Source organism: Staurois parvus, unplaced genomic scaffold, assembly GCF_062004578.1.
Source record: "Staurois parvus isolate SC_StPar_1 unplaced genomic scaffold, SC_StPar_1.0 ptg001396l, whole genome shotgun sequence".
NCBI lineage: Eukaryota > Metazoa > Chordata > Amphibia > Anura > Ranidae > Staurois > Staurois parvus.
In genome coordinates, this window is record NW_028319192.1 from 430,933 (window position 1) to 552,828 (window position 121,896).

The following is a 121,896-nucleotide window of genomic DNA, read 5'->3' on the forward strand; positions in this document are numbered from 1 at the left end:
CTAGCTGGGGCCTCTATGACACAGGTCCAGCAGAGCATCATTCCTAGCTGGGGCCTCTATGACACAGGTCCAGCAGAGCATCATTCCTAGCTGGGGCCTCTATGACCAGGTCCAGCAGAGCATCATTACTAGTTGGGGCCTCTATGACACAGGTCCAGCAGAGCATTATTCCTAGTTGGGGCCTCTATGACACAGGTCCAGCAGAGCATCATTCCTAGCTGGGGCCTCTATGACACAGGTCCAGCAGAGCATCATTCCTAGCTGGGGCCTCTATGACCAGGTCCAGCAGAGCATCATTACTAGTTGGGGCCTCTATGACACAGGTCCAGCAGAGCATCATTCCTAGTTGGGGCCTCTATGGCTAGGTCCAGCAGAGCATCATTCCTAGTTGGGGCCTCTATGACCAGGTCCAGTCGAGCATCATTCCTAGTTGGGGCCTCTATGACCAGGTCCAGTCGAGCATCATTCCTAGTTGGGGCCTCTATGACCAGGTCCAGCAGAGCATCATTCCTAGTTGGAGCCTCTATGACACAGCAGAGCATCATTCCTAGTTGGGGCCTCTATGACACAGGTCCAGCAGGGCAGCATTCCTAGTTGGGGCCTCTATGACACAGGTCCAGCAGTGCATGATTCCCAGTTGGGGCCTCTATGATACAGGTTCAGCAGAGCATCATTCCTAGTTGGGGCCTCTATGACACAGGTCCAGCAGAGCATCATTCCTAGTTGGGGCCTCTATGACACAGGTCCAGCAGAGCATCATTCCTAGTTGGGGCCTCTATGAAAAAGGTCAAGCTGAGTATCATTCCTAGTTGGGGCCTCTATGACACAGGTCCAGCAGAGCATCATTCCTAGTTGGGGCCTCTATGACCAGGTCCAGCAGAGCATCATTCTTAGCTGGGGCCTCCATGACACAGGTCCAGCAGAGCATCATTCCTAGCTGGGGCCTCTATGACCAGGTCCAGCAGAGCATCATTCCTAGCTGGGGCCTCTATGACCAGGTCCAGCAGAGCATCATTCCTAGCTGGGGCCTCTATGACACAGGTCCAGCAGAGCATGATTCCTAGCTGGGGCCTCTATGGCACAGGTCCAGCAGAGCATCATTCCTAGCTGGGGCCTCTATGACACAGGTCAAGCAGAGCATCATTCCTAGTTGGGGCCCCTATGACACAGGTCCAGCAGAGCATGATTCCTAGTTGGGGCCTCTATGACCAGGTCCAGCAGAGCATCATTCCTAGTTGGGGCCTCTATAACGCAGGTCAGGTCCAGCAGAGCATGATTCCTAGTTGGGGCCTCTATGACACAGGTCCAGCAGAGCATCATTCCTAGTTGGGGCCTCTATGACCAGGTCCAGCAGAGCATGATTCCTAGTTGGGGCCTCTATGACACAGGTCCAGCAGAGCATCATTCCTAGTTGGGGCCTCTATGACCAGGTCCAGCAGAGCATCATTCCTAGTTGGGGCCTCTATAACGCAGGTCAGGTCCAGCAGAGCATCATTCCTAGTTGGGGCCTCTATGACCAGGTCCAGCAGAGCATCATTCTTAGCTGGGGCCTCTATGACACAGGCACAGCAGAGCATCATTCTTAGCTGGGGCCTCCATGACACAGGTCCAGCAGAGCATCATTCCTAGTTGGGGCCTCTATGACACAGGTCCAGCAGAGCATCATTCCTAGCTGGGGCCTCTATGACCAGGTCCAGCAGAGCATCATTCCTAGCTGGGGCCTCTATGACACAGGTCCAGCAGAGCATGATTCCTAGTTGGGGCCTCTATGACACAGGTCCAGCAGAGCATCATTCCTAGTTGGGGCCTCTATGACACAGGTCCAGCAGAGCATCATTCCTAGTTGGGGCCTCTATGAACTGAACCATACAATTGTCCTGTAGTAGGTTTATACATTTTTGCCCTTTAACTGTTCCTGCAGTCCCATTACTCCAGTCAGTTTCCGGGTAGTTAACATCCCCCATTATTATCACTGTCCCCGTCCTTTCCATCTGTGGGAGGAGCTGAGTCTCCCCCTCCTCATTAACACTGGAAGGCCTATAACAAACTCCAATGATGACCTTTGTAGTACCGCCCCCCAAGTGCAGCTCCACCCATAATACTTCAGCCTCATCACACTCTCCATCACCTAGGTCCTCTCACACTCGCTGAGATCACTTCTCACATAGAGACAGACTCCACCCCCTTTCCTATTACAGGCAGACTCCACCCCCTTTCCTAATACAGACTGACTCCACCCTCTTTCCTATTTCCCCCGTCTCTCCGAAAGAGAACCTAGCCAGGAATATGAATGGCCCAGTCATGTGAGGAATGAAGCCAAGATTCAGCAATACCAATCCAATCCTAGTTCTCTTCATTCACCAAACCTTCCAACTCACCTATTGTGCTGGGCAGACTTCTGGCATTGGGGAAGAAACACTTCCATTCACTGACACCTCCTTCATTCACTGACACCTCCTCCATTCACTGACACCTTGTTCATTCACTGACACCTCCTTCATTCACTGACACCTTGTCCAATCACTGATACTTCCTTCATTCACTGATACCTCCTTCATTCATTGACACCTTCATTCACTGACACCTTGTTCACATGGATTTTGTGTATTTTTTTATTCTCATACAAATGGTACCAATTCCACTGGTTGTTTGTAACATGGGAACCTTCTTATCATCTGCCATAGCCCTCCCCCATCTTTCCCCATTCCGCCCCCCAATAAGGACTAACCCCGGTCTGATCTGTCTACCACAATATAATTCCTGATGTACAGGAAGACAGGACTTCAGTGAGGAACATTTCCCTCACTCTGGACAGGAAAGTGGCTTCTCCCCCGTGTGAGATCTCTGATGTGTGGAAAGATAGAACTTATAGGAAAAACATTTCCCGCACTCAGGACAGGAATACGGCTTCTCCCCCGTGTGAGATCTTTTATGCACATTAAGTTGAGATTTATATTGGAAACATTTCCCGCACTCAGGACAAAAATGTGGCTTCTCCTCCGTGTGATACCTCTGATGCATGTGAAGATAGGAATTCTGTGAAAAACATTTCCCGCACTCAGGACAGGAATACGGCTTCTCTCCAGTGTGAGATCTCTGATGTCTGGAAAGATAGAACTTATAGGAAAAACATTTCCCACAGTCAGGACAGGAATATGGCTTCTCCCCCGTGTGAGACCTGTGATGTATGAGAAGTGTTGATTTTGCTACAAAACATTTCCCGCACTCAGAACAGGAATACGGCTTCTCCCCCGTGTGAGATCTTTTATGCACATTAAGTTGAGATTTAGATTGGAAACATTTCCCGCACTCAGGACAGGAATGTGGCTTCTCCCCTGTGTGAGACATCTGATGTATGATAAGTGCTGATTTTCCTGCAAAACATTTCCCGCACTCAGGACAGGAATATGGCTTCTCCCCTGTGTGAGACCTCTGATGTTTGATAAGTATTGATTTTTCTACAAAACATTTCCCGCACTCAGAACAGGAATACGGCTTCTCCCCCGTGTGAGATCTTATATGCACATTTAGTTTAGATTTAGATTGGAAACATTTCCCGCACTCAGAACAGGAATGCGGCTTCTCCCCCGTGTGAGATCTTTTATGCACATTAAGTTTAGATTTTGATTGGAAACATTTCCCGCACTCAGAACAGGAATACGGCTTCTCCCCCGTGTGAGATCTTATATGCACATTAAGTTTAGATTTAGATTGGAAACATTTCCCGCACTCAGAACAGGAATACGGCTTCTCCCCCGTGTGAGATCTTTCATGCATATTAAGATCGGATTTATATTGGAAACATTTCCCGCACTCAGGACAGGAATACGGCTTCTTCCCCGTGTGAGATCTTTGATGTTTGTAAAGAGAGGACTTCGCTGAAAAACATTTCCCGCACTCAGGACAGGAACATGGCTTCTCCCCCGTGTGAGATCTCTGATGTTTGTGAAGATTGGACTTCGTTGAAAAACATTTCTCGCACTCAGGACAGAAATACGGCTTCTCCCCCGTGTGAGATCTTTGATGTGTGTGAAGATAGGACTTCTTTGAAAAACATTTTCCACACTCAGGACAGGAATGTGGCTTCTCCCCTCTGTGAGACCTCTGATGTATGATAAGTGTTGATTTTTCTACAAAACATTTCCCGCACTCAGAACAGGAATACGGCTTCTCCCCCGTGTGAGATCTTATATGCTCAATAAGTTTGGATTTATATTGGAAACATTTTCCGCACTCAAGACAGGAATACGGCTTCTCCCCCGTGTGAGATCTTTGATGTGAGTGAAGATGGGACTTCTGTGAAAAACATTTCCCGCACTCAAGACAGAAATACGGCTTCGCCCCCGTGTGAGATCTTTGATGCGAGTGAAGATAGGACTTCTTTGAAAAACATTTCCCGCACTCAGGACAGGAATACGGCTTCTCCCCCGTGTGAGATCTTTGATGTGAGTGATGATAGGACTTCTTTGAAAAACATTTCCCGCACTCAGAACAGGAATACGGCTTCTCTCCCGTGTGAGATCTTATATGCTCAATAAGATTGGATTTATATTGGAAACATTTCTCGCACTCAGAACAGGAATACGGCTTCTCTCCCGTGTGAGATCTGATATGCACATTAAGACGGGATTTATATTGGAAACATTTCCCGCACTCAGGACAGGAATACGGCTTCTCTCCCGTGTGAGCTCTTTCATGCCTATTAAGACGGGATTTATATTGGAAACATTTCCCGCACTCAGGACAGGAATATGGCTTCTCTCCCATGTGAGCTCTTTCATGCCTATTAAGATGGAATTTATATTGAAAACATTTCCCGCACTCAGGACAGGAATACGGCTTCTCTCCCGTGTGAGATCTGATATGCACATTAAGACGGGATTTATATTGAAAACATTTCCCGCACTCAGGACAGGAAAACGGCTTCTCTCCCGTGTGACATCTTATATGCACATTAAGACGGGATTTATATTGGAAACATTTCCCGCACTCAGGGCAGGAATACGACTTCTCCCCCGTGTGAGATTTTATATGCTGATTAAGATTGGATTTAAATTGGAAACATTTCCCGCACTCAGGACAGGAGAACCTCTTCCCTGTTGGAAGGCCGGCCCGGTCCCGCACAGTCTGAGGTTCCTCAGGATACGAGGAATCCGATGGTCTATCTACACTGGGTGGTGCCGGATGGACATTGGAGGGAGCCGGGTTTTCTCCTGGACTATACTGTGTGATGTCCTCATCTTCTACTTTCCAGTCTGGAGACAAAGTGAGACAATCCTCGGAGGTTTTCCTCATCTCCCGGCCATGGACTAAAATACAAAGACAAAGAGGATTACTAGACAGGAGCTGATTGGTTCCCCCAAACCAGGACTCCGCCCACATCAGGCAGCTTGGTCTCTGAGGAGCTTACAATTCCACCCTCAAGGGAACTAGGAAATGGCTCCTCTGACCTCCTACTGTAGTGACTTTTGGGAGAATGGTTATGAAGAAAATGATATTATCCCAAAATTGTGAATCCCGGCTGACTGTCAGGGGTAACATTCTCGGGGGAATTTCATGGGATATTTCCAGAGATTACCACACACACACAATGAGTGGAAGAATGTGTTCCCGACCCAAGATCACTATGTGACCTTCTACAGGTGATGAAACAAAGTCCCAGAAAAGACAACGGTGGGATGCGATTGTGGTCATTCTAAGACCTTGCAGGTGTATGTCATGTAAACAAGTCCCATTGTCTATGAGAAGCCAGGAGACTTCATTATAGGGGGTCACACCACTACTGGGAGGTCTGCAGGAGAACATATACGAGGTCTGGAAGTGGGGAACCAAACCTGATTGTCTGAAAGCTCACACAATACCTTGGAAAGTGTGATGAACAGACTCCTGGAAATGTCACAATAACTATTGAATCCTGAGGATTAATTCCCGTCTGGTCTATTCCCCCCAATTCCTACACCATAGGGCAGGTCAATAAAGGGTTTCCCAGTCATGTGACCCTTGCGCTGAGAGCCGGGACATTGGAAATATAAAGTTTGATACCAACAGAGACATGATCAAAAGGCAGATTACTAACACTTTATCAAGGGAAAATATCTTTCAGAAGGTTAGGTATTGCATCCCACTCAATGAAGTGTGAAATGATGAAGAAGAAGATTTGTGAATTGGGGTCAATTGTACATTTCCAAAGGAAATCAGCTATTCCAAAACAGATTAAATATCAGGGAAATGAGAAAGCGAATGTATTTCCATCTTTGTATGGTCCTTGTCCAAGAATTAGTAGTGAGATCACCTAGACTGGAATAGGACGTATATATTTGTTACCTAAAGACATTTTGGTTTCCATCAAATTATAACTCATCATTAAGACACCAATATTTGTGATACCTGACTGTCCCCAGTGGACAGGTGAGAAATGTCTCTAGGTACGCACACTTCTCCACCGGCCAATCAACAAGCCTGGTGGGAGGGTCCCTTGAAACAAAGGATTGTATGGTATAAAAGTGCCAAACACCTCAGACTTCAACACTTCAAGGACTTCAAGACTTAGACACTTCAAATCTTCAAATCTTCTATGACTAGACCAGTGGTGGGCAACCTTTTTTTTCAACTGAGCCAAATCTCGCCAAAACCATGATTGAAATTTATTTTGAGAGCCACATTTTTAAAACTGAAAATACATCTCACATATAGTAATTCATCCCCCATAGTAATTCATCCCCCATAGTGTAATTCATCCCCCATAGTAATTCATCCCCCATATAGTAATTCATCCCCCATAGTAATTCATCCCCCGTATAGTAATTCATCCCCCGTATAGTATTTCATCCCCCGTATAGTATTTCATCCCTCGTATAGTATTTCATCCCCCGTATAGTATTTCATCCCCCATATAGTAATTCATCCCCCATAGTAATTCATCCCCCGTATAGTAATTCATCCCCCGTATAGTATTTCATCCCCCGTATAGTATTTCATCCCCCGTATAGTAATTCATCCCCCGTATAGTATTTCATCCCTCGTATAGTAATTCATCCCTCATATAGTAATTCATCCCTCATATAGTAATTCATCCCTCATATAGTATTTCATCCCTCATATAGTATTTCATCCCCCATATAGTATTTCATCCCCCACAGTACTATTCCCCCCCCCCCTTCTAGTAAGCCAAGTCCCCCGTGTCAATTCACTTACCTTTGTTCCGCGCGTTCCTCTCGCTGTCTTCCTGCGCCGTTCGGGTCTTCAGGGCAGACTGTGAGAGGAGCCTAGCTCCCCTCCCCTCACGTTCGGCACGCTGCCCCGCCTACACACATCCTGACAGCCACATCCGCGGGCCGGATTAAAAGGTCCGCGCGGACTTTTGGGGCGGCCAACCGAGAGGAGGCAGGGGAGCGGCCGACCGAGAGGAGGGAGGGGAGCAGGCGCCCGGCACACAGAAGAGCCGCATTAGAGTGGGTAAAGAGCCGCATGTGGCTCGCGAGCCGCGGCTTGCCGACCACAGGACTAGACTGAACTCCTCCTTCTGATCTACTTTACTCATTATAGCTACACTCTACCCTAAACACTACAATCAAGACTCCTCCAACGTCCAATATATATCTCATCTATCCTATTACTAACACCTACTGCACCATCCCTCACTTGTTACCTGCGGCCATCTTGCTGAAGGACTTCCAGCTGCCATTGTATCTTCAGGACCATTTGAAGGCCCAACTGCACCCCACTGGGGAAACATCAAACTCAAGATTCTGGGAGTGCTGAGACTGCTAGAGTATCATTTTCTTTGGTTATTTCCAATTTTCTAAGATTATAACATTTATTGTGTGTTTAGGAATATTAAGGTCATACATACGTAATGATCACTAATAATTGTTTGATTTGGTATTGAGAGTATATATGGCAGATTTACTGATTTGTAGTTTTGTTGTAGTGCGAGTTATCACAGAATACTTTCTATTCCTATGGCCACGGAATATGAGAAATCATTTCTGAGGCACTATAAAGGTGACAACTTATACCTAAATTTGGTTTTTCCTAAATATCCCGTCATCTGTAATCATCTATTGTGTGATAACATAGAAATTACCGATCATATGTCTGATTGTATGTACAAGTATACATTACGCACCAGGATTCTGCGTTTCTATTAACTAGTTGCCGACCGCAGATAGCCAAATGACGGCTGCACTGCGGCCGGCCAGTTCTGGGTGGACGTCATATGACGTCCTCCCAGAACGCACTCTCCTGCGCGCCCCAGGGGGCGCGCACCCGGTGATCTCCGTGATCGCTGTGTCCTACGGACACAGCTGATCACGTGATGTGGTAAAAGGCCAATCACAGCGGCCTTTTACCACGTGATCAGCGGTGTCCAATGACACGCTGATCACAGGGAAATGCAAGTGCCGGTTCTCAGCTGCACTTTCCTAACGCTGTCAGATCGTGAGGAAAGTACTGCCGAGAACCGGCAGTTGTCAGAGCGGGGATCGGCACCGATCATCAGAGCACTGATGATCAGTGCCCTGATGATCGGTGCCCAGCAGTGCCACCCACAAGTTCCGCCCACCTGTGCCCAGCAGTGCGCCCACTAGCTCCGCCCACCTGTGCCCAGCAGATCACCCACCTGTGCCCAGCAGTGCACCCACCTGTGCCACTCTGCAGCGTCACACACCTGTGCCCAGCAGTGCCACCCACCTGTGCCCACACACCAGTGCTGCCCACCAGTGCCACCCACCAGTGCAGCCCAGCAGTGCTGCTAGTCAGTGCCACCAGTCAGTGCCCAGCGGTTGTGCCAGTCAGTGTCCAGCAGTGATGCCAGTCAGTGCCGTCTATCAGTACCCATCATCAGTGTCACCTATCAGTGCTGCATATTAGTGCCGCCTATCCGTGACACCTCATTAGTGCTGCCTATCAGTGCCGCCTATCCATGCCACCTCATTAATACTGCCTATCAGTGCCCTTTAGTGCTGCCTATCAGTGCCCATCAGTGCCGCCTATCAGTGCCCATCAGTGCTGCCTCATCAACGCACATCAGTGAAGGAGAAAAAATACCTGTTTGAAAAATTTTATAATAGAAACAAAGAAACTTTTTTTTTTTTTCAAATTTTTTGCAATTTTTTTATTTATAGCGCAAAAAGTAAAGCGCCCAGTGGCGATTAAATACCACCAAAAGAAAGCTCAATTTTTGAGAAAAAAATGATCAAAATTTCATATGGGTACAATGTTGCATGACCGCGCAATTGTCAATCAAAGTGCGGCAGCACTTAAAGCTGAAAATTGGCCTGGTAAATAAGGGGGTATAAGTGCCCAGTAGGCATAGGGTTAATATACATATACATTTTGTACATAAATTTATTTATCAAAAAGGCAATTTTGTTTCTATGGTACGAAATCATATTGGTGAAAAGGACTCAGGTATATTATTAAGGTGTCCAAATTATTGGTTCATTAAATATTTGCCGTATTTTAATGGCTGGAGGCACTACGATATTTAAGGGAGAGGACACGTCCTACGTACTTAGAATAAATTCTTACATAAACCACCACAGGATCAATTTGGAGGCACTGCTGAGATACAAAGAAATCGCACCATAATACAAAACGCACCGGTGATTGTATACTTGTACACATTGTCAAAAATATATTCTGTATAAAAATGGCATCCAGTAACCGCGGATCCGCCTCTTCCAAGCATAGCGAGGAAAAGGGAGACGTTCAGAATGGTGAGGAGGAAACTCCTAAGAGAGCTAGAAAATCCCACGATACTTGGCGAAGGTATACAGAATGTGCGCTAATAGATTATCTACGCCAAAGATTGGATTTAGGGGACAGCATTGAGGAATTAGTAGTAGAAGAGAAGGGACGGCATTGAGGAATTAGTAGTAGAAGAGAAGGGACGGCATTGAGGAATTAGTAGTAGAAGAGAAGGGACGGCATTGAGGAATTAGTAGCAGAAGAGAAGGGACGGCATTGAGGAATTAGTAGTAGAAGAGAAGGGACGTCATTGAGGAATTAGTAGTAGAAGAGAAGGGACGGCATTGAGGAATTAGTAGCAGAAGAGAAGGGACGGCATTGAGGAATTAGTAGCAGAAGAGAAGGGACGGCATTGAGGAATTAGTAGTGGAAGAGAAGGGACGGCATTGAGGAATTAGTAGCAGAAGAGAAGGGACGGCATTGAGGAATTAGTAGTAGAAGAGAAGGGACGGCATTGAGGAATTAGTAGCGGAAGAGAAGGGACGGCATTGAGGAATTAGTAGCAGAAGAGAAGGGACGGCATTGAGGAATTAGTAGTAGAAGAGAAGGGACGGCATTGAGGAATTAGTAGCAGAAGAGAAGGGACGGCATTGAGGAATTAGTAGCGGAAGAGAAGGGACGGCATTGAGGAATTAGTAGCGGAAGAGAAGGGACGGCATTGAGGAATTAGTAGTAGAAGAGAAGGGACGGCATTGAGGAATTAGTAGCAGAAGAGAAGGGACGGCATTGAGGAATTAGTAGTAGAAGAGAAGGGACGGCATTGAGGAATTAGTAGTGGAAGAGAAGGGACGGCATTGAGGAATTAGTAGTAGAAGAGAAGGGACGGCATTGAGGAATTAGTAGCAGAAGAGAAGGGACGGCATTGAGGAATTAGTAGTAGAAGAGAAGGGACGGCATTGAGGAATTAGTAGTGGAAGAGAAGGGACGGCATTGAGGAATTAGTAGTAGAAGAGAAGGGACGGCATTGAGGATATAGTAGTAGAAGAGAAGGGACGGCATTGAGGAATTAGTAGTAGAAGAGAAGGGACGGCATTGAGGAATTAGTAGTAGAAGAGAAGGGACGGCATTGAGGAATTAGTAGTAGAAGAGAAGGGACGGCATTGAGGAATTAGTAGCAGAAGAGAAGGGACGGCATTGAGGAATTAGTAGTAGAAGAGAAGGGACGGCATTGAGGAATTAGTAGTAGAAGAGAAGGGACGGCATTGAGGAATTAGTAGTAGAAGAGAAGGGACGGCATTGAGGAATTAGTAGTAGAAGAGAAGGGACGGCATTGAGGAATTAGTAGTAGAAGAGAAGGGACGGCATTGAGGAATTAGTAGTAGAAGAGAAGGGACGGCATTGAGGAATTAGTAGCAGAAGAGAAGGGACGGCATTGAGGAATTAGTAGTAGAAGAGAAGGGACGGCATTGAGGAATTAGTAGCAGAAGAGAAGGGACGGCATTGAGGAATTAGTAGTAGAAGAGAAGGGACGACATTGAGGAATTAGTAGTGGAAGAGAAGGGACGACATTGAGGAATTAGTAGGAGAAGAGAAGGGACGGCATTGAGGAATTAGTAGTAGAAGAGAAGGGACGGCATTGAGGAATTAGTAGTGGAAGAGAAGGGACGGCATTGAGGAATTAGTAGAAGAGAAGGGACGGCATTGAGGAATTAGTAGCAGAAGAGAAGGGACGGCATTGAGGAATTAGTAGTAGAAGAGAAGGGACGACATTGAGGAATTAGTAGTGGAAGAGAAGGGACGGCATTGAGGAATTAGTAGCGGAAGAGAAGGGACGGCATTGAGGAATTAGTAGTAGAAGAGAAGGGACGGCATTGAGGAATTAGTAGTAGAAGAGAAGGGACGGCATTGAGGAATTAGTAGCAGAAGAGAAGGGACGTCATTGAGGAATTAGTAGCAGAAGAGAAGGGACGGCATTGAGGAATTAGTAGCAGAAGAGAAGGGACGGCATTGAGGAATTAGTAGTAGAAGAGAAGGGACGGCATTGAGGAATGAGTAGCAGAAGAGAAGGGACGGCATTGAGGAATTAGTAGTAGAAGAGAAGGGACGGCATTGAGGAATTAGTAGTAGAAGAGAAGGGACGGCATTGAGGAATTGGTAGTAGAAGAGAAGGGACGGCATTGAGGAATTAGTAGCAGAAGAGAAGGGACGGCATTGAGGAATTAGTAGTAGAAGAGAAGGGACGGCATTGAGGAATTAGTAGTAGAAGAGAAGGGACGGCATTGAGGAATTAGTAGTAGAAGAGAAGGGACGGCATTGAGGAATTAGTAGTAGAAGAGAAGGGACGGCATTGAGGAATTAGTAGTAGAAGAGAAGGGACGGCATTGAGGAATGAGTAGCAGAAGAGAAGGGACGGCATTGAGGAATTAGTAGTAGAAGAGAAGGGACGGCATTGAGGAATTAGTAGTAGAAGAGAAGGGACGGCATTGAGGAATTGGTAGTAGAAGAGAAGGGACGGCATTGAGGAATTAGTAGTAGAAGAGAAGGGACGGCATTGAGGAATTAGTAGTAGAAGAGAAGGGACGGCATTGAGGAATTAGTAGTAGAAGAGAAGGGACGGCATTGAGGAATTAGTAGTAGAAGAGAAGGGACGGCATTGAGGAATTAGCAGAAGAGAAGGGACGGCATTGAGGAATTAGTAGTAGAAGAGAAGGGACGGCATTGAGGAATTAGCAGAAGAGAAGGGACGGCATTGAGGAATTAGTAGTAGAAGAGAAGGGACGGCATTGAGGAATTGGTAGTAGAAGAGAAGGGACGGCATTGAGGAATTAGTAGTAGAAGAGAAGGGACGGCATTGAGGAATTAGTAGTAGAAGAGAAGGGACGGCATTGAGGAATTAGTGGTAGAAGAGAAGGGACGGCATTGAGGAATTAGTAGCAGAAGAGAAGGGACGGCATTGAGGAATTAGTAGCAGAAGAGAAGGGACGGCATTGAGGAATTAGTAGTAGAAGAGAAGGGACGGCATTGAGGAATTAGTAGGAGAAGAGAAGGGACGGCATTGAGGAATTAGCAGAAGAGAAGGGACGGCATTGAGGAATTAGTAGGAGAAGAGAAGGGACGGCATTGAGGAATTAGTAGGAGAAGAGAAGGGACGGCATTGAGGAATTAGTAGTAGAAGAGAAGGGACGGCATTGAGGAATTAGTAGTAGAAGAGAAGGGACGGCATTGAGGAATTAGTAGTAGAAGAGAAGGGACGGCATTGAGGAATTAGTAGTAGAAGAGAAGGGACGGCATTGAGGAATTAGTAGCAGAAGAGAAGGGACGGCATTGAGGAATTAGTAGTAGAAGAGAAGGGACGGCATTGAGGAATTAGCAGAAGAGAAGGTCCCAGCTCAGAGCACATATGAGGACCTGTTTAATCAGAAGGTCGTGTTGTCAGGTTGTTATTCGCATTTTCTGAAGCAGAAAATAATAAAAGCCGTGACAGACGTCTCCTAGAAGCATGGCCCATGTTATGGTTTCTGAGCAGTGAAGCCGCCCAGCAAACGCCAGCTTTAAGGGAGGACTTGCCAGGACCCTGTCACCTTCTGAAAGACAGAGATCAGGAAATTGAGTCTTTGAGGGAGAAGCTTGACCATACATGTGGTCGTCTAGACGAATCCAAGGAACATCAAGCTGGCTTGGTCAGAGACATTCAATGTGCTCAGGGTTTATATGAGGAAAGTTTTCAGGAACTAAAACAGTTTAAAAAGAAATACCAAGATTTAAAACAAGAAGTGGAATTCTTTATATCAGGAAGGATATCTCCTGTTGAAATTAAAGTTCATCCCGGGGATAAGCATGACCAATCAGAACTTGCTTTTGTAAGATCTGAGCAGAAAGCACTGGAGGAGCAGATTGTCAGGTTAACTGCCCAAATAAATGCTGGGGTCCGGAACCGGACCAACCCAGCTAAGCAGGAGGCTGATGAACGGAATACCTGTATCACAGTGAAGTACCTGATAGTGAGGCAGAGACGGAATATAGGTCCCCCCCTAGGCTCCCAAGATATACCCCAGAGCGTGCAGAGGAAGAATACGAGGCTTCATATAGGCAGGAAGGGAAATCCCGGGGGTCATTCAAAAGATATGACACCCCGAAGGTCATTAAGTTTTTGAAAGACACCGTTCCTATTTTCACCAAGAAAGGGTCCCTAGAGATTACTGAACATATGGAAACATATGAACAAACCTTAGAAATTCTGGGCATTAGGGATGACCGCATCAAAATTGGATTATTGCCATGGGTATTTGAAGAGAAATACCGACAATTCTTTGATACCTTGAAGGCCTTCTCCAATCAGTCCTGGAGAGAAGTAAAACATAGGTGCCACATGGAATTTGGGCCTTATAGAACTGTTACCTCTGCCTAGGCTGCGGCCTACAATTTAAAGTGTGGTCCTAACCAAAGCCCTGCAGAATTTCTGGCCGTCCTCAGAAATGCATATTTCCTCGCTGAGAAGGATCCCAATCCTGACCAACCAGAATTCAAGACTCTATTTTATGAAGCATTACCTGGGACTTGCTCAGGATTACAGAAAGGGACACTCTCTTAATTGGTTGGTGAGAGAAAGTGACTATTTGTTCTCGATCCAACAGTCCAGTGAGGGCGGGATAAAAAGAAAGCCCAAGAATAGTCCCAAGATAGTGGCAGCCACTACAGTTTCCCCTCCAAATCTAAATTTGCAGGTGGAGAAGAAATCTTATGCTGAAGTTGTCCGTGGGGGGTAAATCCAATGGTTCCCCTAGATTTGCACCTCAAACCCAGCAAGTGAAGGAGGCCCATAGCTTTGCACCTCAAACCCAGTGGGTGAGGAAGGATAGACAAGAGCCAAGGAATTACGATAGTGGAAGTGAAAAGAATAAAAGGTATGAAAATGCCCAGTATAGTGATGAGAACCAAAGGGGTCAATGGTATCCTCGGAGGTTCTACGATCCTCGCCAAGACCAACAGAGAAATATTTATAGAAACAACAATTTTAATAGGAACCTCAATTTTAATAGGAACCCTGACTTCCAAAGATTCCCTCAACACCAGGAACACCCTCAAGCTCAAAGGGTGGATACAGTACCCCAGGTTCCCCTCAATTACAGGGAGAACCAGAAACCTCAAGGAGCAAGGCCATGGTGTCGGGACCGGAGCAGCAGTTCTGACTCTCAGTCTCCTAACCAATCCCGTCCGCAGTACAACCGCAAGTACAGGAAAAGGGAGAATCCCCAGAATGCCTCCTCTAAGCACATTGAGCAAATAGAGGCGCAGATCAGGAAAATGGCTGAACAAATGGACAGGCTTGTCACTAATCATTCTTCCAATCCTTTTTTAGGAGCAGCTTCTGTGACCAACCAAGGGTCCCAGAATTGATAAGTAACCAAGCCTTAACCCAACAGGGAAGAACACTGAATGAGACGACAGGATATGTGTGTCCCGTCCTTGACATGCCCACTAATGGAGAATCTAGTTCTCAGGTAAAGGGGGACCAGTTGTTGGTTATGAATTCCTCTTCTGTTTTTCAGTCTCCATCTATTTCCCCTAATATAGACACGGCGTTGGAAGTCATCGGGATTGACAAGCCAGACGGAGCACCAACTTCTAGTTGTGCTTCTGTGTTGAAACCGTCCGAGAATCCCACCAGGGAGGATAAGGGTGATGTGTCTGCAACATGCGGTGAGATAAGAGCCAATCATATGTCATTGAAGGGCCCACAGATCTTCAACCACACCAATTTCATGTGTGAGCTGACTGAATCTGATGGGAGATATTATGCCACAGTGCAGGATGCCAGTGATCTTTCCATTGTCGGCCTAATAGACACTGGATCCCAGGCTACCATCATGTCACAGGAACATTAATAGAGTGGCGAATGTCATGCCCAATAAGCCAAAACGTAACAGCTTTGACAGCTCACTGATTGGTGTAGGTGGAGACCCTTTACAGGTCATGGGTACCGCCTGGCTTAGACTTAAACTGGGTAATAGGGAACTTAGACACCCCATTATCATTGCCAATATCTCCCAGCACCACATGATAATCGGGATGGACGTTGTCAGAGCCTGGGATTGAACCTGGTCCTTCTGCAGTGGGAGGCAATGTCTCTTCTCACTGAGCTATCTGGAATGCTGGACAGCTCCCTTGACAATTCTTGGATAATCCTGCCTTGTGCCTTGATTTCTCTTGAACCTTGAACTCCTTGCTCCTCCCATGAACTTCCTTATAAAAGCCATGTGCATACACTTCCTCCTTGCCAGATTATTGTGCCCTTCCAGCCAATATCCCGCTTGCTGTTCCTGCTGCTGTCTTCATCTACGTTACCGACCTTTGGCTTGTGACTGACTACGATTTTGCCTCATCCTATCTACTACCATTGGTGACCGACCCTTGGCTTGTGACTGACTCCGCTTCTGTTTGATCCCTGAACTGTTTGATCCGCTTTTGGTTTCCAGCCTACTCATTCCCTGGTGGGGTGATCCTGAGATCTGCGACCTGGCATTCACACGCAGCCAAATCCATCTCCACCATTAGGAGCTCTGGGGAAGACCGGTGGATGCTTAGACCCCGCACCTCAGGTGAGCCTGCGTCATTCCCAGGGTGGGCCGCTGGTGTACCAATCCTGCTGGTTTCAGGTAAGCCTTACAACTGCTGTAGCAACTGGTCTCTGAACCTGACCTTATATCGTGACAGACGTCCTAAAAAGGCTGAACACAATAGTTGACTGTGTGAACCACGTACTGTGGTCACAGGTAAATACCCCGATTAAATATGGGAAACTTACAACTCCCCATTCCCGGCAACACTGCCACCTGGTGGAAGAAAGGCCTGGTTCCTTGGTAATCCATTTCAGGAATAGCCAACTTCCTGATGTCACAGTTATCCAACCTGATGACTGAAGGGAAATGTATGTCTTTTTGGTCTGTCATTTTGTTTTTCCCCACTCCATTTTATATTCCATGTTGATTACCATATTTTCCGGCGTATAAGACGACTTTTCAACCCATAAAAATCTGATGAAAAGTCGGGGGTCGTCTTATACGGCGAGCCGGTGTCAGGGCGGCACTTTGAGGGGCGGGGCTGTGCGGTGCCACCCCCCCTCCTCCTCCAACGGACACTAAGTTCAGGGCAGAGGGGCTGCTGTACCTTACCTGGCTCTGGTCCCGGTCCCACGACGATCCGGTCCAGGAAGCGCGGCTGCTCCTTCTTTCAGTTTGGCGGCTCGATGGTCACGCCAGCACTGGAAAGGCACACAGGCGACCAATCACCGGCGAGGAGGCGGAGCTGAGTGGCCCCGCGAAAATTGAGCAGCCGAACGGAAAGAAGGAGCAGCCACTCCTCTCCCCCACTGACACTAACGATGGGGCACTATTCCTCCTCCCCCACTGACACCAACGATGAGGCACTGTTCCTCCCCCACTGACACCAACGATGGGGCACTATTCCTCCTCCCCACTGACACCAACGATGGGGTGCTATTCCCCCCAATGACACCAACGATGGGGTACTATTCCCCCCAATGACACCAACGATGGGGCACTATTCCTCCCACTGACACCAATGATGGGGCACTATTCCTCCCACTGACACAAACGATGGATCGCTATTCCCCCCACTGACACCAACGATGGGGCACTATTCCCCCCCACTGACACCAACGATGGGGCACTATTCCCCCCACTGACACCAACGATGGGGCACTATTCCCCCCACTGACACCAACGATGGGGCACTATTCCTCCCACTGACACCAACGATGGGGCACTATTCCCCCCACTGACACCAATGATGGGGTGCTGTTCCTCCCACTGACACCAATGATGGAGCACTATTCCTCCCACTGACTAATGATGGGGCACTATTCCTCCCACTAACACTAATGATGGGACACTATTCCTCACACACTGACACTAATGATGGGGCACCATCATTGGTGTCAGTGGGAGGAATAGTGCCCCATCATTGGGAGGAATAGTGCCCCATCATTGGTGTCAGTGGGAGGAATAGTGCCCCATCATTGGTGTCAGTGGGAGGAATAGTGTCCCATCATTGGTGTCAGTGGGAGGAATAGTGCCCCATCATTGGTGTCAGTGGGAGGAATAGTGCCCCATCATTGGTATCAGTGGGAGGAATAGTGCCCTATCATTGGTGTCAGCGGGAGGAATCGTGCCCCATCATTGGTGTCAGTGGGAGGAATAGCACCCCATCATTGGTGTCAGTGGGAGGAATAGCACCCCATCATTGGAATACCATACTGAAATAGCATACCATATTGAAATCAAATCTGATGTTTTTCATTTTTATTTGGTGTGCGTTGGAAGAGGGGTAGTCTTATACGGCGAGTATAGCTCAAACCCTATATTTTAACAGGAAAAGTAGGGGGTCGTCTTATACGCCGGAAAATACGGTAATTGTTTTGTATTATACCCAGAGTGAGGTAATGAAAATATGCTGTCAGTTATGTATTACAGAACTGCACTCACAATATTCTTCTATCTTTTATCTTAGCTTCTCCTTGGTAGAGGCGGTGATAATATCCAATTATTTCTTTGTATTAACAGCACCTGTTTCTGTTATGATACAATTAAATGTCAAATATTTCTGTCCCATGAGAAAATAATTGTTTGTTACTTATAACTGATTACAATGCCTGAGAAAGATCATGTTCACAGCCTTGAAAAGTATCTAGCCAGATTCTATTGTATGTAGCAGATAAGTGTTTTGTAATATTATAGACACATTCCTTATTCCTGGGAAAGTTACATTTTGCTTCTCATCATTATTCAGGATTGACGTAAATGCTTGTATTTGTATTCAGCCAATCAATTACTGAGAATTACGTTTTTCCCAGATACTTTGTGCCCCCCACCTATTTTTTTTGTTATATTAATCCTCTTCCCGCTAATAAAAAATGTAGATTGATTTCACCTATCACTCTGTGCACTTGTCTGTTACTTAGGTGAAGTCAGTCTTCTGGACGTCCATACCTTCAACAGACTGATCAAGACAGATAGCCAGGGGCTAGCGACAACCTTTCAATGACCATAACCCTATCAGAAGAGATGAGGATCACATTTTTAAAATTCCCCAAAATAAAATAAAAGATATTTCCCTCCAAGATGATATCCTTACTAGATCTTTTCATCAGGAGGAAAACCAAGGAAAGGGGGAATTACGCCCAATTCTTGACCGGTATTGAAAGGGTTAACAGCGACTTGTTCATCCCTATCCAGATAAACGGCCTTAATAGGTCAAAATATGTCAAACTAGATCTGAGACAGGAACACAGCTTTGTAAGCCATGGGCTGATCAAACACCTGACCGAGACAGAAATGATCCGTTTCTCCACACCTCAGCGTCATTGGATTTCAGACTCCATTGATGATTGTGATGATTATAATTCAATAGCTAGGTGTCTCTTACACGTCACTATAGGGAATAAGACAGCCACCCATGTGTTCCTAGTCTTGGATAATCCCCAGACTAAAATTTATTTTGGCAATGATGTGTTACATCGCTTTGCAACGCAAGTCGACCTAATTAATGACTGCCTATGGAGTCGACTAAAGGGGGACCCCGAAAGACACCAAAATCTGGATTTAGCATTAAAATCCCAGCAACAGATGCCTTATGCTGTTGAAGTCCAGGTAGGCCAGAGGATTACAATTCCTAAGGGCATAAATAATTTCATACTCCCTGTGGTGGAACCGTTCCGCCTGGGCTTCCTCGTGCGGAGCAGTGCGTCTCACCCAATGGTCCTCATTTCCAGCAAGTCTTCCAGCACTCTCCCAAGGCAGGTATTATAGCTAAAAACACAAGTCTGAACTTCGTGTAGGGTGAAAACTGAATGAATCTTTATTAAACACAGCTCAGTATATACAACTTCACCCCCACCAGACAGCCTGGCACCAGGTTTTCCCCACCCACAACAAACCCTACAATACAACAATACCTAGGAACTCTATAGAAGTGAAAGGTCACATTTCCCTAAACAGTGTAGAATGTCTGTGAAACATGTCCAGCTTTACAAAGGGGAGAAAACCAGAACAGAAAAGGGCAAAATGGTATCACACAGGGACAATTCGTCACACTCCCCATCCAAGTTAAAAATGGACATAAACTGAAGGGGTTAGATGCATTAGTATGCCTCTCCCATAAAATGCAGGGGGAGGGACTAAACATCACACACACGCCCCTAGTCAACACATATCAGTCCCCGATGTACATTTACATACATAATCTGTCCAATCAGGACATCGTCTTACCCAAAGAGACCCTTATTGGTCTAGCGCAGTGTTTCTCAACTCCAGTCCTCATGGACCCCCAACAGGTCATGTTTTCAGGATTTCCATTATTTTGCATAGGTGATTTGATCAGTTTCACTGCCTTAGTAATTACCACAGCTGTTTCATCTGAGGGAAATCCTGAAAACATGACCTGTTGGGGGTCCATGAGGACTGGAGTTGAGAAACACTGGTCTAGCGGTAGAGACCGAATATTACACTTTTGGAGTCACTAACCAGGTGATTGGACTCATCCCCGATGAATATTTATCGGAGGAACAATTAATTGAACAATCGTTCCATTCATTACCAGAGGGTATCCTCACAGTAGAGTCCATGTATCCCTTCGATTCTAAAGATGGTACCTGTAGAATTGAAGAGACATCAATTGTCTTTGATCAACCAAAGAACAAGGAGTACCCCAAGGAACCTGGATGGCAGGAGAACACACATCATATGCCCAATGACCTCACCACAAAACTTGAAGAGGCATATGAGATAGGACAGCCGGAAAGCTTTCCTGGATTCAAGGAGTTAGTCGAAGAGATGGTAGCCCTCCCCGATGCGTGGTCCAATGATCTCGACCGACAGTTGCTCCAAGAGCTTCTCCTTGAATTCCAAGAGATCTTTGCCAAGGATTCTTACGATTGTGGGACTACTGACCTACACATTGCTAGGATCCAAACAGATCCAGATGCCCCACCAGTATTCGTAAGACAGTATAGGTTACCATTAGCTTCCTATGAATCTCTAGCTGAGATTATCAGGAAGTTACATGAAAGGGGTATAATTAAGTCCATCCACAGCTCCTATAACCACCCGATCCTGGGGATTTTATAACCCAACGGACAATGGCGGTTGTGCGCTGACCTCCGTCAGCTAAACAAGCGTGTTTACATGTCAGGATGGCCTGTCCCATACATAGACCAGTGTCTAGCCCAGCTCCAAGGATCCCAAGTTTTTACAGCCTTGGACTGTGCACAGGGATATTGGACCATCAAGGTGAGTGAGGAAGTCCAATACAAACTGGCTTTCAGTTATGCCAACTGACAGTACTGTTGGGTGCGGATGCCTTTCGGATTTATAAATTCCGGACATGAATTTGCTGTGTTTATGCACAAGGTCATGCCAGATGCCCTCGAAAGGGGGACGTTGGCATATGTGGACGATATCCTGATCAAAAGTCCTGATATGGCCAAGCATATTACGGAACTTTGACACATTTTGGGCCAACTAAAAGCAGCAGGGGTTAAACTATCCTTACAAAAAGCCAATGGTGTCGCACAAAGGTAAATTTCCTAGGCCACGAAGTGACCGCTGAAGGGTTGAACCCACAAAAGAAGAAGGTTGAGGTGGTTCTAAACTGTAAAGTCCCTACTAACCTTAAAGAATTGAGATCATTCCTAGGTATGGTAAATTACTCGTGTAACTTCATCGATAATTACGCCGAGATAAGCAAGCCGCTGCTTCACCTACTGAAGAAAGATGTGGAATGGTCGCGGGGTAAGAAACAGGAAGACGCCATGAAGGAGTTGAAGGAACGTCTCACACAGACCCCATGTCTCGTGTATCCAGAGGGAGGTAAAAACTTCTATATAGAGACAGGGTTCACGCAGGTAAGTATGAGTTCCGTTCTTTACCAAAAACAAGATGATGTCAGTAAGGTGATTGCCTATGCCAGTAAAACACTGTCCCCGGTAGAAGTGAAATTCAGTGACTGCGAAAAGCTCTATTATCCACCGTGTGGGCCTTACAGAATTTCCGCAGTTACATTCAAGGAGAGAGAATCATTATTGAGACGGCACACCAGCCTTTACAGTATTTAACCACTTCAATACCGGCCAATTTTACACCTTCCTGCCCAGGCCACTTTTCACGTTTCAGCGCTCTCACACTTTGAATGACAATTGCGCGGTCATACAACATTGTACCCAAACTAACATTTTATCATTTTCTTCACACAACTAGAGCTTTCTTTTGGTGGTATTTAATCACCGCTGGGGTTTTTATTTTTTGCTAAATTAACAAAAAAAGACCAAAAATTTTGAAAAAAAAAAACGTTTTTCTTTGTTTCTGTTATAAAAGTTTAGAAATAAATAATTGTTCTTCATAAATTTAGGCCGAGATGTATTCTGCTACATGTCTTTGGTGAAAATAACCCAAATTAGGATGTATTATTTAGTTTGTAGGAAAGTTATAGAGTTCACAAACTATGGTATAGATCTGAATATTGATCAATCCTGAAGTACTGACAGCCAATCTAATTTCTTGAGGTCCAAGAATGTCAGAACAGTACAGATATCCCCCAAATGTCAGGACGGTACAGATATCCCCCAAATGTCAGGACAGTACAGATATCCCCCAAATGTCAGGACAGTACAGATATCCCCCAAATGTCAGGACAGTACAGATATCCCCCAAATGTCGGGACGGGACAGAGATCCCCCAAATGTCAGGACGGTACAGAGATCCCCCAAATGTCGGGACGGGACAGAGATCCCCCAAATGTCAGGACGGTACAGATATCCCCCCAAGTGTCGGGACGGTACAGATATCCCCCAAATGTCAGGACGGTACAGATATCCCCCAAAATGTCAGGACGGTACGGATATCCCCCCAAATGTCAGAACGGTACGGATATCCCCCAAATGTCAGGACGGTACAGATATCCCCCAAATGTCAGGACGGTACAGATATCCCCCAAATGTCAGGACAGTACAGATATCCCCCAAATGACCCCTTTTTGCAGAGTAGACAGTCTGACGTACTTCATAAGAGGAATGGCGAGTTTTTTGAAGTTGTATTTTTGTCATAATTTTTCGAAAAATGAAAAAATTTAAAAAATGTATTTTCATTTTTTTTTTTTTTTACATACTGTCACCAGTGCAGTACATCATCATATAACTGGCATGGCGGTGATCAGGGACACTGACTGGTGACAGTATGAAAAAAAAAATATATATATTTTTTTTATTATTTTAAATTTATTACATTTTTAATATATTTCTTCATATTTTACTATGACCAAAGAAGTACAGTGTTACCATAGTAACATTGTACTACTTTGGGGAAGTGATCAGTATTTTTTTTTTTACACAATTTGCTTATAGCAAAGAATTACTTTGTTATAAGCAAGCATTTACCTGAATGACATCGATTCATTCAGGGTTTTTTTTTTTTCTGTGTGTAGCTGTGATTTGGCCACAGCTAATCACATGACATGTGCATGTGACCTGCTGTGACCATTCATAGCTAGGTACTAGAATACAATGGATGGCATGAATGAAGCCAACCATTGTATACAACTGTCATGTGACCTGCTGTGATTGGCACATGGTATCGGCAACGGGGGCCGGTACTCAGATCTGTCATCGGCCGTGTCCGAGGTACATGGCCGGTGACAGATCGTGCAGCCGCGCGAACTGCGCATGTGCGGGAGCACGCCAAATGGCGTGCACCCGGAAAGCTGCAGCATTTTTGCGGCCGCCAAACGGCTATAGGCCGGGCGACTAATGGTTAAAGAGTGAACGTATCAGGGGAGGAAATGTGTCTAATAGCCGCATCAGTGCTTGGACTTTGTCTTTGCAAGGGTGGCCTCTTGAAATTCGTTATAAACAGAACAAGAAAAGTCCAGTAGCCCAGGGCCTAGCCGAGCTCCATGATTGTTCCACAACTACGCCTGCTATGGAGGCCCCGGACACTGACTTTCTGGAAGAACATCTGTTATCTCCCTACAAGGTTTATGATGAAGGATACTGTAAACAGCTGCCGTGCGTTTATGTAGACGGTTGTGCTTTCCACCACAAGGATGGAAAACAGCTCCAACTAGTGGCAGGTATTGGAATCGTTTGGACCCAAGGTGTCACCCCAATTTCTGTGGGATACAAACTTGGACCAAAAAGCAGTCAGGTTGCTGAACTCCTAAGAGCAGTTGAGATGGCTATAGAGTTCAACATTAAAGAATGTGCCATCATAACTGATTCCAATTATGTCAGGAATAGTTTTGTGGAATATTTTCCCAGGTGGAAACGAAACATGACCAAGAGTAATCATAAACCCGTCAAACATGGTAAGCTCTTTTGTCACATCGGTGAGCTAGTGAGGTCTAATGATATAACCCTTTATTTCAAAAAGACCAAAGGCCACTCCGAGGTCCTAGGGGCCGAAAAAGAAAGGAACGATCTGGCCGATTCTCTAGCCAAGGAAGGGGCCATCACCGGTGAATTACTAGACATAGATCATCTCTTAGGTACCGTACAGATTGAAGCTATCACCAGGCAACAGGCCAGAACAGCTGGTGATCCTAACGTATTACAGTGGAGTCACGATTCTCCTAGAGAGGATTTAATTACTGCCCAGAAAGAAGACCCAATAATTGGCTTATTTTATAGACATATAGAAGATCCCAACCATGATCCCCTCAATCAGGAAATATGTAGCGGGAAGGAGGATTTACGTATTTTAATGAAATCCAAATCCCAATTCTCTTTGTACCAGGGATTGTTGACAGGAACCTCAAAGGGTGGTATCCAACAATGGGTCGTCCCACTTAAATTTAGAGGTCTAATGTTACAGCATGCCCATGATGCTCCTACTTCCGGGCATCGCGGAGAGAAAATCACATGAGATCCTGCCGGATTATGCCTACTGGCCTCATATGTTACGTGATGTGAAGGCGTACTGCCAAGGTTGCCTGATATGTCCCCAATTTCAACCCACCAAACCAACTCACAGAGCACCTCTCCAGAAAAGGGGGATATGTATGCCTTGGTCAGACCTTCAGATGGATTTTATTGGGCCTATAACAAAATCTTCACGAGGAAATCGGTATATGTTAACAGTTACATGTTTATTTACCAAGTATGTCGAATGTATACCAGCACCAAATAATAGCTCCGAGACATGTGCTGCATTGCTAATAAATCATGTCTTTTCACGTTTTGGTCTCCCACAGAACATAGAGTCTGACAGAGGATCGCACTTCACTAGTGAAGTGATGGCCAAACTGTGGAAAATTATGGGGGTTAAAAGGAAACTGCATATCGCCTATCGGCCAGCCTCTAGTGGTGGAGTAGAACGATACAATCAGACCATCGTTAACGTCCTTAAGAAATTTGTTACGGAAACAGGCAAAGATTGGGATGTCAAACTCCCGCTGGTCCTGATGGCTTTGAGGGCAACTCCGAATACAGTCACAAAAATGTCATCCTTTGAACTGATGACAGGTAGACGGATGGTACTGCCCCAGCACTTGTTGTATCGCACTACAGATCAAAATTTCATCAATGCCACCACCACACACCAATACATAGAGGATCTACGTAAACATCTGCAATATGCTTTCACCTTTGCCCAGCGAAATTTATAAAGAGCTGCAACTAGAGCTAAGACATACTATGATCTCCAAACCTCCAAGAAGGAATATGAGATTGGTGACAAGGTCTATCTATACAACTTTGCAAGAGACCAGATCAAGGAGCGGAAATTCCTTCCGTCTTGGAAAGGTCCGTTCTCCATTGTTGACAAGATTTCCCCGGTAGTTGTATAAATGACATATTCCCCGGAATGGTGAGATCAGTGAGAGATGGGTGCACATCAATCAATTACGTGCTTGCCATCCAAAGTCACAATTGCAGTTGTTGGAAGACTAACCCACCAGTTCCTACCTGGAGATATTGAAGTCATTATGGAATTTCCTGTAAACATTTTTCATTCACCATTTGCCTTACGGGGTCAAGTCATATCAGATGTATATCCGGTACTTAAACTGTTCGTTTTCCATCATTTAGTAATGAAGGCCCAGACGGTGACCAAACCAGCGATCGGAGGTGTCAATGACCAGACCCTAGAGGGAAGCTCAGGTAGCCACCTGATGTCCTGTGGGAAGGACCAGACTGCCAGAGATCGACCCGGAGATGTCCGGAGAACCTGATGTCCCAGGCCACTAAGGGCCAGTCCAGATCTCCATGTATAATACATAAGGGGGGATATGATCTCCATGTATAATACATAAGGGGGGATATGATCTCCATGTATAATACATAAGGGGGGGATATGATCTCCATGTATAATACATAAGGGGGGATATGATCTCCATGTATAATACATAAGGGGGGGGATATGATCTCCATGTATAATACATAAGGGGGGATATGATCTCCATGTATAATACATAAGGGGGATATGATCTCCATGTATAATACATAAGGGGGGATATGATCTCCATGTATAATACATAAGGGGGGATATGATCTCCATGTATAATACATAAGGGGGGGATATGATCTCCATGTATAATACATAGGGGGGGATATGATCTCCATGTATAATACATAAGGGGGTATATGATCTCCATGTATAATACATAAGGGGGGATATGATCTCCATGTATAATACATAAGGGGGATATGATCTCCATGTATAATACATAAGGGGGGATATGATCTCCATGTATAATACAAAAGGGGGGATATGATCTCCATGTATAATACATAAGGGGGATATGATCTCCATGTATAATACATAAGAGGGGATATGATCTCCATGTATAATACATAAGGGGGGGATATGATCACCATGTATAATACATAAGGGGGGATATGATCTCCATGTATAATACATAAGAGGGATATGATCACCATGTATAATACATAAGAGGGATATGATCTCCATGTATAATACATAAGGGGGGATATGATCTCCATGTATAATACATAAGGGGGGGATATGATCTCCATGTATAATACATAAGGGGGGATATGATCACCATGTATAATACATAAGGGGGATATGATCTCCATGTATAATACATAAGGGGGGATATGATCTCCATGTATAATACATAAGGGGGGATATGATCTCCATGTATAATACATAAGGGGGATATGATCTCCATGTATAATACATAAGGGGGGATATGATCTCCATGTATAATACATAAGGGGGGATATGATCTCCATGTATAATACATAAGGGGGATATGATCTCCATGTATAATACATAGGGGGGATATGATCTCCATGTATAATACATAGGGGGGGATATGATCTCCATGTATAATACATAAGGGGGATATGATCTCCATGTATAATACATAAGGGGGGATAAGATCTCCATGTATAATACATAAGGGGGATATGATCTCCATGTATAATACATAAGGGGGGATATGATCTCCATGTATAATACATAAGGGGGGATATGATCTCCATGTATAATACATAAGGGGGATACGATCACCATGTATAATACATAAGGGGGGATACGATCTCCATGTATAATACATAAGGGGGGATATGATCTCCATGTATAATACATAAGGGGGGGGATATGATCTCCATGTATAATACATAAGGGGGGGGATATGATCTCCATGTATAATACATAAGGGGGGGGGATATGATCTCCATGTATAATACATAAGGGGGGATATGATCACCATGTATAATACATAAGGGGGGATATGATCACCATGTATAATACATAAGGGGGGGATATGATCTCCATGTATAATACATAAGGGGGGGATATGATCTCCATGTAGAAAACATAAGGGGGGGATGTGATCTCCATGTAGAATATATAAGGGGGGGGATGTGATCTCCATGTAGAATATATAAGGGGGGGGGGGATATGATCTCCATGTATAATACATAAGGGGGGATATGATCTCCATGTATAATACATAAGGGGGGGATATGATCTCCATGTATAATACATAAGGGGGGGATATGATCTCCATGTATAATACATAAGGGGGGGATATGATCTCCATGTATAATACATAAGGGGGGATATGATCTCCATGTATAATACATAAGGGGGGAAATATGATCACCATGTATAATACATAAGAGGGGGGGGGGGTTGCTGTAGGAAAGTCCTGGATCCTTTCTTGGATACACAGAATATAACTGGATATAACATTTATAGGGAAAGTTGATCCCGGGAATATCCGATTGCCTCTCGGAGGGGTCAGGGAGGAATGTTTCCCCTGCAGGAGGAGATCGGATCGTGCTTTGCTGGGTTTTGCCTTCTGGTGGATCAGCTGTGGGTGTCGGATTATAACTTTTATTATTAATGGTACAACTAGATGGATGTCTTTTTTCAGCCAGACTAACTATGTAACTATGTAGGTCCCACACCGCTGCCTCCCATCTCCTGAGACTGCACTCAGTGACTTGGGTCTGAGACACTACAGACATATCCCTCCACCCGGCACAGCCAGCAGATAACAGAGAAGGAAGATTATGGGAGAGAAATCCAGGACGGGGAACACAGCTCAGGGAAGTGACCCGGGATTACAGGCTGAACACAGAACAAATGGCGGCTGACTGGCGCATTACCGCCTACAAAGTGCTTCATTCCATCCCATGCGGAGTCATGTGACCTACAAACCTTCAATGCCATGTTGTATTTATTACCTCCGAGGGATGAAATCATGGAAAAATGATGAATGCAGGGAAACGGGATATGACGTCATCACGCTCGGCGTATTCATAGGGTGCGGTATCCACGAGGAGGGAAGAGGCATGAGATGCAGCTCCATCTTGGATGAGCACGAGGCAATCTAGAATATGACGAGGCAACCGTTCTAAGGAGTCTTTTCGGTGATTTCAGAGACACGGCTCACTTCCTCCGGTGGCCAGTAACAGTCTGATTGGCTGAGTGACTTTAGATGGGAATCCGGAACGTTGGTTGTTCTGCCTGCAGCCCGAGTGTGAGGGAAATGTTTGGGCTCTAGGTGGTATATAGTATATACTATGTTGTATACGGTCAGTGATACGGGACGCAGGTCTCATACACCCCTATAGGAAGCGCACTGAGCCTCTAATAAGCCTCTCATGCTGGGGTGCTGGGCGTCACCCTAGACTCTGACCCCTCCTTCCGGCCCCCACATCCAATCACCGGCTAAATCCTGCCGCCTCAACCCCCGGAACATTGCCAAACTCCACCCCTTCCTGACCAATGACACCACAAACAACTCATCCACGCCTTGTTATATCCCGCCTCCATTACTGCAACTCCCTCCTCACTGGTCTACCGTCACACAGGCCACACCTCCTTCACTCTATTATGAATGCTGCTGCTAGACTCATACACCTTACCAACCAATCAGTGACTGTTGCCCCTCTCTGCCAATCCCTCCACTGACCTCAACCCCCCTCTGTCATTCCCTCCACTGACCTCCACCCCTCTCTACCAATCCCTCCACTGACCTCCACCCCTTTTTGCCAATCCCTCCACTGACCTCCATTCAGTGTCCTCCACCCCCCTCTGTCATTCCCTCCACTCCCCTCTATGATTACAGCACGTCCACCATGTGAATGACAACCTTTCTATGACCCGTGTGATCTAATACATACAACATGGCATTGAACGTTTGTAGGTCACATGACTCCGCATGGGATGGAAGGAACCACTTTGTAGGTGGTAATGCGCCAGTCAGCCGCCATTTTTTCTGAGTTCCAGTATTTCAGGTTTACAATCCACGCTTTTATTGAAGTGAGTTGCAGATATAATCCAGATACGTTTACCGGATCAATCGGGACGGCATTGTTTCTTCTGATGTATTACAGGCTGATATCACCCCACCCCCGCCCTACTCTGGACCAATCAGTGAGCAGTATGGGTGGAGGAATGGATTTGGTGTTCATGACCCACCTGTGCTGATCTCTGTAGGAGTGTCCTCCTCTATAAATGTCCCCGTTATTCCATCCTCCTCCATAGACTGCTGATCATCCCTCACATACGCCTCTTCTTCTTCTGCTTTCACCTCAAATTCTATATCGATTGGATCTCCACTCTACATCAAGAGAAGGAGAGGAAATATCATCTGGAAGATAGAAGGTCACAGAAACTCCACACATTGTCTGTATGAATCCATGTTCTAGATGCTCCATCCCACCAACCTTGCAATGGTGAGGGATGGTGTGACCTTCCTGTGTGGAATCCCGGGAATACAGAGGACGGGGACATCTCTCTGGTGGCTTCCTGGTATTAGGTGGCTCCATCATCTCCTTGTGTCCTTCTGAAAACTCCTCCATCACTCCATCCTCCTCATCCTCCTCTTTATACTCTTCTTTACCATCAATATTATCATCCCCGAGGATTCCACTCTGAGAGATATAATAAAACATTCATTGTAACAAACATGCCGAGTATAAATCCCACCTACCAATAATTGTCATCATCTACCCCATTATCATCTCACGTGTGGACTACTGCAACTGCCTCATCACCGGCCTCCCCCCCTCACCGGCCTCCCCCCCTCCCCGGCCTCCCCTCCTCCCCGGCCTCCCCTCCTCACCGGCCATCCCTCCTCACCGGCCATCCCTCCTCACCGGCCATCCCCGCTTCAGTCTATCCTGAACTCAGCACCAGACTCATCCTCCTCACCAACCGCTCCTCTTCTGCCACCCCCCTCTGTCATTCCCTCCACTCCCCTGTCATTCCCTCCACTGGCCTCCACCCCCCTCTGTCATTCCCTCCACTGGCCTCCACTCAGTGTCCTCCACCCCCCTCTGTCATTCCCTCCACTGGCCTCCACTCAGTGTCCTCCACCCCCCTCTGTCATTCCCTCCACTGGCTCCCGATTGCCCAACTCATTAAATTCAAACTCCTAACTCTGACATACAAAGCCAATCATAACTCCGCCCCAAACTACCTCACCGATCTGATACCCAAATACCATCCAACCCGTAATCTTCACTCCTCACAAGACTTCCTACTTTCTAGCTCCCTGGTCTCCTCCTCCCATGCCCGACTGCAGGACTTCTCCCCTCCTCTGGAACTCACTACCCCAATCCATCAGACTGTCACCTACCCTCCTCACCTTTAGTCGCACCCTGAAAACCCATCTCTTCAGGGAAGCCTACCCCACCCTCACCTAACAGCCGATCTCCTCCACTCCTCCTACCACTCCATCCCCCACAGCCACTTCCTCCTGTACCTCTACCCCCTCCCTCCTAGATTGTAAGCTCCAAGGATCAGGGCCCTCGCACCCCTCGTGTATTGTATTGTTACTGTATTGTCTCATGTTCTGTCCCCACTATAATGTACAGCGCTGAGCACACCTTCTGCTGCTATATAAATACTGTATATTAATATCTACCTGATGATGGTGAGGGATGGTGTGACCTTCCTGTGTGGAATCCCGGGAATACAGAGGACGGGGAGATTTCTCTGGTGGGTTCCCATGACTGGATCCATCTACCTGATGATGGTGAGGGATGGTGTGACCTTCCTGTGTGGAATCCCGGGAATACAGAGGACGGGGACATCTCTCTGGAGGGTTCCCATGACTGGATCCATCTGTAGGAAACACACACACTGACTGAATCCATTGTTTCTATGTGTTTATCAGATGATGGGGGATCTAGGTGGATCCTCCGTACTGCTCTCTCCTTTACAATAAAGTCTCCTCTTACCCGGTGATGTGAGCGGCGGCTGATTGTCCATCATGACGTCCTTGTAGAGGTCCTTGTGTCCTCTCTGGTGGTCCTCCATCATGACGTCCTTGTAGAGGTCCTTGTGTCCTCTCTGGTGGTCCTCCATCATGACGTCCTTGTAGAGGTCCTTGTGTCCTCTCTGGTGGTCCTCCATCATGACGTCCTTGTAGAGGTCCTTGTGTCCTCTCTGGTGGTCCTCCATCATGACGTCCTTGTAGAGGTCCTTGTGTCCTCTCTAGTGGTCCTCCATCATGACGTCCTTGTAGAGATCCTTGTGTCCTCTCTGGTGGTCCTCCATCATGACGTCTTTGTAGATATCCTTGTGTCCTTCTAAATATTGATGTGTATCATCATCTACAGGAGATAAAAGACATCACGTGACTACGGAGGAAGAGGACAGACATGACTGGTGGAAGAGGACAGACATGACTGGAGGAAGAGGACGGACATGACTGGAGGAAGAGGACGGACATGACGGGGGGTTACTGGGTGTAAATAGAACATAACATCTTATTACCTCCTCTGCTGCTATTTCCTGCAATGTCTCCGATCTCATTCACACCAAATGGCACAGCCTATCATTATTCCACATCACTTCCTGTCTGTTCCTGACATCACTTCCTGTCTGTATTCCATAGAGAAGTCCTGTCTGGGTAGCAGAAATGAGATCACCATCTTGTGGAGATCAGAGGAACTTCAGCCCCGAGAAATGTCCCCTAATACCCATTCCTGCATTGTATTACCTTACAGAGATATCAGGGAGGAGCCAAAATAACTACAAAAAAGTAAGAAACAATAAACCTAACTCTTATGCAACCAACTGTTTAAAAAATATATTTTACTACAGATAGAAAAGTCTTAAAGACACAGAACACAAGATAAAAAGAAAAGATACCTAATAAAGCAGAGAACCCAAAATCAGACAAACTACCCAGAATGTCCCGTCCTTCATATCAGAGAGAGACAGAAAACCCAGAATGTCCCATCCTTCATATCAGAGAGAGAGACAGACTATCCAGAATATCCAGTCCTTCATATCAGAGACCGAGACAGACTACCCAGAATGTCCCATCCTTCATATCAGAGACCGAGACAGACTACCCAGAATGTCCCGTCCTTCATATCAGAGAGAGACAGACTACCCAGAATGAGGCCCATCCTTCATATCAGAGAGAGAGACTACCCAGAATGTCCTGTCCTTCATATCAGAGAGAGACAGACTACCCAGAATGTCCCATCTTTCATATCAGAGAGAGACAGACTACCCAGAATGTCCCGTCCTTCATATCATAGAAAGAGACAGACTACCCAGAATGTCCCGTCCTTCATATCAGATAGAGAGACAGACTACCCAGAATGTCCCGTCCTTCATATCAGAGAGAGACAGACTACCCAGAATGTCCCATCCTTCCTATCAGAGAGAGACAGACTACCCAGAATGTCCCATCCTTCCTATCAGAGACCGACACAAACTACCCAGAATGTCCTGTCCTTCATATCAGAGACTGAGACAGAGTACCCAGAATGTCCCGTCCTTCATATCAGAGACTGAGACAGAATACCCAGAATGTCCCATCCTTCATATCAGATAGAGAGACAGACTACCCAGAATGTCCCATCCTTCATATCAGAGAGAGTGACTACCCAGAATGTCCCGTCCTTCATATCAGAGAGACAGACTACCCAGAATGTCCCGTCCTTCATATCAGAGAGAGAGACTGACTACCCAGAATGTCCCGTCCTTCCTATCAGAGAGAGAGAGAGAGAGACAAACTACCCAGAATGTCCCGTCCTTCATATCAGAGACTGAGACAGACTATCCAGAATGTCTTGTCCTTCATATCAGAGAGACAGACTACCCAGAATGTCCCATCCTTCATAACAGAGAGATAGACTACCCAGAATGTCCCGTCCTTCATATCAGAGAGAGACAGACTACCCAGAATGTCCCGTCCTTCATAACAGAGAGACAGACTACCCAGAATGTCCCATCCTTCATATCAGAGATAGAGAGAGACTACCCTGAATGTCCCGTCCTTCATATCAGAGAGTGACAGACTACCCAGAATGTCCCATCCTTCATAACAGAGACTGAGATAGACGATCCAGAATGTCCCGTCCTTCATATCAGAGAGAGAAAGACTACCCAGAATGTCCCGTCCTTCATATCAGAGAGAGACAGACTACCCAGAATGTCCCATCCTTCATATCAGAGACCAAGAAAGACTACCCAGAATGTCCCATCCTTCATATCAGAGAGAGAGACTGTCAGGGAATGGGAAGATCGCGGCAGCGATCGAATCTGGATATGCGTAGAATCCTGACAAAACGTACAGGCAGGCGGGCACTAGGACCCAGGCGTGCCTGTCATCAATGACGGCGCCGGGCAAGCACTAGGACCCAGGAGCGCCTGTCAAGAGTCGGGCGGGCTATTTAAACTCAGCTCTTGCAATGCTCAAGTGCCATATGGTCTTATCTGTGTTCCTGTGAGTAGATTGTTTGTTGCCGACCCTGCCTGACCCTGCTTTGCTGTCCGTCTCCTGCTCTGATCCCTGGCTTTGTCTGACCATTCTCCTGCTTAACCCTGTACGTTCTGACCTGCTGTTAACGAACCCGGCTTGTGACCTGTTTATCGCTCTGCCTGCTGATTTTGTACTATGCCGCCACCACTGTTACCGACCCGGCCTGCCCGACGCTGCTCCTGTTACCTCCTCACATCAGACTCTCACCTGCTATACACCTCCAACGGTGCTTCTACCACAGCTGGGTGAACCCAGGGGCCGCGACCTGGTCTTGGCCTGCTCCAAGTCCATCCTCACCATCAGGGGCCCTGGTGAACAAGCAGGTCGGAGCTTAGATTCCGCGCCTTGGGGGAATCCGGTCTGTGGAGTGCTAGAGGCTACCGCAGTGGGATCCCTGACAGAACCATACGGCCATGTCAGAGTCTGGAGGAGGACCTTCACCCTGGGAAGAGATGTGCCAACATCTGGCGGCACTCACACGGGCAGTGAAGACCCTGGAAGAGGGATACAAGCACCTGGAGGGACAGGTCCAGAGCCTGGCCGCACCAACACCCACAACTCCAGGCCCAGTGGGTACGCCTCCGACCATGGGTGCAGCGGGGTCTGCAGTTGGAGCAGCATTTACCATCCCCCCGCCAGAGCCAAGAGTACCGACCCCTGAGCAGTTCAGTGGGGACCGAGGGAAGTTCAGGGCCTTCCAAAATTCCTGCCAGCTGTACTTTGACCTGCAACACCGGACCTTCTCTATCCTTGCTGCAGGGGGAGCCCCAGGGATGGGCTCATCGCCTGATGGAGGCCCACCACCCACATTTAAATACTGTCGCCACATTCTTTAAGGCGATGGCACAACTGTATGATGACCCACATCGAGCCGACTCGGCCGAAGCAGCTCTCTATTCATTACAACAGGGACGCCGGGCAGCGGAGGACTATGCCGCTGAGTTCAGGCAATGGAGTGGAGACACACAGTGGAATGATGCAGCTTTACGCCACCAGTTCCGGTTGGGACTGTCAGGAAAACTGAAGGACGAGTTAGCGAGAACAGAAATTCCAGACTCCTTGGAAGGTTTAATTGATCGGGCCATACAGATCAATCGCCGACTGCGGGAAAGGAGACAGGAGAGGTCCAGCCAGGGGCAGAGAACTTCATGGATGATGCCTAGAATACCAGTCATGCCAAGGGTCAGTGTCGGCAGTCGGAGCTCCGAACCGTCCGAGGGGTCCGAGCCTATGCAAGTCGGCCTGATGCAGCCTACTCTTTCTACTGAGGAACGACAGAGGCGTCGAGCCAATAACCTGTGTCTTTACTGCGGAGCAGCGGGTCATATGGTGCGTTCCTGTCCAAAGAAAGACTGTAAGTTCTCTCCTATTCCTTTTAATATATCTACTGTGTGCGCAGGCAACCCCACTCACTTGGCTGTACCTGTGTCTCTTCAGCTTCCCAGAGGAAGCACACAGGTGATGGCTATCATTGATTCCGGGGCCTGTAGTTGCTTTGTCGATCTCGGTTTCGCTACCCAGCACCAGATACCGTTGCTCGCCAAAGAACCCAGGGTAAATATTTTTCTGGCGGAAGGGTCTCGGATAAAATCGGGGATCGTAGACCGGGAAACCCCTCCTATACACACCACAGTGGCTCTGAGGAAGAGGCAAGTCCTCGAAACGCATCAGTCTTTTGGATGTCTACACTCCCTATTGCGGACTGTTACTCAGCGCGGTGTTGACCCAGCTGTTCTTTATGATGTGCCTTGACTATATTGTCGTTTGTGAGTACAACACCTACTTTATTTATTATTAAACATTTTTTATGGTAATGCACTAGGCCTGTGCGCCCTCTGTTTTGTCTTTCCTCATTCAGTATATTTGGATTTCCCCGGTCCATTTGAGGGCAGCAAGGTGTGCATGTTCCAGGACATTCTTAATGTGGTTGTAGCCTGCATCGAGTCCATCCCCAAGCGCAGGAGCATTTGTGTTTGGTGGCGAGTTATCACCAGGAGTTTCTCCGCTTGGACGCCATCGCGTCCCCCCTATTTCCAGTTATTCTGGGGCTCCCTTGGCTACGAGCTCACGACCCCCAAATTGACTGGAAGTCCGGGTCGATCCAGTTCCACTCACGATACTGTCAGGAATATTGTCTACCTAGGGCATCACTAGATACCCCGGCCTTGTTAACTGTAAGCTCTGAGGCCGAGTTAACTCAAATGGTACCTGCAGCTTACCACAAATTCCTGGACGTGTTTAGTCCACGGGGGGCAGAGGTTCTTCCCCCACATCGGGCCTATGATTGCCCCATCGATCTGCTCCCAGGCTCCGAGATTCCTTTCGGCCGCATTTTTCCCTTATCTGAGCGGGAACTAGGGGCCTTAAGAGAATATATTGACGAGAGCCTCCGGAAGGGATTTATACGCCCTTCCACATCCCCGGCCGGGGCAGGGATTTTCTTTGTTGAAAAGAAGGACGGATCCCTGAGACCGTGTGTGGATTACAGAGACCTCAATAAGATTACTGTCAAAAACCGCTACCCCCTTCCTTTGGTCCCAGAATTATTTCAGAGATTGAGGACGGCATCCATCTTCTCCAAGTTGGACCTCAGGGGTGCCTATAACTTGGTTCGGATACGTGAGGGGGACGAGTGGAAAACAGCGTTTCGCACTCGGTTCGGACACCTTAAATGTCTTGTCATGCTTTTTGGGCTATGTAATGCACCGGCCACCTTCCAGCACTTTGTCAATGATATTTTCAGGGACTTTCTGGATATCTTTGTCATTGTCTACTTGGACGATATCCTGATATTTTCCTCTTCTCTGGAAGCACATCGGGGACATGTTAAGAGTGTGCTGGAACGCCTCCGTCAGCATGGCCTTTATGCGAAAGCCGAGAAATGCTGCTTTGAACAGGAAAGCATTTCATTTCTTGGTTTAATAATCTCCACTACGGGGATCGCTATGGACCCACAAAAAATCTCGGCTATCCTGGCATGGCCTGCCCCCACGGATAAGAAGGGAGTTCAGAGATTTATTGGGTTCGCCAATTTTTATAGAAAGTTCATAAAGAACTTCTCAGGCTTGGTAGCGCCCATTACCCAGCTCACCAAGGTAGGAGTTTGTTTCCAATGGACTCCAGCTGCACAGGCAGCTTTTGACGCATTGAAAAAACTATTTACAACGGCTTCCATTCTGAGCCACCCTGATGCATCACTGCCCTACATACTAGAGGTAGACGCATCAGAAGTGGCTGTTGGAGCAGTATTGTCACAGAGGGTAGGGGCCAAGGAGCTAATGCATCCAGTGGCTTTTTTCTCCAGGAAGCTATCCCCTTCTGAAAGGAACTACGATATTGGGGATAGGGAGTTACTAGCCATTAAGACAGCTCTGGAGGAATGGCGTTATCTGCTAGAGGGGGCCCTACACCCCATTCTGGTCTATACTGACCACAAAAACCTGGAGTATTTAAAAACAGCCAAACGCCTCCGTCCACGCCAGGCCAGATGGGCACTGTTTTTCGCGAGATTTAGTCTTCACATAACGTATCGTCCTGGGTCAAAGAACACTAAGCCTGATGCCCTTTCTCGGATGTTCGAGGATCCTAGGGAGATGCCCCAGCCAGACACCATCCTGCCAGCAGGTAGCTTTCTATTGCTACAGTCGGAACTACTGTCTAAATTGCAGGCGGCATCCAACCGGGTTCCTGACCTGCCTGGGGTCTCCCTGCTGAACAAGGAGGGTCTCTTTTGGAGAGGGGAACAGGTCGTGGTACCCAAGGAGGTCCAATCCCTGGTGTTGGGGTTTTGTCATGACCATCCCCTAGCAGGACACTTCGGGATACATAAGACGTTAGAGCTGACACGACGCACATTTTGGTGGCCAAACCTGGCCAAGGACTGTGAAGCATATGTGAAATCTTGCCCCGTCTGTAACCAAAACAAACCCACCAGAGACAAAGCCTGGGGCCTATTGAAACCTCTGCCAATACCTGACCGACCCTGGAGTATGATCTCGTTAGATTTTATTGTTGACTTGCCACCCTCACGAGACCACACCGTGATCTTTGTGGTTGTGGACAGCCTGTCTAAAATGGCCCATTTTCTGCCACTAGCCAAGACACCATCGGCTTCCGAAACAGCCCAAGTATTTATTAAAGAGATCGTGAGGCTGCACGGAGTGCCAAAAGATTGTCTCGGACCGGGGAGTACAGTTTACTTCCAGATTCTGGAAAGCATTATGTGAGGGGCTGGCGATTAAGTTATCTTTCTCGTCAGCATATCACCCCCAGACAAACGGGCAGACAGAGCGAACTAATCAAACGCTTGAGCAATACCTGAGATGCTACACATCTTTCCTGCAGGATGACTGGCTGACACTTCTACCAATGGCGGAATTCGCATATAACAATGCGAATCATTCCGCCACCAACCAATCCCCGTTTTTCGCCAATTATGGGTTTCACCCTACCTTCTTGCCAGACCTGGTTCCTGAGAACTCAATCCCGGCGGCCCAGGACACCTTAGAATTCTTCACTACCAATAACAAGCTACTACAAGAGACAATGGCTAAGGCCCAAGAGGACAGTAAAAGGTTCTGTGACAGGAGGAGAAAGGGAGAATTGGCTATACATCCTGGGGATCGGGTTTGGTTATCACCTTTTAAAAATCATTTTATTCCTGAAGATCACTAAACCCCAAATCTGATGTATTCTTTGATAGCAGACACCCTATATAATACAATGTTGGGAGTTGTCATTTTCTATGTTACATGATATTAGCACAACAGTTTATGAAAGGCAACATTTCAGGAACAATATAGTAACGTTTATTTCTGAGCACATAAATGCAATTCATGACCTATTTTCTGGTGAAATATAAAAGATGAGGTTGTGCCGAGGAAATGGGATTCCCAACATGTCAAGACGTAACACTGTGTGCACTTGGAACGCTTTAATAGCCCCTCCAGGTCATCAGTATAGAGTTACACAGGAGCACTGGTGCTCCAATCATTGCTCTCCCTCCGGCGTGTGCGCTGATATGTAACGTGTGTGGGGATCACTGTGTTCCTATGTAGGCACCCCAATGTACATGTCACGTCCTGGTCTGTGTATAGGAGGTCCGCTGAGCTCCCTCTGTCTTTCCCAGTGACACCCACCATGGCAGCACCGGGCTCTGCTGTCCCACATGGTGTCAGGGGGAGGGGCACATCTCAGTGGTGGGAATGATAGGCGACTTCACAGCCACTTGTATCACTTCCACATGACAGCCGACATTCAGATTTACTAAAGTCCTCACACTCCCGGCTGTATAGCGGTGGGCAGTGTGGGGGGAAATAACACGTCTGCAGCATTGTTAAAAATCTGAATCCCCAGCAAGTGACTGGAGATTCAGATTTTACCCCCCCCCCCCATCCTGGCACCCTAAGATGGTTGCCTAAGCCTCCTTAAGGTGGTCATTGGATTTTTGGACCTGTATGTGGCAAGGCTGCCAGAAAGTCTGTCACTTGTGGTGTCCTCATACTGGGGAGAAGTAGCAGAATGTGTTTTGGGGTGTAATTCCACATCTCCCCATGGCGTGTGCCAGAAATAGCTCATTAAATGACAACTTGGTGTAAAGAGATTTTGTTTTTCATTTTCCAATAACTTATGGCAATAACTGTAAATGTTCCATGGACACAACATGCCTCTCAGCACATACCTTGGGATGTATCCTTCCCATAAAGGGGACATTTGGGGATGTTTGTAAGGTCCGGGCATTTTACTGCCTCAAGAAATGTGATCGGCAGTCAGAAAGTAACAGCGACGTAAAAGCTGCATAAATTCCATTCTATATCCCATAGTTTGTAGACGCCATAACTTCACACAGACCAATCAATATCCACGGATTCAGCTATGCTTCTACCAAAGACACGGAGCAGAATACACGTTGTACTACATGTATGAAGAAATCTGATTTTATGATGTCACGGATCCAACCCGGACGCACACACCCACAGCGACTAGCTAACCAAGGCGCGCACGTGCAGCCATGACTTTGGGTAAGAGGGAATAAGGGGGACTTAATCTGAATATATATACATATATAAGACCGGCCGTGATATACTATCACAGCCCGCACTACCTCTGGCCACCACTGGAGGGAGACTCCACTCCAATCCAGGTGGCTGACCACACACACGGGCAGACATGAATTTTATATACAATCTGGTGCACACTGAGGGTTGGGGAGCAGCTTAGCAATTAACACCCTTCTAGGATTCCTCCAGCTATCCTACAGCTGAGTGTCATTAGAAGGAAGTGGGCGTGGTGCTGCACAGACAGTGTGTGCTGTGTGAGGTCCTGCTAGGCCTCAGTCTGAGCCAGGGACTAAATTTCTGGCACTACCCAGGAGAGGATGGCCGAGCCTGGCCATGATCCAGGAGGAGGGACCCCTGGGGCTCCTAGTACCGGTCCTGAAATGCCAGCTATTGAGGACCTGGGAAAAGGCCCTAAAGGAGGGGAATTGTATGCGGATTATCGGGGCCGTGTGGTCGCCCATGTGGCAAGGATCGGGAAGGAGGAAGACAAGCTGGTCAGAATGAAAAATGACCTCCGGAAGTTCAAGTCATCTTATGATCGTGTGTGGAGCACAAAGCGGCAAGCTATGAAGCCTGAGCTGAGTGTATGGAGCAGGCAGTGCACCAGCAATGTGATCTAATGGAGACCCTGAAAGCATCCAGCGGGTTCATGCGGGAGAAATACATGAATGAGGAGTGTTTCAGGCAGCCCCGTGACAGATCCCTAGCGGTCGCGAGGGGCCAGATCGGAGAGGCGGTGTCATCCGGGGACCTTTCAGACCCCCCCAGGTGAGGTTGGAGAAAGCAACAAAGTTACTTCTCAGCGTGCTGGAGAATGTTTGAAAGTGGAGGGTGAGTCGGAACCCATCCCCCCTCAGCAGCAGCAGCTAGATTGGGGATCCCGGGTGGAGCAGGTGGAGGAGGTTGGTGCCATGGAATTTGTGACTGCATTAGAGCCCCCCCTGCATGGACGGCAATTCACATTTTCATCTGATGACACTGGTGATGAGGCAGACAAGTGTCCTAGGCCACTTAAGCCAAAAAAGACTGAGAAATCAGTTTTTGTAAAGCGGGAAAAACTTCCCAGCAAGCTGGAAAACAGTTGCAAATCGCAGGAGGGGAAGGTGGTGCAGCCGCAGTTGAAAGCCTCTCTAGCTGCGGGGACTGTAAGTGATGTGTGGAACACTTGTGTGGTTGTGTGTGACAAATCTGCAGCAAATGCAAATATTGATAATATGGGTGCTTCATGTGAGGCCAATTTGGTTGGTGCAGTGTCTGCTGCGGCCAGTATAGCCCCATCCCCAGCTGCAGGCCCCATCTCAGCCCCAGCTGCAGGCCCCATCCCAGCCCCAACTGCAGGCCCAGCCCCAGTCTCGGCCCCAGCTGCAGGCCCCAGTCTCGGCCCCAGCTGCAGGCCCCAGTCTCGGCCCCAGCTGCAGGCCCCAGTCTCGGCCCCAGCTGCAGGCCCCAGTCTCGGCCCCAGCTGCAGGCCCCGTCTCGGCCCCAGCTGCAGGCCCCGTCTCGGCCCCAGCTGCAGGCCCCGTCTCAGCCCCGGTTGCCAAGGGAGCCCTGAGCTATTCAACGGCTTTAAAAAATAGACAGGGGGTAGCAAGACCACCGGAGGGTCAGGCAGGGGGATCACCACCAACTATAAAAAGAAGAAACGTTGTCCAGCTAAAATGGGACGGAGGAAGCACCACCCCAAATAGAAGAGATGTTGTTGACAGAATTCTGGATATGGGCTTCAAAGCAGTAGACGTATTTGCTTTTATAGCCCCGGTGGGGACCGGCGAGTATGACGTATCATTTGTGAAGCCGGAGTGCCTAGACTTGTGCTGGCAAAAATATGAAAATGAGTGGAAGGGGACCCCCAGGTGGGAGGGCCTGACACCAAAAGTTATTTCTAGACAGCCCCTTGTCAAATCCGTTACAATCCTGGTCAGGAATGAGTCGATCCCCTCGGCAGATATTGTAGTATGGCTAAATCGGTTTGGGGAAGTGTTAGCCCCCCTTAGGAAAATCTTGGACGATCGTGGGATCTGGACTTGGGGATGGTCGGCGACCGTAAGGCTGCAGGTGGAGAATAACATGGTGAAGCATCTCCCATCTTCGACCTTCCTTGGGAAGGATAGACTAATAGTCTTTTATGCTGGGCAGCCGAAAGTCTGCCACCGGTGTGGCAACAAGGGGCACTTCGCCTCAAGTTGTGAGGTCCTGAAATGCTCGTTATGCCAGGGTATTGGTCACGTAGCTCGTGACTGTAATCAAATTCGGTGTAACCTCTGACAGGTATTGGGGCATTCCTACAACCAGTGCCCTGAAGCATTACATAATTTATCTGATATTGCTGAGGAGTTGGCCAGGATGGATGCAGAGGAGGCGGGTGCAGGCCCAGCTCCTGATGGGGCAACTGCTCCAGATGCCCTGGTGCCAGGTGCACCGTGTGTAACCCCTAGTGTGCCTGTAACCTCCCCTGTTGTGGTGTCTTCCCCCGTCTCTGTAGCCTCCCAGGTGTTGTCTGCCCCTCCTCGTGTGCCCCCCCCTGTTAGTTCCAAGTTGGATGAGGCGGCTAAGGGGGCAGGGGTGTGTAAGCTATTTGTGGTTCCCCCCACCAGTTTTGCTCCCGCAGCATCGCAGAGGTCGGACAGGGGGCTCGGCGGCATCTAAGGGTCAGGTGAAGGCTGGGCAGGAGAGCTTAGTCCCTGGGAAGGATGGAACATCTAAGGAGAATAAGGAGGGTGTGTGGTCTTTGGTGGGGAAGGGAGGTAGAAATAGGGCAGTGCTGTCCCCTTCTTCTTCAGTTTCCTCACTAGAGGCTGAGGTTATATCTCTTGAAAATAAGTTTGGGGTTCTTTCAGGGGAAGAGGGAGACACTGGAGAGTCTCTTTCCCCCATGGAGGAGGAAGAGGCTGGAGGGTCCCTTAAAAGGACTAGACCCCCAGCTAAAGCTGAGAAAACCAAAGTTAAGAAACGCTCATCTCAACTACCTTAATGGCAGTTCCCGCTCCGCTAAAGGTGGCAACCATTAATGTTGCAGCATAAAGTCTGTAAGTGCAAGAAGTACGGCCTTATTTTTGCTCAGCAGTATTGGAGCTGACATTTTATTTTTGCAAGAGACCCGGCTTACCAGCCTAGCTGACGTCCATCTAGCAAAAAGGGAGTGGAGGTGTGGTCCTTCCTTTTGGTCTCTTGCGGCTGAGCCTTACAGCGGAGTTGCGGTACTTTTTTCCGGCATGGTAACGTGTCGGCGGGTCATTGAGGTAGAGATTGGAAGGTGTATGGTCTTGGACATCCTTGTGAAGGGGCAAGAGCTAAGGCTCATTAACATCTACGGTCCCCAGTCTACGTGGGCTAGGAAATGCCTCTTTACAAGGATTAAGCCTTTCCTTTTTACATCCAGGCAGGTTGTCTTTGGAGGAGACTTTAATACTGTCACTAGGCTTAAGGACAGGAAGGGCTCCATTGACAGGCTGGAGTATGACAGCGTTTTTTTAAATGCGATAGTTAGGGAAGCAGGTCTGGAGGATGCCTTAATTAAGCGCAGCCCGGACAGCACGGGATTCACTTTTAGGCGAGGTAGAAGTGAGAGTAGAATAGATAGGTTTTTTTTAAAGGGGGACTCAAATTTCTCAGCACCTGAGTGTCAGGTGGTGGAGTTTTCCGACCACCTTTTATAAACTGTGATTTTGAATGCCTCAGATACGCCGCTGAAGGGAAGGGGTGTCTGGAGGATGAATTCGGCTCTGCTGGAGGACGAAGAGGTCAGACGATCCTTTGAGGAGTTTCTTCAGGCTCAGGAGACCACCCTGGATTTCTGCGGCAGTAAGTCGGAATAGTGGGAGCTTACCAAAGTGTGGATTGGCAGGTTTTTCAAGGCCCTAGGTAAGAGGAAACAGCTTGAGAAATACTATTATTAAAAGTATCCTCCTGCGCTCAATACAGGCAAGGTCCCTATCTCAACAGCTGCTGTCACTTTACCTTAAACCATTAAGTAGCCAAATATATACCTTAAATTAGTGAAGCGCTAAATAAATAAATCAATATATATATATATTAAGGTGCCATCAGTGAGTATAAGTGCTATAGTGCCATAATCACTGGAACATTACAACCAATAGTGTATACTAAATAGAAAAAATCAAACTGAATCCATAATATATCAGTGATAAATAATAAATAAATAAACAAACCAGTGATAAATAATCTTATATCTCCAAAAAAGTCCTTCTTCTCATTCACTATTAAAAGTGAAGAGTGCTCATCAATAATTAAAGGTGAACAAGTGTATACAAAAAAAAACTTTTAAGTGCATATACAGAAAAAATATATATATATAAATATTATATCATATATATATAAATAAATAAAGTCCATGCAGGTGTAACTTGTGATAAAACGGTGGTCTTCACTTCTAGTGCTCAAACACAAATCCTCAAATGGCAGCAGTGCCTGCTCACCTCCCCGCACTGACCCTCAAGGGGCCAAAAGGCTACTGATCTCCTCTATGGCCAATCTTTTTTTCCCTCGGTAGCTCAGCAGGGGATCACAGGGTCTCCACTTCTCCTCCACTCATACGTCATATAGGACACAAAACAGAGCTTCCCATAGTGTAATATTGTTTAATATAAGCCACTTCTATTACATATTGGTTGTACTCACATTTTATTTCCTGGTTACAAAAGCCTTCCACCTCATCCCATAGGTGTATCTCATGAACACAGGGGGAAACCAATATGGCCGCTCAGGTTCCCAACCCTGATGAAGTCACGACGCACGTGACGCAACGCGTCGGTACGCCATATCCGGTTTGGAACTACATCACTTCCGGTCACGTGGGACGCATGTCCGAACGGAGCGGCCATATTGGTTTCCCCCTGTGTTCATGAGATACACCTATGGGATGAGGTGGAAGGCTTTTGTAACCAGGAAATAAAATGTGAGTACAACCAATATGTAATAGAAGTGGCTTATATTAAACAATATTACACTATGGGAAGCTCTGTTTTGTGTCCTATATGACGTATGAGTGGAGGAGAAGTGGAGACCCTGTGATCCCCTGCTGAGCTACCGAGGGAAAAAAAGATTGGCCATAGAGGAGATCAGTAGCCTTTTGGCCCCTTGAGGGTTAGTGCGGGGAGGTGAGCAGGCACTGCTGCCATTTGAGGATTTGTGTTTGAGCACTAGAAGTGAAGACCACCGTTTTATCACAAGTTACACCTGCATGGACTTTATTTATTTATATATATATGATATAATATTTATATATATATATATTTTCTGTATATGCACTTAAAAGTTTTTTTTTGTATACACTTGTTCACCTTTAATTATTGATGAGCACTCTTCACTTTTAATAGTGAATGAGAAGAAGGAATTTTTTGGAGATATAAGATTATTTATCACTGGTTTGTTTATTTATTTATTATTTATCACTGATATATTATGGATTCAGTTTGATTTTTTCTATTTAGTATACACTATTGGTTGTAATGTTCCAGTGATTATGGCACTATAGCACTTATACTCACTGATGGCACCTTAATATATATATATATTGATTTATTTATTTAGCGCTTCACTAATTTAAGGTATAAGCTTGAGAAATACATTGCCTATCAGCAGTTACGGAGAAAGCTTGACCACCTTGTCTCAGAGGGTGGAGATTCTGGGGCAATCTCAGAGATTAAGCTTCTCTTGAAGAAATATCAGTATGATCGGCATGCCTCTTTGGTTCTGGAGAGGGACTACGGGAAGTACCATTCACCCGACCCTTACCAGAATTGTAAACGGAGCATAGCAATTAAGACGATCAGTGGCTTGATAGTACAGGATCCCTGACGAAATCCAGGTCAGGGATCTTGGAGGTCTCAAGGGCTTTTTTTGAGGATCTTTTGAAAGAGAAGCACCTTGACCAGGCAGGGATGTCAAGCTTCCTGGACTCTACACCAGGTTTGGAGAATAACACCCCGCCCACAAGTTTGACAAGTGAGATCACAGCTGAAGAGGTTGCCAAAGCGATAGACAGTCTGGCCATTAAAAAGACACCAGGGCCAGATGGGTTGACAGCGGAGTTCTTTAAGACTTTCAAATCTAGTTTGGCACCTCACCTAGCGGAGGTGTTTAACTGCTGTCTGGATGAGGGTTCGCTCCCTCCCTCCATGAGGAAGTCAGCTGTGATCTTGCTGTCAAAAGGTAAGGACCCTACGATGATTGAGAATTGGCGCCCCATTAGCCTGCTCAATGTCGATAGAAAGATCCTGACCAAGATCCTTTTCTGGCGCTTGTCGTCAGTGGCAGACGGTCTACTTTCGCAGCAGCAGCACTGCTCGGTCCAGGGCAGGAGTACTTTTTCAGCAGTGTTAGCTTTCCGGGAGGCTCTGGAGCGGTGCAGGGCTGATGGCTGTGGGAAGTACTTGCTGGCGTTGGATCAAGCTAAGGCTTTTGATCGGGTAGACCACAAGTACCTCTGGCATCTCCTTGACAGGTATGGCCTGGAGGAGAGGTTCATTGGATGGCTTCAGGCTTTGTACAGAGGGGCTGAGAGCTTCATGTTGATCAATGGTTGGATTGGGCGGCCCTTTGAGGTCGGCTCGGGAGTGCGCCAGGGGTGTCCGCTGAGCCCTCTGCTCTATGCCTTTGCCATCGACCCCTTCATTAGAAGGCTAGATGGTGGGGTGTCGGGCGGGGTGCCGGTGGGCACTACTGGTGAGCCACCTTTGAGGGTCGTGGCTTATGCCGATGACGTATCTGTATTCATCTCTGGGACCGGTGAGGCACAGGAGGTGGTCTCGGTGATGGAGCAGTATGCGGAGGCATCAGGCTCCAAGATTAATCATGACAAGTGTGAAGTTTTCTGGATGGGCAGGGAAGGTGAAGGCTTCGAGCTTCCGGATGCCTTCCCTGAGCGCCGACAGAAGGTAAAAGTGCTAGGCATCGAATTTGGCCCTGACGACTACAGCAAAACAAATTGGGAGTCCAGGTTGGCAGATGCTGATGTTAAAGTGAGATGCTGGAAGGGGTGGCGGCTGTCCCTAAGGGAAAGGGTTGACCTAATCAAGACTTACTTGGTCCCTGTTTTCTTATACGTCAGTTTCGTTTGTCTCTTGCCGGAGTCTCTCTACACGAGGGTTTACAGCTGCTTCTTCCAGCTATTATGGGGGAACAGACTGAACCTTGTGAGGCGGGATGTGACGTACCGATCCAGGCGGGAGGGTGGCCTAGGTATGGTCAACCCAGTTGTTTTCTTCTCTCTGATGTTTATTAAACAATCTTGGTAGCATGTTAAAAGAGAGACCGCCTGCATGGGTAGGCCTTTTCCAAGTCTGGTTTAAGCCTTTTCTGAACTGCTGGGAGAGAGGCGGGCCAGTTTGAAGCTTGAGAGTCAGGCATGGTAAGCTCCCGGCTTATGTCGCTCCGTGATTGAAGATACTGAGGTGGTGGTGTGTGACTGCGGAAGAGGTCAGATCACTCCCTGGGAGGCTCCTGAGGGAGAGGGTCGTGGCCTCTGCGTTTCATGCACCATTGGCCTTGAAGGATTGCCCAGGCCATATTTTGCGGGAGGGGCTACGTTTGATAAATATGGAAAGTATTCCCTTGAAGTTTAGGGACCAGTCCTGGCTTGCGTTCCACGGCAGGCTCTATGTGAGGGGAAACTTGAAGTACCGTTCTCTGGATAACCGTGGTTGTCCGAGGACGGAGTGTGGGGGCGAGGTGGAATCTATGGACCACTTCTTGCTTCAGTGTCCCTTCAACATAGAGGTGTATAAAGAGGTGGGGAGGGCTCTAGACATCCCCTTCCTGCACTGCATGTCTTATGCAGAGTGGGTATATGGGGCATTGGAAAGTCATGCTGGTTTTGATTTGAACACTCTTTTTCTAGTTTGTCTAGTGACTAGAGATGAGCGAATCGAAGTATCCGAAGTGGAATTCGAGTCGAATATCGGAAAAATTTCGATTCGTGCCGAATCCGAAAAACAGCCTAATTCGGACGCGCGAATCGAAATTTTTCCGAAAATGGCGGCTGACATGTGCGGCGACGGAGCGGGGATGTCGGGGAAGGCGCGCAGACAAGGCGCGCTGCCCCATAATGCATTCCTCAACGACATGTGATCGCATCAGCCAATCAGCAGCCAGCCAGCCAGCACTGTGTAATGGTCGAGGTATATATAGCGGCCATTTTGGAAATCTTCATTTGCCTGCAGTCATTGAACAGAGGCAGACCGCTCTGTACTAGGGACAGGGACAGAGTTAGGGCCACAGAAACGAGAATTGGGGACAGAGAGAAGTTACTTAGGGACAGAGAACCATTACTCAGGGACACAGACTTGTTAATGAGGGCCACAGAATCGTTATTTAGGGACAAAGAAACGCTAGTTAGGGCCACAGAATTCATACTCAGGGACAGACAGAATTGTTACTCAGTGCCAGAGAATTGTTACTTAGGGCCACAGAAACGTTATTAGGGCCACAGAATTTTTACTCAGGGACAGACAGAATTGTTACTGAGTGCCAGAGAATTGTTACTCAGGGACAGACAGAATTGTTACTGAGTGCCAGAGAATTCTTAGGGCCACAGAATTCATTCTCAGGGACAGACAGAATTGTTACTCAGGGACAGACAGAATTGTTACTGAGTGCCAGAGAATTGTTACTCAGGGACAGACAGAATTGTTACTGAGTGCCAGAGAATTGTTACTCAGGGACAGACAGAATTGTTACTGAGTGCCAGAGAATTGTTACTCAGGGACAGACAGAATTGTTACTGAGTGCCAGAGAATTGTTACTCAGGGACAGACAGAATTGTTACTGAGTGCCAGAGAATTGTTACTCAGGGACAGACAGAATTGTTACTGAGTGCCAGAGAATTGTTACTCAGGGACAGACAGAATTGTTACTGAGTGCCAGAGAATTGTTACTCAGGGACAGACAGAATTGTTACTGAGTGCCAGAGAATTGTTACTCGCACAGACACAAAATTGTTACTTGCACAGACACAGAATTGTTACTCGCACAGACACAGAATTGTTACTCAGGGCCACAGAATTCATACTCAGGGATAGACAGAATTGTTACTGAGTGCCAGAGAATTGTTACTCAGGGACAGACAGAATTGTTACTGAGTGCCAGAGAATTGTTACTCAGGGACAGACAGAATTGTTACTGAGTGCCAGAGAATTGTTACTCGCACAGACACAAAATTGTTACTTGCACAGACACAGAATTGTTACTCGCACAGACACAGAATTGTTACTCAGGGCCACAGAATTCATACTCAGGGACAGACAGAATTGTTACTGAGTGCCAGAGAATTGTTACTCAGGGACAGACAGAATTGTTACTGAGTGCCAGAGAATTGTTACTCAGGGACAGACAGAATTGTTACTGAGTGCCAGAGAATTGTTACTCAGGGACAGACAGAATTGTTACTGAGTGCCAGAGAATTGTTACTCAGGGACAGACAGAATTGTTACTGAGTGCCAGAGAATTGTTACTCGCACAGACACAAAATTGTTACTTGCACAGACACAGAATTGTTACTCGCACAGACACAGAATTGTTACTCAGGGCCACAGAATTCATACTCAGGGATAGACAGAATTGTTACTGAGTGCCAGAGAATTGTTACTCAGGGACAGACAGAATTGTTACTGAGTGCCAGAGAATTGTTACTCAGGGACAGACAGAATTGTTACTGAGTGCCAGAGAATTGTTACTCGCACAGACACAAAATTGTTACTTGCACAGACACAGAATTGTTACTCGCACAGACACAGAATTGTTACTCAGGGCCACAGAATTCATACTCAGGGATAGACAGAATTGTTACTGAGTGCCAGAGAATTGTTACTCAGGGACAGACAGAATTGTTACTGAGTGCCAGAGAATTGTTACTCAGGGACAGACAGAATTGTTACTGAGTGCCAGAGAATTGTTACTCAGGGACAGACAGAATTGTTACTGAGTGCCAGAGAATTGTTACTCAGGGACAGACAGAATTGTTACTGAGTGCCAGAGAATTGTTACTCGCACAGACACAAAATTGTTACTTGCACAGACACAGAATTGTTACTCGCACAGACACAGAATTGTTACTCAGGGCCACAGAATTCATACTCAGGGATAGACAGAATTGTTACTGAGTGCCAGAGAATTGTTACTCAGGGACAGACAGAATTGTTACTGAGTGCCAGAGAATTGTTACTCAGGGACAGACAGAATTGTTACTGAGTGCCAGAGAATTGTTACTCGCACAGACACAAAATTGTTACTTGCACAGACACAGAATTGTTACTCGCACAGACACAGAATTGTTACTCAGGGCCACAGAATTCATACTCAGGGATAGACAGAATTGTTACTGAGTGCCAGAGAATTGTTACTCAGGGACAGACAGAATTGTTACTGAGTGCCAGAGAATTGTTACTCAGGGACAGACAGAATTGTTACTGAGTGCCAGAGAATTGTTACTCGCACAGACACAAAATTGTTACTTGCACAGACACAGAATTGTTACTCGCACAGACACAGAATTGTTACTCAGGGCCACAGAATTCATACTCAGGGACAGACAGAATTGTTACTGAGTGCCAGAGAATTGTTACTCAGGGACAGACAGAATTGTTACTGAGTGCCAGAGAATTGTTACTCAGGGACAGACAGAATTGTTACTGAGTGCCAGAGAATTGTTACTCGCACAGACACAAAATTGTTACTTGCACAGACACAGAATTGTTACTCGCACAGACACAGAATTGTTACTCAGGGCCACAGAATTCATACTCAGGGATAGACAGAATTGTTACTGAGTGCCAGAGAATTGTTACTCAGGGACAGACAGAATTGTTACTGAGTGCCAGAGAATTGTTACTCAGGGACAGACAGAATTGTTACTGAGTGCCAGAGAATTGTTACTCGCACAGACACAAAATTGTTACTTGCACAGACACAGAATTGTTACTCGCACAGACACAGAATTGTTACTCAGGGCCACAGAATTCATACTCAGGGACAGACAGAATTGTTACTGAGTGCCAGAGAATTGTTACTCAGGGACAGACAGAATTGTTACTGAGTGCCAGAGAATTGTTACTCGCACAGACACAAAATTGTTACTTGCACAGACACAGAATTGTTACTCGCACAGACACAGAATTGTTACTCAGGGCCACAGAATTCATACTCAGGGACAGACAGAATTGTTACTGAGTGCCAGAGAATTGTTACTCAGGGACAGACAGAATTGTTACTGAGTGCCAGAGAATTGTTACTCGCACAGACACAGAATTGTTACTTGCACAGACACAGAATTGTTACTCGCACAGACACAGAATTGTTACTCGCACAGACACATAATTGTTACTCAGGGCCACAGAATTCATACTCAGGGACAGACAGAATTGTTACTGAGTGCCAGAGAATTGTTACTCAGGGACACCTAATCGTTGAATTAAATAGTATGTCAGACAACATGCAGAGGAGTGGCAGAGGAGGCAATGTTTTAGGAGCGAGCAGACGTGGCAGCAGAGGAAGGGGTCGAGGCAGCAGTATTCGCAGCCAGAGGCCAGTGCTCCCGGTGTCATCCAGCGGTCGTGTCTCCACCGACAACCCTGCCGTCATTGATTGGTTGGCTCGGTCGTCTTCCTCTTCCCAGGTCACCTCTGACACCTACAGCCAACGGTCGGTGGGTACGTCAGACACAACCGTTAGTTGGCATGGCCCGGGACCAAGCCCACTGAAATCACGTGTCCTCTACCTGCCCCTGTCCTTTGCTGTTCCCTCACCAAGCGAAGTATCGCATGCTGTGGGCTCAGCCCCACTGTACAGTGAGGAAGAGCTAACAGAGGGCGGTCAGGAACGGGGGGAGACATCGGCCTTTTCAGCAGCCAAGCGAACAAGTACTGGCGAGGAGAGTGGCTCGGTAGCCGGTCTAGAGACAGGTCTGTCTCCTGACCCAGACGCAGCCGAGGGGGCTAGTAGTGAGGCGGAGACCCTACTTGATGATGAGGAGGTTGATCGCACTTGGCAGCCTCGTCGTCATCAGGCAATTTCTTCCGCATCATCAGGAGAAGAGGGTGGCAGCTTGGCAGCGAGCAAAACAGTCGGTGGGTTGCCCAGGAGACAGCAGCAGGGTCGCATCAGTGTCAGTGGAGCCAAACGTCCACGGAGTAGAGCACCAGCTCCACTGCAGCCTACCACCACGGCCAGTAGTGGTGCCGTTGCGCACGGAGGAAGTAGCAGTCAGCCAGTGAAGAGTAGCGGGGGCAAAGTTTCCTACTCGGTGGTGTGGCAATTTTTCCTCAAGCCGCCCGAGGAAGTAAACGTAGCCGTATGTCGACTATGTGGCCAGAAATGCAAGCGTGGCCAGGGGGCCCATGTTGGGACTACAGCGTTGCGTCAGCATATGCAGCGTCACCATTCGGTGGCCTGGGAAAACCGTGATAAACATACGGCGGTTCTGCCTGCCCCAGCCCCCGCTCCATCACCCGCTCCGTTACTTGCTCCGTCACCCGACGTCGTCAATCGCCCTCTATCAGCCAGTCAAGGCTCCAACACCTCTGCTGAGGGGAGTTGTCGCTCATTGGCATCTTCCGCTCGTTCAGATGCTCCTTCTCCTGCTACTCCTCTTCTCGGATTCCGTCAACAGTCTTTCTTGGAATCCGTATCCAAGAGACAACAGTTTGCGAGCACGCACCCGACGGTGCAAAAGCTGAACGTCCTCCTGTCCAAGTTGCTGGTGCTGCAGTCCCTCCCTTTCCAACTGGTGGACTCAGCACCTTTCCGAGAAATGATGGCTTGTGCCGCGCCGCGGTGGAGAGTGCCAAGCCGTCATTTCTTTGCCCAAAAGGCAGTGCCAGCCCTGCATTCACATGTAGAAGAGATGGTGGGCCAGTCTTTGAGCATGTCGGTCTCTGCCAAAGTGCACGGCAGCGCCGACGTGTGGAGCTGTAACTACGGTCAGGGACAGTACATGTCATTTACGGCCCACTGGGTGAACGTGGTGCCGGCACAGCCGCACCAGCAACTTGGACAGGTCACGACGCTTTTGCCTCCACGTTTGCACGTCCTTGGTCCAGCAAGCATGTCCGCCTCTACCACCTCTTTTTCCGCCGTGTCCTCAGCCGCCACCCCCGTGCCAAGTCCCATTACCCGACCAGCATATCACATGTGCAGGGCGCAACGGTGTCACGCTGTGCTGCACCTGGTATGCCTTGGCGAACGTAGTCACACAGGGGAGGAACTGCTGAGTGTAATGAACAGAGAAATCGACAGATGGCTGTCTCCGCGCAAACTAAAAATCGGAACCATGTTGACTGACAACGGAAAGAACATGGTGTCTGCTCTGCGTCAAGGAAGGTTGTGCCATGCGCCATGCATGGCTCACGTGTTCAATCTGGTTGTCAAGCGGTTCCTAAAATCCACCATCCCACTGCAAGACATCCTTAAAATGTCACGTAAACTGTGCATGCATTTCAGCCATTCCTACACCGCAAAGAACACCCTCATTGAGCTGCAGCGGCAGAACGGAATTCCACAGCATTGCCTGATCTGCGACGTTGCAACAAGGTGGAATTCAACCCTACACATGTTAGACCGCCTTCACGAGCAGCGAAAGGCCATCACCGATTTCCTGATGTTACAAGCGGATAAAGGTACTCCCCTGTGTAACTTAGATGTCAGCCATTGGCAGCTCATGCGTGACACCTGCCGCTTGCTCAGGCCCTTTGAGGAGGCCACGCTATTCGTGAGTTGGCAGGACTATGGGATGAACGACGTCATTCCTCTGTTGCACGTCCTGGAACAAATGCTGTTAACAATGGCTGGTCAGGGTGCGGTAGACGTGGCGCACAGATCTCAACGCCACATGACCCCTGTGGGGGCAGGACAGGAAGAAGAGGAGGAGGTAGAGGAGGACATTTGTGCTCAGGAATTATTGAGTGAAATGGGTGGTTTTTCCACTCAGCGGACAGGAGTGGAGGAGCAGGAGCATCTGGTAGAGGAGGAGGAGGAGGAGGAGACAGAGGACCCAGATGCACCGTGGCAGTATGCTGTGGAGATGGAGGCAGGGAGTCCCTCGCATTCCTTGGCACAAATGGCCCATAGCATGCTCGGTTGCTTGCGTAGCGACAGCCGAATAATAACCATCAGACAGAGGGATGACTTTTGGCTGTCCACCTTGTTGGACCCTCGCTACCGGTCCAAAATGGTGGCCTTTTTCACACCTGCTGAGAGGGAGGCCAAAATTACGTACTATAAAAACCACCTATGTAGTCAGTTGGTCTCTGCCTTTGTGCGCCAACGTCCATCCTCAGACACTGTGGGCCCTGTGCGCTCGCGTTCCGCTGGCATGGCAGCAGGGGAGGGGTGGGGTGGTAGGAGCAGTGGCAGCTCCACCAGCAGCGGCTGCCTCAGTCTGCAGTCGATGATGATTAGCTTTCTTCACCAGCGCAGTGAGGAAACTACTAACCAGCCGCAGCAGCAGCAGCAGCAGCAGGTGGACCTGGAGCAGGAGCTCAAACAACAGGCTTGGGCCTACTTGGACAGCACCCTGCCAACCGAGGTAGACAATCCCCTTGACTACTGGGCAACGAAACTTGACCTTTGGCCCCAACTAGCTGAATTTGCCCTTGAAAGGCTGTCATGCCCGGCCAGTAGCGTGGCATCGGAGCGCGTGTTTAGTGCGGCAGGAGGTATTGTAACTCCGCGGAGGACACGACTGTCCACCCAAAGTGTGGAGAGACTCACGTTTGTGAAAATGAATCAGGCGTGGATTAGTCTGGATTTCAAACCACCAGTTCCTGACACAACTGACTAAATCCGCCATGAATCATGCCACAAACATGTGCCACTTTCAGGTCTCCTCACACTGCTGGTGTGTTGAATTTTTTGACATAGGGTGCTGGCAGATTACGGGCCTCCTATAGCTGCTGCCAGGCCCCTAATCTGCCATAGGCCCCTATATACCGCCTCCTCATGCTGCTGCTAGGTCCAGAGTCTCTCATGGGTCCCTGTACGGCCTCCCATTGCTGCTGTCTCCATCGCCACACTCTGCCATGTGCCACTTTCAGGTCTCCTCACACTGCTGTTGTGTTGAATTTTTTGACATAGGGTGCTGCAAGATAACGGGCCTCCTATAGCTGCTGCCAGGCCCCTAATCTGCCATGGGCCCCTATATACCGCCTCCTCATGCTGCTGCTAGGTCCAGAGTCTCTCATGGGTCCCTGTACGGCCTCCCATTGCTGCTGTCTCCATCGCCACACTCTGCCATGTGCCACTTTCAGGTCTCCTCACACTGCTGTTGTGTTGAATTTTTTGACATAGGGTGCTGCAAGATAACGGGCCTCCTATAGCTGCTGCCAGGCCCCTAATCTGCCATAGGCCCCTATATACCGCCTCCTCATGCTGCTGCTAGGTCCAGAGTCTCTCATGGGTCCCTGTACGGCCTCCCATTGCTGCTGTCTCCATCGCCACACTCTGCCATGTGCCACATTCAGGTCTCTTCACACTGCTGGTGTGTTGAATTTTTTGACATAGGGTGCTGGCAGATTACGGGCCTCCTATAGCTGCTGCCAGGCCCCTAATCTGCCATGGGCCCCTATATATCGCCTCCTCATGCTGCTGCTAGGTCCAGAGTCTCTCATGGGTCCCTGTACGGCCTCCCATTGCTGCTGTCTCCATCGCCACACTCTGCCATGTGCCACTTTCAGGTCTCCTCACACTGCTGTTGTGTTGAATTTTTTGAAATAGGGTGCTGCAAGATAACGGGCCTCCTATAGCTGCTGCCAGGCCCCTAATCTGCCATAGGCCCCTATATACCGCCTCCTCATGCTGCTGCTAGGTCCAGAGTCTCTCATGGGTCCCTGTACGGCCTCCCATTGCTGCTGTCTCCATCGCCACACTCTGCCATGTGCCACTTTCAGGTCTCCTCACACTGCTGTTGTGTTGAATTTTCTGACATAGGGTGCTGCAAGATAACGGGCCTCCTATAGCTGCTGCCAGGCCCCTAATCTGCCATAGGCCCCTATATACCGCCTCCTCATGCTGCTGCTAGGTCCAGAGTCTCTCATGGGTCCCTGTACGGCCTCCCATTGCTGCTGTCTCCATCGCCACACTCTGCCATGTGCCACTTTCAGGTCTCCTCACACTGCTGTTGTGTTGAATTTTTTGACATAGGGTGCTGCAAGATAACGGGCCTCCTATAGCTGCTGCCAGGCCCCTAATCTGCCATAGGCCCCTATATACCGCCTCCTCATGCTGCTGCTAGGTCCAGAGTCTCTCATGGGTCCCTGTACGGCCTCTCATTGCTGCTGTCTCCATCGCCACACTCTGCCATGTGCCACATTCAGATCTCTTCACACTGCTGGTGTGTTGAATTTTTTGACATAGGGTGCTGGCAGATTACGGGCCTCCTATAGCTGCTGCCAGGCCCCTAATCTGCCATGGGCCCCTATATACCGCCTCCTCATGCTGCTGCTAGGTCCAGAGTCTCTCATGGGTCCCTGTACGGCCTCCCATTGCTGCTGTCTCCATCGCCACACTCTGCCATGTGCCACTTTCAGGTCTCCTCACACTGCTGTTGTGTTGAATTTTTTGACATAGGGTGCTGCAAGATAACGGGCCTCCTATAGCTGCTGCCAGGCCCCTAATCTGCCATAGGCCCCTATATACCGCCTCCTCATGCTGCTGCTAGGTCCAGAGTCTCTCATGGGTCCCTGTACGGCCTCCCATTGCTGCTGTCTCCATCGCCACACTCTGCCATGTGCCACATTCAGGTCTCTTCACACTGCTGGTGTGTTGAATTTTTTGACATAGGGTGCTGGCAGATTACGGGCCTCCTATAGCTGCTGCCAGGCCCCTAATCTGCCATGGGCCCCTATATACCGCCTCCTCATGCTGCTGCTAGGTTCAGAGTCTCTCATGGGTCCCTGTACGGCCTCCCATTGCTGCTGTCTCCATCGCCACACTCTGCCATGTGCCACTTTCAGGTCTCCTCACACTGCTGTTGTGTTGAATTTTTTGACATAGGGTGCTGCAAGATAACGGGCCTCCTATAGCTGCTGCCAGGCCCCTAATCTGCCATAGGCCCCTATATACCGCCTCCTCATGCTGCTGCTAGGTCCAGAGTCTCTCATGGGTCCCTGTACGGCCTCCCATTGCTGCTGTCTCCATCGCCACACTCTGCCATGTGCCACATTCAGGTCTCTTCACACTGCTGGTGTTGAATTTTTTGACATAGGGTGCTGGCAGATTACGGGCCTCCTATAGCTGCTGCCAGGCCCCTAATCTGCCATGGGCCCCTATATACCGCCTCCTCATGCTGCTGCTAGGTCCAGAGTCTCTCATGGGTCCCTGTACGGCCTCCCATTGCTGCTGTCTCCATCGCCACACTCTGCCATGTGCCACTTTCAGGTCTCCTCACACTGCTGTTGTGTTGAATTTTTTGACATAGGGTGCTGCAAGATAACGGGCCTCCTATAGCTGCTGCCAGGCCCCTAATCTGCCATAGGCCCCTATATACCGCCTCCTCATGCTGCTGCTAGGTCCAGAGTCTCTCATGGGTCCCTGTACGGCCTCCCATTGCTGCTGTCTCCATCGCCACACTCTGCCATGTGCCACATTCAGGTCTCTTCACACTGCTGGTGTGTTGAATTTTTTGACATAGGGTGCTGGCAGATTACGGGCCTCCTATAGCTGCTGCCAGGCCCCTAATCTGCCATGGGCCCCTATATACCGCCTCCTCATGCTGCTGCTAGGTCCAGAGTCTCTCATGGGTCCCTGTACGGCCTCCCATTGCTGCTGTCTCCATCGCCACACTCTGCCATGTGCCACTTTCAGGTCTCCTCACACTGCTGTTGTGTTGAATTTTTTGACATAGGGTGCTGCAAGATAACGGGCCTCCTATAGCTGCTGCCAGGCCCCTAATCTGCCATAGGCCCCTATATACCGCCTCCTCATGCTGCTGCTAGGTCCAGAGTCTCTCATGGGTCCCTGTACGGCCTCCCATTGCTGCTGTCTCCATCGCCACACTCTGCCATGTGCCACATTCAGGTCTCTTCACACTGCTGGTGTGTTGAATTTTTTGACATAGGGTGCTGGCAGATTACGGGCCTCCTATAGCTGCTGCCAGGCCCCTAATCTGCCATGGGCCCCTATATACCGCCTCCTCATGCTGCTGCTAGGTCCAGAGTCTCTCATGGGTCCCTGTACGGCCTCCCATTGCTGCTGTCTCCATCGCCACACTCTGCCATGTGCCACTTTCAGGTCTCCTCACACTGCTGGTGTGTTGAATTTTTTGACATAGGGTGCTGGCAGATTACGGGCCTCCCATTGCTGCTGCCAGGCCCGTAATCTGCCATGGGCCCCTGTACCGCCTCTTCATGCTGCTGCCAGGTCCAGAGTGTCTCATGGGTCCCTGTACGGCCTCCCATTGCTTCCACTCTGCCATGTGCCACTTTGAAATCTCCTCACACTCCTGCGGTTGTCCATTTTGTCATAGGTTGCTGGCAGATTACAGGCCTTCCATTGGTGCCGCCAGGCCCCATATCGGCCATGGGCCCCCGTACCGTTTGGTCACGCTGCTGCTGGTCCCACAGTGTGACCTGGGTCCCTGTACGGCCTCCCATTGCTGCTGCCAGGAGGCAGCAGGGTCGCAGCTGTGTCAGTGGAGGCAAACGGCCACGGAGTAGAGCAGCAGCTCCACTGCAGCCTACCACCACAGCCAGTAGTGGTGCCGATGTGCACGGAGGAAGTAGCAGTCAGCCAGTGAGGAGTAGCGGGTGCAAAGTTTCCTACTCGGCGGTGTGGCAAGTTTTCGTCAAGCCGCCCGAGGAAGTAAACGTAGCCTAATGTCGACTATGTGGCCAGAAAGTCAAGCGTGGCCAGGGGGCCCATGTTGGGACTACAGCGTTGCGTCAGCATATGCAGCGTCGCCATTCGGTGGCCTGGGAAAAACGTGATAAAGATACGGCGGTTCTGCCTGCCCCAGCCCAGGGTTCCATTTTGTCATAGGGTGCTGGCAGATTAGCGGCCTTCCATAGGTGTCGCCAGTCCCCATATCGGCCATGGGCCCCCGTACCTCCTGGTCACGCTGCTGCTGGTCCCACAGTGTGACCTGGGTCCCTGTACGGCCTCCCATTGCTTCCACTCTGCCATGTGCCACTTTGAGGTCTCCTTACACTCCTGCGGTTTTCCATTTTGTCATAGGTTGCTGGCAGATTAGCGGCCTTCCATAGGTGCCGCCAGGCCCCATATCGGCCATGGGCCCCCGTACCTCCTGGTCACGCTGCTGCTGAGCCCACAGTGTGACCTGGGTCCCTGTACGGCCTCCCATTGCTTCCACTCTGCCATGTGCCACTTTGAGGTCTCCTTACACTCCTGCGGTTTTCCATTTTGTCATAGGTTGCTGGCAGATTAGCGGCCTTCCATAGGTGCCGCCAGGCCCCATATCGGCCATGGGCCCCCGTACCTCCTGGTCACGCTGCTGCTGAGCCCACAGTGTGACCTGGGTCCCTGTACGGCCTCCCATTGCTTCCACTCTGCCATGTGCCACTTTGAGGTCTCCTCACACTCCTGCGGTTTTCCATTTTGTCATAGGTTGCTGGCAGATTAGCGGCCTTCCATAGGTGCCGCCAGGCCCCATATCGGCCATGGGCCCCCGTACCGCCTGGTCACGCTGCTGCTGGTCCCACAGTGTGACCTGGGTCCCTGTACGGCCTCCCATTGCTCCCACTCTGCCATGTGCCACTTTGAGGTCTCCTCACACTCCTGCGGTTTTCCATTTTGTCATAGGTTGCTGGCAGATTACAGGCCTTCCATAGGATCCGCCAGGCCCCATATCGGCCATGGGCCCCCGTACCTCCTGGTCACGCTGCTGCTGGGCCCACAGTGTGACCTGGGTCCCTGTACGGCCTCCCATTGCTTCCACTCTGCCATGTGCCACTTTGAGGTCTCCTCACACTGCTGGTGTGTTCAATTTTTTGACATAGGGTGCTGGCAGATTACGGGCCTCCCATTGCTGCTGCCAGGCACGTAATCTGCCATGGGCCCCCGTACCGACTCCTCATGCTGTGACGTTGCAACAAGGTGTAATTCAACCCTACATATGTTAGACCGCCTTTACGAACAGCTAAAGGCCATCACAGATTTCCTGATGTTAAAAGCGGATAAAGGTACTCCCTGTGTAACTTAGATGTCAGCCATTGTCAGCTCATGCGTGACACCTGCGCTTGCTCAGGCCCTTTGAGGAGGCCACGCTATTCGTGAGTCGGCAGGACTATGGGATGAACGAGGTCAAATCGGCCATGGGCCCCCGTACCGCCTGTTCACGCTGATGCTGGTCCCACAGTGTGACCTGGGTCCCTGTACCGCCTCCCATTGCTCCCACTCTGCCATGTGCCACTTTGAGGTCTCCTCACACTCCTGCGGTGTTCCATTTTGTCATAGGTTGCTGGCAGATTAGCGGCCTTCCATAAGTGCCACCAGGCCCCAAATCGGCGATGGGCCCCCGTACCGCCTGGTCACGCTGCTGCTGGGCCCACAGTGTGACCTGGGTCCCTGTACCGCCTCCCATTGCTCCCACTCTGCCATGTGCCACTTTCAGGTCTCCTCACACTCCTGCTGGTTTCCATTTTGTCATAGGTTGCTGTATGGCCTCCCATTGCTGCTGGCTCCACCGCCACACTGTGGCTCCAAACACTGGTTTTGGCCCCGTGACTGCCCAAATGAGTGAAGTGTGCGGTGATTCTAAGATCGACGGCACTCATCTGCATGTCATACTGACTGACAGTATTATTTCTCTTCCCCAGCAGACTCCAAGGGCATTTAAATTAAAGGTACAGTGTTCTGCACTAATATTAAGTCTCTCTGAAGCCTAGAAACACCCTTTTTTAAGTTAAATTCACAGCGAATTTATTCGACTCAAATCGAATATTGTCCACGAATTCGCCGAATCAGTCGAATCGAATTTTTCATTTCTTCGCTCATCTCTAATCACGATATATAGGAGACATACTGCACAAGCACAATGTAAAGATATCTGAGATTTAAAGGGACAGTTCACTATTGACTACATTTTATTTGGTATTTCTATTTATTTCAGCACTGTTATGTGCAAGTCTGTGATTATTTATGTGTCTGCATTGCGAAGATATTGGGTGTAGCACATATTTATTGTCACAAACACCATTTCTGTTCTCACTCTTCATATATGCACATTTGTATTATTAGCACCATTGGAGTTTATATTGCTGCGCTGCATTTTGTATTGTGATTTACGGTTTCCATGTGGGAACACATTATATGCTAGCTGCACAATTTGTTTTGTAGGAGTGTCCTGCCTTCTCTGCAGTTATGAAAGGGTTACAGAGGATTACAGGCAGTATAACCTTTGATGTCCACACAGTAAAGAGTCGATGATTGATAACCGATGATCTTTTACTGATAACATGTGACATAATGAGAATGTGCGGTAAAACTGGAATACAAACAGAATAAACAGACATGAGTACATATCTAACTACCTAGTTATGTACATAACATTCCTCAGTATATAGGAGGGGTACTTACAGACTTTGGGGGTCTAATCAAGCCCATATATGAAGAGAGAACAGCATCCCACATCTACTTGCATAGTAGAATTTCTTCAGTCTGAAGAGATGAGGTCACTTCCTCCCAAGTTAGCAAACAGGACGTCCCTAGCCTTAAAGGGGACAGACACTGCTGAATGTTAAAGAATGCCTTGTGTAATACAAGGCAGCACAAGGAGGTTTATTGCGCTGAGGGATTTCTATACACAAAGTATAGAACACAAGGGGAATAAAGCTCTCCTAAAGTACAATGTAGATAATTACATAAACAATCCACTAATGTGAAATCATTTTTAATCAGCAGACTTTGTTGATTATATTTTGAAATTAAAAATTTGGGGAAGCACAAATGACCTTAACACTGCAATGGGAAAAAATACAGGGAAAGGTTTTATTTTTTTCAAATTACAATTATTACTAATAAAAGCCAATGAAATAAAAATATAAAGTAAGCATTCAAATCTCCTACTGAATAAAAGCCCTATTTGTCCCCCAAAACACCGAAGTATAATACATTTGGGTAGACTACAAATGCTAAATATAAAATACGTAGAACTGGGACATTGCCAAAAATGGGGAAAAAAAACCTCTCTGGGGCTTGAGGAGTTTAGGGAGAAAAAAGTCCCGAGGACTAAAGTGGTAATGATAGATTTCAGCATTTATGTCATCATTGATTTTGCTGTAGTTACACTTTACGGCCAACGCTGTAACATTTCTAGGATCTAATATTGTTTGTCATAAACTTCCAAAAAAAAAAAAATAGATCAGTCCACTCAGAGTCAATAAAGAGAACCGAACTGTAGGAATATGACCGCACACTCAGCACTTTGTAAGATCAGATCTCTTGTAGTTGTCCTGTGTGATATGTCTATGGAGAGGAGCAATAGCTGGACAGAGAAATAAGATAACAAGGACATCCAATCTTCACCTGATAGGATCCCTTAGACTTGCCACAAAACTGGATGGAACACACATGGGACCAGCTGGGTTTAAGTGGTACTGTCAAACTCATCCCAAAAAACTGCAGCAACTCACTGCTGGAAGGCTTATACCAGCTTAGGAAGTTGCTTTCTCACTGAACAAAGACTTCTTGTCTGGTGCCCCAGCCGCAGACCTGACTATAAAGATGTCATCCAAGGAAGGATGTGGAATGTTAAAATAAGGCGTGAACCATGAAAGGGGAGGTGGGTTGTATAATGGGAGATGTGGACAAGGTAGGATTAGCTGGAACCCTCAAGCATCACTGATGATGTATCAATATTCAAAAGAATACGGAAAGGACTTTCCCCCCTAGGACTCCAAGACTTGGCAAGATGGTGTGAGAGAAGACTTTCCTTATGTGCAAAAGCTTTATCACATTCAGAACACTGATACGGCTTCTCTCCAGTATGAATCTGTTGGTGTGTGATACATTTTTTGCACAGAAAGCTAATCTTATCACATTCAGAACACTGATGTGGCTTCTCTCCAGCATGAACCCTCTGGTGTTCATTTAGCTGTGCCTTCTGTAGAAAAGCTTTGTCACATTTGGAGCAATGAAATGGTTTCTCTTCAGTGTGAATCATCTTGTGCATTTTAAGACCTTCCTTATGTTTAAAAGTTTTGTCACATTCAGAACACTGATATGGCTTCTCTCCAGTGTGGCCCCTCTGGTGTCTGATAAGATCTGTCTTCACTATAAATGTTTTGTCACATTCAGAACACTGATATGGCTTCTCTCCAGTGTGGCCCCTCTGGTGTCTGATAAGATCTGCCTTCACTATAAAAGCTTTGTCACATTCAGAACACTGATATGGCTTCTCTCCGGTGTGAATCTTCTTGTGTTTTATAAGATTACTCTTTGATGTAAAAGGTTTGTCACATTCAGAACACTGAAATGGTTTCTCACCAGTGTCCGTCTCCTGCTGTGTGATGCATTTTGCCTTCATTGTAAAACCTGTCACTTTCCAAAGAAGAAGCAACTTTTAAAATGACTCGTCTTATGTGTACAGGGGTTGGACTTTTCACTTCCAGAATACTGAAATGACTTCTCTCCTGTTGTCCTCTGAGGATGGATCAATGTTGAAGAGGATCCCAAACAATAAGAGCACTGATATGTCTTGTGTCCTGTGTGAATCCTCCAGTGAACTGCAATAAAGACTTTCAGTCACCTAAGACTCCCATATGGCTCATTTCCCACGTAGATCAGTTGTACTTATAAAGAGCAACTTGACCAAAAACTTGGTTCCTCAATCCACCTGTATAGAAAAAGATAAATACAAGTCAGAATTCTGTATAAAAAGGCTAAATAAAGTTACTTCCTATTTAACTCTCATTTTAAAGAGTAACTGCATTTTTGTTGAGAAAATAATCTGAGTGATCAATGTACATTGCTGGGATTTTACCAAACTTTGTTGCAGATTCCAACCTGTTTCTGCTCTGAAGAATAAATCTGTTTGTCTATGTCAATGTGGAAAGTGGATGTGAATATATATATATATATATATAGGAAGCTGGATATCCCTGTTTTTATATGTGAGTTACTATTAAAATTTATCCTATTTTATGGATTCTGCCTAAAGAGCCTTTTTATGCTTTTATGAGGAGTTGGGAGAAAATCTAAGGAAATGAAGGATTGAGAAATACGGATCCCCTATGTCAGTTCATGCTTCAAAATACTGCAAGAGGGTAAAAGTACCTAGCATCACTTTTTGGCTGGAGTTTAGAGGGTACTAGTACCTAGTATCACTATTTCACTTGTGATTGGAGTGATCACGTTTTTTCACGTTTTGGGTTTACTTACTTTATTTATTTATTTATTTAATTTTTTTTCACCTATTTAGATTGTGATATATATTGGATTGATTTTGCACAAAATGAGTTTGAGTGTGTTTTTGTGTTGTGCACAGAGTGAGGTATATATATACATTTTGTAAAAGGGTAATGCACTATGTATTTTCTTTTTTCTATTTTTCTTTGAGGTAATCATGGAGTCCTAGTAACAATTTCTGCATCACTGGATTGAAAGAAAATATTTTTTTGAATTTTTTTTTGAATTTTTTGGGAATTTTGGACACTTTGGGTTTATTCATACACAATTTTTTATATATAATTTTATATATAATTTTTTTTATATATATTTAATATTATTTATTATATTGAGTGCAAATATAACTTTTGGGGATTTATGTGTATCACAAAAAAGGATTTCTAGATTGTATACTTTCTAGGGAGAAAGTTGTGATTTTGTGTGTAGGGTTACAACATAGGAGCTTATTGATTGATTAATGCCACACCCAGCTGCACCCTGCACAACGATTTTCCAGTTAATGGACCACAGATCGATTTACCGGCAGCCTGAGTGATTATTACTGGGTCAGGTTAATTATGCAATTAACCCTTCACACTGCCACCACCTCCTTTTTGTACAGAGAAAGAGGAAACTCGGCGATATCCGCTATAACACTATAATGATTGAGATAATCGTCTGCATACTACGGTCATCGCAGGCTGATTATGCAGAGGGTTAAACAAATACAGTAGCGTCCCTTTAGAGGCCGTAATTTGTAAATTGCAATACAGAGCTATAGAAACAGTTCAACACTTTCAGAAAGAAAGATTTATTACTAAAAAGGTCAAATGGGTGCAATAAAAATATTTACAGAAAAATATGTAAGATATATATATATATATATATATATATATATATATATAAATATACAGAGAATAACAGCACAGCAAAGAGATAACAGAGAGAGGTGAAAGGGTTAAGGTACTTGCCCTTAAGCCTTGGATGTAAGCAGATCAAGTTTCTGAGCAGAAGGGCATGGAGATTAACAAAATGGCGGACTGCGTCAGACTCTGGTGTGCACGTTTGCAACAAGCCCTACTGCCAATCCCTCCACTGGCCTCCACTCAGTGTCCTCCACCCCTCTCTGCAAATCCCTCCACTGGCTTCCCATTGCCCAACAGATAAAATTCAAAACATTAACATATAAAGCCATTTATAATTCTGACCCAAATTACATCACCAATCTTGTCTACAAATATCACCCAAACCGTACTCTCCGCTCCTCGTATGACCTCCTGCTCTCTAGCTCCTTTGTCTCCTCCTCCCATACTCATCTCCAGAGCTTCCCCCATCCTCTGGAACTGTCTACTCCAATTTATCAGACTATTGCCTACTCTGCTCACTTTTAGGTGATCTCTGAAAAACTCTCTCTTCAGGGAAGCCTATCCCACCCTCAGCTAATACTGGAATCTTCTTATATTCCTACCAGTCCATCCCCCACAGTTACTTTTTGTACCACTAGCCCCTCCCTCCTAGATTGTAAGCTCTGAGGGGCAGGGCCCTCCTATCTTTCTTGTATTAAACTGTATGGTCTCCCATTATATTGTAAAGCGCTGAGCTGTTGGCACCATAAATCCTGTATAATAATAATAATAATATCAATGAGAGATGAAATGTGGAAAGAAGGCATTGATAATGGGAGAGGAGATGGAACAGGTAATGGGAGGAATGGACAAGGTGGGCTTAGCTGGAGACCTCAAGCCTGGCTGATCATGTATCAATAGTCAGAAGAACCTGGAATGGACTCTCCCACTGAGGCTTCAGAGACTTGGTAAGATGACAATAGACCCCATCCTAGTCTCTGGTACTGAGGCAGTGTTGGTCATGTATTACCTCAGGATCCAGAAATGAAGAAAATGCTTGGAAACACAACTCAGTTGGTGAATCATGAAAATGCATTACATGTTCAGTCAAAGCTCCATAAAAAAAGATAAAGATGAGAATCATGAGGGAAGCTGTTCAGTTATTGATGCGTATCTTAAAAAAAATTATCAAAATATAAAATATTCAAATCCCTTCTAGTTGTGTATTGATGGACATAAGCACTAAACTCAGTTCATCCAATCATTACATTCCAGTTTGCTCAGATTTTAGTTTGTTTCTTTTAAAGTAACATTTTATCTTCTCCCTTCTTCTCTAGCTTGTGGGATGACATTGGGATGTGAAAATAACTTGTGACACCTGAAACTTCTTTAATATCCCTTTTATTCCAGAATATAATCTATGCAGAAATTTGTGAATCCTCCGGTGATAGATTAGACCGGCATTAACTGTAAAAGTTTTGTCACATTGAGAGCATTAAAATGGCTTCTCTCCAGTGTGAATCCTCTGGTGTGTGAGAAGCCTTGACTTCTGTGTAAAAGCTTTATCACATTCAGAACACTGATATGGCTTCTCTCCAGTGTGAACCCTCTGGTGTCTGATAAGATCTGACTTCTGAGTAAAAGCTTTATCACATTCAGAACACTGATATGGCTTCTCTCCACTGTGAATCCTCTGGTGTGCGATAAGATTTGACTTCTGAGTAAAAGCTTTATCACATTCAGAACACTGATATGGCTTCTCTCCAGTGTGAATCCTCTGGTGTCTGATAAGATTTGACTTCTGAGTAAAAGCTTTATCACATTCAGAACACTGATATGGCGTCTCTCCAGTGTGAACAATCTGGTGTGTGAGAAGACATGACTTATGACTAAAAGCTTTATCACATTCAGAACACTGATATGACTTCTCTCCAGTGTGAACCCTCTGGTGTGTGATAAGATTTGACTTTCGTGTAAAAGCTTTATCACATTCAGAACACTGATATGACTTCTCTCCAGTGTGAATCCTCTGGTGTTCAAGAAGAGCTGACTTCTGAGTAAAAGCTTTATCACATTCAGAACACTGATATGACTTCTCTCCAGTGTGAATCCTCTGGTGTGTGATAAGATATGACTTCACTGTAAAAGCTTTATCACATTCAGAACAATGATATGACTTCCCTCCATTGCAAGCCTTCTGGTGTGTGATATATTTTCTCTCCATTGTAAAATCTCCAAACAAGTAGTTTGAAATGACTCCTCTTATGTATATATGGGTTGGACTTTATTGTAAAGCCATTGTCACTTCCAGAACACTGAAATTACTTTTCTCCTGCTGGATCAATGTGGAAGAGGATCCAAACCATGACTTTTAGAACACAGATATGACTTGTATCCCGTGTGAATCCTCCAGTGAACTGCAGTAAAGACTTTCAGTCAATTAAGACATCCATGTGTTTTATTTTCCATGTGACTCAGCTGTATTCATGAAGACCAAAATGTCCCACAAACTTGGTTCATCAATCTACCTGTAGAGAAAGAAAAAAGATAGAATTCTATATAAAGGGCTACATAAAGTTGCTTTCTATTTTTAATGTTCATTACTAAATATATCTTATGAATAGAAAGAATATGTACAGCATTATCTACAGTATTTTTTAATCAAATAGATTTTATTAATAAAGTTTATAAGTGCGCACAGTATTCCCAACATTCAGCCCAGACAATGGAGTCATACATTCTCACGTATAGGCAGTTGTGGCACTGTTACAGATCATACAGAACAATAACTTGCTTTGTCTATGGTGTCACTTTTACCTTTTATAAACAAATGAACAGAGAAAAGAACAAACAACCTAGAACAATTCAGCTGTACACGGCAAGTAACCCCCCCAGTACATACATAGATAGCTGACACCGATCAATGGGGCCCGTGTCTACAGGATCATACCCCAAGTATGGGCCCCCCATGTAGTCACCATTCAGTAGGATACATCTGGCCGTTCTCCTTCTATGGGGCTAAAAGAGATAAGATTTTAAAAGCCTATGAAGAACTAACCAGGAGTGAGCAAGGAGTATCCAGCCAGTGCTGCCAGACATACATCTCCTGGGGGAATTACAATGTTGGCAAGTTTGTTTTTCACATGTTAATGTGGAGTTCACCTGCTCAATTCACTGGTGTCTGCTGGGAGTTTGAGATGATAGCCAAGATTGTAATATTTTTTATGGTCAATAAACAGCAGCCTCACTATTGCTATATGACTTGTAATAGGAGGAGGTGTAAATAATTCCTCCTCTATTGACACCAAGAGGCCTACCTGAGGAATATTGAATACCAACATTATAACACTGGTCATATCGTTCCACTTTTTAAATATCTCCAAAACACGTATCAAATCCCCGACATCACCGCTACAAGTGGGGTCAAAGGGGAAATCCCTCCTGTCCTAGCTGAACAATTGAGCTGGGGTCCTGAAAGCTCTATGCAAAAGAAATGACTGAGTTTCTGTGAAGAGGACAGAGAGATGAGAGGTATGGAGGTCAGAATCATCTCCCACCACTTTCTCTTATTTCCTCTGACTGTTTTCCATTTCTTTCTATAAGTCTTCGGTAAGAGTCAAAAGACGGGAATAAATAGATGAGAGATCATGCCTTTCCCACTGGTGCCATCTGAAGCCCATTAACAAGTGTGAGAGTGATGTGAAATCTGTATCTGATGGAAGTAGCAATCGATGGATGGGATCTAATGTGTCTACTAAGTCCCACCTGGTAAGTTGGGCAGCTATAATATAAAGTCTAACATTTGGTATTGCTAGGCCTCCTTGGTCTTCACCATACTGTAGAGTAGTGAGTTTGATTTTAGCTGACGGCTTCTTCTAAATGAGTTCCCCAAACTGGGAGTCTATACTGGAGAACCACTTACGAGGTGTCCACATGGGAGAATTGTGGAGTATATAGAGGAATTGTGAGGTCCAGATCTTCTCTTGTTCATAGATGTTATTGGAAAGAGATAATAGTTTTACAAGGAGCTCATAATGTGATTGCAGGACTCAACAACAGTGTCAGGGAAGATCGCTGCGGCGCACGAATCTGCTCATGCGCAGGATCCTGACAAGGCATACAGGAAGGCGGGCACTAGGACCCAGGCGCACCTGTCACCAATGATGGCGCTGGGCAGGCACTAGGACCCAGGCGTGCCTATCGGTGCCGGGCGGGCTATTTAAACGGGCCACTGCAGGATCCAAATTGCCGTATGGTCTTATTCCTTTGCCTGTGATTCCTGACTCTGAGTTGTTTCCTGTTGCCGAACCCAGCCTGCTCCTGACTACCATTGACCTTCTCCTGCCCTGACCCCTGGCTTGTCTCTGGATATTCTTCTGCCTGCTCCTGGTCATTCTGACCACCTGTTGCTGAACCTGGCCTGTGACCCGACTATGCTTCTGCCTACTGCTCTGGTCTGCTCTGCCTTTTCGGACACCAAACCCGGCCCGCCTGACTCCGCTACCTGCCACATGGATCCATCTGCATCCTCCTTTGATCTGCTCTGCCTTTTCACATCAGGCTCACTACTAAATTACGTGACACTAGCGGTCTCCTCTACCGCAGCTGGGCATACCTTGGGGCCACAACCTGGTCTCAGCCTGCTCCAAGTCCATCCCCACCATCAGGGGCTCTGGTGAACAAGCAGACAGGGGCTTAGACCCCGCGCCCTAGGGAACCCCAAAATGTGGACCTATAGAGCTACTGCTAGAGTCGTGACAGTACCATACGGCCATGTCTGAGCCTGGAAGAGGACCTTCTCCCCTGCATGAGATATGTCATCATTTGACTGCACTTACCCAGGCTGTTAAGATCTTACAGGATGGATATGCACATTTGGAAGAACGTATCCAAACCTTGGCTACACCCGCTTCTGTACCAACAGATCCGGCTACTTCTCCTTCGGCCAGTGATTCCTCAGAAACCCGTACTAGTACGGTGGTCCAATTACCTTCACCTTAACCTTGTGTGCCTACTCCAGAACGATTTAATGGGGATCAAAGTAAATTCAGGGCATTCAGAAATGCATGTCAGTTGTATTTTGACCTGCAAGCACAAACTTTCTCCACAGAGACTGTTAAGGTGGGGTTCATCATCTCCTTGCTGCAGGGAGAACCTCAGGGTTGGGCCCACTGCCTGCTCAAGAGTCACCATCCACACCTAAACACCATGACTACGTTCTTCAATGCCATGGCCCAGCTATACGACGATCCACAGCGGACAACTACAGCTGAAGCAGCATTTCATGCGCTTCAACAGGGTCGCCAAGCAGCAGAGGACTATGTCTCAGACTTTAGACGATGGAGTGGTGACACAAACTGGAACGATGCAGCCCTATGACATCAGTTCCACCTGGGCCTGGCCGAACCCCTCAAGGACGAGCTAGCTCAGGTAGGCATACCTGGTTCCTTGGAAGATCTGATTGCGTTAGCCATCCAGATTGACCGTTGGCTACGTGAACGCAGGTTGGAAAGATCCAACCAAGCTCTGAGGCCTACCTGGGTGCTACCCAAGTTTCCAGCCCAGCACAATCCCCCTGCTAGAACCTGGGATTCTGAGGATACGGATGCCCCGGAACCTATGCAACTTGGGCTAATACATCCTTCACTAACTACCGAGGAATGCCAAAGATGTCGGGTCCACAACCTCTGTTTATACTGTGGAGAACCAGGCCATTATGTGCATTCCTGCTCAGCTAAATTGCGTAAGTGCATCTTTGTTTCTTCAGCTGCTCCTCCATCATGTTCAAATAGTTCAACTCACCTGGCTGTTCCCATTTCCTTCCAGCATCCCGGAAGAACTGTGTAGGTGACGGCAATTATTGACTCGGGGGCCTGCAGCTGCTTCATAGATTTAAACTTTGCCGCCCAACAACATATCCCATTACTGGCAAAAGAACACGGGTTAAACAGTTTTCTTGCTGATGGAAGCCGTATTAAATCCGGACTGGTAGACAAAGAGACCCCACCAATCCATACTACAGTAACCAACCATCATCAGGAATTTTTACTTCTAGATGCTATCACCGCCCCACTGTTTCCTCTCATACTGGGCCTTCCTTGGCTACAGACACATGAACCTCAAATTAACTGGAAGTCGGGCTCGATCCAATTTCCCTCTTCTTACTGCCAGGAACATTGTTTGCCCAAGGTATCCTCAGGTCCACCTACCCTACTGTGCATGGACTCTGATACGGAACTCTCTCAAACAATTCCTCCAGCTTACCATGACTATCTTGACGTATTCAGTAAACGGGGAGCAGATATACTTCCTCCTTATCGATCCTTTGACTGTCCGATCGATTTGCTTCCCGGGTCTGAAATCTCCATTGGGCAGATCTTCTCCTTATCTGAGCGGGAACTAGGAGTTCTAAAGGAATATATCGAGGAGAATCTCCAGAAAGGGTTCATTCGGCCCTCCACTTCACCAGCTGGAGCTGGAATATTCTTCGTAGAAAAAAAGGACAAGTCCTTGCTGCCCTGCGTGGATTAATCGGAAACTAAATAAGATTACCGTTAAGAACCGGTATCCCCTTCCCTTGGTTCCTGAACTATTCCAGAGACTCAAGACTGCCACTATCTTCACCAAGTTGGATTTGAGAGGGACATAAAACCTGGTCCACATACGGGAAGGGGACGAATGGAAAACGGCCTTCCGCACCCGTTTCGGCCACTTTGAATACCTGGTCATGCCATTTGGGTTATGCAACGCGCCTGCTACTTTCCAACATTTCATTAATGACATTTTCAGTGATTACCTGGATGTTTTTGTTGTCATCTACCTGGATGATATATGTAAATCCTCCTGCGCTTCTATGTCTCCTAGGATGAGTAAAAGGAACAGCCGCTCACATCCAAATCTCACCTTAAGATAGAACTAATAAATCTAATATATAAATGATGTAGCGCTGTAATAACTCATGAGTATGGTTATAAACATATCACTCTACTGACATCCAAAAGATAGCAATTGTGACATATATAAGTGATGCGTGCAATATAGAATACACTTATATATGGTTGCACTTCTCTACGGTTGGTGAATCACAGGATTCCCAAACATCATACTTATGAGCATCCTACCATTGCCTGACTAAAGAGGAATAGAGGAAGGAGGAGGAGAGAGTATAGAAGGTGGTGGAGTCATTTCTGGCCTGGAGGAATCGTGTAGGATCCAGGGTGATCCAAGAGGCTTATTTGGCCCCTGTGGGTCGCAGGGGGAAAGTGAGCGGGCACGCCTGCCATATAGGAGTACTTCTCACTACCTGCACTGGCACAGCAGCACATGGTGTGATCATTGCATTGTGTGGATTTTTGAGACACAACTTGACACCGAATATAGTGGACTTTTTATCACCATTGTTTATATAAGTCACTTATCTGATGATGCATAACCCTGTATAGGGAAGCACTGTGTGACAATGATGATATGATCACTTGTTTATGATCACTTGGATATTTATAAGTGTATTCTATATTGCACGCATCACTTATATATGTCACAATTGCTATCTTTTGGATGTCAGTAGAGTGATATGTTTATAACCATACTCATGATTTATTACAGCGCTACATCATTTATATATTACATCTACCTGGATGACATTCTGATTTTCTCCGCATCTCTGGAGGTACACCGAGACCATGTGAGATGCGTTCTGGGACGGCTTCGCCAGCATGGACTATATGCTAAGGCAGAGAAATGCAACTTTGAGCAACAGAGCATTCCATTCCTGGGCCTGATCATCTCTACTGCTGAAATTGCAATGGATCCCCAAAAGATCACAGCAATTTTGGAATGGCCGGTACCCTCAGACAAAAAAGGAATTCAATGGTTCATCGGATTTGCAAATTTCTACTGGAAATTCATTAAGAACTTTTCGGGCCTCATTTCACCTATCGCTCACCTCACCAAGTTAGGAGTCCACTTCCATTGGACCCCAGAGGCGCAAACGGCTTTTGAGACACTGACAAAATTATTCACAGCAGCCCCCATCTTAAGCCATGCAGACTCCTCTCTTCCTTACACCTTGGAAGTTGATGCGTCCTAAAACGCAGTAGGGGCAGTTCTTTCACGAAGGAAAGGCCTGAAGGAACTAATGCATCCAGTAGCCTTCTTCTCTAGGAAACTTACCTCAGCTGAAAGGAACTACGACATTGGGGACCGAGAACTCTTGGCAATAAAGACAGCACTGGAGGAATGGAGATACCTGCTGGAAGGGGCCATACATCCAATTCTGATATATAGCGATCACAAGAATTTAGAATATTTAAGGACTGCTAAACGTCACAAACCACGCCAGGCTAGATGAGAACTGTTTTTCTCCAGATTCATTTTTCACATCACCTACAGACCAGGATCCAAAAACACTAAACCAGATGCGCTTTCACGTATGTTCGAGAATCCAAAAGAATCTCCAAAACCGGACACCATTTTACCAGCAGGGAATTTCATGCTATTAAAGTCTGAACTTCGGGGGCGCATGCGCGGCCAGGGACGATGGCGGCTGCATTTTAGCTGAGCTCCGCTCATCCCCGGCCAGCATGGACTCACCTGATACGCGCCACTGCTTCCCTGCTAATAAGGGTGAGTCACACCCACTTGGCACCCGGCCCGGCTCCAGGGAGAGACCTGTATGGGGAAGATAGGGCGCTGGAAGCCCCCCTTCCCGTAGCCACCGGATTCGCGGCCCTCGCCGCTCCGGCGGTTCCTGTCCAGGCCGCAATCCCCGGCCTCCAGTATGCCCAGGAACCCAGGGAGAGATCCCGGCCCCCCGGTGGTCACGGAGGGTACTGCACCTTCATGCCTGTCAGCTTTCATGCCTGCCTCTGCCCTGACTCAGCCCCAGATGGAGGACTCTGATCCCCATAATAAAACTGGGGATCCCCAGCATATAACTGGGGGGGCAGCAGAATACTCTGCATCGGGAAATCATCCTCCCTCCACCCAGATATCTCAGCAAACCATACCGTCTCCTTCCCTCACACTTTCAACGCTAGATGACAAGCTGCAAATTTTTCTGCGCAATATTACCACATCCATATCCACTAAAATTGGAAAGCTGGCATTAGATCTCAGAGGGGAAATAACTCAGATTGGAGACCGCACGGATAAATTGGAGACTGAGTTTGATGATTTGGTGCAATACGTTCATGTTTTGGAGGAGGATAACGCATATTTGAAGCATTCCATGTCCCAAATGCAGCTCCAGCAAGAGCATTTAGAAAACGGAACGGCGCCAAAATATCCGTATACGCGGTATGTCCGAATCAATCGCTGATGCGCAATTGCACCGTCACCTTCTGTCCTTCTTTAGCGCAACTGCTCCATTGGTTCCGGAAACAGACTGGCGAATGGACAGGGCTCATCGCTCACTGGGCCCAAAACCTGTCGAAGGCACCAGACCACGTGACGTCATAGTTAGCTTCCACTTTTTTCAAAGCAAAGAAGCCTTATTATCAGCTGCTCGCCACAAATCATCTCTGGAATTTAAAGGTGACAGACTCCAACTCTTCTGCGATTTGTCTCCGACTACCTTGGCCAAGAGGCGAGCCCTGAAGCCGCTCACCACACACCTTCAACAACATCATGTCCTTTACCAATGGGGGTTTCCTTTCTGGTTGGTCGTAACTAGGGATAATACCCAAGTCGTGCTTCGTGATCTTCATGAGGCGGATTCCTTCTTAAAGCGCCTGGGACTTCCACCTTTGCCTGAAGATGTGTCCCCTCTGCCACCAACTCCATCTCGTCCATCCGCCACCCCCAACAAGATCTGGACTCCAGTCCGCAGAGGTCGGAAGAGACTCACACGTACCCCACAGCGTCCACGTCACCCTCAGTAGATCGATCCGTCTGTATGATGATTCTCTGGGGTGCCCTTCCGATGTGTTTCCGGTGATGATCCTTCCTTCCTGGGTTTTTTACATAATTTTTTTTCTTTTCGGGTTTCTCTTTTCTGTCCGGCCGAACCATTGTTGGGTGCATTTTCTCACTTCTGTTTTATCTGACCGGGCATGACAATTTTTCTGATGTCTTGGTTGTCATGCTGCTCCCGAATTTGTCTAGCCATAGGCCTAGACGACTTGGGCCAATTGGTTGTTCCCGAGTTTATATCCTCACGGATACTTATGTCAATTTCTATGTTTACACCTTTCTGTGTTACTTTATTGTTTTTTGTTTTTTTTTTCTATTGCATCGATGGTATTTCATTTCTTTTTTATGCTAACACATTTGCTTCAATTTTTGTTATTTTATAATGGCTTTGAGGTTTCTGTCGTATAATGTCAAGGGCCTCAACTCCATTCAAAAAAGGTGGATGGCTTTGAGGGAATTTCGATCCTCAGGAGCAGACATTATTTTTGTTCAAGAGACCCATTTCAAATCAGCTGGCTCCTTTCGTTTTGCCTCGAGATTTTTTCCCCAAGCCTATTCGGCCTTTGATCCCCCCGGGAAGGCTGGGGTGGCAATTTTGATTGGGTCGCACTGCTCCCTTCGGATTGTTTCCTCCAAAGTTGACCAAAAACGTTGTTTCATTATTCTGGAATGTATGCTGGGTAACACTCCCCTTGTTCTGTTGAATTTATACGCCCCCAATACGGGTCAATTGCAATTTCTTTCCCAAACACTCGCTGCTTTAGACTCTTTTTTCACTTCGCATGTGATTGTGGGGGGTGATTTTAATTTGATTTTTTCCCCCCATAAGGACAGGAAAGTTCTTTTTGAGTCCACACCCTCGAAGCGGCAATGCTCCGCTTCAAAATCCTTTCGTAGACTGATAAGGGAGCATCGACTCTTCGACGCCTGGCGGATTAAACACCCCCTCCATAAACAATTTACTTTCTACTCCACCCCTCACCGTAGCTTCTCCCGATTAGATCATTTTTTCATCTCTGCCCCACTGCTTCCACTCTTGGTCTCTTCTGAAATTAACCCCATTACTTGGTCTGATCACACCTCTCTGACTTTAAACCTTTTCTTTCCTCCCGCTATACCCAAACCATGTCATTGGCGCCTTAATGAGACCTTCCTCTCCACAGATCATCTTAGGGATGAATTGTCTCGGGGACTTGATACCTATTTTACCCTCAATGTTGGCTCCGTAGCCACTTCCTCTATTTTATGGGAGGCCCATAAGGCGGTATTTCGGGGACTCTGTATTTCTATGGGTTCTCGTTTAAAGAAATCTGCGGCACGTGCTAAGGCCTCTCTTGTACATCAACTATTTTTGGCGGAGCGACGGTTGATGGCCAAGCCGTCCATTTCTGGGCTCCGGAAGGTAACATTTTTATGTGACCGAATTAAAACCCTTGACTCCAGTAAGGCTGCATAATCCCTTCTGTGGGTTAAACAGAAATTTTATGAATTTTACAACAAACCCCATCGTATGTTAGTCAATCGACTTAAAGCTCAGTCTCCTTCCACGGTGCCTGATCTTTTAATCCAACCAAACGGCAGCCCTACCTATGATCCTCAGGTCATGGCAACCCTTTTTGGCTCCTACTATGAGAAACTGTATAACTGTTTGATCCCAGACCTTCACCCGCCTCTCACACAGTTATCCTTTGACAATTTTTTTGATTCCTTGTCATTTCCGAGACTATCACCCTCAGACATTGCCATTCTTAATGCTGACATTACGATAGAGGAATTACTTGATACAATTAAACATCTCCCTTCTCGTAAGGCCCCGGGTCCGGATGGTTTACCCTACACCTATTATAAATCCTTTATTGGTATCCTGGCTCCCCATCTCCTTTCTCTTTACAGAAATCTTTTTAAGGGGGGTCACACCCCAGACTGAATTTTCACGAGCCTATATCTCGGTTATCCCTAAACCCGATAAAGATCCCTCTACTGTAGACAACTACCGTCCGATTGCCCTACTTAATTCCGATTACAAGATTTTCACAAAAATTTTAGCCAACCGACTGTCCGGAATTATTTCCAAACTCATACATAGGGACCAAGTGGGCTTTGTGCCTTCCAGACATGCTGCGGATAACACTAGGAGATCTATTGATCTGGTTGATCTGGTTAATCGATCCTCCACCCCTGCTGTGTTACTGAGCTTGGACGCTCAAAAAGCTTTTGACCGGTTAAGTTGGCCCTACATGTTTATGGTTTTGGAGAGGTTTGGTTTCCAGGGTCCATTTGTAGCAGCCTTGAAGGCCCTTTATTCTTCCCCATTTTCGCAGGTCAGATTAGCATCTTTTCTTTCACTCCCTTTTCAGATGTCAAATGGCACACGTCAGGGTTGTCCACTCTCCCCTCTGCTGTTTATTCTTTGCCTGGAGCCACTGGCCACAGCCATTAGGTCGAATCCAGATATTCACGGGATACATTCCCATACCCATGAGTACAAATTATCGCTGTTTGCAGACGACATCCTCCTCACACTCACGAGTCCCTATACTTCTTTACCGATTTTGCATCAGATCTTGAAACAATTTGGGGCTATTTCAGGTTACAAAGTTAATACGCCTAAAACTGAGGCACTCCCAATTCACGTCCCACCTGTCACATTATCCTTGCTTCAGGAAGCCTTTCCCTACCGGTGGTGTACCCATTCTTTAAAATATTTAGGTACTAATCTTACTTCCTCTTACCAATCCATGTACGAGGCCAATTTCCCTCCACTATTTATAGCAATTTCTCGCTCTCTGAAACGATGGGATGCCTTGCCCATCTCTTTCCTAGGATGCATTAACGTATTAAAAATGACAGTGTTGCCTAAACTTTTGTACCTGTTTGCGACCCTCCCCGTTCCCGTTCCTATGTCCAAACTTCACTCTCTTCAGAAATCTTTCCTGCATTTTATTTGGCACAACAGGCGGCACAGGATTGCACGTTCTGTTTTGCTTTCCCCACGATCTAGGGGGGGCTTGGGGGCCCCGGATATTATAACATATTACTACGCAACTCATCTTCGTTTTCTCATGTCATGGTCTTCCCATCATCCTCCCAACACATGGACTGAGATCGAATCTTTGCAATTGTCCCCAGCTCATCCATGCTCTCTCCTTTGGTCGACCTCAGCAGTGGATGTCTCCACCTTTCGCCATTTATTTCTGGGACCTATGTATTTTTCTCTGACAGTTTGGCGGAAATGTAGGGCTAAATTTACACTGGCCTCCGATTGCTCCCCACTGACAAATGTCCTCTATAACCCTAATCTCCCAGACAATATGGTCATGTCCCGGATGTCGCATTGGGTTGTAGCTAACCTTTTTCAATTGCGTCACTTGGTACACCCGGTGTCTCGTAAGTTACACTCATTCCCAGTCCTCCAGAAAAAAGCCCTTTTACCTTCTCAACACCTATATATTTATCTTCAAATACGCCACTTTTTTTCCACTTTCTCTCCTTCATTGACTATGGGGAAGCCTACTCCCTTTGAAAGTTTATGTATGCAGGGTCCCCACCATAGGGGTATAATCTCTAATACTTATAAACTTCTTATGGAAGCCCCCTCCTTATCCAATGATACTCACCTTTACATGCGTAGGTGGTCTCAATTCACACAATGCGATATTGATTTATTAACATGGAAGAAAATTTGGGAAAATGCATCTAGATCTTCTGTCTGTGTGGTTTTTAAGGAAAATATTTACAAGATTATGATGTTATGGTATAAAACACCTGAGGTTCTGCATGCTTATAATCCGAGTGCTTCTCCTGATTGCTGGCGCTGTAGTAGAGACCTTGGTTCTCTCTATCATATTTTTTGGACATGCAGCTCCATTACTCCTTTCTGGCAGGATGTTCTCTCCTTGCTGAATTCATTGCTGCATGTCTCTCTCCCACTTGATCCATTACATTTTTTACTGGGTCTACCATTCCCAGGATTACCTAAAGTATCCAGGAAACTCGCTGTACATGTGCTGACCGCGGCCAGGAGAAGCATTCCTATGTGTTGGTTATCCTCTAATCCTCCTTCAATGTCGATTTTGTACAAACTCATTGCTGATGTAAGACAGATGGAATATTTGACTGCACTACATAGTTGTTCGTTTGCTGTATTTGAGATGATTTGGCTCCCGTGGGATACTTTCACCTCTTCTATGCCGGCCCACATTGCAAGGCCCTGATATCCTTTACATTGATATTTATGACTCCGCTGGTCCTGACACTATTTAATTTTGCCATCGATGTATCTTTCTGTTATGTTTATTTTCTTTTCTTATCCTTTTGAAATATACTGTTTGTATTTCATGAAAACCAATAAAAATTGTTAATATAAAAAAAAAAGTCTGAACTTCTGTCTCAATTGCAGCAGGCCTCAGTAGGAGCCTCTAGTCCACCTGGAATCACTGTACAAAACAGGGAAGGGCTTTTATGGAAAGGGGAGCAAATTTTGGTACCCGAAGAGGCACAAATTCTTGTTCTGGGTTACTGCCATGATCACCAGTTAGCAGGTCACTTCGGGTTTCCAAGACATTGGAATTGGCCCAACGCTTGTTCTGGTGGCCGAATATGGCTAAGGATTGCAAAACATATGTAAGGACTTGTGCCATCTGCAATCGGAACAAGACCACTCGAAACAAGGCCTGGGGTTTACTTAAACCTCTACCAGTGCCTGATAGGCCTTGGAAAATGATATCCATGGACTTTATAGTGGAACTTCCGCCTTCCCAAGGACATACTGCTATTTTTGTGGTTGTGGACCGGTTATCAAAAATGGCCCAATTTTTGCCACTAAGGAATACACCCTCTGCTTCTGAGACTGCTCGGATTTTCATTAAAGAAATCGTAAGACTCCATGGAGTTCCTGTGAACATTGTCTCGGACCGAAGGGTACAATTTACTTCGAGATTTTGGAAAGCGCTATGCGAAACCCTGGAAATCAAGTTATCCTTTTCCTCTGCCTACCACCCACAAACAAACGGGCAAACCGAACGAACCAATCAGACCCTGGAACAATACATCAGATGTTACACATCCTTCCTCCAAGACTACTGGGTGGCAATCTTACCTCTGGCAGAGTTCGCATATAACAATGTTAGCCATTCTGCCACTAAACAATCACCATTTGTTGCTAACTATGGGTTCCACCCTACCTTTTTACCTGACCTGGTCCCAGAAACTTCCATTCCTGCTGCTCAGAATATACTAAATTTCTTTGTCTCTAACAATAAATTGTTACAAGAGGCGGTCGCAAAAGCCCAGGAAGACAACAAGAGGGTCTTCAACAGAAAGAGAAGAGAAGAACTGATTCTGCATCTGGGAGACCAGGTCTGGCTGGCTACAACTAATCTGAAGATGGCGTGCCCTTCGAGGAAGTTGGCACCAAGGTTTGTGGGCCCATTCTTGATAAGACACAGAATTAAAGTCACATATGAATTGGCACTTCCGGAGTCCATTAGAGTACACCCAGTTTTCCACGTGTCACTGTTGAAACCTGCCGTACCCGATCCATTTCCTAGTCATAGGTCAAGGCGCGCCGAGTCAATAGACGTGGACAGGGAAGAGGAATTTGAGGTCAAGGCTGTTGTGGACTGTAGGAAAAGGAGGGGTCAGACACAGTACCTTATTAAGTGGAAGGGGTATGGTCCGGAGGAAAACTCATGGGAACCAGCTCAGAATGTTCATGCCACAGACCTAGTTCAGGAATTTTTTCGCAGTCACCCGCAAAAGAGGAGCCAATTGGGCATCCAGAGGCTGCCCATAAGGGGGGGGGCAATGTCAGGGAAGATCGCACGAATATGTGCATGCGCAGCATCCCGATAAGACATACAGGCAGGCGGGCACTAAGACCCAGGCGCACCTGTCACCAATGACAGCACCGGGCAGCCACTAGGACCCAGGCACGCCTTTCGGCGCTGGGCAGGCTATTTAAACTGGCCACTGCAGGATCCAAATTGCCGTATGGTCTTATTCCTTTGCCTGTGATTCCTGACTCTGAGTTGTTTCCTGTTGCCGAACCTAGCCTGCTCCTGACTACCATTGACCTTCTCCTGCCCTGACCCCTGGCTTGTCTCTGGATATTCTTCTGGCTGCTCCTGATCATTCTGACCTCCTGTTGCTGAACCTGGCCTGTGACCCGACTATCCTTCTGCCTACTTCTCTGGTCTTCTCTGCCTTCTTGGATACAAAACCCGGCCCGCCTGACTCCGCTACCTGCCGCACGGATCCATCCGCATCCTGCTCTGGTCTGCTCTGCCTCTTCACGTCAGGCTCACTACTAAAGTATGTGACACTAGCGGTCTCCTTGACATACCTGGGGGCCACGACCTGGTCTCAGCCTGCTCCAAGTCCATCCCCACCATCAGGGGCTCTGGTGAACAAGCAGACTGGAGCTTAGATCCCGCGCCCTAGGGAACCCCAAACTGTGGAACTATAGAGCTACTTCTAGAGTCTTGACAAACAGTAAGTCAGAAGGGGTACAACCCTTAGAGGTAACATACAGGTTGTAATTTGTACTACAAATAATATCTTCATACATTAAGATTCATTAATACATTTTTCAAAAAATTTGAAAAAAAAAGTTTGTTTCTATTATAAAATTTAGCAAACAGGTAATTGTTCTACTTCACTGATGTGCGTTGATGAGGCTGCACTGATAGGCGGCACTGATAGGTGACACTGATGAGCTGGCACTGATAGGCAGCACTGATGATGGGTACTGATAGTCGGCACTCATAGGCAGCACTGCTGGGCACTGACTGGCGGCACTGCTGGGCAAAGGTGGGTGACACTGCTGGGCACTTGTGGGCGGCACTGGTAGGTGGCTCTGCTGGGCACCGATCCTCAAGGCACTGATCATCAATGATCGATGCCGATCCCTCCTCTGACAACTGCCAGCAGTACTTTCCTCATGCTCTGACAGGGTGAGGAAAGTGCAGTCAAGACCCGGCAATTGCATTTCCTGATGACCAGCGTGTCATAGGACACGGCAATCACGGAGATCACGGGGGGCACGCAGGAGAGCGCGTTCTCGGAGGACATCATAGGACGGCCTACCAGGACTGGCCAGCCACAGTACAGCCGTCATTTGGCTACCTGCGGTCATCAACTAGTTAAAGCAGCACTTCCCCTTTTGGGTGGAGCTCTACTTTAACTTCAGCAAGAGATAACAGTGCTATAGTATCAAGGGAGGAGTGAATGTAGGGACTGAAACATGTTATATACTCTATAGTATCATTTCTGGTACTCTCACAGTGGGAGTATAGATACCATACACATCCCTCCTCAGCTTCTCACCCCTCCCCCATACACATCCCTCCCCAGCTTCTCACCCCTCCCCCATACACATCCCTCCTCAGCTTCTCACCCCTCCCCCATACACATCCCTCCTCAGCTTCTCACCCCTCCCCCATACACATCCCTCCCCAGCTTTTTGCCCCTCCCCCATACACATCCCTCCTCAGCTTCTCACCCCTCCCCCATACACATCCCTCCTCAGCTTCTCGCCCCTCCCCCATACGCATCCCTCCTCAGCTTCTCGCCCCTCCCCCATACACATCCTTCCCCAGATTCTTGCCCCTCCCCCATACACATCCTTCCCCAGATTCTCGCCCCTCCTCCATGCGCATCCCTCCTCAGCATCTCACCCCTCCCCCATACGCATCCCTCCCCAGCTTCTCACCTCTCCCCCATACACACCCCTCCCCTGCTTCTCACCCCTTCCCCATACACACCCCTCCCCTGCTTCTCACCCCTTCCCCATACACATCCCTCCTCAGCTTCTCACCCCTCCCCCATACACATCCCTCCCCAGATTATTATTATACAGTATTTATAAAGCGCCAATGGTTCGCTCAGCGCTGTACATTACAAAGGGGGACAGAACATGTGACAGAACAATACCAATACAATGTGATACATGAGGGGATTGAGGGCCCTGCTCTTTCGAGCTTACAATCTAGGAGGGAGGGGATGGTGGCACAGGAGGAGATAGCTGTGGGGGATGGAGTAGTAGGAAGAGTGGAGGAGGTCAGCAGGTTAGCAGGGGGTGGGGTAGGCTTCCCTGAAGAGATGGGTTTTCAGGGTGCGCATAATCTGATGGGTTGCGGCAGGGAGTTCCAGAGGATGGGTGACACCCTGGAGAAGTCCTGGAAGCGGGCATGGGAGGAGGAGACCAGGGAACTAGAGAGAAGGAGGTCTTGTGAGGAGCGGAGTGTGCGTGTTGGGCGGTACTTGGATATTAGGTCAGTGATGTAGTTCGGGGCAGTATGGTGGACAGCTTTGTACGTCAGTGTTAGGATTTTGAATTTGATCCGTTGTGCAATCGGAAGCCAGTGGAGGGATTGGCAGAGGGGGGTGGCGGACACTGAGTGGAGGCCAGTGGAGAGATTGGCAGAGGGGGGTGGAGGCCAGTGGAGGGATTGGCAGAGGGGGGTGGCGGAGATGGAGCGGTTGGTAAGGTGGATGAGTCTGGCAGCCGTATTCAGGATCGACTGAAGGGGGGGATAGCCTGTGGTGAGGCAGGCCAGTGAGGAGGGAGTTGCAGTAGTCGAGTCGTGATATGATGAGGGAGTGGATGAGCTGTTTAGTGGTTTCTGGGGTTAGGAACGTGCGTATTTTGGCGATGTTGCGGAGGCGGAGTCTGCATGTTGCGGAGGTGGAGTCTGCGCGAGTTTGTTAAAGATTGGACTTGGGGCTGGAAGGATAGGTTGGAGTCCAGAATGACACCAAGTACTCTGGCCTGCGGGGCGGGTTTTATGGTGGCGTTGTTGGATGTGACAGAGAAGTCAATGGGGGGTGGTGTCTGGGCTGGGGGGAAGACAAGAAACTCGGTTTTGGAGAGGTTCAGTTTAAGGAAGTGGAGTGACATCCAGTCTGATATGTAATTCAGTAGGTGTGTGATTTGGGCAGAGACCGAGGGGGTGAGGTGGGGGGTTGAGAGATAGATTTGTGTGTCGTCAGCATAGAGGTGGTAGTTGAAGCCGTGAGAGTGTATGAGTTGGCCAAGGGAGGAGGTGTAGATGGAGAAGAGAAGGGGCCCAAGGATGGAACCTTGAGGGACCCCAACAGAGAGGGGGAGTGAGGGGGAGGTGGTAGCATTATAGGTAACGCTGAAAGAGCGTTGTGACAGGTAGGATGAGAGCCAGGAGAGAGCAGAATCTCTGAGGCCGAAGGAGTGTAGTTTTTTGAGGAGGAGGGGGTGGTCGACTGTGTCGAAGGCCACAGAGAGGTCAAGGAGTAGGAGCACTGAATAATGGCCATTAGCTTTGGCGGTTAGCAGGTCATTGGAGAGTTTGAGTAAGGCAGTTTCGGTGGAGTGTAGGGGACGGAAGCCGGACTGTAGGGGGTTGAGGAGGTTGTTGTCATTGAGGTGAGAGCTTAGGCGGGTGTAGACTAGGCGCTCGAGGAGTTTAGATGTAAATGTGAGCAGGGAGATGGGTCTGAGGTTGTTTGGGTCATTGGGGTCCAGTGAGGGCTTTTTAAGTATGGGGGTGATGTGTGCATGTTTCAGAGGGGAGGGGAAAGTGCCGGAGGAGAGGGAGAGATTAAAGATGTGGGTGAGGGAGCGTAGGATGGAGGGGGAGGGAGGTCGTAGGAGTTGTGAGGGGATAGGGTCGAGGGGGCAGGTGGTGAGGCGGGCATCAGAGAGGATCTTGGAGGCTTCCTCGATGGTAATAAGGTCAAAGGTGCGGAGTGTTGGGGGGCTTCACTATGAGGAATGTAGGGTGGGGTGGAAGTGGGGGTCAGAGCAGTGGTGGGGCCGTGGGAGAGGGGTGATGAGGGAGTAGTTGAGTGAGGGGGAACGGGGTTGGAGGGAGTGTGAGTTGCAGCAATGTCCTTGCGAATTGTGTCAATCTTGTTTTTGAAGTGATTGGCAATCTCAAGGGCAGTGAGTGAGGTGCTGGGTGGAGGTGGGGGTGGCGAGAGTAGAGAGTTGAAGGTGGAGAAGAGTCGGCAAGGATTGGAGGAGAAGGCCTTCAGGAAGTAGGCTTGTTTGTCTGCATGTAGGGAGGAGGTGTAGGTGTGGAAGGCAGATTTGTAGCGGGTGAAGGCTTGTTGGGATTTGGTTTTGCACCATAGTCGCTCCAGGGCACGACTGTGTCGTTTGAGGGTATTTGTGTGATCAGTCTGCCAGGGCTGGAGCGGTCGGGGTCTGACGTTGCGTGTGGTTAGAGGTGCTAGTGAGTCAAGGGCTGTTGAGAGCGCATTGTTGTAGGCAGTCATAGCCAAGTTGGGGCAGAACAGGGGGAGGATGCTGTCGTGGAGTTGATCAGATGCAGAGTGGAGGGGGGCAGGGTTAAGGTTGCGGAGGTTACGGCTGGTAGTAGTGTGACATTTGGAGGGGTAGGCGTTGGAGGACGAGGAGATAGGGGAGGTGATCAGGTTGTGGTCAGAGAGAGGGAAGGGGGTGTTAGTGAGGTTGTGGGGAGCGCAGCAGTTGGAGAAGACGAGATCAAGATTATTACCGTTGGAGTGGGTGGTGGATTGTATGCACTGTGCAAGTGCAAAGGAGGAGGTTAAGTGGAGGAGATGGGATGTGTCCGGGTTGTCGAGGTTGACAGGGATGTTGAAATCCCCAAGGATGATGGTGGGTAACTCAGAGGAGAGGAAGAAGGGTAGCTAGGAGGAAAAGTCATCCAGGAAGCGGGGTATGGATCCAGGAGGCCGGTATATCACAGCAATCTTCAGGGGGGTTGGGGAGAATAGTCGGACGCAGTGGGCCTCGAAGGAGGAGAAGGATAGGGAGGGGGGGGTTTGGGAGGACTCAGAAGGTGCTCTGCGGTGACTGGAGCAGACCAACCCCACCACCTTTACGACCGTTAGGCCTGGGTGAGTGGGTCCAGGTGAGACCTCCATAGGAGAGTGCAGCAGGGGAGGTAGAGTCAGTGGGCTGGATCCAGGTTTCTGTGATCGCTAGGAGGTTGAGGAAGCGGGAAACAAAGAGGTTGTGGATGGCGGTGAGCTTGTTGCACACTGATCAGGCGTTCAGGAGTGCACATGAAAACAGGGGGGGGGGGGGGGGGTTTAGGGAGCAGGGGGACAGATACTAAGTTGTGGGGGTTGGGGCAGGACGTGGAGGCGGGAGGGTGTTGTGCGGGTGAGGGAGGTGGTGTAGGGCCAGGATTGGGGGAGATGTCTCCCGCGGTTAGGAAGAGGAGAAGGGTGAGAAAGGTGGCATGGGAGCGGGATGTGCAGGAGCGTGAGAAACTACTAGTGGAGGTGTTGGGGTCAGTGGGAGAGTGGAGTAATAGGAGGAGGTGGTGGGTGCCGTAGAGGGGTGAGGGAAGCAGTGAGGACACAATATACAATTGTTTGGGAGGAGCAGAGGGATATAGTGAATGGATTTTGGGAACGAAGGAGAGGAAAATGAGAAGGAGGAGTGGAAGAGGCATTGTGGGGAGGTGATGAGAGCAGTAGCAGGGAGATGATAGCAATGAGGGGGAGATGTAGGGAGATTCTCACCCCTCCCCCATACACATCCCTCCCCAGCTTCTCACCCCTCCCCCATACACATCCCTCCTCAGCTTCTCACCCCTCCCCCATACACAACCCTCCTCAGCTTCTCACCCCTCCCCCATACACAACCCTCCTCAGCTTCTCACCCCTCCCCCATACACATCCCTCCTCAGCTTCTCACCCCTCCCCCATACACATCCCTCCTCAGCTTCTCACCCCTCCCCCATACACATCCCTCCTCAGCTTCTCACCCCTCCCCCATACACATCCCTCCTCAGCTTCTCACCCCTCCCCCATACACATCCCTCCTCAGCTTCTCACCCCTCCCCCATACACATCCCTCCTCAGCTTCCCACCCCTCCCCCATACACATCCCTCCTCAGCTTCTCACCCCTCCCCCATACACATCCCTCCTCAGCTTCTCACCCCTCCCCCATACACATCCCTCCTCAGCTTCTCACCCCTCCCCCATACACATCCCTCCCCAGCTTCTCACCCCTCCCCCATACACATCCCTCCCCAGCTTCTCACCCCTCCCCCATACACATCCCTCCCCAGCTTCTCACCCCTCCCCTATACACATCCCCCCAGCTTCTCAAACCTCTCTCATATACATCCCTCCCAGCTTCTCACCCCTCCCCCATATATATATTTCTTCCCAGCTTCTCACCCCCTCCCCCATACACCCATTCTGAGCTTCTCACCCCTCCCCCATACACATCCCTCCCTAACTTCTCACCCTTCCCTAGCTTCTCACCCATCCCCCATATATATCTTCCTTAGCTTCTTGCCCCTCCCCCATACACAGCTGTAATGCAACTGACCCAGACTGCGCTTGAGTACTTCTGTTAGACTACCACTTCCCCCTCCGAACACCGACCACAGACACCACAGCCGACCATACAAGACTAGACGACACCAGTCCTGAAGTAAACCAGGAGGTAGACTAGTTGATTTGAACACAGATACAAGATATATACACTCAGGGGACAGTCCCCCCTCCCTGCATAATGACCCTGGACGGGGCAATCTACATTTATTATGTGATAGGTTAGTGTAGCGCTACAAACATAACAGCATAATAAAAAACATATAATAATAGACACAATATGAATGGCACACATCTCATAGTGCAATAAGGTGACCATGTGATGATAAAACAGAATAGATGTGAACATATGTGGCCCAAGCCCCACTCAGTAATGTGAGAAGTGAGTACTATATAGGGATGATAAGTGAGTACACAAAGAAAATGCAATAAAGGTGATCACATGATAAACTTCAAGTGATGGTCGTCACGATCCTGACGAAGTCACATGACGGTGACGCAACGCATAGATACGTGGTGACGCAGCATTCGGTCCGCGGTGACGTACTTCCGGTACGGCCGCCATCTTAGCCTACCTTGAATGTGAATAGGAAACCCATGCAGTACACCCATACATCCCTATGGAATGGTGGCTTCTTATACAGCATGTGAGTTTACAACTTTACTTGTTTAATAAAAGCACCTATTGTATGGCTTTATATGCTCTGAGAGATTCTTCCTGTGCTTTTATCACCCGGTTGAGAGGTTTATCCTGCTGAGACCAGGAGCCAGTGTACCCTGATTACTTACCTTACCGGATGAGATGTCCATGGGAGACTTGCTGGTGATTTCTGCAATTTTGGATCAAGATCCTGAGTGATCTTAAAGCCGTACAGGCCCTTTGGGCTGCTGAGTGGAGGTGAGGGGGCAATTTAGCCACAGGAGGAGAGTCGCTCACCATCACTTGACGTTTATCGTGTGATCACCTTTATTGCATTTTCTACTGCTTTGAGCTTGAGCACCACCTTATAGCCTAATGAACGTTTATACAGCGATGTGACTCCACTTGAAGCTTACTGTGTTCTCACCTACATTGTGTTCTGTCTTCAGCTGAGCGCCATCATATCGTGTGATGTACTTTGTGTACTCACTTATCATACCTATATAGTACTCACTTCTCACATTACTGAGTGGGGCTTGGGCCACATATGTTCACATCTATTCTGTTTTATCATCACATGGTCACCTTATTGCACTATGAGATGTGTGCCATTCATATTGTGTCTATTATTATATGTTTTTTATAATGCTGTTATGTTTGTAGCGCTACACTAACCTATCACATAATAAATGTAGATTGCCCCACCCAGGGTCATTATGCAGGGAGGGGGGACTATCCGCAGGGTGCATATATCTTGTATCTGTGTTCAAATCAACTAGTCTACCTCCTGGTTTACTTCAGGACTGGTGTCGTCTAGTCTTGTATGGTCGGCTGTGGTGTCTGTGGTCGGTGTTCGGATGGGGAAGTGGTATTCTAACAGAAGTACTCAAGCGCAGTCTGGGTCGGTTCCATTACAGCTGTGTATGGGGGAGGGGCAAGAAGCTAAGGAAGATATATATGGGGGATGGGTGAGAAGTTAGGGAGGGATGTGTATGGGGGAGGGGTGAGAAGCTCAGAAGGGGTGTATGGGGGAGGGGGTGAGAAGCTGGGAAGGGATATATATATATATATGGGGGAGGGGTGAGAAGCTGGGAGGGATGTGTATGAGAGAGGTTTGAGAAGCTGGGGGGGATGTGTATAGGGGAGGGGTAAAAAGCAGGGGAGGGATGTGTATGGGGGAGGGGTGAGAAGCTGAGGAGAGATGTGTATGGGGGAGGGGTGAGAAGCTGAGGAGGGATGTGTATGGGGGAGGGGTGAGAAGCTGAGGAGGGATGTGTATGGGGGAGGGGTGAGAAGCTGAGGAGGGTTGTGTATGGGGGAGGGGTGAGAAGCTGAGGAGGGTTGTGTATGGGGGAGGGGTGAGAAGCTGAGGAGGGATGTGTATGGGGGAGGGGTGAGAAGCTGAGGAGGGTTGTGTATGGGGGAGGGGTGAGAAGCTGAGGAGGGTTGTGTATGGGGGAGGGGTGAGAAGCTGAGGAGGGTTGTGTATGGGGGAGGGGTGAGAAGCTGGGGAGGGTTGTGTATGGGGGAGGGGTGAGAAGCTGGGGAGGGATGTGTATGGGGGAGGGGTGAGAATCTCCCTACATCTCCCCCTCATTGCTATCATCTCCCTGCTACTGCTCTCATCACCTCCCCACAATGCCTCTTCCACTCCTCCTTCTCATTTTCCTCTCCTCCGTTCCCAAAATCCATTCACTATATCCCTCTGCTCCTCCCAAACATTTGTATATTGTGTCCTCACTGCTTCCTTCACCCCTCTACGGCACCCACCACCTCCTCCTATTACTCCACTCTCCCACTGACCCCAACACCTCCACTAGTAGTTTCTCACGCTCCTGCACATCCCGCTCCCATGCCACCTTTCTCACCCTTCTCCTCCTCCTAACCGCGGGGGACATCTCCCCCAATCCTGGCCCTCCACCACCTTCCTCACCCGCACAACACCCTCCCGCCTCCATGTCCTGCTCCAACCCCCACAACTTAGTATCTGTCCCCCTGCTCTCTAAAATCTCCCCCCCCCGTTTTCATGTGCACTCCTGAATGCCCGATCGGTGTGCAACAAGCTCACCGCCATCCACAACCTCTTTGTTTCCCGCTCCCTCAACCTCCTAGCGATATAGTTTGGCGCCATTTTCTTGAAGTATGTATGGTTGCAGCCATCTTTTTGGGGCCAAACCTTTATAGCTATCATTACGGACAGCTGTATTGATCAAATTGAGACAATGTTGCTAATTGTGATGTTGTTTGTGTGAAAACATGTAACTGTTATATCCACTGTTTAACAACCCTGTATACGTCGGCTATATAGACTGTGCATGTAATTGGCAACAGGGAAGTCGGTCACATTTACTTTTAACAATAAGGTTTAATCCAAAATTTATTACAAAATGCATATACAAAAAATAGAAAAAATACGTACATATATATATAATTAGAGATGAGCGAATTATTCAAAAATTCGATTCGGCTGATTCGCCGAATTTGAGGAAGAAATTTGATTCGATGCAAATTTATTCGCTACGAATTTAACTTATAAAAGGGTTTCTAGGCTTCAGAGAGCCTTTAAATTAGTGCAGAACACTGTACCTTTAATTTAAATGCCCTTGGAGATGAGGAAGGAGAAGGATGAGAAGAAGGAGAAGGATGAGAAGAAGGAGAAGGATGAGAAGAAGGAGAAGGATTAGAAGAAGGAGAAGGATGAGAAGAAGGATGAGAAGAAGGAGAAGGATGAGAAGAAGGAGAAGGATGAGAAGAAGGAGAAGGATGAGAAGAAGGATGAGAAGAAGGAGAAGGATGAGAAGAAGGAGAAGGATGAGAAGAAGGAGAAGGATGAGAAGAAGAAGAAGGATGAGGAGAAGGATGAGAAGAAGAAGAAGGATGAGAAGAAGAAGAAGGATGAGAAGAAGGAGAAGGATGAGAAGAAGAAGAAGGATGAGAAGAAGAAGAAGGATGAGAAGAAGGAGAAGGATGAGAAGAAGGAGAAGGATGAGAAGAAGGAGAAGGATGAGAAGAAGGAGAAGGATGAGAAGAAGGAGAAGGATGAGAAGAAGGAGAAGGATGAGAAGAAGGAGAAGGATGAGAAGAAGGAGAAGGATGAGAAGAAGGAGAAGGATGAGAAGAAGAAGAAGGATGAGGAGAAGAAGAAGAAGGATGAGAAGAAGGAGAAGGATGAGAAGAAGGAGAAGGATGAGAAGAAGAAGAAGGATGAGAAGAAGAAGAAGGATGAGAAGAAGAAGGATGAGAAGAAGGAGAAGGATGAGAAGAAGGAGAAGGATGAGAAGAAGAAGGATGAGAAGAAGGATGAGAAGAAGGAGAAGGATGAGAAGAAGGAGAAGGATGAGAAGAAGAAGAAGGATGAGGAGAAGGATGAGAAGAAGAAGAAGGATGAGAAGAAGAAGAAGGATGAGAAGAAGAAGGATGAGAAGAAGAAGAAGGATGAGAAGAAGGAGAAGGATGAGAAGAAGGAGAAGGATGAGAAGAAGGAGAAGGATGAGAAGAAGAAGAAGGATGAGAAGAAGAAGAAGGATGAGAAGAAGAAGAAGGATGAGGAGAAGAAGAAGAAGGATGAGAAGGAGAAGGATGAGAAGAAGAAGAAGGATGAGAAGAAGAAGAAGGATGAGAAGAAGAAGGATGAGAAGAAGGATGAGAAGGAGGAGAAGGATGAGAAGAAGGAGAAGGATGAGAAGAAGAAGAAGGATGAGAAGAAGAGGAAGGATGAGAAGAAGGAGAAGGATGAGAAGAAGGAGAAGGATGAGAAGAAGAAGAAGGATGAGAAGAAGAAGAAGGATGAGAAGAAGAAGAAGAAGGATGAGAAGAAGAAGAATTCCAAGCCGGCAAAAAGTGTATCTGCAGAGCTCCGCTATTTCTTAGCGGAGCTCTGCAGATACACTTAGCGGAGCTCTGCAGATACACTTTTTGCCGGCTTGGAATTCTTCTTATTTTCATCCTACTTCTTCTTCATCCTCATCCTCCCCCTCCCCCTCCCCCTCCTCCTCCTCCTCCTTCTCCTCCTCCTTCTTCTCCTCCTCCTTCTCCTCCTCCTTCTTCTCCTCCTTTCTTCTCCTCCTTTCTTCTCCTCCTTTCTTCTCCTCCTTTCTTCTCCTCCTTTCTTCTCCTCCTTTCTTCTCCTCCTTCTTCTCCTCCTTCTTCTCCTTCTCCCTCTCCTTCTTCTCATCCTTCTTCTCATCCTTCTCATCCTTCTTCTCATCCTTCTCATCCTTCTTCTCATCCTTCTCCTTCTTCTCCTTCTTCTTCTTCTCCTTCTTCTCCTTCTTCTCATCCTTCTCATCCTTCTCCTTCTTCTCCTTCTTCTCATCCTTCTCCTTCTTCTCATCCTTCTCCAAGGGCATTTAAATTAAAGGTACAGTGTTCTGCACTAATATAAAGGCTCTCTGAAGCCTAGAAACCCTTTTTATAAGTTAAATTCGCAGCGAATAAATTTGCATCGAATCGAATTTCTTCCTCAAATTCGGCGAATCAGCCAAATCGAATTTTTGAATAATTCGCTCATTTCTAATCATAATGTTTCTGCTTCTTGCCATGAGGCTAGAACTGCAATGCATTTCTGGGAAAGGGGGAGGGGCTATCTATACAACATTAAACCAAATAAACTTTAGTTCAAGTCCAATATAAATAATGAAGATTCTTTCCGGGAACATCTGCAAAACAAGAGGGAAGGGAAGAACAAAGGAAAACAATGCAAACATTCAGCATAATACTTGCAGATGTTGGTGTGGAAAGTCCAGGCTGAGACATGGAAATCCATATTCAGAGGAGAAGGCAGCAACATGCACCTTCCTTCTTACCTCCCTGTAATTCAGGTGGATGACTTGTCTTCCTCTTTGGTTCCTTTATAGGCCTGAAGTAAAGGTGTGCAGAACCTTCTTTCATGACTCTAACTTCTACCTTGCGTACCTTTCCATCGTTACTTGGCATAGTCTTTGTAATAAGAGCCATGGGCCAATGGTTACCATGGGAATCTGTCTCCTTCAAAACAACTACGTCTCCCACTTGTAGATTGGGTTTGCTAGTTTGCCATTTATTACAACTTTGAAGGTTAGAAAGGTACTCCATCTTCCAGCGATTCCAGAACACATTAGCAAGATGTTGAACCCGTCGCCATTGATGCTTGTAAATGTTGGGGTAATCAAGTTCCTCTGTGGGAATAGTGGCTACCCCAGTTTTTTGGGTAAGAAGAGTGGCTGGATTGAGCAACACTGGGAACTCGGGATCTGAGGACACAGGGACCAATGGCCTTGCATTGATTATAGCGCACACTTCTGCAAGAAGAGTGACTAAGATTTCATGAGTAAATTGAGAAGTTTTCTGGTCCAGTAGCATAGAGTCCAGGATCTTTCTTGCAACTCCAATCATGCGTTCCCAAGAGCCTCCCATGTGAGGAATGAGGTGGGTTGAGTTCCCATTTACACTTATTGCCATTCAAGAAGATCTCTATCTTTTCTGCTGCTGTAAAATGAGTCCCACAGTCAGATCTCAGGGACTTTACAGGTCCTCGTACAGAAACAAATCTTCTGAAAGCATTAATGATACAAGAAGAGTCCATTGATTCTATCACATCAATGTGCACTGCACCAATGCTCAAGCAAGTGAACAGCACAGCCCATCGCTTATTGTTAGCAACTCCGCCACGAGTTCTGCGTGTAACAACAGTCCAGGGGCCACATATGTCCATGCCAACATTAGTAAATGGTGGTTCAGTGCTTAATCGGACAGCTGGAAACTTTACCATTTGTTGTTGTAGGTGCTTCCTGTGACGGGAGTGACTTTGGGTGGGGGCCCATGGAACACAGCTCATGTTTGAGGGGTGGGGAGACCCCTGTCTCAGCTCCCCATATCCCTCTTATGTGTAAGTCACCCTGTGCCTGTTAGGGGTACAGAGTGGAATGTCCTAGTATTGTGTAGACATGTATAGGTGGGGTGTGGGGGTTGTTCATTGTTTACTGCCATGTGGTGTATCCCATTGTTCTATTGTGTGTCTGGCTTGGGAGCAAACTATTATGGGATGTATGTGTTTGTGTATTGGCTTGGTGGGGGGTGTCTGTTGATGTGTCTCTGGTTTCTAGATGTGGTTTGCCCCGCCCTGTGTCCATATGCAGGGAGGTGGGTTGTTCCCTTGAATGTTTATATCTTGTGTCTGTGTTAAAATAAAGCAGTCTATTTCCTGGTTTTACTTCGAGTGGTATCTAGGGGCGGGGTTGTGGGCAGCTTTGTATGCTGTGGTTAGTATTTAGAATTTTATAGGTTGGGTTAGTGGAAGCCAGTGGAGGGATTGGCACAGAGGGGTGGAGGCCAGTGGAGGGATTGGCAGAGAGCGGTGGAGGTCAGTGAAGGGACTGGCAGAGAGGGGTGGAGGACACTGATTGGAGGTCAGTGAAGGGATTGGCAGAGAGGGGTGGAGGGTGTATATGGGAAGGTAGATGATCTGTGGGGTCTGGGTTTATATGGAGGAGGTAGGTGCGTATGGGGAAGGTAGGTTATCTGTGGGATCTGGTTATGTTTTAGGGAGGTAGGTGATCTGTGGGATCTGGGTGTATGTTGTAGGTAGGTGATCTGGGTGTATGTTGTAGGTAGGTGATCTGTGTGTATGTATGGGAGAGGTAGGTGATATGTGGGATCTGGGTGTATGTTGTAGGTAGATGATCTGGGTATATGTTGTAGGTAGGTGATCTGGGTGTATGTTGTAGGTAGATGATCTGGGTGTATGTATGGGAGAGGTAGGTGATATGTGGCATCTGGGTATATATAGGGGAGGTCGGTCATCTCTGGGATTTGGATGTATAAGGAGAGGTAGGTGATATATGGGATTTGTGTATGTATGGGGTAGGTAGGTGATCTGTGGGATCTGGGTATATATGGGGGAGGTAGGTGATCTGGGTATATATGGGGGATGTAGGTGATCTGTGTGATCTGTCTGTATATGGGGTAGGTTAGTGATCTGTGGGATCTGGGTGTATATGGGGGAGGTAGGTGGTCTCTGGGATCTGGGTGTATATGGGGGAGTTAGGTGATCTGGATGTATATGGGGGAGGTAGCTGATCTGAGGGATCTGGGTGCATATGGGGAGGTAGGTGACCTGTGTGATCTGTCTGTATATGGGGGAAGTAGGGGATCTGAGTGCACATGGGGGATGTAGATGATCTATGGGAACTGGGAGTGTATGGGGGAGGTAAGTGATCAGCGGGATCTTTGTGTATATGGGGGAGGTAGGTGATCTGTGGCATCTTCGTGTATATGGGGCAGGAAGGTGATCTGTGGGATATGTGAGTGCAGGGGAGGTAGGTGATCTGTGGGATCTGGGTGTATATGGGGAAGGTAGGTGATCTTTGGGATATGGGGGAGGTAGGTGATCTGTGGGATCAGGGTATACAGGTGAAACTCGAAAAATGAGAATATGGTGCATTCATTCATTCATTTCAGTGCAGCAACTTAAAAGGTGACACTAATATATGAGACTCATTCCATGCAAAGCAAGATAGTTCAAGCCGTGATTTGTCATCATTGTGATGATTATGGCTTACAGCTCATGAAAACCCCAAATCCACAATCTCATATAATGAGATTATTCCATGCAATCAATAAAACACGGATTGTACATAGAACAATATCGCACCTCTGAAAAGTAGAAGCTGCATATGTACTCAGTACTTGGTTTGGGCCCCTTTTGCAGCAATTACTGCCTCAATGCGGCGTGGCATGGAAGCTATCAGCCTGTGGCACTGCTGAGGTGTTATGGAAGACCAGGATGCTTCAATAGCGGCCTTCAGCTCTTCTGTATTGTTCGGTCTCATGTCTCTCATCTTTCTCTTGGCAATGCTCCATAGATTCTCTAATGGGTTCAGGTCAGGCGAGTTTGCTGGCCAATAAAGCACAGTAATCCCATGGTCATTGAACCAGGTTTTGGTGCTTTTGGCAGTGTGGGAGGTGCCAAGTCCTACTGGAAAATGAAGTCAGCATCCCCATAAAGCTCGTCTGTGGAAGGAAGCATGAAGTGCTCCAAAATCTCTTGGTAGATGGCTGTGGTGACCCTGGACTTAATGAGGCACAGTGGGCCAACACCAGCAGATGACATGGCTCCCCAAAACAACACAGACTGTGGAAACTTCACACTGGACTTCAAGCATCTTGCAGTGTGTGCCTCTCCATTCTTCCTCCATACTCGGGGTCCTTGGGCCTCTCCATTCTTCCTCCATACTCGGAGTCCTTGTGCCTCTCCATTCTTCCTCCATACTCAGGGTCCTTGTGCCTCTCCATTCTTCCTCCATACTCGGGGTCCTTGTGCGTCTCCATTCTTCCTCCATATTCGGGCTTAATTAGCTGATTAGAGTGGGACACTTTGAGCCGAGAATATTCCACCTTTTTGCAAAATTCTCATTTTCTGAGATTGTGGATTTGGGGTTTTCATGAGCTGTAAGCCATAATCATCACAATGATGACAAATCACGGCTTGAACTATCTTGCTTTGCATGTAATGAGTCTATCTCATATATTCGTTTCACCTTTTCAGTTGCTGCACTGAAATAAATGAAATTTTGCACCATATTCTAATTTTTCGAGTTTCAACTGTATACTCCACAATTCTCCCATGTGGACACCTCGTAAGTGGTTCTCCAGTATAGACTCCCAGTTTGGAGAACTCATTTAGAAGAAGCCGTCAGCTAGAATCAAACTCACTACTCTACAGTATGGTGAAGACCAAGGAGGCCTAGCAATACCAAATGTTAGACTTTATATTATAGCTGCCCAACTTCAGCATCTTACCAGGTGGGACTTAGTAGACACATTAGATCCCATCCATCGGTTTCTACTTCCATCAGATACAGATTTCACATCACTCTCACACTTGTTAATGGACTTCAGATGGCACCAGTGGGAAAGGCATGATCTCTCATATATTTATTCCAGTCTTTTGACTCTAAGAGAGAGTGGTGGGAGGTGATTGTGACCTCCATACCTCTCATCTCTCTGTCCTCTTCACAGAAACTCAGTCATTTCTTTTGCAGAGATCATTCAGGACTCCAGCTCAATTGTTCAGCTAGGACAGGAGGGATTTCCCCTTAATACCCCAATTGTAGTGGTGATGTCGAGGATTTGATACATGTTTTGGAGATGTCCAAAATTATTCAAAAAGTGGAACGATATGACCAGTATTATAATGTTGGTGTTCAATATTCCTCGGGTGTGCCTCTTGGTCTCTTTACTTTATGGAGAAAGACAGTACAGTAACAATACAGTTCAGTACAAGAGGGATTAGAGGGCCCTGCTCCTTGGAGCTTACAATCTAGAGGAGAGGGGATAGTGGTACAAGAGGTAATTAGCTGTGGGGGATGGAGTGGTTGGGGGAGTAGGGGATTCCAGTAGTTAGCTGGGGTCGGGGTAGGCTTCCCTGAAGAGATGAGTTTTCAGAGTGCGCCTAAAAGTGAGCAGAGGAGGCTCATAGCCTGATAGCTTGGGGTAGGGAGTTCCAGAGGATGGGTGAAGCCCGTGAGAAATCCTGTAGATGAGCATGGGAGGAGGAGACAAGGGAGCTAGAGAGTAGGAGGTCTTGCGAGAGTGGAGAGTATGGTTTGGGTGGTATTTAGAGACAAGGTCAGTGATGTAGTTGAGGGCAGTGTTATGAATGGCTTTATACTTCAGTGTTAGTGTTTTCAATTTTATCCGCTGGGCAATTGGAAGCCATTGGAGGGATTGGCAGAGAGGGGTGGAGGACACTGAGTGGAGGCCAGTGGAGGGATTGGCAGAGAGGGGTGGCTGATACAGAACGGTTAGTAAGGTGAATGAGTCTGGCAGCAGCATTCATGATGAACTGGAGTGGAGATAGTCTGCGATGAGGTCGGCCAATGAGGAGGGAGTTACAATAGTCAAGGCGTGATATAATAAGGGAGTGAATGAGTTGCTTAGTGGTTTATGAGGTTAGGAACGAGCATATCTTGGAGATGTTGCGGAGGTGGAGTGTACATGAGTTTGTCAGTGATTGGACCTGGGGCTGAAAGGACAGATTGGAGTCTAGGATGACACCTAGTACCCTGGCATGAGGGGTGGGACTGAAAATCACTAAGCTCTTCTCTGAAGCTCACCTTACCACCTGCCCCCTGGATCCTGTCCCCTCACAACTACTACGATCACCCTCCTCCTCCATCCTACGCTCCCTCACCCACATCTTTAATCTTTCCCTCTCTACTGGCACATTGCCCTCCCCTCTGAAGAATGCGCACATCACTCCCATACTTTAAAAACCCTCCCTGGATCCCTCTGACCTAAACAACCTAAGACCCATCTTCCTGCTGCCATTTACATCCCAACTCCTTGAACGCTTAGTCTATAATCACCGGAGTTCCCACCTCACCGACAACAACCTTCTTGATCCCCTACAATCTGGCTTCTGTCCCCTACACTCCACTGAAACCGCCCTACTCAAACTCACCAATGACCTGCTAGCCTCCAAAGCCAATGGCCACTACTACTCCTTAACCTCTCTGCAGCTTTCGACACGGTCAACCACCCCCTCCTCCTCAAAAAACTATACTCTTTTTGGCCTCAGAGACTCCGCTCTCTCCTGGCTCTCTTCCTATCTATCACAACGCTCCTTCAGTGTTACCTATAATGCTGCCACCTTCCCCTCTCTTTTGGGGGTCCCCCAAGGTTCTGTCCTTGGGCCCCTTCTCTTCTCAATCTACACCTCCTCCCTTGGGTAACTAATACATTCCCACGGCTTCAACTACCATCTCTATGACGATGACACTCAAATATATCTCTCTACTCCCCGTCTCACCCCTTCAGTCTCCGCCCGAATCACTAGCCTTCTGAATGACATATCAGACTGGACATATCAGACTCCAATTCCTCAAATTAAACCTTGCCAAAACCGAGCTCCTAGTTTTCCCCCCAGCCCGTGCCCCCCCTGACCTCTTCATCACGACCAACAACGTCACCATCAGTCCCACCCCGCAAGCCAGAGTATTAGGTGTCATTCTAGACTCCAATCTGTCTTTCCAGCCCCAGGTCCAATCGCTGACAAATTCATACAGACTCCACCTCTGTAACATCTCCAAAATACGCACGTTCCTAACTCCAGAAACTACAAAGCAACTCATTCACTCCCTTATTATATCACAACTTGACTACTGTAACTCCCTCCTCACCGGCCTACCCCAACACAGGCTATCCCCACTTCAGTCTATCCTGAATTCTGCAGCCAGACTCATCCACTCTGTACTGTCTCCCATTATAATGTACAGCGCTGAGCAAACTGTTGGAGCTATATAAATACTGTATAATAATAATAATAGTGTTGTTGATCTTGATGGAGAAGTCGGGTTGGGGGGAATACTAGAAGCTCAGTTTTGGAAAGGTTGAGTTTGAGGAAGTTGAATGACATCCAGTCCGATATGTCACTTAGTAGGCTAGTGATGCGATTGGAGACTGAGGGGGTGAGGTGGGGGGTAGAGAGATAGATTTGTGTGTCATCAGCATAGAGATGGTAGTTGAAGCAGTGGGAGTTTATCAATTGGCCAAGGGAGGAGGTGTAGATGGAGAAGAGGAGGGGTCCGAGGACAGTACCTTGAGGAACCCCGACAGAGAGAGGGAGTGAAGGGGATGTGGCAGCATTATAGGTAACACTGAAGGAGCGCTGTGATAGATAGGAGGAGAGCCAGGAGAGAGCAGATTCTCTGAGACCAACTACATTGGAGACCCATACTTGGGGCATGATCCTGGAGACACGGACCTCATTGATCGGTGTCAACTATCTATGTATGTACTGGGGGGAGTTACTTGCCGTGTACAGCTGAATTGTTCTAGGCTGTTTCTTCTTTTCTCTGTTCATTTGTTTATAAAAGGTAAAAGTGACACCATAGACAAAGCAAGTTATTGTTCTGTATGATCTGTAACAGTGCCACAACTGCCTATACGTGAGAATGTATGACTCCATTGTCTGGGCTGAATGTTGGGAATACTGTGCGCACTTATAAACTTTATTAATAAAAATCTATTTGATGAAAAAAAATACTGTAGATAATGCTGTACATATTCTTTCTATTCATAAGATATATTTAGTAATGAACATTAAAAATAGAAAGCAACTTTATGTAGCCCTTTATATAGAATTATTTTTTCTTTCTCTACAGGTGGATTGATGAACCAGGTTTTAGGACATTTTGGTCTTCATGAATACAGCTGAGTCACATGGAAAACAAGACATATGGGTGTCTTAATTGACTGAAAGTCTTTACTGCAGTTCACTGGAGGATTCACACGGGATACAAGTCATATCTGTGTTCTAAAAGTCATGGTTTGGATCCTCTTCCACATTGATCCAGCAGGAGAAAAGTAATTTCAGTGTTCTGGAAGTGACAATGGCTTTACAATAAAGTCCAACCCAAGTGTACATAAGAGGAGTAATTTCAAACTACTTGTTTGGAGATTTTACAATGGAGAGAAAATTTATCATACACCAGAAGGCTTGCAAGGAAGAGAAGCCATATCATTGTTCTGAATGTGGCAAAACTTTTATAAGCGAGAGAGACCTTATAGTACACCAAAGATTTCACACCGAAGCAAAGTCATATCAGTGTTCTGAATGTGATAAAGCTTTTACACAGAAGTCACATCTTATCAGACACAAGATTGTTCACACTGGAGAGAAGCCATATCAGTGTTCTGAATGTGATAAAGCTTTTACACAGGAAGTCACATCTTATCAGACACAAGATTGTTCACACTGGAGAGAAGTCATATCAGTGTTCTGAATGTGATAAAGCTTTTACTCTGAAGTCAAATCTTATCACACACCAGAGGATTCACACTGGAGAGAAGTCATATCAGTGTTCTGAATGTGTTAAAGCTTTTACTCAGAAGTCACATCTTCTTGAACACCAGAGGATTCACACTGGTGAGAAGTCATATCAGTGTTCTGAATGTGATAAAGCTTTTACTCAGAAGTCAGACCTTATCACACACCAGAGGATTCACACTGGAGAGAAGTCCTATCAGTGTTCTGAATGTGATAAAGCTTTTACTCAGAAGTCAGATCTTATCAGACACCAGAGGATTCACACTGGAGAGAAGCCATATCAGTGTTCTGAATGTGTTAAAGCTTTTACAGAGAAGTCATGTCTTCTCAAACACCAGATGATTCACACTGGAGAGAAGTCATATCAATGTTCTGAATGTTACAAAGCTTTTATACAGAAGTCACATCTTATCAGACACCAGATTGTTCACACTGGAGAGAAGCCATATCAGTGTTCTGAATGTGAGAAAACTTTTACTCTGAAGTCAAATCTTCTCACACACCAGAGGATTCACACTGGAGAGAAGTTATATCAGTGTTCTGAATGTGATAAAGCTTTTACTCAGAAGTCAAATCTTCTCGAACACCAGAGGATTCACACTGGAGAAAAGCCATATCAGTGTTCTGAATGTGATAAAGCTTTTACTCAGAAATCAAATTTTCTCAAACACCAGAGGATTCACACTGGAGAGAATCCATTTTAATGCTCTCAATGTGACAAAACTTTTACAGTTAATGCCGGTCTAATCTATCACCGGAGGATTCACAAATTTCTGCATTGATTAAATTCTGGAATAAAAAGGATATTAAAGAAGTTTCAGGTGTCACAAGTTAGTTTCACATCCCCAATGTCATCCCACAAGCTAGAGAAGAAGGGAAAAGATAAAATGCTACTTTAAAAGAAACAAACTAAAATCTGTGCAAACTGGAATGTAATGATCGGATGAACTGAGTTTAGTGCTTATGTCCATCAATACACAACTAGAAGGGATTTAAATATTTTACCTTTTGACAATTGTTTTAAGATAAGCATCAATAACTGAACAGCTTCCCTCATGATTCTCATCTTTATCTTTTTTTATGGAGCTTTGACTGAACATGCAATGTATTTTCATGATTCACCAACTGAGTTGTGTTTCCAAGCATTTTCTTCATTTCTGGATCCTGAGGTAATACATGACCAACACTGCCTCAGTACCAGAGACTAGGATGGGGTCTATTGTCATCTTACCAAGTCTTTGAAGCCTCAGTGGGATAGTCCATTCCAGGTTCTTCTGACTATTGATACATCATCAGCCAGGCTTGAGGTCTCCAGCTAAGCCCAACTTGTCCACTCCTCCCATTACCTGTTCCATCTCCTCTCCCATTATCAATGCCTTCTTTCCACATTTCATCTCTCATTAATATTATTATTATTGTTATTATACAGGATTTATATGGCACCAACAGTTTGCTCAGCGCTTTACAATATAACGAGAGACAATACAGCAACATTACAGTTCAATACAAGAGGGATAGGAGGGCCCTGCTCCTCGGAGCTTACAATCTAGGAGGGAGGAGCTAGTGGTACAAAAGGTAGTAACTGTGGGGGATGGACTGGTAGGAAGAGTAGAAGATTCCATTATCCTGAAGATATAGGTTTTCAGAGATTGCCTAAAAGTGAGCAGAATATGCAATAGTCTGATAAATTGGGGTAGAGAGTTCAGGAGGATGGGAGAAGCTCTGGAAACGAGCATGGGGGGAGGAGACAAGGGAGCAAGAGAGCAGGGGATCGTGCGAGAAAACACAGAGGACGGTTTGGGTGATATTTGGAGACAAGATTGGTGATGTAATTTGGGGCAGAGTTGTAAATGGCTTTATATGTTATTGTTAATGTTTTGAATTTTATTCATTGGGCAACGTGAAGCCAGTGAAGGGATTGGCAGAGAGGGGTGGAGGACACTGAGTGGAGGCCAGTGGAGGGATTGGCAGAGAGGGGTGTAGTCCAGTGGATGGATTGGCAGAGAGGGGTGGAGAACACTGAATGGAGGCCAGTGGAGGGATTGGTGGAGGACACTGAATGGAGGACAGTGGAGGCATTGACGGAGAGGGGTGGAGGGATTGGCAGATAGGGGTGTCTGATACAGAACGGTAAGTAAGGTGGATGATGGCAGCAGCATTCATGATAGACTGAAGAGGGGATAGCCTGCAATGAGGTCGGCCAATGAGGAGGGAGTTACAATAGTCAAGGTGAGATATAACAAGGGAGTGAATAAGTTGCTTAGTGCTTTCCGAGGTTAGGAACGGCCGTATCTTGGAGCTGTTGAGGAGGTGAAGTCTACAAGATTTGGACAGTGATTGTATTTGGGACTGAAAGGACAGATGGGAGTCTAGGATTACACCTAGCACCCTGGCATGAGGGGAGGGACTGATGATTGTGTTATTGATCTTGATGGAGAAGTCAGTGGAGGGGGCACAGGCTGGGGGGAATACTAAGAGCTCAGTTTTGGAAAGATTGAGTTTGAGGAAGTGGAGTGACATCCATGCCGATATGTCGCTTAGTAGGGTAGTAATGCGAGAGGAGACTGAAGGGGTGAGGAGGAAAAAGATAGATTTGTGTGTCATCAGGCTAGAGATGGTACTTAAAGCCATGGGTGTTTATCAAGTGACCAAGGGAGGAGGTGTAGATGGAGAAGAGTAGGGGTCCAAGGACAGAACCTTGAGGAACCCCTACAGAAAGAGGGAGTGGAGAGGAGGAGAAAGAGTTAAAGGTATTGCTGAAGGAGCACTGTGATAGGTAGGAGGAGAACCAGGAGAGAGCGGAGTCTTGGAGGCCAAGAGAGTGGAGTTTTTTGAGGAGGAGGGGATGGTCAACTGTATCAAAAGCCGCAGAGAGGTCATGTAGTAAGAGTAAGGAGCAGTGGCCATTGGTTGGGATGAGTACGGAGTAGTGGCCATTGGTTTAGCAGTTAATAGATCATTAGTGAGTTTTAGTAGGGCAGTTTCAGTGGAGTGTAGTGAGTGAAAGCCAGACTGTAAAGGGTCAAGAAGGTTGTTGTTGGTGAGTTAGGAGCTCAGGTGATTGTAGACTAAGCGTTCTAAGAGTTTAAAGGTAAACTAGAGCAGGGGGATGGGTCTTAAGTTGTTCAGGTTGGTGGGGGTCCAGGGAGGGCTTTTTAAGTATGGGAGGGATGTGTGGATGCTTTAGAGGGCAGGGGAAGGCACCAGTAGAGATGGAAAGATTGAAGATGTGAGGGAGCGTAGGATGGAAGAAGAGGTGACCATAGTAGTTGTGAGGGGACAGGATCCAGGGGGCAGGTGGTGAGACGGGCTTCTGAAAAATTTTGTTTGGCAGCATGGAGGGAGGAATTGTATGTTAAGAAAGCAGATTTATATCGGGTGAATGCTTGGTGAGATTTGGTTTTACGCCACATTCGCTCCAGCACACGACTATGTCGTTTAAGATCTCTGGTGTTGTCAGTCTGCCAAGGTTGTAATGGTCGGGGCCTGATGATTCGTGTTGTTAGGGGAGCAAGTGAGTCTAATGTGGATGAAAGAGAACTGTTGTAGACAGCAGTGGCCAGGTCAGGGCAGGACAGGGGAGAGATTCTGTCATAGAGTTGGTCAGTTGCAGAGTGGAAAGGAGAAGGGTTCAAGTTGTGAAGGTTTCTGCAGGTGATTGCTGATTGGAGGGATAAGTGTTTGAAGATGAGGAGACTGTGAAGGTGATGAGATTGTGATCATAGAGAGGAAAGGGGGTGTTTGTGAGGTTGTAGGATATCCTCTCATGGGTGACAACCTTTCAGGCAGGTCTGTGTCTGTGACACCAGCTAGAAAGAAGTCTCTGTTCAGTGAGAAAACAACATCCCAAGCTGATGCAGGCCTTCCAATACTGAGTTACTGCTGATTTAGGGGATGTATTCAGCAGTAAAACGTAAGCCCAGCTGGCCACTTGTGTTCCATGTGGTTCTGCCAAATGGGATTCCATCAGGTGAAGATCAGAAATCCTTGTTCCATGTTTTCTCTTTCCAGCTATTACTCCTCTCCATAGACTAATCACACAATACAACTGCCAGAGATCTGAACTTACAAAGTGCTGAGTGTGCGGTCATATTCCTACCACTTCTTCCGGGGGACTGACATTCCTCTGATTGGGGTTCACAATAATCACTCTGAGTGCACACATCTCTTTTTGGTGGAAAGTTTGTAAAGAAAACTTCTTCTCCCTGGAAATATTACAACGTTGGCACCAAAGTGTAACTATGGGCAAAATCAGTAATGACATTAATAATGAAATCTGTCATTAGCAGAGCAGGTTTTGTTTTTCCGAGTCTCCTATTGTTTTATTTTTTTGTTGTCCCTCCCAGTAGATTGTTTGTTTTTTACTACTTCCTGTAGAAGGCCAAGTCTTTTGGGAAAAATGGCAGTTGGAGGGGTTGGGGCAAATCCTATAACACTGCTGGGGGTGCTCACAACTGTCAGTTGTCATTCATATGGGGGGTTGGACCTTATAGAGAACCTGTTGCTGTAACTGCTGTAGAAGCGTTAGCTGAAGTTGGGCTTTACTTGTTGTGTGTCTTACTTATAATCTATCTAAGACTTCCCTGTACAGGGTGACAACGCTGCTGTGTAATGTTCCTGCAGAATGATCAGGGTTGTCACCCTGTTACAGAAGGTGGGAAAATAACAGATCTACAGACAGGACCAACAGCTGATACAACTATGTTGCAGAGGGAACTCTGGGAATGCTAATGACAGATTGCATTACACATTCAGTTAGCAGACTTCCTGCTGTTGGTCTGATGTTTGAATTGTGTTCTGATATTTACTGTCCTGCTGTAAAAGGTGTAAATGATCGCCCGCATGTTTCCTGTAGTAGCAGGGACTACAAACTCATATCAGGAATAGTAGGATGATAAAATGTAAGTTAATAGAGAGGGCCGCGCCCCTACAATAAGGTATATCTATATAAATTATATATTAGATTGTTATTAATAAACACTGGCTGGATTTTATCATGAATAATTCACATATGAAAAAATAAGAGAAATCCTTATAAAGTACAGCAAAAAGATTTTCTGGATATATATGTGTGATTTTTTTTTTTAAATAAGAAATGAATAATAAATATGAATAATAGAAAAATATATAAAAAATATAATAAATAAAAATAAAAAATATAAATGAAATATAATCACTAAATTTTGAAAATGAAAAGATGAAAAAGAATGTAAAAATGAAATGGTGTCCAAAGTCTATGAATAATAGCAGAGTATTCTATTCGTGTCCACAATAGTAATTGCTGTATATAAGGAACTGTAGAAATAAATCCTTGCTTGAATATTGACCCTTTTATGGGCTCACCTTCTTGTTAGCCTATTGCTGGGCTGACACAACTTTTAAGAGGTTTGTATTGATGAGATCCTTTGGACCTCCCCTGGGTTTTCCTGGATTGGTCACTTCTAATGTGCTTGTATGGACATGATGATCTCTGCTTCCTTCTGATGCTGGATGTGGCTCCATCTCCCTATTTTTCTCCTCGTTAGTATAGTGGAAGAAAGAAGAGATATTTGGTGCCTTATCGTTTTAATAAAAAGATTTATTTAATGCCCTCTATATGCCCTCACATGTCAATAATTTCAATGCGCTTTGTAATAGATAAAACCGCTAAATGCGGATGTGACAGGCTTCCTCCGTGTGTCTACACACACTGTCTATACCCGCCGTTACTGAAGTTGGGTTGTCATGGTGACGTCAAAGCCCCTCCCCAACGCGTTGCGCCACAGGGTCACGTGGCTTCTTCCGGGGGATGTGATAGGACACTCACCGTGCCTGGACTTCTTTTATAATAGTTTGGCACCATTTTCTTGAAGTATGTATGGTCGCGGCCATCTTTTTGGGGCCAAACCTTTATAGCTATCATTATGGACAGCTGTATTGATCAAATTGAGACAATGTTGCTAATTGTGATGTTGTTTGTGTGAAAACATGTAACTGTTATATCCACTGTTTAACAACCCTGTATACGTCGGCTATATAGACTGTGCATGTAATTGGCAACAGGAAAGTCGGTCACATTTACTTTTAACAATGAGGTTTAATCCAAAATTTATTACAAAATGCATATACAAAAAATAGAAAAAAGAAAAAATACGTACATATATATATATAATCAATTAAAAACAGTATAAAGTGCTTTATATTGACTTCCAACTACTAGTTTTTTAGTTTTTAGGAATAGTAGGATGGCTACCTACCCAGGGGGGTCACCTTTTTGGATTTGGGGGAAACATTTCACATGGTTTCTTTCCATTATTGACACCGACAAGGAGAGTCTCACTTCACTAACAATAGGAGAGCCAATCAGAGGCCAGTAACATTTCATGGTGTCTCAATGTATTGCAGAATGTTTAATCCCCATTTGTCCAATGGATTCCTAGTCCTTCATATACATTGCTTCTTGTGTGGAAGGAGCGCCCTAAAATGTCTTCCTTTCAATTCCACCCATAGCTGTACTTTAGGTGATGTTGCCCCTCCCCCATATCTGTAAGGGAAAGCCTCAAATTTTTCCAAATACTCCCCTGGGCTTCCAGTGAGAAGGAACATTTTCTCTGGAGTGGAGATGTTTTATGCAGTGAGCCCTTCATAGACGGGATGGGGAATCTAAGTAATCTAAGATGAGTAAGATGAACCGGAGTACTGGAGTCATGGATCAGATAACCAATGACACCATTGATGGTATAGCAGAGCTGACAGCAGAAGTGGCTCCATCACCTAAGGTGGTGTCACAGAACTACATGGCGGCTGACTATCTCTCGGAAGATCAAGGCGGAGTCTACAAACTGGTGTCAGAGAGTGTTGTACATTTATATTAGATCATGAGGATCTCAGAAGGAGATATCTACACAAGGTAAAGGAGTTCCAACAGTCACCTGGGTGGGGGGAAGTGGGATCCATTTTCTTGGATGGGTTTAGTTGGAACTTTGTTGAGTAATATGGTGGCTTTGCTTCTTAGGCCATTAGTTGCTACTATAGATTTGATAATAATCGTATACATTGTTGCTGTTGTGTGTTTTGCTGCCAGTTGATTTTGCTTGTTTATGCACATGATTACATTCACACTGTTAGAACAGAAGATTATTTAAAGCCCCCTTTTATTTTCTGAAAGCAGAGACCCTGGAGAATAAAATGGTGGTGGTTAAAATTTTTTGTCTCACAATATTAGCGCAACTGTCTATGAAATGCATATTTTCAGTAAAAAAGCACTAATAATAATTCCAGTTTAGAAAACCACAATATGTGACCCAATTTGATGAAAAATTAAAGATGAGGTTGGCATCAAGTATATAGATACCAAACATGTCAGGCTTTAAAATGTCATGTGCTTGTGAAATGGTGACAAACTTCAGTACCAAATATTGTCCATAGGGGACGCTTTAACCACTTCCCGTGCGGCCGTTGTATATAAACGGCCGGACGGTGGCACTGCAGGGTCGGGTGGCCGTCTATAAACGGCCTCCCCGCACCCTGCTTGTGCGCGCTCCCTGGGAGCGCGTAGCACCGCGATCCGGTGCCCGCTGTGTCCTCAGGACACAGTGAAACACGATCGTCGGATGGGACCTCTGTACGAGGTCCCGATCATGTGATCACCGATTGGCCAATCAGTGATCACATGCAAAGTAGTAAGCAAGATGTCACTTGTGACATCATTGCTTACTACGTGTGAAATCTGTGAATGATCACAGAGGTCACATGGTACAAGGCTATTCACAAAAGCCTTGTACCATGTGACAAGCTGTGACCAATCACAGCTCACTCAGTACTTCTCAATGAGTGCAGGAATACACACAGAGAGAAAGAGAAATGATTGCTTTTACATCCTATATGGGTGTAAAAGCAATCGGTGTAAAAAAAAAAAAAAATCTTCATCACCTCCCACAAGTAGTACAGTGTCACCATGGTGACACTGCACTGCTAGGGTGTCAGTATGTAAAAAAAAAAAAATAAAAATAAAAAATAATATAAAAAAATAAAATAGAAATGTAAAAAAAATGTTTAAAAATTATAATTTTTGCTTATAAAGTAATTTGGATTTTTTTTTTTTTACTAAAAAGATAAATGAATACATTTTGGCTAAGATTTGTGATGAAATATTATTTATTTGTAAAATTTTTTAAAAAAACCCACTTTTTTTCAAAATTAATGGACATTTCATTTACATAGCAAAAAAATACAAATCCCAGCGGTGAATAAATACCACCAAAATAAAGCTTTATCTGTCTCAAAAAAATGGTAAAAAATTCATTTGGGTACAGTGTTGCATGACCGCGCAATTGTCATTCAAAGTGTGATAGAGCTAAAAGCTGAAAATTGCCCTGGTCAGGAAGGGGGTAAAAGTGTCCGGTCTGGAAGTGGTTAAAAGCCTTTACAGTCATCAGTTTATATAGTGAACCATGAATGATGGCCCTCGAGTTATTCCTCTCCCTCTGGTGTGTGCAGAGATATGTACAATGTGTAGTGTGATTGATGTTTTCCTACATAACCGCACCCAACCCTTGCAATTGCTCATGTATACGGGAACTGGGGGCTTTAAAATCTGTTTTGTGTGTTTTTCATTTACAGTGTGTTACTTTACACTTTTCTTTCTCTGAACTTTATTATTGCCATATAGGGGGTTAATAGCCTCGCATGTGATAACATATTGCTGGTCACAGATCCTCTTTAAAGAAACACAAGAGGTCTATCAGACCCCTAATGTCACCTCTGGACCCCAAAAAGGATGGTAAAGCACAGATCATGTTTGATCAGCTCCTTGAAGACACGAATGTACATCTGCCAAATCTGTATCTGAGTAGACCATAGAAGCAGCATTAGAAAGAAATGTGAGCATGGCTTCAGTCAGGCGATGGTCCTGGTGGTCATGGTCTTGTTCTCCTTCAGGTCCTCTCACCTTGTAGATGGTGACATGGACTTGTGTGGGAATGAGCAGGAGGGGCTCGGGGTTCTCTTGTACCCAATCAGCTTGTTATGGATAAAAGATGAAAGTGTCTTCTGGGAAGTTACAGGGATTTGGATGTTTAGAGGGTTACATAAGTGGGCGGGGCTGGTATTAATGAGGGGCGTGTCATATGTTAATCAGTTTCTTAGCATAGATGATATAAATGGTATAAATAGATCCTTGAAATGTAAACAATCTATCTCTTTCCTTCTGTTGTTAAAGTGTCACATATATATGATGAATAAAGTTGGATGATATTTTCACCGCACAATACCGTGGTCTGGGTTCTTCTACAAAACATCCCCCCAAAAATGTCCTCTTCCAGTTCCAGGAGTCTGGTGGAATGGGACACAAGCTGATGGTATCTCTTAGGCCCCTTGTACATGGGGGGTCCGGCCCCTGTGGGTGCAATGCTGGCACTACAATACACCTGGTAGGCACAGGTACAGCGTCCAGCCCCGCTGCCTGCAGCCTGTCAAAGTCTACACTACAGCTGGACGGGGCTCAATGCTGCACCACGTTTACCTCGTGTTTAGGGCGCTCTGTGTTCAGGGAGAAATGGCCGCCATCCTGATCAGACAAAGCATAGAGCAGATGTAGGCCGGTGCAGTCTGCTTCTTCCCCTGTAGGTGGCGCCCGACCAGAGTGACATCCCAGCCTGGAGAGGAAGTCGGGGGACACTTGGCTTCTCTGTGGTTTCCCGGTTCCTGGAGACGGCGTGGAATGAAGGGGTCCATGGAGTCCTAGAGATTTTTTTTTATTTTTTGGTTTACACCTATTAAAAATCATTTTATTCCTGAAGATTACTAAACCCCAAATCTGATGTATTCTTTGATAGCAGACACCCTATATAATACAATGTTGGGAGTTGTCATTTTCTATGTTACATGATATTAGCACAACAGTTTATGAAAGGCAACATTTCAGGAACAATATAGTAACGTTTATTTCTGAGCACATAAATGCAATTCATGACCTATTTTCTGGTGAAATATAAAAGATGAGGTTGTGCCGAGGAAATGGGATTCCCAACATGTCAAGCCGTAACACTGTGTGCACTTGGAACGCTTTAATAGCCCCTCCAGGTCATCAGTATAGAGTTACACAGGAGCACTGGTGCTCCAATCATTGCTCTCCCTCCGGCGTGTGCGCTGATATGTAACGTGTGTGGGGATCACTGTGTTCCTATGTAGGCACCCCAATGTACATGTCACGTCCTGGTCTGTGTATAGGAGGTCTGCTGAGCTCCCTCTGTCCTTCCCAGTGACACCCACCATGACAGCACCGGGCTCTGCTGTCCAACATGGTGTCAGGGGGGAGGGGCACATCTCAGTGGTGGGAATGATAGGCGGCTTCACAGCCAATTGTATCACTTCCACATGACAGCCGACATTCAGATTTACTAAAGTCCTCACACTCCCGGCTGTATAGCGGTGGGCAGTGTGGGGGGAAATAACACGTCTGCAGCATTGTTAAATATACAAATCCCCAGCAAGTGGCTGCAAGTTCATATTTTACCCCTCCCCCCCCCCCCCCATCCTGGCACCCTAAGATGGTTCATGTAGAACCATCATGTAGAATCATGCAAATCATGTAGAAACCATACACAAAAAATATTTGTGCATTTCCTGCTCCACCAAATGTCTACCTTTGTGACCCACTCCATGAAAATTTTGAATAAACAACACAGCGGCAGCTTGTGGTAATCCCACAATCCTCTCTTTTGACATAAGACCATTTTTGTCTTGTGTCAACCCTCTGCTGGCCCAAAATTCAGTTTCATTTTCAGAAGCCTGGTCCTGTAATGTATTCAAAAGTTCATTTGACAGTAGGGACGGGGTAGACAGCATCACCATAGTTAAATATTATCGATCATGCAATTGCCCTGCAGCTTTTCCAGCTGCATCTGCCATAGCATTTCCCTCTGCAATTGGGTCTATAGCATTAGTATGGCCTTGGACCTTGATAACTGCTATCCATCTTGGAAGTTGGAGTGCAGCCAACAAGTCCTGAATCAGTGAATGATGGGATATTGACTTGCCATCTGCGGTAGTAAAACTGCGGCGTTGCCAGATTCGTCCAAAATCATGTACCACCCCAAAAGCATATTTGGAGTCAGTATAGATGTTGACATCTTGTCCTTGATATAAAGTACATGCTCTTGTGAGATCCACAAGCTCAGCGGCTTGTGCACTGGGGTACGGGATGGATCCAGTCTCAATGATATTTGGTGGTTCCACAACAGCATATCCTGTGAGATACGTGGTGTCACTAGGACGTGTGCATGATCCATCCACAAAGACATTAGGAGCCCCAGAAATCGGGGTTTCCTGCATGGCTGGCCTTGGAGAAGTGTCTGCTTGAATAACATCTATACAATTATGTTCCTTGCAGTAAGGTGAGGGTTTGGATTTGTGGAGATAAAAAAAATCAACAACAATGATGGTCCTGATGTGGAAGGGCTGCATTTCACTGAGAGGTTAGTTGTGGATGTTAACATTACCTCACACCCTGCCAAACGTTGTGCTGACATGTGCTGAGTGTTAATATTTTTTAGTCCATGTAGGACATGATGGGATGTGTGTAGAATCAAAGGGTGCCCCAAAACTATGGTAGATGCCATTTCTACTGCCAAGGCACACAGACAAAACTTGGAGACTCCCCGGCATGCCCTGGACCGGGATGGGCATTATTTTTGATAAATATGCTACCGGCCTCATGGCACCTCCGTGCTCCTCAGCTAGTACTGCCGCCATGGTTTTACATGCAGATTGACAATACAAATGTAAACATTTAATCTGGTAACCCTAATGCAGGAGGCAAAGCAAGTGCTGATTTCAGATACTCAAATGCCTGCACCAATGGTGGTGTCCAATTGACACAGTCTGGCTGATCCTTTAGTGTCACCTCACATAGTACATTGTCATAATAGGAACAATCAGGAATCCACTGTCTGCAATAGCTTACCATGCCCAGGAAGGATTGCATTTGAACCTTAGTTTTTGGTTTTGGTTGTTGACATATTGCTGCCACTCTCCTTGGGCTCAGCCCCCTCTGACTCTCAGACAATACAAATCTTAGGTATTCTACTTGTGGTACTACAACCTGGATCTTTTTCTTGGAAACCTTTTGTCCCTGATCAGCCAGAAACTGTAACAATGACAGTGAATCAGCCCTGGATGTCTCTGCATTTACAGAACTAAGGAGTAAGTCATCCATGTCCAGGATGAGTACTGAACCATAGAGGGGGTTCCCAGTCATTAAGCATGGATCTACTGGCCATGGTATATGTTACCGGTGAATCTACATAGCCTTGCAGATGACGGGTCCAGGTTAGCCTCTCTTCCAAAAAACAAAACCCAGATAATGCCTGTGTCTCCTTGTCAACTGGGGCACTAAAAATGCATTTAATAGATCAATTACTGTAAAATGTGTGGCGTTGGTTGGTGTGGCATTCACCAAGGTTGGTATGTCTGGGACTACAGGTACAATTGGCATTAATTGCCCTTAGATCCTGTACTAATCTCCACTCACCATTGGGTTTTTTATTTTCAGGGTGGCTTTGTATGGTGTGCAATCAATGAATCCAGCATCTGTTGCATTTTTAGCCCATAACTTTTCAGGAAGTGTACTTAAATCACGCTCTATAGCTGGGCAAAATAAAAAAGGTGTGTCCAGTTGCTTGCCTTCTTCTGTGATAGACATCACAGCTTTAAGAGCAGCTAACAAATCTTGGCCTAACAGGGATACTGGGCAATGTGGGAGCACATGAAATCTATGATACCAGACCTGTCCATCCTTTGCCTGTAAGGGGGGGGGAGATGTACTGCTAGTGGGTGTTTCTTTTCCTTCTATTCCTATTGATTTGGTGTTACTCGAGGAAATCTCCAGGGGGGTCCCATACTTCTTATGCCAAGCACCATACAGCTGTCTAATCGCTAAACTAACATGGGGCAAGGCTCCATTCATCCATGATTGGATAAAAATAGATTCACTTTCCCCATCACTTACATCCATCCCTCCTTCCAGCCATACCTTTTTAAACCTTCTAATACAATCTGTGGCAGTTTCAGTAATTTTTTGTCTACATGCTACAATTGGAGCAAATGATTTCCTCTGCTTGTAAAGCCTTACCAATTCCGGTTTAACTTCCTCCCACGCTGCATCCCTCTGCTCCCTAGATCACAGGGGATATTTATCCACACCCTGCTTTGTGGACCACGCCCTATGTCCCAACTCAGTATTATCCTCATTGTTAAATATTGGACAGTTATCCCATTCAAATTCATCTGTAATATCTCCCAATATCTTTTCTACAATTACCTTGCAATCTTCCATCGTATTTCTTCCTACACACATTCTTTTTAACCAGGATACTGCTCCCCCCTGGAGACTTCCTGGGATTGGGGCATCCTTGTACTATAGCATTTAATTCCTTTGCGTCTAATGCCTTTAAAATCAGCTCATCCCCCACGGTCATAAATGGGTAAGCTGATCTCACTTTCTCTTCCTCTTCTACCGGCCCCAATCCTCTTCCCTTCTCTTCCTTTGGCTCATCACTGGACCTCATAACCCTATCACTTACCTCCACTACTTTCTTTTCCTTTCTTTCAACTTTCTTTTTCTTTTCCTCCTCTTCCTCTGTTTTACTTTCATCATCTGAACTTTCTGCCTCTCTCTCATTTGCTCTACGCTGTCTTCTAACTCGGACTGCTGAAATGATGATGTCTTCATCATCCTCTGTTTTATCAGTGTGGGGAAGTGTTGGATATAACGGGGATATCTGTGGGGAAGTGCTGGATATAACGGGGCTATCTGTGGGGAAGTGCTGGATATAACGGGGCTATCTGTGGGGAAGTGCTGGATATAACGGGGCTATCTGTGGGGAAGTGCTGGATATAACGGGGCTATCTGTGGGGAAGTGCTGGATATAACGGGGCTATCTGCGGGGAAGCGCTGGATATAACGGGGCTATCTGCGGGGAAGCGCTGGATATAACGGGGCTATCTGTGGGGAAGTGCTGGATATAACGGGGCTATCTGTGGGGAAGTGCTGGATATAACGGGGCTATCTGTGGGGAAGTGATGGATATAACGGGGCTATCTGTGGGGAAGTGCTGGATATAATGGGGCTATCTGTGGGGAAGTTGGTGGAACTGAATTAACCTCTTTATGTTTGTAGGGTGGTGGTGGCACAGGAACATTTGCTGCAATTAAGGTTCTATATCCTGGTACATATGTCAACCAATTCTTACCTCCCTCAAACATATAATCCTTGTCCCGAGCTGGGGCTCCCTTTCACCAAACATCCACCTGTGGTTGCTCATGCAGGCACATACCATTCATCATATCCATACACATTGTGTCATTCCCTCCTTCCCGGGGAAATCTCGCTCCTCCCAATCCTTCTAACCAGTTTACTAAATTATCCACCCGTGGATTAACATAATAGTAACCAAAAGAAGAAACTCTAGTAACAAATTCTTTTCAAGTCTCATTTATGGGAACAACTGCATTTTCCCTTTCTGCTTTTTGTCTCTATTTTTCTTCATCAATTGAATCAACTTTAATGCTTTTAGCGGCGGCACATGGTGAGGTATTTCCTCCTTACCTAAGGAATTCCCCATAACAACAGCAGCGGCAGCAGCAGATTAGTAATACAATACAGCAATACAACAAAGAACAATAAGTGCTATGTCAGGTGTATACAGGTATTCTATGTCCCGAGCCGAGAGTCCCTTTCTCTCGCTCCTAAACTCCACCCACCAATCTCCCTCTTAAGTTCAGAAATAATGACCTCGGCAAGAAAAGCATCTCTTTTTCTTAAAAAAATAGAAAAAAAAGATTCTCACTCACCTTGGTGATTATCCCACTCTTCTGACACCAGTACAAAGGGTTGGTGTTGAGTTTTTCCTCTCAATGGGGGCCCCCACCGGTTACACCTGAGCGATAACTTACGATATATCGGGAAATGAATTGCACACCACGCCACAGCTCGTTGCAAGACACTTCAACTTTATTGCGGAAACATCGGCATATATATAAATCTGTAGTCTCTAGGCAGATTATTAATGACCAACCTTTAATATCAACCAATCAAATTCATGCATTTATCTTTAATATTTGCACCTTAATTGTCATTAAACTTTGCAGAACTAGTTTCTGGCCAGATGGTTGTGGTCAGACTAACTCATGATCTTAGCACAACGCCCAGACTACGGCCACGGTCTAACCGAAAGTTACTTCCTCAAAAAACTTCCACAAAAAACACAGTTAGTTTCCTGTAAAGAATACATACAGTACAAACTTTTCTCTTAATGTTTACAAAAGTCATATATTTTTTAAGCAAACATCTTGTATAACAAAATGGAGCTGATTATGTTATATTATCCTTTCAGGTACTCTTTATGGAGAGATCTGGGGTCTAATAGCCTCCAAATCTCTCCTCTGCCCTTAACATCTGATCGCACCAAGATCGGTGTAATCAGATACTTTATGCCCCTTTCACACGAACGTTCCGATTGGGTCCGGACCCGATCAGAACCTCTATTCTCTATGGAGTGGCAGATGTAAATGGAGATGTGTCCCTTTACACTCGCTGACATCCGATTCGATCTGCCAAAAAGAGACAGATGGGGATCCATTCCCCTTCTGTCCGTTGGATCAGATCACATGGCAGTCTGACCGCCCATAGAGGACAGCGGGCTGTGTCCATGTCCGCTCTGTATAAGTGAAGCAGACGCAGACTTGTCATCCATTTGCCCAACAGTGATCAGCAGACAGATCCCCCGCTGAGCAAGAGGATCTGCTGACGGGCCCACCCGGTGTGATAGGGGCCTTACCATTTTATATTACAGAAAACCAGAAGGGATGAATGCTCATCACTTCCGTCTTCCTGTATCATGGAGGCCATCAGGGCCGATCTGGCCTCTGTTTGCTTCTATGGGACAGGAGAGGCCGAGAGTGCCACAGAAGGTGATGGGAGAGCACTGTAAAAGCAACAAAAACAGAATTCTTTTGCACCGTATTTACATTAGGAGTGTAGTGACATCACAAGTGTTACCTAGAAAAACAAATAAAATATACGTATCCTCATTTTCTACCACATTAAAGCCCTCTGACATGAAAAACTGATGTATAATACATTTGGGTAGATTACAAATCCTAAAGGTGTAATGTGCTGAACTGGGACATCACCATAAGTGGTTAAGGACAGATTGCACCCTTTATGTAAATATTAATTCTAACCATAGTTACACTTTATTGTCAACATCAGAATGTTTCTAGGGTCAAAAAAGGGTTCTTCGCAAACAATACCTACCCAAAAACAATACCTACCCAAAAAAAGAGAATTGACTATTCAGAGTCATTGAAGAGAACCCGAGTCAGAGGAATTTCAGTCCCCCAGAAGATGCAGTTGTAGTATGTGATCGGTCTATGGAGAGGAGCAATAGCTGAACAGAGAGACAATATAATAAGGAAGTCCAATCTTCTCCTGATGGAATCCCTTGGACTTGTGGCAGGACAAGATGGAAGACAAGCAGCCAGCTGGGCGTAAGTGGTACTGTTGAACACATCCCAAACAAAGAGCAGTGAATTGGTGTTGGAAGGCCTACACCAGCTTAGGAATTTGATTTCTCACTGGACAGAGAATTCTCCATGGCTGTTGTCCCTGTGGCAGTCCTACCTGTAAAGCTGTCATCCATAAGAGGAGGAGGAACCTGGAAATAAGGCATTGATCACTGGAGGGGAGGTGGAATATGTGAAGAGAGGCTTGGACAAGGTGAGCGTAGCTGGAGCCCTCAAGCTAGACGGATATTGGAATAGTCATCAGAATCTAGAAAAGTCTCTCCCACTGAGACTTTGGAGGCTTGGTAAGATGCCACTTGACCACTACCTAGTCTTGGTGCTGAGGCAGTGTTGGTAATGCATTAGCCCAGGATCTGACAATGAAGAAAACACTTGGGAACACAGCTCAGTTAATGAATGATGAAAATATATTACATGTTCATTCAAAGCTTCATAAAAAGGATAGAGATTAAAATCATTAGGAAACACAGTTCACTGTCAATACTTGTCTGAAAAAAAATAGTCAAAAGGTAAAATAGTCTTGAGCTTCTATCCCTTTAAACCCCCCTTCTCCCCATTACCTCCTGCAGCTGAAGCCTGTGAATCCTCTGGTGTGTGATCACATGTGACTTATGTAAAAAAATCTGTTACACTCACAACATGGCTACAGATTTTCTCTGGTGTGGACCCTCTTGTGTGTGTTAAGTTGTTCTCTATGTTTAAAAGATTTATCACATTGAGAACAGTGATATGGCTTCTCTCCAGTGTGACTCCTCTGGTGTATAATAAGGCTTTCCTTATATACAAAAGCTTTGCCACATTCAGAACACTGATATGGCCTTTCTCCAGTGTGAGTATTCTGGTGCATGATAAGTTTGCTGTTGGTTGTAAACATTTTATCACATTCAGAACACTCAAAGCTGCTTTCCAGTGTGAACTGTCCTGTGTATGATAAGCTCTGACTTAGTTTTAAAAGCTTTATCACATTCAACACATTGATGTGGCTTCTCTCCAGTGTGAATCATCTGGTGTATGATAAGGGATGACACTTGTTTAAAAGTGGTATTGCATTCAGAACACTGATATGGTTTCTCTTCAGTGTGAATCATCTGGTGTGTGATAAGATGACCTTTCATTGTAAAAGCTTTATCACATTCAGAACACTGATATGACTTCTCTCCAGTGTGAATCCTCTGGTGTCTGATAAGATCTGACTTCATTGTAAAAGCTTTATCACATTCAAAACACTGATATGGCTTCTCTCCGGTGTGAATCCTCTGATGTGTGATAAGACTTGGCTTCATTGTAAAAGCTTTATCACATTCAGAACACTGATATGGCTTCTCTCCAGTGTGAATCCTCTTGTGTTTGATAAGATACTCTTTCGTTGTAAAAGCTTTATCACATTCAGAACATTGATATGGCTTCTCTCCAGTGTGAATCCTCTGGTGTGTGATGAGATCTGATTTCTGTGTAAAAGCTTTATCACATTCAGAACACTGATATGGCTTCTCTCCAGTGTGAATCCTCTGGTGTGTGATAAGATTACCTTTCATTGTAAAAGCTTTATCACATTCAGAACACTGATATGGCTTCTCTCCAGTGTGAATCCTCTTGTGTTTCATAAGATAATCTTTCGTTGTAAAAGCTTTATCACATTCAGAACATTGATATGGCTTCTCTCTAGTGTGGACTCTCTGGTGCGTGATAAGATTTGACTTCAGTATAAAAGCTTTATCACATTCAGAACACTGATATGACTTCTCTCCAGTGTGAATCCTCTGGTGTCTGATAAGATCTGACTTCACTGTAAAAGCTTTATCACATTCAGAACACTGATATGGCTTCTCTCCAGTGTGAATCCTCTTGTGTTTCATAAGATAATCTTTCGTTGTAAAAGCTTTATCACATTCAGAACATTGATATGGCTTCTCTCTAGTGTGGACTCTCTGGTGCGTGATAAGATTTGACTTCAGTGTAAAAGCTTTATCACATTGAGAACACTGATATGGTTTCTCTCCAGTGTGAATCCTCTGGTGTGTCATAAGATAATCTTTCGTTGTAAAAGCTTTATCACATTCAGAACATTGATATGGCTTCTCTCTAGTGTGGACTCTCTGGTGCGTGATAAGATTTGACTTCAGTGTAAAAGCTTTATCACATTCAGAACACTGATATGACTTCTCTCCAGTGTGAATCCTCTGGTGTCTGATAATATCTGACTTCACTGTAAAAGCTTTATCACATTGAGAACACTGATATGGTTTCTCTCCAGTGTGAATCCTCTGGTGTGTCATAAGATTACCTTTCATTGTAAAAGCTTTTTCACATTCAGAACACTGATATGGCTTCTCTCCAGTGTGAACAATCTGGTGTCTGATAAGATAACACTTGTGTGTAAAAGCTGTATCACATTCAGAACACTGATATGTCTTCTCTCCAGTGTGAATCCTCTGGTGTTTGATAAGTTGATCCTTCGATGTAAAGGTTTTATCACATTCAGAACACTGATATGGCTTCTCTCTGGTGTGAACCCTCTTGTGTTTGGTAAGATTACCCTTTGTTGTAAAAGCTGTGTTGCACTCAAAACACTGAAAAGGTTTCTCTTCAGTGTGACCCTTCTGGGGTGTGATATGTTTTGCCTTCATTGTAAAACCTTTATCACAATCCAAGCAAGAACTAGCTTCTGAAATAATTGTTATGGATGCAAGGGTTGAACTACATTGTAAAGCCATTGTCACTTCCACAACACTGAAATGACTTCTCTCCTGATGTCCTCTGAGGGGGGATCAATGTTGAAGAGGATCCAAAACATTTACAACATTGAGAACACTGATATGTCTCGTATCCTGTGTGAATCCTCCAGTGAACTACGATAAAGACGTTCCGTCACCTAAGACATCCGTATGGCTCGTTTCCCATGTGACTGAGTTGTACTTATGAAGACCAGCTTGACCGAAAACGTGGTTCTTCAATCCACCTGTACAGAAAAACAAAAAAGTCAGAATTCTATATAAAGTGCTAAATAAAGATGTTTTCTATATTTTTTTAATTAAAATGAAAATTTATGAAAACATCCAAAACATTCCAGAGTTGACATCTGAGTACAATCAGTATCACGACATGCATTGTCAGATAATGAAACACATCCAAAGTCAGAAACGTGTAACATAGCGCACAACAGCCTTATGCTATTGGGTTTTCACAGCCATCATGGCCCACTTGGGATAGAAAAATAATATGTTAAAATTCAAAAGTATAGGAGTACACCTTGCATCACATTACCATCTTACAGTGAGGGACAGAAGTATTTGAACACCCTGAGATTTTGCAAGTTCTCCCACTCAGAAATCATGGAGGGTCTGACATTCACATTGTAGGGGCTCCATGCAAGATCTCACCATGTGGGGTATCACTGATGATAAGAAAGGTGAGGAATCAGCCCAGAACTACAAGGGAGGAGCTGGTCAATGACATGAAGAGAGCTGGGACCACAGTTCAAAGGTCACTGTCGGTAGAACACTATGCCATCATAGTTTCCAATCATGCATTGCACGGAAGGTTCCCCTGCTCCAGTCATCACATGTCCAGGCCCATCTGAAGTCTGCCAATGACCATCTGGATGACCCAGAGGAGGCATGGGAGAAAGTCATGTGGTCAGATGAGACCAAAGGAGAACTTTTTGGTCTAAACTTCACTCGTCGTGTTTGGAGGAAAAAGAAGGATGAGTTGCATCCGAAGAATACCATCCCTACTGTGAAGCTTGGGGGTGGTAACATCATGCTTTGGGGGTGCTTTTCTGCGAAGGGGACAGGACGACTGCACTGTATTAAGGAGAGGATGAATGGGGCCATTTATTGTGAGATTTTCAGCAACAACCTCCTTCCCTCAGTCAGAGCATTGAAGATGGGTCGTGGCTGGGTCTTCCAACATGACAACGACCCGAAGCACACAGCCAGGATAACCAAGGAGTGGCTCCGTAAGAAGCATATCAAGGCTCTGGAGTGGCCTAGCCAGTCTCCAGCCCTAAATCCAATAGAACATCTTTGGAGGGAGCTGAAACTCTGTGTTGCTCAGCGACAGCCCCGAAACCTGACAGATCTAGAGGAGATCTGTGTGGAGGAGGGGGCCAAAATCCCTGTTGCAGTGCAAACCTGGCCAAGGACTACAGGAAACGTCTGACCTCTGTAATTGCAGACAAAGGCTTCTGTACCAAATATTAACACGGATCTTCTCAGGGGTTCAAATACTTCTGTTCAGCCGTGTGAGACAAATACATTCTTTACAAATCATACAATGGGATCTCCTGAATTCTGTCCTCAGAGTGGGAATCCCCTGCAATGTGAATGTCAGACCCTCCATGATGGAGAAGTGGGAGAACTTGCAGAATCGCAGGGGGTTCAAATACTTCTGTTCCTCACTGTATTTGCATATCTGTCTTTGTGGTGGGAGCGCGC

General features: G+C 46.5%; 2 protein-coding genes across 2 annotated transcripts; both read right to left on the reverse strand.

Moving 5' to 3' along the window:
* Window positions 1-2,589: 2,589 nt before the first annotated feature.
* Window positions 2,590-32,034, reverse strand: LOC149436228 (uncharacterized). The gene is given in 6 exon segments (XM_089661841.1): window positions 2,590-5,295; window positions 29,659-29,799; window positions 29,906-30,112; window positions 31,108-31,307; window positions 31,424-31,798; window positions 31,962-32,034. Coding segments are annotated over 5 exon segments (3,480 nt in total). The 5' UTR covers window positions 31,650-31,798; window positions 31,962-32,034.
* A 34,679-nt stretch (window positions 32,035-66,713) lies between these two features.
* On the reverse strand, window positions 66,714-120,434 carry LOC149436229 (uncharacterized). Its single transcript, XM_089661823.1, has 2 exons — window positions 118,569-120,434; window positions 66,714-67,366 (listed from the first exon to the last, which is right to left on the reverse strand). The coding sequence occupies exons 1-2, from the start codon at window positions 120,172-120,174 to the stop codon at window positions 66,714-66,716; spliced, it is 2,259 nt and encodes a 752-aa protein (XP_089517949.1). The 5' UTR covers window positions 120,175-120,434.
* Between the last annotated feature and the right edge of the window lie 1,462 nt (window positions 120,435-121,896).

What these genes read in the sequence shown, in the direction of transcription:
- LOC149436229 (XM_089661823.1), bottom strand. Translation starts at nt 120,174, where the DNA reads ATGGCTTTACAATGTAGTTCAACCCTTGCATCCATAACAATTATTTCA. An exon ending in TAAAGCTTTTACAATGAAAG is followed by an intron (nt 67,367 to 118,568) that starts GTCATCTTATCA and finishes AATGTGATAAAG; the next exon opens with CTTTTACAGTGAAGTCATAT.